Genomic DNA, 143,271 nt, shown 5'->3' with positions numbered 1-143,271 from the left:
TCAGTCTCTTCTTGCTCAGTCTCTTATAACTTCCTCAAACTTGTTTACAACATTCTTCATCCACTTCTTCTGTCTTTTCAAGGGTACACTGGAATGCTGTCAAGGTCAACTTCATCTTCCTCAATCAGGTTATCCCCGACAGATTTTTGTACCCACTTTATGGGTGTGCATAGCTCACACCCTATCCTCCCCCTGTGCCCTGTGCACCTGCCTTCCTCCCCCCCCCTCCCCGCCCCCCCACCATGGGTGTGCCTTGCACCTGCCTCCCATTACCATGTTTTGTGTCCCCCCCCCTTGTCCCTGCTCCATGCACCTGCCTTGCCCCCACTGCTACAAGAACTGCTGCTCCAGACGCAAACTGTTTTAAATAAACTGTTTGCATTCCAAACTTCGCTCTGGCACTTCCTTGGGCCCAAAATGCCATCACCAGTAGATATCAGGGGGAATGAGGGGCACCCAGCAGGGACACCCTGAAGTCTCATTGTAATAAGTAACATATTGTGCTTTGTTCATTAAACCTGTATGGGAAGGTATGGATGGAAGATTTATGTGCCCGCAAGGCTTGATAGCCCACCCGAAGGACATTCTTGCATAAGTCAACAGGACCCGTAGCTGAGGGGGTTGAGTAGTCACATTCTTGCATAAGTCCACCCACAGGGCAACGAGGAAGACCTTCAGCCTTCATCCTTACGATCACCAGGAGGCAGAGAAAGACCCCCCAGCAACAGAAGGAACGTGCGCAGAGTATCGACCTGATTGCGACATCACGAATGCAGGAAATGAGACTGTATATAATGTGCTTACACGAGGCGGGAAGTTGCGAGCCGTTGGCGGAGCGCAGACTCCCCGGCCGCCCAGCGCTGCCTTTGCTCTTGTTCGCTTGCTAATATAATAAAATTTGCATTGGATTTTGACACTTTAAATTGTCTGTGTCTCTACCTATCACATCATGGTTTCCATCAGGCTTTCCCAAGGGCAGGGGTGGGTGGGAGAGTGGAAAAGCAGTATCACTTTTTACATTTTCTTCCTACATCTCCCTCTTCAGAGCTCCTTGTCCCTGGGTGCTTGTTCTTGCCTGTGGCCCCTGTTCCTGATGGGCTCCAGGTGTGGCCAGTGGGGCTAGTGACAGGGCCGGCCCTCCTGTGGGCTATAAAAGGGCTGCCTGAGGGAGCTGATAAAGGGAAATTGGCTGAGGAGGTAGCTGGAGGTACCTCCTTCAGCATGGAATGGCTGGTCCCTGTGGTAAGGAAGGATCCCCCTGAGCTGTCCATGATGGAGCAGACCACCAGCACACATTGCTGGCAGCTTGGTGCCTGCATCGGCTGTGTGTGTGAGCCGCTGGCCAGCCTGGCGGTGGAGGGGAGTTGAGAGAAAAGTGTTGGGGCGCTGAAGATCTGAGCTGGTGCCAGGAGCTGGGGTGAGTCACACGTTCTCCTGTGTGTGTCCCGGTCCATCTCTGCTGCCCTGCCTGCCGCTCCTTCTGCTGCCTGGGAAAGGGCTGCCCAGGGATGGGGAGGGCCAGCAATGGCTTTCTGTCCTGGCCCCTTTGCTGTGGGAGCCTGATGGACAGCCTAACACCTTCCTGATTGCACTGGGGCTTCCCCTCGAGCCAGGGGGAGAGGCAGGGCTGGAAGAAAGTGGAGGCTGAGATGGGGTGCGAAGTCAGGGAAAATGTGGAAGTCAAGATGGGGGTGGAAATGGTGTCACTTTTTACATTGTCTTTGTAAGGCTCCCTCTTTTTGTCTTCCTGACCCTATGTGTTAGTTCTTGCCTCTGTTTCTTTTCCCCTATTGCTTTACAATATTTCCCTGTCCCTCATCTTGTCCCTGCCTTGTAGTTCTGCTGGTCCCTTTGGCCTCTCTCTCCTGCTCCTCCTCGCTCTTATGTATTCCTCCATCTCTCCCTGGGTTTTTTGCTCAGTGTCCCAGTACTCCTCTCTCTATGCTACTGTCCTGCTCCCTGTCCCTCTCCTGTTTGCAGCATCCCGTTTACTGGCTGCCTGTCCCCCACCTCTTCTCTACCTTCCTCCTGCTTTTTCCCTTCTCTTCTGCTGCGTTTGCTGCGTTTGCACACCGAGCCTTGTAGCCAGCTAAGTGCCAGGATTTGTTCTGGGCAGAGGTGAGTAAACTTTTCCTGCCTCCTCTGTGCCCCTGGATGGTTTTCAAGCCCCTAGGTGCAGAGCTCGTGGCTGTGGGCAGGTGCTGGGGAGGGGGCCATGTGCTGTGGGGCTTTGCCCAGGCCCCTGTTCCTGATGGGCTCCAGCTGGGGCAGGTGTGGCCAGTGAGGCTAATGATGGCGCTGGCCCTACTTTGGGCTATGAAGAGGGCTGCCTGGGCATGCCTGCCTGCAGGAGCTGGCTGAGGAGTCAAACCAAGGGGCTTCCACAGGCAACTGTCTCTAGCTGGTCCCTGTGACAAGGAATGATCCCTCCCACCCATCCACAACAGAGAATGCCACCGTAACACAGCACCAGGACCTTGGCGCCTCTGTTGGCTGCACACGTGTGAGCTGCTGCATGTCCAGGAAACCTCGTGAGAGAAGTGCATTGAGTCACCCACTGCCTACTCCTAAGGTCAGGCAGCTGGCACTGTGGAGGAGGAAGGGGCAGAAGCAGAGAGAAAAGCCTCGGGGCGGTGAAGGTCTGCCGTTGTCACCAGGAGCCACGTGTCCCCTCGTGTGTGTCCAGGGCCATCCCTGCCCCGGTTCTCTGGATCTCTGCCTGCCTCCTTGCCTGTCCCTGCCTCTGTCTACCTTTCAGGCTGTCTGGTTCCCCAAAGCTTTTTGCTCTTTTGCTAGCATTGCCCTGTACAGTGTCACCTTCTACCTTTCCTTTCTATGTCGTTTCCTTTCTGGCACCCCACCAGCTCTGATTTCATTCTTCCTCATTGCTTGTGAAACTGGCATTTCTAGGTCCCCTCTCTCCGTGTCTCAGTTTACCCAGTTGCCTATGATTGTGGGAAGGGTGGTGGTTGGGGCCCGGGGTAGATGAGCCCCGAGCTCTCCCGAGAAGCTCCTTCTTACGTGCGAGGCAAGAACTCTGGGACTAGGCAGGGTCCAGCAGCACCCACAGTAGAAAGTGCCCTGGGATGAAGCTTGGGCTTTTTTTTTTTTTCTTGTTTGTATGTCAGCAGTTTCCTAGGGGGTGTTCAGGGGCAACGAGGCTTTTAAAACACACAGCTTTTTTAAACTGACAGTTTTGCTGTGGTTTTGTTCTAGGTGCACTGGATTTTCCCAGAATTCTGAACTTCCTGCAGGATGGCAACTTATTTTTTGTGAGGAGTGTTTGTGACCGCATTTCCCTTCCTAGGACTTGAAGGTGAGATTATCAAGCAGCCGTGAGGATGCGCACCACGTCTGCACCTGTCTATGCCTCCCCCCACCATCCCCCTGTCCGTGCCTGCAGGTGGGGTTTTTCCCATGCCACCCCTAACTTGGTGGCCTTGCCAATGGTGGGTGTGCCTGGCCCTAAATCCACCCGGCCCAGCCCACCTCGTGGGCGTGCCTTGCCTCCCCGTGCATGGCACCGCCCCCCCCGTGGGCGTGCCCTGCTTCCCCACGCCCCGCCCCGGCACCGCTCCCCCCGTGGGAGTGCCTTGCTGCTTTGCACCTTGCCCCAGCACCGCCCCCCCCATGGCCTCGCCGACAGTGGCCGTGCCCTGCCCGGCCCCCACCCCCTCCCCTTCCCGGGTTTGCTTTTGTTGTTCTGCACCCCACCCCAGCACCGCCCCCCCCGTGGGCGTGACTTTTTTGCCCCATGCCCCACCCTCCTGTTGGCGTGCCTTGCTGCCCCCCCCCGGCACCGCCCCCCCTTGTGTCCCATCCCCACCACTTGCCCGGGGGTGGGGCCTGGGGTATATGAGCCTCGGCCTCTGCTCAGGGAGCTCATTCTGCTCTGGGGCTGCTGGCGCTGGCAGCTCCAGACCCAGCTGCCTCTGCGGGCATGGGGCTTCGGGCGCGGACAGGAGCGCAGGCGGCTGCGGCAGGGAAGAGCTGCGGCCGGGGACACCAGGCCACCCCTGTACTCCTCAGGCCCCCATCGGCTCCAGCCCCTCAGCGAGGACCAGATGTGCTCCTGGGCCTGGCCAGGCCCTGCCGGGACGCGTTCCACCCCGTCGGGCCCCCTGCCACCAGCTACGCCCAGCGCTGATGCCTCTGCCCAGCCCCGGGGGCGCCAGGGCCAGAGGTTGTCGTCCCCAAGTGGGGTCACAGCATCTTTGGGGGGGGTCGATGGCACCGACGCCGAGCCATCCTGCAGCCGTCTTTTTGGCTTTGAACCGCAGGCATCTCCGTAAGCTGTCCGAGTTCCTCCCCTTCGTGTGCCCCTCAGTCCCCTCCATTTCCCATCCAGGCACCAGAATCAATCTGCGTGACAAGTGGCCTTCTCAGAACCACGGGCCTTCAAAGGGCCTTCTCTCACCTGCCTAGTCCTCTCAGAAGGACACGGGCGTTGCTCTGTGTGGACTCATTTGTCTTTCCTGGCACCTCTCCCGAGGTGCTTTGTCACTTGTTTTGGTTCGAGTCACTTCAGTGTTACTTAAGGTGCTTGGTACAGTTCCTGATGCTTTGGGGTTCTTTTCCCCGATGGTTTTTCCTTGGTTTTGGTTTTTGGTTTGGGTTCGGTTTAGTTTCAACCCTTTCCTGGGGTTTTCTGTCCTTTGGGACTTATTTCTGTTGAGGGAGGCAGATGGAGAAAAGTAGGAGTCTCAGTGTCTTACAACTGCTGGTGATCTACAATATTCCCTTTGCAACCAGAGAGCTCTGAGAGGAGGATTCTTGCAGGCTGTCATTCGGCTTTGTCATTCGGTCCTGTCCAGAATGTAGCGCTGGTACAAGTTCTGCAACAGACAGGAACGGGTCTAGCCTTGTTACGCGGGCTTTCTTTTTCCTTGCAGGTCGGACTTGAGACTTGAAACGGCATTTTCCTTCGCTAAAAAAACACGCCCCGGACTCGCCGCAGACTCGGCAGCGTCGCGGATTTCGCTGGACCGCGCCGCTGGCAGAGCCGGCAGTCGACGGGGTCGCGGGCGCTCGGCACTGCGTCGGCCGGAGGCTCCTGTTGGCGCAGTAGCGACGGTCGAGGGCGGTGCAGCTGGACAGCCGGAGGTTTGGTGTCGCGGCATATCTGCTGTGCGCGGGTTCGCTTCCCCGGGATTTTGGGCTGCTCTGGAAAAACAGGTGGTGGAGCCGGAGAGAAGAGCGGGCGGTGGCTACAGGCCGAGTCGCCGCTCGGGGAGGTTGTGCTCCGCGGAGCTTCAAACTTTGGAGACGGAGTGCAAAACCGTCGAGCGTCCCAAGTGGACCGCGGCAGGCGTCCTGGCTCCGGTCGCGTCGAGGCGCTCCGGTGGTTTTTCCTGGGGAATTCCAAAGTGGTCAGTTTCTATTAGTTTAATTTTTACCGCTCGTTTACGTCAAAACGTTTAAAATAAAAATGTCCGTCACAGTAACCAGAATAGTCTTTGGGAGCAAATACTGCCCGTCGTCCGCTCTAGCTATTGCTTCCCACTTTGCAGACAGTACTTACTCCCCATTGATGTAATCAAAGGGCAAGCAGCAGAATATCAACAACAGAGCACTAACTGGAAGGAATACCTGTAGCGAAACAACTCTAACAGGAAAAGAAAAAAATCACGCGTCCTAGTTAATCCACTTCATGGTAAAGTCACAAAATATTAGAGCGCGCCTAAAGAGAAGAAATATTACCTAGGATTGAGTAATGACTAAATTTAGTGGCAGATATTACTTAATGAACCAGGCAGTAATTAGTCCATATTGCAATTCAAAAAATGAATAGTTTAGAGACCCTCTTGAAGTGATAAAGACAGAAAACTAATTGGGAGTCGTTAACAGCTCCATTTAAACATAACCACTGCTAAACAAATTGAACTGGAAACTAATTGGGAGGCTCTAACGCTTAAACGATCACACCGCTGTAAGCAAGCTGGGAGGCAACAGTGACTCCTGCTTAGAACCAAAAGAGTAATCGAAGCTTTAGATTTTTAGATAAAGAGAAATAAAAAAAGGAATCGTTCAATAACGGCTACGTTTAAACGTAGGTACTAAAAGAATTCCCGGGTGGTGGTGAACTAACATAACGCTAAAAGATTTAGATTTAAAATAAAAGGAAAATTAGAAAACCAACAGGGAGTCACGACTGCCAAAATTTAAACATAGCCGTTGGGGGGGGGGAGGAGGGGACGGGTACCAATTCCTTCCAAGTAGAGCTAAAAGAAAAAAACGACGCCAGTTAAATCCGACGAACAAAAACTTAGATTTCATTTTAGAAACAGACCGAACGCTAACTGGGCATCATGAGTGCCCGTTTAACAGTACCAGCCATCTTAAACTGATGCATTAAAGATACCCTCACAGCACCATCAGAGGAAAATTTTCTCATTGGGAAGCAGAAACAGAATACCAATTGGGAGCAGTTTAGGGTAACGGTCGTCGTGAACGTACCCCTAATTCGAGTCCTAATTCACAATCCGAAACCGTGATTTCCAACGGTAATGAACCTTTTCCTCTTGTGTCAGTCGGGTGCCTGCGCTTTGCTCCTGCTCCCTTCAGCAGCGGTACACGGAGCGCTCGCTGGCTGTGAGCCGTTCGTTCAGCGGCTTTTTGTACCAGTCAACTCTTCAATCGGGCCATTTAAGTAACAGACTATTATCTCAAATTCCAGCTCAAACGCGTGGCAGGAATTAACGGCGCCCGAGGACCACGCCATTTACTAGTGCTGCCCCGGAGCTGAGCCTGCTTATTGTGAGGCTCTTCTCGCAAGAGCCCCTCACGCACGCACGCACGCCCGCAGGTCCCGTCACCGGTGCTCCGCGCCGGCCTAACCGTGGACCGGCAGGGCGGGCGGAGAAGCTGCCCGGAAGCCGTGGAGAGCGAGACGGATTCGAGAGCGATTCCTGCCGAAACACGCAAGGAACGCAGCTCTGCACGGCGGGGCAGCGGCCTGTCCCCTCCTGCCCGCGCGGCTCCATCCCCGCCGCGGGCAGCCTCAGCCTTCACAAGATGGCGGCGCCATACACACCGCCCCCCCCCCCCCCCCCCCCCCCCCAAGCACCGGCTGCAGCTCCGGAGAGAAACGACGCGGATGCGGCCCCAAGATGGTGGCGCCGCCGCTGCAGCCGCCGCGGCCGCCGTCAGCACTCGTTTTGCGGGGGACTCACCGGCTCCTCCGGGGCTCCGGCAGGCTCCTGCCGCTTCCCCGCGGTCCTCCATGATGCCAGAAGTGCCCCTCAGTCCTCTGAACTTGCGCTCTATGGGCCCGCAGTCCTCCAGGATGCCCAAGTGCCAGCTCGGTGCGGGGTGGCCTGGAGTAGATGAGCCCCGGGCTCTGCCCAGGGAGCTCCTTCTGTGCGAGGCGAGAGCTGTGGGACTGGGCAGGGTCCAGGGGCACCCACAGGAGAGAGTGCCCTGGGATGCAGCTTGGGTTTTGGGGTGTTTGTTTTGTTTGTTTGTTTGTTTTTTTACGTTGGCAGTTTCCTAGGGGGTGTTCAGGGGTGACAGGAGCGTTTTAAAACACACAGCCTTTTTTTAACTGATAGTTTTGGTGCTGTTTTGTTCTAGGTGCACTGGATTTTCCCAGAATTCTGAACTTCCTGCAGGATGGCAACTTGTTTTTTGTGAGGAGTGTTTGTGACCGCATTTCCCTTCCTAGGACTTGAAGGTGAGACTATCGAGCAGCCGTGAGGATGCGCACCACGTCTGCACCTGTCTATACCCCCCCATCCCTCCGTCTTGCGGCTATACGTCGGGACATCTTCTGAGCTCTACGTCGAGACGTCTGTTGGTTTCTACGTCTGGCTTGAGGTTAATTTCAGCTCTACTTTGGAACGTCTCTCTGGGTCTACGTCGGGACGTGTGCTGGACTCTACATCGGGACGTCGCTTGGGCTCTACGTTGGGACGACTTTTGGCCTCTAAGTAGGGACGTCTCTTGGGCTCTATGTCTGGCTTTAGCTCATTTGCGGCTATACGTCCGGATGTCTTCTGAGCTCTACGTCGGGATGTCTGTTGGTCTCTACGTCAGAACGTACATTGGTTTCTATGTCTGGCTTGAGGTTAATTTCAGCTCTATGTCGGAACGTCTCTCGGGCTCTACGTAGGGACATGTGTTGGGCTCTACGTCGGGACGTCTGTTGGGCTCTAAGTCGTGACGTCTCTTGGGCTCTATGTATGGCTTGAGCTCGCTTTCTGTTCTACATTGGGATGTCTGTTGATCTCAACGTCGGGACGTCTGTTGGGCTCTACGTAGGGACATGTCTTGGGTTCTACTTTAAGAAGTCTGGCTTGAGCTCGCTTTCGGATCTACGTCGGGGCGTCTCTCGGGCTCTACGTCGGGGCGTCTCTCGGGCTCTACGTCGATATGTCTGGCTGGAGCTCGCTTTCGGCTCTACGTCGGAACGTACGTTGGGTGCTACGTCGGAACGTACGTTGGGCGCTACGTCGGAACGTACGTTGGGCTCTACGTCTGGCTGTAGCTCACTTTCGGCTCTGCGTCGGGACGTCTCCCGGGCTCTGCGTCGGGACGTCTCTCGGGCTCTGCGTCGGAATGTATGTTGGTTTCTACGTCTGGCTTGAGGTTAATTTCGGCTCTACGTCGGAATGTACGTTGGTTTCTACGTCTGGCTTGAGGTCAATTTCGGCTCTACGTCAGAATGTACGTTGGTTTCTACGTCTGGCTTGAGATTAATTTCGGCTCTACGTTGGGACGTCTCTCGGGCTCTACGTCGGAATGTACGTTGGTTTCTACGTCTGGCTTGAGGTTAATTTCGGCTCTACGTCGGGACGTCTCTTGGGCTCTACGTCGGGACGTGTGTTGGGCTCTACGTCGGGACGTCTCTCGGGCTCTGCGTCGGAATGTACGTTGGTTTCTACGTCTGGCTTGAGGTTAATTTCGGCTCTACGTCGGGACGCCGCTTGGGCTCTACGTCGGGACGCCGCTTGGGCTCTACGTCAGGACGCCGCTCGGGCTCTACGTCGGAATGTACGTTGGTCTCTACGTCTGGCTTGAGGTTAATTTCGGCTCTACGTCGGGACGCCGCTCGGGCTCTACGTCGGGACGCCGCTCGGGCTCTACGTCGGAATGTACGTTGGTTTCTACGTCTGGCTTGACGTTAATTTCGGCTCTACGTCGGGACGCCGCTCGGGCTCTACGTCGGGACGCCGCTCGGGCTCTACGTCGGAATGTACGTTGTTTTCTACGTCTGGCTTGACGTTAATTTCGGCTCTATGTCGGGACGCCGCTCGGGCTCTACGTCGGGGCGTCTCGGGCTCTACGTCGATATGTCTGGCTGGAGCTCGCTTTCGGCGCTACGTCGGAACGTATGTTGGACGCTACGTCGGAACGTACATTGGGCGCTACGTCGGAACGTACGTTGGGCTCTACGTCTGGCTGTAGCTCACTTTCGGCTCTGCGTCGGGACATCTGTTGGGCTTTACCTTGGGACATCTGTTGGGCTCTACGTTGGGACGTGTGTTGGGCTCTACGTCTGTAGTTAGCTAACTTTCAGTTCTACACCGGGACGTGTGTTGGGCTCTACGTCGGGACGTGTGTTGGGCTCTACGTCGGGACGTGTGTTGGGCTCTACGTCGGGACGTGTGTTGGGCTCTACGTCGGGACGTCTGGCTTGAGCTCGCTTTCGGCTCTATGTCGGAACTTCTGTTGGGCTGTACGTCGGGACGTGTGTTAAGCTCTATGTCGAAACGTCTGTTGGGCTCTACGTTGGGATGTCTGTTGAGCTTTATGTCGGGATGTCTGTTGGGCTTTATGTCGGGATGTCTGTTGGGCTCTACATCAGGATTTAACTAAATTTCAGCTCTAAGTCGGAACATCTGTTGAGCACTATGTCCGGACATCTGTTGGGCTCTTCATCGGGACGTCTGCCTTGAGCTCGCTTTTGGCTCTATGTCGGAATGTCTGTTGGGCTTTATGTCAGGACATCTATTGGGCTCTACGTTGGGACGTGTGTTGGGCTCTATGTCTGTAGTTAGCTAACTTTCAGGTCTACGTCGGAACATCTGTTGGGCACTATGTCCGGACATCTGTTGGGCTATTCGTCGGGACGTTTGGCTTGAGCTCGCCTTCGGCTCTACATCGGGATGTCAGTTGGGATCTACATCAGTATTTAGTTTACTTTCGTCTGTACGTCAGAATGTCTGCTGGACTCTACGTAGGGATGTCTTTTGTGATCTCCGTTGGTACGTCTGGCTTGAGCTCGCTTTCGGCTCTACATCGGGACATCTGTTGGGCTCTATGTCTGGACGTCTGTTGGGCTCTACGTCGGGACGTGTGTTGGGCTCTAGAACTGTAGTTAGCTTACTTTCAGCTTTACATAGGAACATCTTTTAGGCTCTACGTTGGGACGTCTGTTGATCTCTACGTCGGGACGTCTGTTGGGCTCTAAGTCGCGTTGTCTGGCTTGAGCTCGCTTTTGATTTTACGTCGGGACGTCTGTTGGGCTCTACGTGGTGACGTCTGTTGAGCTCTACGTCGGGATGTCTGTTGGGCTCTATATCAGATTTTAGCTTACTTTCAGCTCTACGTCGGAATGTTTGTTGGTCTCTAGATTGGAACGTCTGTTGGGCTCTGCGTCTGGATGTATGTTGGGCTGTACATCTTGATTTAGCTTGCTTTCAGCTCTACGTTGGAACATCTGTTGGACTCTACGTTACAACCTCTTGTGGGATCTTCGTTGGGACGTCTGGCTTCAGCTCACTTTCGGCTTACGTTGGGACCTCTGTTGGGCTGTACATCAGGACGTCTGTTGGGCTCTACGTCGGGATGTATGTTGGGCTCTATGTCGGGATATATGTTGTACTCTACATCTAGATTTAGCTTGATTTCAGCTGTACGTCGGGACGTCTGTTGGGCTCTACGTCGGGATGTCTGTTGGGCTCTACATCTGGATTTAGATTACTTGCAGCTCTACTTCGGGACGTCTGTTGGACTCTACGTTGGGATGTCTTGTGGGCTCTTCGTCAGGATGTGTGGCTTGAGCTTGCTTTCGGTTCTACATCGAGACGTATGTTGGGCTCTACGTCGTGACGTCTGTTGGGCTCTATGTCTGTAGTTAGCTAACTTTCAGCTTTACGACGGAACGTGTGTTGGGCTCTACGTCGGGATGTCTGTTGGGCTCTACGTCAGGACGTCTGGCTTGAGCTCGATTTTGGCTCTACGTCGGGACGTTTGTTGGGCTTTATGTCGGGACGTCTGTTGGGCTCTACGTCGTTCCGACGTAGAGCTGAAAGTAAGCTAAATCCCGACGTAGAGCCCAACAGGCATCCCGACGTAGAGCCCAACAGGCGTCCCGACGTAGAGCCCAAAGTGAGCTAACAACAAAATTAGAGCCCAACAGACGTCCCGACGTAGAGCCCAACAGGCGTCCTGACGTAGAGCCCAACAGATGTCCCGACGTAGACCTGAAAGTGAGCTAAGAACAAAATTAGAGCCCAGCAGATGTCTCGAGGTAAAGACCAACAGAAGTCCTGACGTAGAGCCGAAAGCGAGCTCAAGCCAGACGTCCCAACGTAGAGTCTAACAAACTGCGCGACGTAGAGATGAAAGTAATCTAAATCCTGATGTAGAGCCCAACAGACATCCCGACATAGAGCCCAGTAGATGTCCCGAAGTAGAGTCGATAGCGAGCACAAGCCAGACGTCCCGACGTAGAGCCCAACAGACGCCAGGACTTAGAGCCCAACAGATGTTTCGACGTAGAGCTAAAAGATAGCTAACTACAGACGTAGAGCCCAACACACGTCCCGATGTAGAGCCCAACACACGTCCCGATGTAGAGCCCAACACACGTCCCGACGTAGAGGTGAAAGTGAGCTAACAACAAAATTGAGCCCAACATAGGTCCCGACGTAGGCTTAACAGATGTCCCAACGTAAAACCCAACAGACGTCCCAAAGTAGAGCCCAAAGCACGTCGCAACGTAGAGCCCAACATATGTCCCGACATAAAGTCAACAAACGTCCCGACGTAGAGCCAAAAGCGAGCGCTAGCCAGACATCCCAACGTAGAGCCCAACAGACGTCCCCACATAGAGCCCAACTGACGTCCACATATAGAGCCCAACAGATGTTCCGATGTAGAGCTGAAAGTTAGCTAACTACGGATGTAGAGCCAACACATGTCACGACGTAGAGCCCAACAGACGTCTCGATGTAGAGCCGAAAGCGAGCTCAAGCCAGACGTCCCAAGCAGAGCCCAAAATTCATCCTAACGTAAAGTTCAACAGACGTCCTGAAGTAGAGCCAAAAGAGAGCTCAAGCCAGACGTCCCGACGTAGAGCCCAACAGACGTTCCGACGTAGATCTGAAAGCAAGCTAAATCGAGAGGTAGAGCCCAAGAGACGTCCCGAGGTAAAGCCCAACAGACGTCCCGAAGTAGAACCGAAATCATTCTCAAGCGAGACGTAACGACGTAGAGCCCAACAGATGTCCCGACGTAGAGCCCAACAGATGTCCCGACGTAGAGCTGAAAGTGAGCTAACAACAGACTTAGACCTAATAGAAGTCCCGACGTAGAGCCCAACAGATGTTCCGACGTAGAGCTGAAAGTGAGCTAAATCCTGACGTAGAGCCCAACAGACATCCCGACGTAGAGCCCAACAGATATCCCTATGTAGATCCCAACACAAGTTCAGTCGCAGAGCCCAACAGACGTCCCGACGCAGAGCCCAACACAAGTTCAGTCGCAGAGCCCAACACAAGTTCAGTCGCAGAGCCCAACAGACGTCCCGACGCAGAGCAGAAAGTGAGTTAACAACAAACTTAGAGCCCAATAGACGTCCCGAAGTAGAGCCCATGAGATGTCCCGATGTAAAGCCCAACAGACGCCCTGACGTAGAGCCGAAAGCGAGCTCAAGCTAGACGTCCCGACGTAGAAGCCAACGGACATTCCGACGTAGAGCTGAAATTTAGCTAACTACAGACGTAGAGTCCAACAGACGTCCCTACGTAGAGCCCAACAGACGTTCTGACGTAGATCTGAAAGCAAGCTAAATCGAGAGGTAGAGCCCAAGAGACGTCCCGACGTAGATCTGAAAGCAAGCTAAATCGAGAGGTAGAGCCCAACAGACATCCCGACATAGAGCCCAAGAGACGTCCCGACGTAGAGCCAAAAGCGAGCTCAAGCCAGACGTCCCGACGTAGACCACAAGAGACGTTCCGATGTAGAGCTGAAAGTGAGCTAACAACAAAAGTAGAGCAAAACAGACGTCCCGACGTAGAGCCCAACACAAGTCCCGAGGTAAAGCCCAAGAGACGTTCCAAAGTAGAGCTGAGAGTGAGCTAACAACAGACTTAGAGCCCAAGAGACGTCCCGACGTAGAGCCCAAGAGACGTCCCGACGTAGAGCCCAAGAGACGTCCCGACGTAGAGCCCAAGAGACGTCCCGACGTAGAGCCCAAGAGACGTCCCGACGTAGAGCCCAAGAGATGTCCCGACGTAGAGCCGAAAGCGAGCTCAAGCCAGAAGTCCTGATGCAGATACGAAAAGTCGTCCCAACATAGAGTCCAAAAGGCGTTCCGACTTAGAGCTGAAAGTAAGCTAAATCCAGATGTAGAGCCCAACAGACATCCCGACGTAGAGCCTAAGAGACTTCCCAACGTAGAGCCCAACAGATGTTCCGACGTAGAGCTGAAAGTGAGCTAACAACAGACTTAGACCTAATAGAAGTCCCGACGTAGAGCCCAACAGATGTTCCGACGTAGAGCTGAAAGTGAGCTAACAACAGACTTAGACCTAATAGAAGTCCCGACGTAGAGCCCAACAGATGTTCCGACGTAGAGCTGAAAGTGAGCTAACAACAGACTTAGACCTAATAGAAGTCCCGACGTAGAGCCCAACAGATGTTCCGACGTAGAGCTGAAAGTGAGCTAACAACAGACTTAGACCTAATAGAAGTCCCGACGTAGAGCCCAACAGATGTTCCGACGTAGAGCTGAAAGTGAGCTAACAACAGACTTAGACCTAATAGAAGTCCCGACGTAGAGCCCAAGAGATGTCCTTAGGTAAAGCCCAACAGGCGTCCCGACGTGAAGCCCAACAGACGTCCCGACGTAGAGCCCAACAGACGTCCCGACGTAGAGCCCAACAGACGTCCCGACGTAGAGCTGAAAGTAAGCTAAATCCTTATGTAGAGCCCAACAGACGTCCCGACGTAGAGCTGAAAGTAAGCTAAATCCTTATGTAGAGCCCAACAGACGTCCCAACGTAGAGCTGAAAGTAAGCTAAATCCTTATGTAGAGCCCAACAGACGTCCCGACGTAGAGCCCAACACACGTCCCGACGTAGAGCTGAAAGTAAGCTAAATCCTTATGTAGAGCCCAACACACGTCCCGACGTAGAGCCCAACAGACGTCCCGACGTAGAGCATAACAGATATTCTGACGTAGAGCTAAAATTTAGATAACTACAGACGTAGAGCCCAACACACGTCCCGACGTATAGCCCAAGAGATTGCCCGACATAAAGCCCAACAGACATCCCAACGTAGAGCCAAAAGCGAGCTCAAGCCAGACGTCCCGTTGAAGAGCCGAAAAGGCATCCCAACGTAGAGTCCAACTGATGTTCCGAAGTAGAGCTGCAAGTAACCTAAATCCAGATGTAGAGCCCAACGGATATCCCGACGTAGAATCCCAACAGACGTCCCGACGTAGAGCCCAACAGATGTCCCGAGGTAAAGCCCAACAGACGTCCCGACGTAGAGCCGAAAGCGAGGTCAAGCCAGACATCCCGACATAGAGCCCAACAGATGTCCCGACGTAGAGCCCAACAGACGTTCCAATGTAGAGCTGAAAGTTAGCTAACTACAGACGTAGAGCCCAAAAATCGTCCCGATGTAGAGCCCAACAGACGTTCCAATTTAGAGCTGAAAGTTAGCTAACTACAGACGTAGAGCCCAAAAATCGTCCCAACGTAGAGCCCAACAGACGTCTCGAAGTAGAGCCGAAAGCGAGCTCAAGCCAGACGTCCCAACGCAGAGTTCAAAAGACATCCCAACGCAGAGACCAACAGTTCAGATGTAGAGCTGAAAGTAAGCAAAAAACAGATGTAGAGCCCAACACACGTCCCGACGTAGAGCCGAACAGATGTCCCGACGTAAAGCCCAACAGACGTCCCGAATGTCTTGGTTTGAAAAGACAGGTGTCTGTGGAGGAATGCAGGAGCCTCCCTTGAAATGGAAAGTGCAACCCCCTTCCCTCCAAATTATTATAATTTTGAAATTAACGGGCCTTCAGGCAAAGATATGGGGAATAGGAATAACAGTTCTTTACTAATATATATATATAACACACAAGGCAGGGAAAAAAACCCAAACAACCCACTGGTTTACACTGACAGAGTCAGGAATACAACCTGACACCCTGTTAGGGGGGCAGTAGCAGTCCGATAAGATGCTGGCTGCAGTCCTCCTGAAGTGATGGATGTAGTTCTGTGGAAGCAGCAATCAGAGAAAAGAGTCTGGTCTTCCTCCGAAGGTCCTGTGGTAGGTAGGTAGCTCTTGTCCTCTGGAACTCCAGTGGGGGGAAAAGCTCCTCTGGGAATCCAGTGGAAGAAAGGCTGCTAGGGTGTTCAAAAATCTCCGTTTTTATTTGGCATGGACTGCTTGGCTCCTTCCCCCCCCTCCCCGGGCGGAGCATCTCACAACGGGACCGGGAGTCGTGAGGCAGTTCCTTGATGGGCCATTAACAGGAGATAGTCCAGGAGGGAGTTACCGATGGGTCAGGCGATAAGGCATTGTTGTGCCCAGTAACAGGAGATAGTCCAGAGGGGGGAGGCAGGGAGCACCGCCCCACCTGGTCTCAACAGCTCCTGAAGATGGTCATAGAATACTTTTTTTTCTTTTTGGCACATTTTACACTGTAACCCAGGACATAATCCATCCCTTATTCTATTACCATCTACACCATACCCAACCCAATGCCCCCTTACAGATACATATATACACAATGAAACCTTACACAGAGTTCTCACTTAAAATTAGGTCTCCTTGTGGTACACAACGGGTTTCCCCATTTTTCTGCATTACCCACCAAGTGTAACCAGGTCCTTGAGCAAAAACAACCCCACGGAGGGGTGTGCCTTTGCCTGATGTGCGATTAATCCAAACAGTCTTTCCTAACATACCTCTCGTATGTACCACAGGGACTTTATCTCCGTCCACTCTGTGCAAGGGTCCAGACTGGGCGGGACCAGCTCGATTGATAGACCCTCGGGTATTGACCATCCAGGTGGCCTTTGCTAAGTTCAGTTCCCAATTTTTGAAAGTCCCCCCTCCAAGTGCTTTTAGGGTAGTCTTAAGTAGCCCCTTGCACCGTTCAACTTTCCCGGCAGCTGGTGCATGATAAGGGATATGATATATCCATTTGATTCCATGTTCTCTGGCCCAAGTGCTTATGAGGCTGTTCTTGAAATGTGTCCCGTTGTCTGACTCGATTCTCTCAGGAGTGTCATGTCTCCAAAGAACTTGCTTTTCCAGGCCCAAGATGGTGTTCCGGGCAGTAGCATGAGGCACAGGGTAGGTCTCCAGCCACCCAGTGGTTGCTTCCACCATGGTCAGCACGTAGTGCTTGCCTTGGCGGGTTTGGGGAAGAGTGCTGTAGTCAATTTGCCAGGCTTCCCCATACCTGTACTTCGACCATCGTCCACCGTACCACAGAGGCTTCACCCGCTTGGCCTGCTTGATCGCAGCGCAGGTCTCACAGTCTTGGATAACCTGGGAGATACTGTTCATGGTTAGATCCACCCCTCGGTCCCGTGCCCATTTATAAGTGGCCTCTCTGCCTTGATGGCCTGAGGCATCATGGGCCCATCAAGCTAAGAACAACTCTCCTTTATGTTGCCAATCTAAGTCTATCTGGGACACCTCTATTTTTGCAGCCTGATCTACCTGTTTGTTGTTACGATGTTCTTCATTAGCCCGACTCCTGGGGACATGAGCATCTACATGACGGACCCTCACAGGTAGCGTCTTTACCCGAGTGGCAATATCTTTCCACTCATCAGCAGCCCAGATTGGTTTTCCCCTACGCTGCCAGTTGGCCTTTTTCCACCTTTCCAGCCAGCCCCACAGAGCATTGGCTACCATCTACAAATCAGTATAAAGGTAGAGCTTTGGCCACTTCTCTCTTTCAGCAATGTCCAGGGCTAGTTGAACGGCTTTGAGTTCAGCAAGTTGACTTGATCCACCTTCTCCTTCAGTAGCTTGTGCGACCTGTCGTGTGGGGCTCCATATGGCTGCTTTCCACTTCCGGTTCATCCCTACGATGCGACAGGAACCGTCAGTGAAAAGAGCATATCGTGTTTCCTCTGCTGGTAGTTGGTTGTACGATGGAGCTTCTTCAGCCCGCGTCACTTGTTCCTGCTCCTCTTTGTCAGTGAGGCCAAAGTCTTCACCTTCCGGCCAGTTTGTAATTATCTCTAAAATCCCAGGGCGATTTGAATTTCCAATATGGGCGCGCTATGTGATGAGGGCAATCCATTTGCTCCATGTGGCGTCGGTGGCGTGGTGGGTGGAGGGAGCCTTTCCTTTAAACATCCGCCCCAGCACCGGTAGTCGGGGGTGCCAGAAGGAGTTGTGCTTCCGTGCCAATCACTTCTGAGGCAGCTTGGACTCCTTCATAGGCTGCTAGGATTTCCTTCTCTGTGGGAGTGTAGTTGGCCTCAGACCCTCTATAACTTCGACTCCAGAATCCCAGTGGTTGGCCACGAGTCTCTCCAGGCACCTTTTGCCAAAGGCTCCAGGACAAACCATTGTTCCCGGCCGCAGAGTAGAGCACATTCCTTACCTCTGGTCCTGTCCTGACTGGGCCAAGGGCTAGCGCATGAGCGATCTCCCGCTTGATTTGGGCAAAAGCTTGTTGCTGTTCAGGGCCCCAGTGGAAATGGTTCTTCTTGCGGGTAACCAGGTACAGAGGGCTCACAATTTGGCTGTACTCAGGAATGTGCATGCTCCAAAAACCTATGGTGCCTAGGAAAGCCTGTGTTTCCTTCTTGCTGGTTGGTGGAGACATCGCAGTGATCTTCTTGATGACCTCGGTGGGGATCTGACGCCGTCCGTCTTGCCACTTTACCCCCAGGAACTGGATCTCTCGGGCAGGTCCCTTGACTTTGCTCTTCTTGATGGCAAAACCAGCTTCCAGGAGAATCTGGATGATCTTCTCTCCTTTCCCAAATACTTCCCTTGCCGTGTTCCCCCACACAATGATGTCATTGATGTACTGCAGATGTTCTGGAGCTTCACCCTTTTCCAGTGCAGCCTGGATCAGTCCATGGCAGATGGTGGGACTGTGCTTCCACCCCTGGGGCAGTCAGTTCCAGGTGTACTGTACGCCCCTCCAGGTGAAGGCAAACTGAGGCCTGCATTCTGCTGCCAGAGGAATGGAGAAAAAAGCATTGGCAATGTCAATAGTGGCATACCACTTTGCTGCCTTGGACTCCAGCTCGTACCGGAGTTTCAGCATGTCCGGCACGGCAGCGCTCAATGGTGGAGTCACTTCATTCAAGCCACGATAGTCCACAGTCAATCTCCATTCTCCGTCAGACTTGCGCACAGGCCAAATGGGGCTGTTGAAGGGTGAGTGGGTCTTGCTGACCACCCCTGGACTCTCCAGCTCGCGGATCATTTTGTGGATGGGGATCACGGCATCTCGATTCGTCCGATACTGCCGGCGGTGCACTGTCGAGGTGGCAATTGGCACTTGTTGCTCTTCCACCTTCAAGAGTCCTACTGCAGATGGGTTTTCTGATAGTCCGGGCAAGGTGTTCAATTGCCTAATGCTCTCTGCCTCCACAGCAGCTCTCCCAAATGCCCACCTGAGACCTTTTGGGTCCTTGTAATAGCCGTTCCGGAGGAAGTCTATGCCCAGAATACACGGGGCCTCTGGGCCAGTCACAATCGGATGTTTCTGCCACTCCTTCCCAGTAAGGCTCACCTCGGCTTCCAACAGAGTCAATTGCTGCGATCCCCCCGTTACCCCGGCAATGGAAACAGGTTCTGCCCCCACATGTCCCGATGGCATTAGGGTACACTGCGCACCGGTATCAACTAACGCTTTGTATTTTTGTGGCTCTGACGTGCCAGGCCATCGGATCAACACCGTCCAAAATATCCGGTTTTCCCGTGCCTTTCCCTGGCTAGAGGCAGGGCCCCTCTAGCACTGGTTATCATTTCCTTCCTGGACATACATACTAGAGGTTCCTTCAAGGGGATCTGTCGGATCATCCTCCCTTCTGTAATATCTGGCAGCTCGGTCCTGGGAGGTTGAGGCTACCTTCACTTTAGTGTTACTCCCCCAGTTAGTGTTTCCCTCCTTGAGTTGATGCACCCGTGCTGCCAGGACAGAAGTGGGTTTCCCATCCCCCCATCCCATGTCTTCCCCATGGTCATGCAGGAAGTACCATAGCTCAGCTCGTGGGGTGTACCCTCTCCCTCTAGCTGGGGGACGTTGGGCTCCGACTTTAGGGCCTGTGACTTGTACCGGTGCCAAATGGGAACTGCTCCTCCTCACCTCCTCCTTTATTTCCCTCATCTCCTCTTGTAGGCTCTTAATCACAGCAGAGACGTTAGCCTGCACTGGGCCATGGATCATGCTTTCAAAATTTCTAAGCTTGCTCGTGACAAAACCCACTGTCTCTCGGTCGTTATCTGCATTAATCATTGCAATGAAGGTGGTGTATTGAGATGGCCCTAGATTTGCCAGATTCCACAACATTTGCCCTGTGCACCTGACTTTGTCAGGGTCATTACCATGCTGTCCATCCCTCCCAAAGAGTACCTCCAATACTGCCACTTCTCTCAGCTGTTGGATCCCTTCCTCAAGGGTCTTCCAGCGCATTCTGTGATGGTGCTCCTGCATTCTCTCTCTGTGGACAAACCTCTCTCTCACACTCATTAAAAGCTGCTCCCAGAGGGAAAGGGTCCCTGGCTCCCTTACAAATGCCAGATTGACACCTGAGTCAAGGGTCCCAAATTCCTTGCCTCACTGCCATCCAGTTGCACACCCGTACCCATAAGGTCCCAGACCCGAAGTAAGCAGGTTGTAAAAGCCTCACGCCCCCGCCGTACGATGTCTTTGTGCAGATTACGGAGACCGTCGTACGTCAGGGACTCGGTGATTATCTCAGCCACTGGCTCGCCTGCAGGTTCTGAGGGCCCTCCTTTCTTAACCGGGCACTCTGATTTCGTCTTAGATTTCCTTGTTTCCACAGGGGCGACTGCTGCTGGCTGTGACTGCCCTTGCGGTTCAGCTGGAACCTGGACGGTTGTAACGTCTGTGGGTTCTACTGCTGCACCATTAGACTCTCCCTCTTTGAGGCAGGAGGAGGGTTTCCCAGCAGCTGAGAAAATGCCCTCCTTCAGCATCTGGCCCATCTCACGTATCTCCTTCACCCAATCCGGGTGGTTCGTTTCTGATGTGAGCTGTGAGGCAGGGTCAGGTTCTGGAGCAGCATTCCTAGTCAGGGTGGTTATCCAAGTCAATCTCCCCTGATCTCTGAGTACTGAATAAAATAGGACTATCAGCAACACCAGCCACTGTATGATATCATTAGCACTTAGGGAAGATCTGAATCCTTCGAAAACTGGTGGAGTAGACCCAAAGAGCTGGGTTAGGGGTTGGGAGAAAATTTCTCCCGGTGTCATTTCCTCACAGTAGGTACCATTATTAAAGTAACCCCAAAACCATACAGTTAGTGTGTGATAGCTCTGAATCCATGTGCCCACCTTCCAGAGGAAGGTAATAAGCCATGAATTCCTCACCTTATTAATCCATAAAACAAACTGGATAACAGTCACAGTAGCCTTAGTTATAGGACCCATGTTCAGATAAGGGCCTGCAAATGGGAGAAATACAGCCACCACCACATGCCACACGAACCAGGATAAACTAGCCCACATGATGCCACCTAGCGAGGAATCTATATCCAACGCACAAGAACCGTTATTCCTTTATCTCTCAATGCCCTCGGGCCCCACGTTGGGTGCCAAAATCTGTCTTGGTTTGAAAGACAGGTGTCTGCGGAGGAAGGCAGGAGCCTCCCTTGAAATGGAAAATGCAGCCCCCTTCCCTTCAAATTATTACAATTTTGAAATTAACGGGCCTTCAGGCAAAGATATGGGGAATAGGAATAACAGTTCTTTACTAATATATATATATATATAACACAAGGCAGGAAAAAAAAAAAACAACCACCCCCTGGTTTACACTGACAGAGTCAGAAATACAACCTGCCACCCTGTTAGGGTGGCAGTAGCAGTCCGATAAGATGCTGGCTGCAGTCCTCCTGAAGCGATGGATGTAGTTCTGTGGAAGCAGCGATCAGGTAAAAGGGTCTGGTCTTCCTCCGAAGGTCCAGTGGTAGGTAGGTAGCTCTTGTCCTCTGGAACTCGAGTGGGGGGGGAAAAACTCCTCTGGGAATCCAGTGGAAGAAGGCTGCTAGGGTGTTGGAGATCTCGGTTTTTATTTAGCATGGACTGCTTGGCTCCTTCCCCCCCCACCCCCCCACCCCGCCCCCGCCCCCGGGCGGAGCATCTCACAATGGCATTGGGAGTCGTGAGGCAGTTCCTTGATGGGCCATTAACAGGAGATAGTCCAGGAGGGAGTTATCGATGGGTCAGGCGATAAGGCATTGTTGTGCCCATTGACAGAAGATGGTCCAGAGGGGGGAGGCAGGGAGCACCGCCCCACCTGGTCTCAACAGCTCCTGAAGATGGTCATAGAATACTTTTTTTTTCTTTTGGCACATTTTACACTGTAACCTAGGACAAACAGAAGCAATTAAGAGAGTAAAAAACCTGCCTTTTTCAGGAAAAATGCAGGAAATCAGAGACAAAAGTATCTTTTGGATATTTTATTCTGCAGGGAGAAACAGGGTGAGTCCCGTCGTTAATGCTTTAAGGGAAACTTAACACTTGGGGAAAAGGGATATAAATCCATTCTTCTGGGCTCTGTGCCACACACACTGGACTAGGAGCCTCCCAGCTTTCCCACAGTGCTGACTGTCGTGGCTGCTGCCTGTTCTTTCCTGCAATGCTGACTGCACCCACTGGTGGGGCTGTCCTTGGGAAGGGCGTCAGAGCTGAGGAAGCCCCTGGGAGAGGGCGGGTGAGTAGCTCTTCTCCACAGGTTTGCCAGAAACTCTCCAGAGCATCCCTCTTCCAGCCCATGTGTGACAAGGGAAGGTGCCTGTTGGTCCAAAGGATGAGGCCCTGTAGGACTCCCATCAGGGAGTGTCCAGAAGAGGACTGGTGGAAATTCTCCTCGCTGATGCCTCAGCAGCCCCGCGGGGTTTATTCCTGACCGACCGCTGCGGAGGTCGCTGCTCCCCCTCGGTTTGCTGATGAAGGCAGCCAGAGGGTCACTTGGGAGCGGGGAGGCCACGGAGGTAGTACACCCAGCAGATGTCGGGCCCCTCGGGGCAGGAGACCACCAGCTTGGTGGGGACGAGGGCCGGGCCGCCCTCGAAGGAGACGCTGATGACGGTGGTCTTCTTGGAGTGCAAGCTCTTGGTGGCCCTGACGGTGAAGGCCGGGTGCTCCACCGTGTACTGGAAGGCCATGGGCTGTGGGAAGATGTTTTTGAAGGGGATGGAGGTGCTGCCGCCGGCCTTGATGGGGAAGGGGCCCTGGGGTTTGGGTGGGAGGGCAAGACCAAAGAGGGGGATGATGTAATCCTCCCCCAGCGGGGAGGACAGCTTCAGCGTGGCCCTGGTTTCGCCCAGCTGGCAGGGCTCGTAGGTCACCTCCACGCTCACTTCTGAGCCCCCCGGGCTGGCGGGGTCCACGGTGATGGTTTTCTCTGTTTGGAAGTCGGCGCAGTCGGTCTGCACAGGGGAGAGAAGAGACCAGGGAGGGCGACAGGTCACAAAAGCACAGCCAGCACCTCAGGAAGAAACGGAGAGTCCCCTGCCATCATGCTGGCTAGGGTCCCTTTCCTGTGCCTGTCACTGCACCTGCCCCCCCCACCCGCCCCCACCCCCCTGGTGAATGGCCATAAGGACTGTCCAAACGTGCCCAGCAGGGACAACCCTGCACCCAGACCACAAAAGACCTTCCTGCCAGAGCTGGGGTTGAGGGTGGAAGTCCAGCCACCATGGAACCTCCAAGAGCAGCTCCAACAAGGGCAGCAGAGCATGGTCTGCAAGTGAGGACAGTCCAGCTGGGGACAAGCCCAGCGTCGGTAGGAAGCGCCCCGGGCTCACACAGCCACGCTGGCTATGCCAGGCTGAGCCGGAGGGGCACGATCCCTCGATGGAGAGGGCTGATGCTGGCCACACGAGCTGCCTCCCAGCAAGAGCACTGGGCAGGCTGGAGTCACCTGGAGGACGTAGTCTGTCTTCTGCTGGGCGTAATTCGTGATTTTGGTGGCGATGGTCTGGCTAGAGCCCAGCGTGGTGCAGAAGTGGAGGGGCTTCTCCGGCCTGCTCGCGGTGGCTTTCAGGTGGAGGCTGTAGTAGAAGGAGCCCAAGTCGCTGCTCTGGAGCACCAGGCGTCCGGTGCTCTCACCCATTTTCAGGGGCTGGTACTCAAAGATGAGGTCAGCCTGGGAGGAACGAAGGGAAAAGCCACTGGGTCAGGCAGAGGCGGGGAAGCCAGGGGCCGGGACAGCGGAAACTGGTCCCTCGTGTGCTCACACTGTGCTGGAAGGAACCCAGCACCCACGCTCACTCCAACTCCCTCTCTGGTGCAGAGCCTTGCTGCGTCTGGGGAACAGTTCACTTGGGAGACCGTTCCCAACATCTGAGAGCCTTCCAGCACTATCCCAGAAGCTTCCCACCCTAAAATGCCCCTATTCTCCCCAGGGCACACAATGCCTCCTATCAATCCAGACTGCAAACACCCTGCCAGTGGAGTGAGGCATGCCCTGCAGCCATTCTAAACTGAACATACCCACACTAAATAAGGCGCATGTGGCACAAGGAACGGCCACGTGAGGCCTGAGGCGAGCATATCACAAGGGGTAGCATGGTAGACTCCACCAGCACAGGGCGATTCCCACTAGGGATGTTCTCACATGCTGCTTCCCCTCCAGATTATGAGCAGGTGGGAGCTGTCACCCTTGGAAAGCAGCCCCAGATGGTTCTTGTAGGGCATCACCCTTGAAGAGCACCCACTCCCAGAAAGGCTGCAGGGAGAGGAGAGCCTACTGGAGGAGCTTTGTGCCTACCTCCGACTGCGCAGGAACTGTGAAATGCTGGGGAACGCTGATGTCGGGCACTTTGCAATCTATGGCAAATGTCACTGGGACAGGCAGAGGGTTGTCCACCTTGACGGTGGAAGACGCTCTCTGTCGAACGGCGGTGGTCATTTCAACAGTGCTGATGGGTCCCGAAGCGGTGGCCTTGAAAGTCACCGTGTAGAACAAGTACTCCTTGGTCACCTCGTTGAGGAAGGTCACCTGAATCAGAGAAAAAGGGAAGCGCTGGTCATTCTGCACATAAAAAGACATCAGCTGTACCAAGCCAGCCCAAAGAGCCCCCCAAGCTCAGCGCCCAACTTCCAAGAACAGCTGTAAGCAGCCACCCAGGAGGAGTGCAAGGCCAGGGAAAGTATATGTGGTGTTTCCACGTCGTAGCCTCCCCATCGCCCATTGCGTCCAGCTCACCAATGCCCTGACCCACCTGGGCTTTGCGGCCCCCAGTGGGAACCTCACAGAGATGGACACCTGAGTGGGTGTGTGTGGAGGTGCCTGCTGTTCAGTACCCACCTAGGACACCTACAATCCCACCAGCAGGGGTATGAAAACAGGCGTGTAGCTTCTCAGTGAGCCAACAGCTCCTCGAAGAGCCCCACAGCCCCGTGTCCACACTTACCGTTGCGTTAAAAACTCCTTCCTTGTAAGAGAGGAACGTGAGCTTGTAGTCCTTCTTGGCAGAGCCTGGCACATCGATATATTCCAGCCCCTGCAGCACAGAACTGCTTCCCAGCTTTTCTGGTTTCAGGATGTCCACTACCACGAGGAACCTGTGGGTGAGAAGCACGCAGTGACCGTCAACAGAAAGGACTCGCAGAGGACGCCCCTCGTGTCGGGGTACAGCACAGCCCCTCTCATCCTCAATGCCTCAAGCAGAGGGAGCCAGCTCTCTTCCCCTCCAGGACGGGTCTGCATAGGCAGAAGGTGGGTAGTGCGATCCCAGACACCTATGGCCAGAAACGGCCCAGGAGAGTGAAAAGCTTACAGGAAGGAACTTCCAGGCAGTGGGAAGCCTTTCCTCATGCTGCTGCAGGGATTGCTGATGGGACAAGACTTCCTGGGCTGGACTCACCTCTGTCGTTTGTTCAGCCAGTTGGAGACGGGAATGAGCTCGGTGTAGGAAGTCCTACACGGGACCTGCCGGAAAATGGTCCCTGAACACTTTGGAGCCTCAGCAGTCCCTTGCAGGAGGTAGTACAAGCCTGTCCCTTCCGGCAATGGGAAGAAGATGGAGCCCTAGAGACAAGAAACAGGGTAAGTGAGCTCTCCTGCTCTCTGTCCAGACCGGTTACTGGCTTTCAAGCACACCCAGAGTGCCCCACGCCTCAGGCTGTCACCTGAGCAGCTTTGAGCGAGTCCAGCTGGCAGAGCTGTGACTGCAGCCCTGTGTCCTGCACGGCTGGAGATGGCAACGTCGTACCTGCTCGGGCCGGCACAGCTACAGGACACAGAGGCAGCACGGCTGGGCAAAGCAAGGGAACACCGGCCCTGCAGCAGAGCTGCTCTGCCCATCCCAACACTCCTTTACTCGCCTTACTAACCTGGGCACATCGGCTGCCAGCCCTGCGCTCGTGCAGGGACAGCCGTGGCAAGGGGGTGGCCGTCCCGGCTGAGCTCGACTGCCCTGGCAGTGCTGGGGTTTAGCCCCAACATTCTGGCCAAGAGAGCAGCCTGCAAGCTGGCGTGGCAAGGTCCCACCAGCCAGGGTGGGCCCTGAAAAGCTCATAGCCAGTATGGTGCCAGTGGGTCACAGCCACCTGCCCTGGGGCATCTCCTCTGCCTCCAGAGCAGCTGAAAACTGCACGGCACTTCCTGCAGGGCTTCACACGAAAGAGATACGGAGCATATGCAACCCTACAGGGTGCAGATCTGCTGAGCACCCTGGAGACTGAGCCCAGAAGCCTCTAGCCTCCACTCTTGCCCTCGCCTCAATTCTGGCTTAGTAGAAGGTCAGCTGGAGCAGGGCAAGGGGCAGGTGCCTGACACCCCCCTCCAGCACCCCAGAGCCGTTCTGAATCGAACCCCTTGAATTCAAAGCTTGTCCCTGGTACGTCTCAGAAATAGTGCCCATGAAAACAGAGGGGCCAGTCATGCCCCATCCGCCCAGCTCGAGACCTGCAGAAAGGGCTCTTTCCAAAGCGCCTGTATGACTGAAGGTGAGGTCAAGAGATCTCCGTGTCATTTCCCACCTGACTGCCCACGGCCAGGGGGGCACAGAGAAATGGCAGGGCAGCTTCACCCGCCTTGTTCCCTCCCTGCTGCAAAAGGACCCCACCAGGGCAGGGCTGGCAGAAATGGTCGTGCCCAGGGCTTGGGGAGCCTGTGCAGCCCACAGGGCTGAGCACGGGGGTCTCTGAGCCCCCCTGGGCTGCACAGGCAGGGACCACAAGCTGCACAGACCAAACTTCATTGCCTGGGCCTTCAGAAAACCTGGCTTTTTAGGTTCGCTGCTCCAATACGTTTAGTGGTCAGTCCAGACTTCCCACCTGCACTTTCCCTATGCCTGGCCTCTAGCCGCCAAGAAACCCAACTTCCAACATAGATCTCAGGACACTTTCAGCTTGGACAAGACCTCTGTAGGTCACCTCGTCCAACCGCCTGCCCAAAGCAGGGTGAGGATGAGGGTCAGCATGCGGCACAGCTCACATACCTGATGCTTGTTATTCTCAGAGCTCATGGTTAGGGGCTTGTAGGTGATCTTGTAGGGCTTGTTTTGTTGATTGGCCTCCAGATGGAAAATTTCAGGCCCCTTCCAGTGTTCCCCCTCAATGACAGGTTGCACGGTCCAGGCCTCGTTGCTCGGGTTGGACAGGAGGATGGTCTGGCTGTGCTGCTCGCGCACGTCGCACGCAAAAGTCAGTGTCTGCAACAGAGGAGCACAGAGGCTGCTTGGTCATACCGAGGAACCCTTTCCACTCTTCTCAGACTGACTAGGCTCCATGCCAGGACCTGGAGCACAAGGAGCAGCTTTTCCTTGTCATATGCAAAATTTCCATTGGGGCCATAGCCGTTGGAGTAAATCAAGTTGGTTGTTCTTAAAGAAGGGAGAGGAACAAGTCTCTTGCATGCTGGGTGAAGGGGCCTGCTGCCTCCCAAGGAGGGGAGAAAGAAAATGGGGAGGCCTGGAAGGAAACTCTCCTGTGCAAGGACAAGACCTGCAGCTGCACAGCCCCTTCAGGGGCAGGCTGAAGAGCAGCTCTGGGCTCTCTTTTGGGAGCAAGAGCCAACACCTCCCAGCTGCAGCCTTCTAGAAGGCCCGTGAGAGCCAGGAGTTCTCTGTGCCGCATCCCTGTGCCCCAGGAGCGGGATGCAGTTGCCTTGCCCACTCCTAGTGCTGGATGCCCTCCCCTGCCCCGAAAGGGAGGAAAAGCGGGGCTGCGGGTGCAATCCTGTGGCTACAGCTGGGTGGCTCTGTGGGGAGGGTCTCAGAAGAGCCCTGCAGGGTGTCCGCGTAGCAAGGGTGCTGCCACGCAGAGCCAGGACAGCTGGGGCGCTCACTGGAGGAGCGGTGCATTTAACAGGGCAGGAAGGCAATTACAGGGCTCAGAAATTTTGGGAATCCTGCCCAGCGGTTTTCTCAGCGCTCTGGGATACCCAGGCAGGACGACAGGCAGGAGTGAGTCTATGCACCTAAACGGCCTGCCCTGGGAGGGATGTGGTGAAAATGGTGGGGTAGGTGGGTGACCCATCCTGTCTTTGCTCTGGTTACCTCTTTGGTCACAGGGGTCTCCAGGCAGCACCCTGCCAGCGTAAGCCGGAGCGGCTGACTGCCCTGGATGAAGCACCGCAGGCCCTCGCACTGGATAGCACGGCTCAGCTGAGAGGGGCGGAAGGTCACAGTGAAGGGGACATCCATTCCTGGAGAGATGTAACCCTTTGTGGGGCTGATGGAGAAATCTGGCTTGAAGCTCTCGGCGTCCCACTTAAACCTTGCCAAGGAAAGCACAAGGACAGGCAGGAAGGGTTAGCAACTGGGAGGCTGCAAACACAGCGCGCTGTTTCTAATCCTCTTGTGGGCTTTTCCCCCAGATCTCGGGCACGATGCTGAGCCACCTGGCAGTAAGGCTTCAGGCTGGGCAGGACTCAGCTGCACCCATCTGTGAACACGCTTTTGGCGTATCCCTTGCTAACTTCCAGGGCCTGACGGCACAGCCTCGGCTGCACGACTCTCCAGTGGGATGGAAAAGCAGAGGGGAACTATCTGGGCAAGCTACAGCTCCATCCAACCCCCCTCCAAGCTCTCAGCCCTCAGAAAAGACGGGGTTTTGCATTACTTGACTCCTATGTCGCCCGTGTTCTGCATGACGATGCGCCGGGATGTGTAGCTCTGCTGCACCACCGCTCCAAAGCTGAGGTGTTCCTGGTCCAAGCTCACACAGATGCCCTGGCAGGAGCCCCGCACCACGAAGAGGGAGTGCACCAGGCCGTTGCACTCCAGCGCCACTTCCTCGTTGAACGGCTGGATGCGACGCTTTGGGGAGAAGGTCACCTCCACTCTACAGGTGTCTCCTTTGGGCTTCAGACTTAGTTTGCTGGTGGGGTTCAAGCAGAGAACCTGCCCAAAGAAAGGAGTGGAGACTGCTTCACCTGGCAACTGAGCTGTGAATCCTCCCTCGAGTCTTCCAATTCCTGTTCTGTCCCCATCAACGTTGCCCCAATCCTACTCGCTCCCTGGTACGCACCCCTAGGCACCAAGGTGAGCTGGACTGGGTCTTCCAAAGTAATTTCACGGGAGCTCCAAGAGAGCTGTAACTCTTGGTCTCTAAAGATGACCTTTCCGTATCTAATACACACGGCCACGTCCTAACGTACGTGTCTAAAACAGATGAGAGGAACTGTACCTCCTCTCGCTTCTGGCTCTTAGGGGCGTCCTGACACCCAGCTCAGATGAGACATTCGTATTGCAAGTCTCTGCTGGTAGAGCAGTGCCAGCAGGGAGGACAGGACAGCATATAGGCAGCCAGGACAGCACACAATTGTAATTATCTACTCGCTCCTGCCCAGAGCAGCTCATAGCTACCGGCAGGCATCCCCGCAGGCACACCAAAGCGCTCTCCAGTGAAGGAAGAGGCCTTACCCCAGCTTCTTGCAGCTCCGCTGTGGTGGGCATAAGATTGAGCTTAAAAGTGAGAGGGACCGCACTGTTGTTTGCTATGGTGACGATCTTCTTCACCGTCTGTCCGATGGAGAGGGCTCCCAGATTCACCACCTTTCCTGGTGGTTCCACAACATCAACCTGAGGCAGGAGGAATTCATGTAAAGCAAAAGGAAAGGAGAACAGGTTTTCTGCCACCCTCGTGGCAGAAAACCAAAACATGGTAGGCTAGGGAAGAGATGAGGAAAACTGAGAAAGCCATGCTGGCCGCCTGCCACCTGGAGTTTTAGGATTTGGATTTCATCTCACCTTCATTTCCGTGCCCTTTCCTTGGACCTCAACAGTCTGCTGGCAAAGACCATTGATTTCAAAAGGGACGAGCTCGTGGTAAGACGCAACCTCTCTGGGATAGAAAGTGATGGGCACCTCCGCTGTCCCTCCTGGGCGTAGGACGGACCCTGGGAAGTCCACCTCCAGGTGCGCAGTGCGGGTGAACAAGCAGTTCAAGCTGACAGGAAAGCAGAGCAAAGAGGAGCAGAGGTGTCACAAGGCTGTGTGTGCTCAGATGACATCATCAGGGCTGCTTAGGGCTCTCCCGTCTCCTCTCCCTGCACACTCAGGATTTCACCCATGAGGACATGGAGCAGGCACACGCTAGGCAATGGCTGAAGGACTGCGCGGAGAAGACCTACCTCACATCCTTGTCTGCCTTGTTTGTGATGACAAGGGTCTGCTGGGCAGGCGCCATCCCAGTGTGGTAGAGCAAGCAAGCTCCAAAGTTGAGTCTGGTGGTGGAGAAGTGGACGGAGGGCACTACCACGGTGGCCAGGAACACGCAGGTAAACGTGGGACCCTTGCTGATCTGGTAGGGTGAAAGAAAGTGTGAGCCGGCTCAAGAGATGGGAACTACAACTGCAAACTCCAGAGGTGGCCGAGGAAAAGGATGGGGGACAGCTGGCTGCAGTGTCGATAAGGAAAAGCAAGTGCCAAAGGACCCCAGAATAGAAGTAGAAAGGGGAAGGCTTGGTCTGAGGGGGAAAGGTTTTTGCAGAGTCACATCCCTGCTTTGCGCAGCCACGTGCTGGCAAGACCTTTTGGAGCTGTGGGACCCGACTCAGGAGGGGCCTGGCAAGGAGAAACAGCTCCATCCCCACGCACGTCTAGGCTGCACGCCCTCCCCAAACTAGTGGCAGAGAGGGCCTGGGGGGCATGTCCTGCCCCAAAAGTGCTTCCCAAAGTGGTCCTGGATAAGCACTTACTAAAATATTCCATTCAGAAGCTGCCAGGCTCACTATTTTGGCAGCAGGAGCCTCTCTACCTCCTTCAGGCTCTGTAGTGACGGAGCTCACCCCTGGCTCTGGGCTCCTGCTGCCAAGCTGCTGCGGAGGGAAGGTGAAGGTCCCGTACGAAACGCTGGTGCCTCACCTGCAGCTTCAGCTCTACGCCCTCTAAAGAGCACATCTTCTGGGGGTGAAAAGCCAGCTGCGTCTCCGTTTTCCCCTCCGCCCGCACGGTGCCCGTCCAAGGGGTGACAGTAAGGACCTGCTTATGGGCTGCAGGGCCGCTCAGTTCCCACGAGAAGGGGAAGCTGAACTCGCTGTTGTTGCAGATGCTGAAGACGCGCTTGATGTTCTCATTCAGCTGTACCTGCGGGGAGAAGGCGGCGAGGACCAGGGGTTGGAGCACACGCAGTGTCAGCTGGCCCAGCAAGTGCTTCTTCCTAATGTGCTCCTGCATCTTTCCCATTCAGCTATCGGCCGGTGTGAAAAATCCACCTCCCTCCCTCCAGAGACCCATAAATGAAGAAAAGCATTCCCTCTTGTGCAAATGCATCGGCAAAGCTCCCGGTTAAGGCCCAATACTGGCAGGGCTTCGTGGGGCAAATGGTTCAGGGAACGGCTCACCTCCTTGAAATCAATGACGTTGACCTTCTCCGTGCTGAGCGTGGTGACAGGGCCGTTGCTGTCCTCACTCCTGACAGACACGGTCATGCTATAGCCGGTGGCCTTGATATTCAGGCAGAGGGGCTGGCTCTTCCTCTTGACGTCGCACTTGAGGTTGAAGACTGCCTCTCCTTCTAGTGTGGGTGTGAAGACGACTGTAATGGGAAACCTGGGGAGAGAAGACCTTTTTTGCTCCGTTCACTGCCTCTTTGCTTTCTTGGCCCCACAGTGCCGGCTCTGCGGGAGAGCAGCTGGGCAACGGCTGTGGTGAGACCCCAGGCCTGGGAGAAACCGGGAGCAGCGCTCTGCCCTTCCAGGGCTTTCTGCTGCGGAGCAAGCCCTGGTGAGCCCTGGTCAGGGTATGATGATTCCATGCAATGCAACAGCAGAGGATACAACAACACGGCAGCAAATCCTGAGCCAATGCTGACCTCCCTGCCCTGCCCACGTGCTACAGGGCAGCGCTGGGCTGAGCCCCCACTTCTGTCCCAAACACAGAGGAGGGCACTCGTGGAGCTCCCCAATCTCTCCGATCTACATGGCAGCGGTAACATCCTCTTTGCAAAGAGGAATCATCCACCTCCCATGACAGCAGTACCACACGGGTGCCACCAAAGTGCCTCTTTGTAATTTTTGTGGGTAATTTCTGGGTATGTGATCAAATGCAGCCAAACTACAGAGATGGAAGGAATTACCAATTCTCAGGCGAGGCCCAGTAGCTGATGCAGGGTGCTCTCTTATCTTGCACCCTGTGGCAAGCCAAAATTCAGCATCTTTTAAGCCATGTCACATTTGCTCAGAGCTAACAGGTTCTCCTTGCACCCAGGCAGGCTACGAGTGGGCACAGGGACATCCATGACGGACCAGCAGATGGACCAGTGACCTGTTACACTGCTTGAACTCATGACCACGTCTGATCGCAAGTCATGGCTGCCGTTTACAAGAGAAGAGCGTCTGTTTTCTGACAGGTGATCCTGCAAAACACCGCTAGTTGTGTAAGCCTGTTGCTGTCCCTCACGTGGGCTGCAGTGCTGCTTCTGTGCTTTGCCGCTCTTGGTGGCTTTGTACAGATCATGCGTGGTGGAACAGAGAGAAGAGAGGAGACCTCGCACGCTTAGGGCTGCTGGCTCAGGGGGTCACAGGGTTAAAACCCTCAAACATGTTTTTATCATCAGAACTGGAAGATCCAAAGCCTAAATTTCTCCAGGAAGGGGGCCTAGAAGACCGGGGTAACCCCAACACAGCCACTTTATGGAGAGCCCTGCAGTTTCATGGCATCCCCATCGGGAAGGAAGAGAACAAGGCAGGTGTATGCTACTGCTGAGAGTCACCTGGTGACTGAGGAGGGGAGAAAGCCTCAAAAGCAAAACAACAGTGCAACGCTGGGTACTATGTTTGAGGCAATCTGACCTGTGAGCCCTGTTACCTTGAAAGAGGAGCGACGGAGCCTTCCAGGGGCTCTATTTTCACAGAGGCGTTGCATCCCTCCGAGAAGAGAGAACTTTTTCTGAAAGCAAAGCTGAAGTCTTCCTTCTCATGGTTGGTCATATAGATAGTCTGGTGTACCTTGTGCCCTGGGGAGTGGACAAAGAAGCTGCTGAAAACCTTTTGTTCCTCTGGCCACCAGACCTCCACTGCCTGCTGCGCTCCTGCCTGCCGGCTGAGCCCAGCAGGCAATTTGCAGCGAGGAGCGTTGCCTGCAGCCTGGCAACACAAAAATGCACTTCTGACCCCCGGGGCTCCCCTGCATCACCCCCAAACCCCCTTTTGGAAACAGCCCCAACCACGTGCCATGTCCCTGACACATGCCTTCCTCCCTTCCCCTTCCTCTCCCTCGTACACTTGGGTGCCAGGAGCTGGATGATCTGCTCACAAGTGCCTGCTTCCATTTCCAGCTTCCTTGGTGGAGCCAGCTGGAACAATAGGACTGCCGGGTCCCTGGAACGGTCCCCACGGGAGGGTGTAAGGTACAACCACGGTGCTCACCAGTTAACACCAAGTGGAAGTTCAGGTGGGATCTGTCCAGAGTCACCAGCGGGTCGGTGGTCTTGCCCACCAAGAGGAACGGGACTGAAACGCTCTGCTCAGGGATTGTAAAGACCCAGAATGATTCTGTGATGTCCAGGTGCTGAGGGACGAATTCAAACTTCATCTGCGGGAGAAAGAGGCAAATGGAGGATAGTTGCTGCCCTTGGCAGGGTAAGGGGTGGGGGACACAGCTGATACCACCAAGAAACCCCAGGAACCTCCACCTTATGTTGCTGGGAGCTCAGAGACAGGCTGCTGGGCCACTTACAGCCCCAAAACCTGGCAGACATAGGGTACAGGGTGACAACAGCTTCATCTGCCAGTTCACTTACACTGCAGTCAAAGGTTTCTTCATGGTCTTGGCAAGCTCACAGTGAGCTGGGATGCCCAGTAAGTGCAGAAGTGTTAAACTTGCATACATGTGTACTGGATCTACCCTCTTAATTTTCTACACCCACCTCTGCTTTCTTCCCTGGCTGGATCTGACCTCTCTCTGTGAGGCAGAAGAAAGCCACCCGTTCTGCTGGGCCTTGAGGGTCTTGGCAAGTCCACTGGAAGGAATACACGGAATCGGTTGGGTTCATCACCATGAAGGTCCTGGGGACACAAAGCAAAAAGGACTACTAAGGTGGCGTTGGGATGTTACTGACTTGGTCCTGTAGCAGACATCAGGCACTGCCAGTCCTGGACATTAGCAAAGAAATGAGCCAAACCCTTGCAGTTAAAATGGTAAGATCAAGCGAGAATGGTAAAATCAAGTCCAGTAAGACTCCTTTGGAAGATGGTGTTCTCTGTTGTGGTTGCAGCCTTCACTCAGCCTATCTGACTGACATCTCAAAGCAGCAAGAATGTCCCAAGGGTGCTCTTCAAAGGGACAAAGGTCGTCCTGGCCACAAAGCACAGGCTGGGGATACATGGTCCTCCCAGACTGACCCACACCTTACTGAAGAAAGGGACAAAAAATTGCCCAGTTGGTCGTCACTGACTGGCTTGTTCCAGCCCCAAAACAGACTGGTGGCCAAGTGGCAGCAGATCACAGCTGTGCTGTGCCTTGGGGCTTGGAAGAGTAGCTGGAGAGGTCTCTGGTTAGGGGGGATGACTAGGAGACCACCAACAGGAGAAGCCGTGCCCACACCTACCTGCTGTTCCTGCTGCACACTCCAACTGCCGTGAACTCAATCACTCTCGTGTTGAGATCCAACGCTGTCCCCTTTGGTCCCTGCCAGTCTGGGCTGTGCCTTTTTGCAGTGAGGTAGTCAGAGTCTTCCAGTTCAAAGTGGCAGTTTGGCATCAGGCTTCTCCCCTTCACAACCACCGCTGGGCCCTCCTGGTTTGGCTTCATGTTAGGAATACTAGGAAGAAAGGGACAGGTATTAGCCAGACTCATGTTTTCAGCCAGCCAGCTGCTTGTCTGCCTCCTTGTACAGCACGTAGCCTTGCAGCCTGCCTCTGCAAGCATCGAGCAGCAAATCCAACAGGATTGCACTCCCCACCACGGAGGCAGCGGAGGTGAAACAATGCCTTTTCCCAGTGTCTCCACACCTGCTTCTCCCTAGGCTGGATGATCACCTTCCTTTGCCGCTGTATGTTGGCTGCTCCTGCTGCCTCTCTGGGGCCGGCTGTCCCCAGCTCTGCACTCCCACCCACCCCATCACAGCTATTCCCACGGCTATCCAGCAGAAGCAGGAGTTGAAAAGTGAGCAAACCTGGACTTCTCCTACCTGCAGAGCATGCGGCTCTCAAAGTCCCCCACGTACACAGGGGAGAACTTCATCTGGAAGAGCTGCTCCTGTCCTGCAGGGATGGTGCCACTGCAGGGCTCGACAGAGAACGGTGGGGTGGCACTGGTGGTGTTCAGAGACGAGCTCGGGGAGGAAGAGACCCGCTCCAGAGTGCTGCCCAGCTGGCTTGAACAATGGCTAGACTGGAGCTTCAGAGAGGCACCAGAAGCGGAGGAGAGGAAATCCCCTGCTGTAAGGAAGAGGTTATAGTAGGACATCTTCTTTCAAGGGGAAAATCCGCTGTTTCCAGCACCCCTGCCTCCCACTGCAGGTGGACAGAAGGGAGCTGGGGTGCACTTGGAGCATCTCTGGCCAAGTGCTTTCAGCAGGACTCCCTCCAGTGAAGAACAGGAGAGGGCTCAGTTTGCATTTAGCTTCTGCGTTCCTGCTTGATAAATCATAGAACCAGGAAGTCCTGGGGAGAGGTGTGAAAGTGAGGAGGGAGACAGGAGGGAGAACAGGGTGGGGGGCAGCCAATACAGTGAAAGTATACAGGCCCAGCAGAGACCCAGAGAACTGCTCCAATTAAAACCCACCGCTGAACCTCACCCTGTAAAGACACTGAGATGACGCACAGGAAGGTTATGTCTCTGTTAGCAAGGTACATGGGCCCAGGACTGAAGCCAGCTGCTTCACTCCGTGCTGTTAAACTCCCTCCAGCTCCAGGACCGGGGAGCTAGGTGCAAACTTCTCCTGCAGAATTGTTTCTGGCCAGTGTTCGTTCCCAAACCATGTCCAGGAACTAACAGTAGAGATGTCTGTGTTACAGCACCTGGGAAAATTCCTGGGTGCTGTTTCACGTCCCAGTACAGCCAGCCTCAGCACTCAGCATTAAGGACAGTGTGAAGTCCTGCTCCCCTGGGGCCTACAGCATTGAATTGTGCTTCTGGCGCGTGGTGGAGAGAAGGCTTTGGGGAACAGCACTGCTCTGTCCTTCGCATCCTTGCCTGCCTTCCTCTTTGCCAGGCTTTCGTAACTAATGACCAGGCAGCTGATGGCACAGCCCAGCAGACTGGCTTCAGCATGAGCGTGCCCTGTGCGGGGGAAGAGCCAACACCAGGACCCGGAGGGAGATAAGCACATTCAGAGCATCAAGGACTTTGGCTGACGTCTCCCACCTTGACCATCGGACAAGCTGCCTGCACTAGGAAACACAAGGGTTGACAGCTCTCCTCGCTCCTGTTCCTGATGAGACCTTTCGGACACGCCGCCCTGTTTCCCCGCAGAACCGTGGTGCTCCCAAGGAGACCGTGCACTCAGACACAACCATGTTACCGCAGGTTAATGAGTCACGGCCCCGCCGTTGAGCTCCGATGGCTGCTGTGAGCAGGGTCTCCACCTGCAGCAAACACTCCCGTGCCCCGGTTAGGAGGGTTAGTTTTAGCCAGGGACTTTGGATTTGCCCTGGACTGGGGAACTGCACACAGACGGTGACTGCAGGCCAGCTCACTCATTGCTACACCATCAATTGTCCCAGTCTCAGAGACTTCCCAAAGAGGTGCCCTGTTGTCCCCCTTCCCAGTTCTGACCCACAATGTGGCTCTCCCCTGAGCCAGGCTCAGCTCCCCTGCAGAGCACGAGTGCCAGAGCAGGCAGAGGAGGGTCTGAAAGGCAGAGAGGGTGCAAGGAGAAAGTCTCCAGCTGCAGCTGGGAAGATGCCGATGAAAGCGGACGACTGGACAGGGATGAAAAAGCCGTTCGTGTCTTGGGGTGAAGTGGCACGGTCTTCTCCCCGAGCCCTCTGCTACCAACTGAAACACCCCAGGCGCACCCAGCTGCCACACAGAGCCAGGGCCTTACCATCCAGACTGGGTGGGAGCAGCTCCCCACTGTGGCTCAATGACCTTTCATCCTCCGCAGCTGCCATCCAGGTGTATTCCAGGGCCACGTTCCCGGTATTGGACAGCTGGAAACTGAAAAGCGACCGGGAGGAATGAGAACAAAACATCCAGTAAATAACAAAGCGAGTAGAGAAGTAACACTGTACAGTGGGCTCCTGGTAACCCGTTCTTTATGCCGAGTAGCAGCTTCTTCCCCAGACAACTCTGCCACGTCTAGTTCGCTGCCCTGGGCTGCCCCAAGACAAAATATCTCGAAGTTTGGAAGTTAAAGAGGAAAGGGCAGACATGGTGCTCAGGAGACTTAATCTGGTCTTTATGTCTTGGTTTGGCATTATTTCGACTGCAAACTCATCCTCGGGCAGATGAGGACAGGCAACACACAGCGAGAGAAAACCCACAGCTGTTCTCAGCGGAAAGGCACGGCAGAGTTGAACCTCTCTTGGCCTGCCTTGGCAGGATGGTGGCCACCATCTCCTGCTTGGCTTTGTGGGCACCCAGCCCCAGCCAGGACTTGGAAAGGACAAAATGACAAATGATTTGTTTAAACGGAAGAACAGCAGGCGAACCTGAACATAAAGCCCCAGAAGGGACTCAGGTCCATGTGGGAGATCTCCAGGCCCCCAGGATCTGCCAGAAGATGCGCAAAAGCTGCAACCTCAGACCCAGAGGCAGCAGCACCCCCCTCCGAGGCTGATCAGCCTCTTAGAAATTAGAAGAGGTTTATGTGGCTGATCCACAAACATGTCAGTGTAACCTCTGTTGGCACAGGACCACGAGCAGAAGGAAAAGCAGAGGCCACCAGAGAGCACAGCACAGCTCTGGGGAAGCAGACACTGGGTCAGCCCTGGGCAAAGGCAGCTCCCACTCACAGCTCCCTGCCCGGCCTCCAGCACTCACGTGAACGTCCTCGTCTGGAAGAGCAAGGTCTCCTTGAACTGAATCGTGTCCGTATCCAGCTGGAACTCGGCATAGTCAACAACAGCGCTGAGGTGAAGCTCCACCTCGCGGCTGCTCTTCTCCAGGACAGTGTGAGCTGGTTCTGGGTCCGTTGTGATCACCTCCAAACAGGAGAGGGAAGAATCACTAAGCAGAGCCCAGAAAGCCAGCCTGAGCAGGGAGTCTCTTGGCCTCCAAAATCAGCAACATAGAGGAACTAGAGAGGACCATTCCCATCTATTTCCCCGGAAAGGGGACAAAATTTGACCCTTCCGCTATAGTTTTTGTTTCGACCTACTGATCAAAGCAGTCACCACCATACACCCATGGGGACGATGACTGGCTATCAGTCCCTGTGTAGGGTCTGACCTTTTGCCTGGCTCCCCTATAAATCCAGCAGGGCTCTAAATTAGGATTAAGTTTCCCTGCTGGAGCTCTGTGGACGGAGAACCCCAAGAATGAACAAAGCTAGAAAGCACCTTTTCCTTCTTGTCTTCGGAGAAAGGGCTTTCCAGACGTCTTGTGTGGGGCAACAGCTACACTGGCGGGGGCTGGGGCTGAGCATTTTGAGATGGGAATGAACTCCCTAGGAAAGCCACTGACTGCTGAGGCTCTGACGGGGAAGTTTGGTTTACAGGTCTCACAATGGTCACAAACTAGGGAAGAATCATCACCCAAGAAAAGGGTGTTGGGCAATAACGATAGTAAAAGCGAGAGTTTCTGAAGATGATACTTCTCCGGACTCCTGCACGGCTGCCGTACAGTGCCTGGGCTGCTCCATAAGGAGATATCCCGCACGATACACGAGACCGCCACCAAAGTCTCTGCTATCAGCGCAGACAGAGCTCGGAGCTCACTCACAATGTGCTGGTGGGCTAGCCAGCACACAGAGAGAGCTGGTGCTGCCCTCCACTTCAAACCAAGAGACGGAGAGCAGTGGATTTGACTCCTTCTTGGTGAAACGGCACCGAATGAGATGAAGAGATCTTAACACCATCAAACGTGTTACCACAAGGTGTGACCTCCCATTCAACACAGGCTGCAACACTTCAGCTTTTGGCACAGCCCAATAGTTTGCAAGTGCCTAAAACTCCTCTTGCCAAAGAGACTTCCCCATCTTGCGTGAGCGTATCAGGTCACTGTGTGCCCACCCCTCCCCTAAAGCGCACGGCTGGTTACCCTCACGGGTGGATTAAACGTCAGGAGGGAGCAGGAGCTGCAGACGGTCTGCTGCCGTTGGCAGTTGGTTTTGTGGAAGCTCCGTTAGCTTTTGCTGTTGGGCTTCTTACCTTCTTCTTGACAGGCCACCTGGCTGCTGGGCCCCTCGTGGTGTCCACCCACTTGATGGAGCGCAGGCAGTCGTCCCAGTCGGTAACCTGCTCTGGCGGCAGCGGGAAGGAGATCCTAGCCACCGTACACTTCACAGGGTGCCTTTTGAAGGTGACAGCGACATCCGATTTCAAGGTCACTGTGATGTCCTTAGCACAGCCAGCATGGAGGTGTCCCACCTAGGGAGAACCAGAGAGCCAAGACCAAACTGGAATCACTGGCAAGGGCAGGACGGACAGCAAAGGGAATGATTTGGTGAGCAGCTGCACCAGGAATCTGCATCTTCCTCTGCATTTGTCTGAGGTTTGGTAGAGAGAAGTACAAAGGAAAGCTGCCACCTCCCGTGAGACAGAGCCCTTTGTGCGGGGCTGACAGCCCTGCCCAGCAGCGCCAGGGATCGCACCTCCTGCGTGGCACTGGCGACTCCCTGCTCGCTGCCGGGAACCTGCCGGGCAGGGCTCGAGCAGCGGGGAAAGGCAGAGCCACCCAAGCTCACCTGGGGGGAGAAGTGAAACGGGGCATCTGCCAGCCACTCGAACCGCATCGCCTCCACCCTGCTGCGGTTGGTGATCGTGAAGGTCACGGGGTAGGGCGTCCCGACGTGACAGTCCCCAAACTGGATGTGATCCACTCTGGCAGCTGTTCAGAACAAGAGCAAGGGATCTCAGTGTGCGGTGAGCTCCGTCCCGCCCCCTCACACGCACAGACACACCTATGTCCAACCCTTCCTTGCTCCAAGCCTTCCTCCCTCGGAGAGAGGCAGGTCCCCACCCTACCACTTTCAGGGCAACACCCTGACATGTCCCTAAACACGTGGCTCTGGCTGTGCAGAGGGACATGCAGTACCACAGGCACTGCCTCTGTGCACACGGCTGGCACCCTCACAGACCACCCAGTCTGGTGGGCGACAGCACAGTCCTGGTTATAGAGAGGACACAGATTATCAGACATGGTCTTCAGAGAACACCATGGGCTGGTAGACCTTCTTTTAGAGATACTCAGCGGAATGCTGGGATCTCGGACCCTTCCCTGCTAGCCTGCAAGCTTCTCCCTTGACAGAGGATCTTCCCTTGTGCTCTCAAGTGTGGCTGCTCTGCAGGCTACAAAAGGCAACGGGATCTGTTCACTCAGTCTAGACCACACCTGCACTGCCACAAGGTGAGCAGAAACGGCAGTTTTCCTATTCCTTGCTCCACCTTGGCAGCCTCTCCCCTCTTACCCTCAATTACGTCTTCCTCCAGATTGCCCTCTGTGCTGTCTGCCACTAGTCCATGGATGTTATCTAGCGTGAAGTCATCCTCGTAGCCTTCACCCACGAGCTGAATGTCGGTCTCTTCGTAGGGGTTGTCCACCACGGACAGGTGGATCTTCCCTTCCACACGTTGGGCCACGGTGGGTTTGCAAAGCACATCAAACTCTGCCAACTCCCCACGATGCAGGACCAGGCGAGCGGTGTGAGGCTTCCTCTCTGCACGGCAATGGAAATCAGAGACAAGTGATACAGTGTGCAGAGGAAATACTGCCATGGGGTGTAAGAGGAACAAAAGGTTGAAACCCAGCTGCCTCTAAGCGCAGGTTCTCCCACCAACAGTTCCAGACCCTCCTCCTATGGTCGCGAGACTATGACACCACCACGCATTTCACTGCTGAAGTGTCTTAACCTCAGCTTAACACCCAGCTCTCACTCAAGCTGCATCCAGCCAGCTCCTGCCGTACGTAAAGCTGAGTCACAGTGGTTCTGGCTTCTGTCGGCTTGCTGTGGGCTCAAGGGCTGCCTCTGTTCAGGCTGGTAACTTCCCACATGCAGCAAAGACCTCAGACAGTCTGCTGAAGTGGTGACAGTCCCCCACAACTCAACCCACCGTGTCCAGAACAGAAGAAAAGCTTCCTACAACTTGCTAGGAGAAAACCCTGTAAAAGTCCCCGTGCAAAACTAGGGGTACAGGGAGCCCCAGGAGAGAACCTATGTCTAACATCTGGCTGCTGCTTGGCCAAGCCAAGAGCAGGACACACATTTCCCTGCGTGGATGACCACACTTCATGGTTAAGGACTTTACCTTTTCCAGGAGAGTCCTCCTTCGTGCCCCCAGCTTGGTAAATGCAGTGTGTGGTGGACCTGGCTTTCAAGAAGAAAACTCCCCCTTCATCCAACAGGTCTATCATCAACTGAAAAAAGGGAACACAGAGCATGACCACACTGGTGTGGGTACAGGATGGCACACGGATTGACACTGCACCGCTGCTGGTTCAGCACGGGGAACCCGGCACGCCGCCCCGCTTCCAGCACAGCTCTTGGCATGAGGTTTAGGTGAAATCAGACAGGAAAAAAAAAGTGCTCAGAGGCATTGGGATACAATGAAAATATAACCAAACAGGACAGAAAGTACTAAAAGCAATGAGCAGAATGTCATTAAACTACAACCGAGTTTCATTAAGATGTAGTAAAACGAGACCAAATACAAGCTAATCTAACTAGGACACCGCACATGCCCCCACGAGAACCAAAACGTGAGAAGACAAGGAGAAAAATACCCCACCAACTTTCTTGTGTTGTCTTTAACCAAAAAGGCTAGACTGGCCAGAAAATCACATTTCCAAGGGGAATTCCCTTTCTGGAAAGTAGAAGTCAGTCATTTGCTTCAACTGAATTTCTGAGACCTGTTCCCAGGTCTGCCATGTTTTCTGGGACCTTTCCTCCATGGCACAAGCCCTCGTTCCCCGACCAGAGCATTCCACAGCAGGTCCTCACCTGGACAGGTACGATGCCATCGTTACGAAGGACCAGAGGGAGTTTTTCTGAAGCGCCCAGCAACAGCTTCTTGAAGAGCAGCAGCGGGTTCCCTCTCTTATTGTGAAGGACCGGGCGCAGGACCGTCACCCGAGGCAGATTCCCCTCTCCACTGATATCGAAGGTCAGGCTTTGTGCTTTAGTTGCTGCAGGGCTGCAGAAGACAGAGGAGAAACCACTATGGCTGGCACTAACCCCTTCCCCACTCGGCAAGCAACGGAGCAAGGGCCACCCGCTGCATTCTCCCTGGCTGGTGCTCCCGTACCCCACGACACAGCTCCCCCTCACCCCTCTCCCCCCAGTCAGATCAGGGCCATTCACAAGAGGAATCTGCTCTGAAACCTTCCAGAAAACCAGTCCAAAAATCCCTTCACTTAATAGAAACACGCAGTACAGCAGGGAAAGAATGAGGCAACAGATGAGACATGGCAAATTCACTGGCTGCGGTGATATGAGAGATACGCAAAAAGCACAAGCACAGCACAAAACCAGTGTAAAAGCAAGAAGGGAAAAACCAATAAAGAACACCATCACTAAAGGTTATTTCCAAGGACACTAAAAAAATGAATTGCTTATTAGGGCAGCAAACTGACTCATCTTGGCCCAATTCAGTGACCAACGGGTTGGGGAAGAGCAGGTCAGAGCCCGGTACAAACACAGGACAGAGGAACTGGGCTCCTCTTAAAGGGGTCCGATCACTCCTTTAACAGAAAAGATCTTCCTGCACCCCAGGTATCACACAGGAGCATAGGGACAAGGAGGAAATAACACACACTGACTTGCTGGCACAGAAACCCCTACACCTGATCCTTTGCCCTTGGAAAGCCCCAGCTCAGCTGTTGCACATCTCCCTTTTTTTCTGATTCACTAACTTCCAGTTGGCTGCCTGTCCTCGCCGTTACTCATACAGGCTAAATTATGACTCTTCACTTTCCTGCTCTGCTATGTCTAGTAGTTACAGCTTCCTATACTGTCTAATGCCAAGTACCCTCCCTAGGCTACTAAGAGAGCGTTAACGAGAGGTCTCCATGCTTCTAGAGCAGAGGCAGCTATCAGAAAGGTCCCCCCCAAGATTTCCCGGGGTGACTTACCTTGCCTGGACATCAAGGGAAGCCTCAAAGGTGCACTGGTAGTTCCGCATCATTTGCGGAGTGAAGGTCACCGTAGCGAAGGCGTGGGAGTGGCTGGGCACGCACATCCGAACGGGATCCACCTTGAAAACGTTGCTGATGCAGCTGTTAAGCTTGGGGGAACCCACAGAGAGGCGTTAGGGGGAAACATCCTTCAACGTGATGCAGTCTTGTTCGTACATGCATCATGGGGAACAGCCCCAGACAGCACGTCTTCCCTGCTGCTTCCCCGGACAGGCTCCTTCCATCTCAGGGAGGGACTCCAGAGTGGTGCTGACCTTGCCCAGGGAGCTGCCATAAAGCCCAGGAGTGCAAAAGCTTGCTTTGAGCGCTGGGCAGGCAGGCGGGGACTGCACGAAAACCCCTGCAGATAACCTAGAATGGGCCTTTAAAGAGAAGGAAAAGACCAGGGAGCCTGAGGAAACGGTCTGCTTTGAGCCCCGGCACATCAGTCCAGCAAAAGCCCCGCTCTGAGTGCGCTTCCAAGAGGTGCTCAGAAGGGTTCAGGTCTCCCACCAAAAACCCAGAGGGGTGAGCCAAAACGTCGCTTGAGATACGCTGAATTCAACCCAACTGTCACCCCAGCATTGCTGCTCTCCCCTATAGCTTGACCTGCACTGAGCTGGACACCGAGTCCGGGCAAGAGGAAGCAACAAATCTGGAGAACAAGGCCGGCTCCCACACAGCCTTTGGCAGCAGTCACCTTGGCCTCTTGTTCTTACTTTGCCATGGATGGGTTTGATGGACAGGACCACGTCACAGGGGACTTTGCCCACATTGCGGATCTTGAAGCGGGCTGTGGCCTGGTGCCCAACCAGAACATTGGTGAAGATAAACTTGTTCTCATCTGTGATGAACACGCCCTTGTCCTGAACTGTCTGGAGGACCTGGCAGAGGTTGATGTTGCTGCAGATTCGATGCTCCTCAAAGATGGACTCTGTGTCGTCAACCACGAATGCTGCGAGCAGACCAGAGGGAGGGCTGAGGATGGAGAAGCCTTCCTGCTGACCCCATTGGCCTCTCAGAAGGCTTGATAAGCCCTTTCTGCCCAGGTCACTGCAAAAACCAGCCCTGGGTGGGGGAGTTGGCTGTGGGGCTGGAGCTCAGTCGCCCTCAGTCTTAAAGGTTATTACTTTCCTTTTCTCCCTCCATGCATCCCTCCCAGCCTCTCCCCGCTGCTGGGCTTGAAAAGGACAGGAACCTTTGGGGTTTTTAAGATGGGACTTCGGGGTCAGGGTGCCTCTCTATCCAAGCAGTAAGTTTAGGTGCTGATCAGCAGCAGGGCTGGCCATGGGAACCTGTGGACAGGACGTACCTGGGAGACAGGACTCGGCCAACAGGGTATAGGGGATGCCAAGGGGATTGTCCTTGGGGTCTCTGTCGCTGATATCGATGGACAGGTGCTCCTTGCACGTCCCCAGCGGCTCTGCGTAGCAATCCACCGTGATCATCCGCTGGCCCCCAGGAGGGATGGAGCCAAAGCCAGGGGACACGGTGAACATGCCTAGAGTGATGTGAGCCTGCAGAAAGAGTCCCAGGAGAGGCTGATGTCTCACAGCCTCACCTGTGGCATCCCCAGCAAGGAGTAAGCCACTCCCTGGCCCTCAGCTGGGCCCAAGGCCCTAGTCCCAGGGCAGGGAGGGATGACTCCACAGTCCAGAGGCAGCCCCAGGATGACATGAACAAGCTGGCAGGAGGTGTAGGCTTGTCCCGAGTGGCACAGAGAAAGGAGTTTGCGTGGAAAGGCTGAAGGTGGTAGCTGGGATCCTTAAACCTCCAGGGGTTAAACAGGAGAGCAGAAATAACGGTGAGAAATGATGGAAGAAGATAAAGCGGGCTGGGAAGGAGAACGAGCAAGATCATCTGGTATCTACAGACTGGGAGTTCAAACAGGGATGGTCTGCATCTCTGGTATTCACAGACCTATTTGGGTTAGCAGCCACCAAACACAGGACCTGCTCCTCTCTCTTGACCCCACAACTCCAGGTCTGAGCCGAAGCGTGGGACTGTCAGTGGGACTGAGCAGCTCCTGCCTCTGCTTGTGGCTGGGAGACAATGGACCTCCGTCATGCAAGACCACATGCCATCCCGTGGTGATCCTGGGCACAGCAGCATCCTCCCACACCACCTGCAGCGGCACGTGTTGGGGAGCAGGAGCCACCCACCTGCATGAAGGGGTTGGTGTCCTTTCGCAGTGACGGCTTGCTTTGCTTGACTGAGAGAGTCTCTTTCCCTAAGTTTTCACTCTCGTGGGAGTGGGCAGATGTCATTTGATGTGAGCTGAGAGGAGAAAGCAGAAACAGCCGTCATGCTGAGCTCCCCTGCCTTTCTCCAAGGCCAAAGCTGGCCTTCCTCCCCATGGAGGAAAGTCCTCCTGCTTCCAGAGGGCTGCCTGCATCAACCTATGGCTGTAGCTTATCGACAGACCGGCTGTATCACCGGCTTTGTCCTACACACGGGGATACGGAGGCATTTTTCTGCTCCCTGTTCACAAGCCAGTGACGCCAATGGACAACAACCCGGCTGTCCTGGCTGCCTGTCACACACCAGCCGTGCTGTGGTGCCACCTCAGGCAGGAAGGATGGTGCAAGTCTTCTCTCACCTTTTCCTTGGCAACAGAGCTACCTCCTGGTCTGCTTTGTAGATACAGAATTTGAAGTCCAGGATGCCTTTGTTCTCCAGCGTGAAGGTGCAGGTTTTCCTGGTACCGTGCGTCATGGCACCGAAGTTGATGAGCGAGGCAGGGTAAATGCTGTACTTGCTGAACACAGCTTTCGCTGACACCCTCACTGGGATCACGGTGATGGTCTCGCCTCCTTCACAGAGGCTGGGCTCAATCACCTGCAACCAGAGGACGGGTTGATCAATAGGACAGAGGCCAGCCTCTCTCCCTCCCCCGATGCCACCCCAAGTCCCCACCAGCCTCCTCCAGAGCCAGATTTTCAGCTCCACTTCGCAAGTGTCACAAATGGTTTCTGAAAGACCTTGTTGGATATGCATGAGAGAGGATTGCCCAGCTAGAGCCTTCCTTCCAGAAGACATGTCCTGCTTACACTCCCAAGCCATGGTGTGCTAATACCGCCTGGCCCAGACAGCTCACCTGGCAGTGCAGGATGGGTTTGTCCTCAACATTCATTTCCATCTTGGGCTGGAAGAGCAGCTGGACCTGCACAGGGCACCTGGAGGCAGTCAGCATGCCCTTCTGCGGCTGGATAGTGAAGTGGGATGCCAAGTCGGGTATGTTGCTATCTGCAGTTTCCAGCTTGAAACTGGGAAGAAAGGGAAGGAACAAAACGTCTGCAGTTAAAAGTACAGGTGGCACCAGCACAGCCAGCACTTTGCACAGGACCATCAGAAAAATAAAAAGAGTCCAGCTCTGCTTGGGGAATCCCACGTCTTGACACAGAGTGCGGACAATCACGAGTGTTGCAAGCTAACCTGGACACCAAATTTTTTCATTCCCTCCTTTAAAGAGTCTCAAAGAGACATGAGCTGACCCTCAAAGAAAGGCAATGAATCTCAGCAGTGAGCGGCTTCAATTTCAGAGTCTCTCCTTCTGGTTCCTGCTGAGCTGCGAAGAAATGCTGGTGTGCGGCTGGATTCTCTATCCAAATAGCTGAGGTTCGAGAGCCCAGGTTTTGTATTTACCCAGACTATGAGGCAGCCAGCAGGGGAACAGCTTCCAACCATGAACAGAAGGAGAATACAGGCCTGGGCAGATGGTGGCACCACACATTCACAGACCAGGCAGCTGGACCCACCTGTATGCAAGGTCGTACTTCCCTTTGTTCTTCAGAGTCAGCACTTGCTTCACATCATCCAGGACCTTAACGACTCCAAAATCCACTCCACCATCTGCACCTGCAGAAAACCCACAGAGCGAGGTAAGAAACGGTGAATATTTGTGGGTTGCTGCAGACTACACCGAGTGACAAGGTACGTATTTGGAGTTCTCAGGAGGCACAAACCCCTTCCCAGTAAGTTTCTGTTCTTGGAAGTTTTCTCTGGCTACTCTGCTGCCCCTTCTCTCCTTACTCGGAGAATATCCGCAGGGTTTAGCAGCTGAGGAGCTCGGCTTCCAACTCCTTGCTTCCAAGCACAGATCCAACAACTTTATTGCCGTGCTGAGCCTTCAGGAGCTGCCAACTGCTTGTTGACATCACTGTTGTTTCAAAGCCCCCAAATAAATCTGCACGGGAAGTTCCACACTTCAGAGGTGACAGATGCAGGGCTGGCTGTGCCCTGACAGTGCTTTACTCCTCGCAGCTTGCAGGACATGTGCTTTACGTATCCGTGCCACCCTTGCATGCCATCCCATCCCGTCCCATCCCAAGTGCTTTGGTTGCCCACCTGCCATAGCAATTTGTTTTGGAGGCATCCACTGACCTTGAGGAATGTCGATGCTCAGAGCAACATCATAAGCCTCCGCAACGATCTGGATATTTTCAGTCTGAACAACCCCCAGGACGTTTTCTGCATCTGAAACCTGGAGGCAGCAAGAAACAAAACGCTGCTTAGACCATTCTCCTAAATGCTTTTGGTAGACCACATACAAGTCCTTGTCTCTGCTGGCTGCTTCCACCGCGGCCTCCCCCGCTTCACAAGCATTTGCGGACTCCCAGGCTTTCCTAACCTGTTCATCTCGCGGGCTGACCCAGCGCGATTCTGCTGCAGTAAGAAACACTGTCAGCCCAACTCCACACTCCTACAGTGGGGAACCTGCTGCCAAAGCACCCTGGGAGGCACAGCGATGTCAAAACGACCACAAGTAGGTGAGGTGTCCCAGAGCAGGTGGCATTGACAACCACCCCTCTCCCCTTAATCACCCAGCATCCTCACTGAAAGGCAGCCCTAAACCACAGCGAACCAAACCCCAGAGTGAGAGTTTGCTGCTCTGTGTTATGAGCCCCAGATGGACGCCAGGATGGGTGCAGGGAGCACGCCCAAGTCTGGACAACCAATTCAACCACGCACAGCAGCAAGGTGCTTGTAGTACGGGCTCGGGACGCAGCCTCATAACGCAGGGTAAGCCCTGCAGAGGCTGCACCTGGTCATCTGGGGCGACGTGGATGCTCAGGGATGCGCTGTGTGTTCTGGCGAACCCAGAGGCAGCAGCAGCTGGGGGCAGAGCACCCTGGTGGCCATCAGGTACGTCTCCTCCTGACTCCACAGCATACTTGCCCCATGAAGCTCAGCTACAGGAGCGCCTTAGTCATCACTGAGTTTCCAAAACTTCAACCTTCAGTGAGGCCCCTGCTGCTACAGGCGTGGCCCCCTGGCCACGCGGGTTGAAAGGAATGTCGTCAAGGCTCATCCTTTTGCCCTCTTTGCAGGGTAACCTTCAAGCACAGACTCCATCCCTAAGAGCACAGGGCTGGTCACTGCCCTGCTCTGCCAGGGAGGGCACAGTCCCCCTCACCTCTAGTTGGATCATCTTCTTCATGCTGAAAGTCTTCGTGGCCTTGACACACAAATACACCACAAACTCTGTGCAGGGACCAACAGTGCCCTTGTCTTGTGACACAGAGAAGTCCTCGCCAAGGTTTTGCAGCCCACTGAGCCGCCAGGCCATGGGCAGTGGGGTGCTGTTTCTCAGGACCAGGGTCTTGATCTCGCGCCTGCAGAGACACAAAGACAGGCAGCACCAGTTGTGTGGCGGTCATGCTAGCCTTGCAACCGAATGCAACTTGGAGCAGCCCGATCCACGCATCTGAAACTGTAGTTAATGTTTTGTCTTTGCCACAAGCCTGAGGAGTGAGGTCCTTGGGGGAGAGCTTGGTGTTAGAAGTGTATCCAACAGACGGGAGATAAGGAGGAGCAACCGGATTGCTCTCTGAGCCAGCAGACAAGATGCAAATGCATCGGGATGCTCATCACACAGGATTGCTGGGGGGCTATGGAGCTGGTGGCTGTCAAGGGATATCCAAGCCAGCAAGGAATGGTGAGCAAGAGACTGGGAACCACTGGGAGAAAGAGAGATGCTAGCCCAACCTCCAACCTGAGTAGCCGCTGAGGAGGAGCTTGCCGACAGCTCTTGTCCCCAGCAGAGGGACCACGGGATGACTGACCTGTGCAGAAGCACCTTGTTGAAATGCACCTCCTTGGGGCTGACCCCCAGCTCCACCTGCACCCCCTGGCAGCACAGGCGGAAGACCACTGGCTCGGGGTTCTCCTGAATGCAGCAGATGAGGTTGTCTTCCACGAGGCCGGCCGAAGTGGGGTACGCCCAAACGCTCAGCTCCTAGCCCCGTCCCCGCAAAACAAAAACCACAAGAGCATCCAGTGAGCAGGGAGAACGGCTCCTGGGCACTTCTGCTGGTGCCTGCCCTACCGGCCCGTCTCCTACCTGCTGCTCGTTAGGTTTCAGCCTCATGCTGGGGGGGTCTAAAAGGAACGTGCCCGCTTTGCGATCCTGCTCAAAGAAGAAATGCACTGCTGCTTCGAAGGGGCTGACGTTGAGGATGGTCAGCTTCTCGCACTTGCTGGGAGAGGGCGGCGCCTTGTACCTGTCCACAAAAGGGGAAAAGGCTGCAGAGGAGACCGTTGCCTTTATCACACATCGAGGAAAGCACCGTGTCCAGGCAGTGGGAGGCTGTGCTGGAAGACCACGGTCCAACAGGTAGGCTAAGAAAAAGGATCCCTTTCAGGGGCACATTCCATGGTACGTGTCTTCATCCCTGCGTCACTTTGATGTCTGCCCCTATACTTGGTGCCTCCATCCCAGGAGCGTGACAACACACAGGCCCCTTAAAGAGTGTTTGACAAAATATGAATTCAAAGGCGCCTGGAAAAATAAAAGTACACCAGGCACACGGCTTCCTCCCCCTTCTTTGTTGGGTTTCCTTCTCTGCAGGGTATAAAGAAATGCTTTTGAAAAGAGGTTTTAAAAACAGCTAAGCTTCTCTCTTTCAAAAAAGTCATGAGACTACCTCCTATTTCGTGGATTAGCTCAAAGTCTGAGGGAAGGAAATAGAAGGGATTCATTCCCAAGAGGAATGCTAAATTTAACAAATGTCCCTTCTCTCGGGTGTGGAACACAATTCGGAGTTAAAGCATTAAAAAACCAAACAGAAACCCTAGACCATTCATCACCCTGGCTAAAGATCCTCTTTTGGTTTTTAAACTGTTTTGATTTAATCTCCTTGGATTGTCAAAATGCCACTAGCTCTCCAGAGCTCCCAAGAAGACAAGAACTTCCTTTCTAATATTAAAAAAAAAACAAAAAGTGATGCTAAAACCAGAAATATGCCAGCAGCACCTATGACAATTTTTTTAGACAGGTTTCATCCAGCAGCAAGGATCAGAAAAATGTAATTCCCATTTTTATTCCTCTGCAGGTTTCCTCCTTCCCCACACACATATTGGCAGGTCAAATCAGGAAGTCTTACTAATATTACAGATTAATGAGCGGCTTACAAAGCCATCAGCAGAATAATTCAGTCTACCTCTAGAGCTCAAGGCACTTTAAAGCAGCACCACAAAGTTCATTTCACAGGTGGTGAAGCTGAGATGTGGTGGGGTAGGACACAAGTTGCCCCAAGTCACCTTCAGGCTGCAAGCAGCATGTGGCTGTGGCCACCGAGGCACCCACCAAGCAGCAAGATCAGCTCCATCTCTCCCCGGGTCCTCCAAGACTCATGTGCCTGCTCTCTGCCTCAAGTTCACACATCCGTGGTCCTTCAGCCCCATGTATCTCCCAGGTCTCTGCCTGGGCCCCTGCCCTGAATTGTGCCACCAGGGCAGCGTGTCCCCAAGCGTGTCCATGAAGGCACAAGGCTCTGGAGAGCCCGTCCCAACATTGGGATGTGTTGCCCTCACTCTGGGCAGGCAGTGCCTCAGCATGCTCACTCGGTGCAGGAAGCACGTACCGGTCTTTTGACTTCCCACACAGCAGTGGTCCAAAGTGGAAGACACCCGTGTTCATGACATACTGCTTGAAGATGATGTCATCATCTGCCTTGCTCTTCCTCCAGCAAGGAAACACCAGCCTGGGCAGAGAAAATGAAGAATGAGGAGTCGTGAGATGCTCCAAGCAGAACACCTGGTCAGAAAGCCATAACCCTTATTGGTGGCTGAGGACCAGTCCTGGTTCCCAGCTCCAAGCACGGGAAGAGATGCTGGGCGGCTCAGGCAGCGCGCTCTGCCCAAGCCAGGAGGTCGCTGGGGCACAAGGGGCAGCCCTGGCTCTGAGTTCAGCGGGGAGCAGTGGGGGAGGCTCCCGCAGGCCAGCCTTACCGCGGGTCCTGGCTGATGGTGGGATACAGGCAGGTGCCCCTGCAGTGCAGCTGGTACAGGCGCCTTGTCCCCAAGATCTCAAAATGCAGGGTCTGATCAAACTGGCCCGTCACTGCGGAGCTGAAGTGGACCGTCAGTTCCACCTCGCCACGGGCAGGCACTATCCACCGGCAGCTGCTCAGCCTGACAATTAAAAAGGAGGCTTCAGATATTGCTAACGAGCAAACGAGCAAGGAGGAGGGTCAGGGACTGGCCATCCCATGGAGGGACCGGCAGAGGGTCCCTGCAGAGCTGGGGACACTGGACCTTATTTGGCAAGACGGCCGTAAAGCAGAGGGATGACCTCCTCCCTCACAGCTCACCTGACGGACCTCCCCAGGGATGGGACCATGTCCACACTGCTTTGGTGCACCGCAGGGGAAGGTGGGGGTGCTCCTGTGTCTAGCCCCTGCAGATCTCTCCTGCCCTGGCCAGAGCTCTGCTTCTCCCTCGCAGCCTTCCGGCTGCCCGCGGCTTTCTGCTTCCTCCGTTGGCCCCTGGTTGGGGTGACCTGCTCCTCCGGCATCTTTGCACCGAGGGAGAGAGAAAAGGGAGAGAGGTCAGACCTGCCCCGAGACATCCCCACTCTGGAAAGAAAGCTGCAGCTCGGTTCAACAGGAGAGACTAAACAACCCACCACATCTGCCCACGGACTTGGTCTTCCTTATCGGACTTTGTTTTGCCCACGACACCTCTCCCTGCCCAGGACCCCTCCCCACCCAGCGTGCTCTCCTCAAGGGAAGGTGAGGGGTTTAGGTGGGGTTTTTTCCTCTCATTTTACAGAACTGCCCTGTCTCTTTTGGACAGACACAAGGGTTGCCTGCAGACATGGGGCCCCATCATGCCTTCACTGCCCTTCCACAGCGATCCTTTGCCAGCCCACCTGCCCCCCATCCAGCCTGGCCCCCACCCTGGCACCTTCACTGTGGGCACAGCGGGAGCATCCACGAGGCTTTCTGGATCCTTCCTTTCTTCTTCCGCAGGGGCACCTCCGGGCACAACAAAGATGAAGTGCTTGAGGGCTTCTCCGGCTGCAGGGGCCATCCGCTTCTCCGGGTAGTGGATCACAGAGTAAAAAGTGGTAGGTGGAATGGGAGGCCCTGAGGGACCCAGTCCCAGGTCATCCAGGATCTAAAAGCATAAGAGAAAAAAACCCTTTTTATACTTCCATCACCTTCATCCTCACACTTCCTTAAAGACACTAAACTTTTGGCCATGTTTTTTTTTTTTTTATTTCTATGGAGCACAGCGCTTTTTTTTTCAACCCAGGGGGGTGGGCAGGCTCCAGAGCAGTGCCAGGACCTACAGAGAGAAATCTCTCCTCTGAGTGACTCAGCTGAAGGAAACCGTGACCATGAGCTGCCCTGGGACCATTTTTAATGAGTTACAGACCGGGAAACTCTCTGAACAGACAAGGTGCTTGAATAGAGAGCACTCCCTCTTTCCACCTATCTGAGGGACGGTGAGAACCTCCCCAGCCACGTGACTGCTGTGGAGCTGTCGTAGAACATCACCAGTGGCCTGGACAAGGCTCTGTGCCATTGTCACCTGGTGGGACACAATGCACCAGGGCCCAGACCACGGCAGGCTCAGCATCTGAGCCTCACGGGGCTTTACCTGCTCTGCTGCCGGCAGCTTGCCGCTCTCCAAGATCATCTTAGTGACATCTGCTGAGCTCAGCACCTGGATGTCCAAGCAGGGCACTCCAACATCCTGGTCTCTGTCTGACCCTTCTGCACCTTCCTCTTCCAGCGGAGATAACTTGGTGTCCTCAAGAGCCTTGAGTTTCTCCAGCCGCTCCTTCTCCAGGAGCGCTTTCTCCAGCCGTTCTTTCTTGCTGTTCTTCCGGCTCCTGTGGCTGGATAAACGCTGGCGCTGGTCTTCTGCTTGGTGCTGCACTTCCTCTCGATTCAGAGGGGACAGCAGGGTACCCTGAGCCCTGTCCCAGGATGACAAAATGTGCGCGACATCCTTCTGCGATGCCTCGTAGATCTCAAACCTCAGGGTCAAGTTCTTCTCGCTGTCACTCTGGGCCTCATCTTTGGTTTCCCCCTGTTCTGGCTCTGAGGGTTGCACAACCACTGCTGGGCAGGCATCCGTCAGGGGAACTTTGTCACCTGCAGAGTTTGCGTCCTCCTTTATAGATCCCTTCTTGTCTACCCCCTTGGTGGCATCCAGCCGGTTGCTGGTGGATGCACTGGTGTTGCTGGCCAATGTCTTCATATTCTGGGCAGGAGGAGCAGGAAAACAGCAGTGAGCATTTCAAAGCACTGACACAAATCACAGAATCACAGAGTGGAAGGGGTTGAAAGGGGCCTCTGGAGATCATCTAGCCCAACCCCCTGCTAAAGCAGAGTCACCCAGAGCAGGTTGCACAGGACCGTGTCCAGGCGGGTTTTGAGTGTCTCCAGAGAAGGAGACTCCACAACCCCCCAGGGCAGCCTGTTCCAGTGCTCTGCCACCCTCAGAGGGAAAAAGTTTTTCCTCACGTTCAAGTGGAACTTTCAGTGCTCTAGTTTGTGCCTGTTGCCCCTTGTCCTGTCACTGGGCACCACTGAGCAGAGCCTGGCCCCATCCTCTTGACACCCGCCCTTCAGATATTGATAAGCGTTGATAAGGTCCCCTCTTAGTCTTCTCCAGGCTAAAGAGTCCCAGGTCTCTCAGCCCCCTAAGCATCTTAGCAGCCCTCCGCTGGACTCTCTCCAGTAGTTCCTCTTGAACTGGGAGCCCCAGAACTCGACACAGCACTCCAGATGTGGCCTCACCAGGGCAGAGTAGAGGGGGAAGAGAACCTCCCTCGACCTGCTGGCCACACGCCTCCTAATGCACGCACAAGGGCACATGGCTGGCTCATGGCCAACTTCTTGTCTACAACTCCCAGGGCTTCTCCACAGAGCTGCTCTCCAGCCGGTCACCCCACAGCCTGTACTGGTGCAGGGGGTTATTCCTCCCCAAGTGCAGAACCCTACACTTGCCCTTGTTGAACCTCCCGAGGCTCCTCTCTGCCCAGCTCTCCAGCCTGTCCAGGTCTCGCTGAATGGCAGCACGGCCTTCAGGCGGGTCAGCCACTCCTCCCAGTTTGTATTGTCAGCAAACTGGCTGAGGGTGCACTGCGTCCCTCCAGCCAGGGCGTTGATGAGTATGTTGAATAAGACTGGACCCAGTACTGACCCCTGGGGAACACCATGGGGTAGCTGCAGTAGGACAGTGATGATCTTTGCAATAGCACCCCAAGCCTCATCCATGGTCTGTGCTAGGTTCTCTACAAATCCCAATTCAGAACGCAGCTGGTACTCAGTTTAGCTCAACGGAAACCAAACTCTCCAGCATCAGGCTGATGAGGAGTCCTGCAAACCAGCTGAGAAACAGAACAACTCCCCAACCCAAATACGGAACTTAAGGCGCATCCCTATTCCTGTGCAGTCCCTCTGGGCTCGTTTCTGGTGGGCTGAGCATCCCTGACACTTTGGGAAGTCTGGCTGCTAACAAACACCTAAGGCCTGGTGGGATCTCCTGCCAGACATGGAGGAAAAGAGACCACATCCCAGACTGATCATGTCTCAGAGGTGTAAGTCACATGCAGAGCGGGCAGAAATGCTGGACTAAAACTATCTAGGGCTTCACAGTGAATGGATGGAGTTGCGTGAAGCCATGACTCAAAGGCAGCACGATCCTAGAAGAGCAGCTCTACCAACAAACCCATGGGAAAACACCCTGGGTGAAGCAGCAGCATGATCAAGCATCAGCTGTTGTTGCCCAGTACAGCCCCACGTGTTCCTCAGGGCTACATACTCGTCCCCAGCACTGCGTGTGGCTGCTGGCTTCCCGGGGATGGCACAGCTCAGCTGGAAGGTCCCCAGGGCTTTTACTCATCTATAAACACAACCACCTACCTGCCTGACTCCAGGCTGGCTTTTCCTTCTTGAAGCATTATCTTGGTCTTTTCCAAGCTCTTTCTTCTCCTGCCTAGACGACTTCTTCAGCTCTTCTGCCTCCTTCAAGCGTTGTAGCTCCCGCTGGTGCTTTTCCTCAATCTCCCGAGCCAGCTGCTCCAGCTCCCTTCATGCCGACAAACAGAAAACAACCTTGAGAGTCACCTCCAGAAATCTGGGCTCGCTGTAAGCCCAGCTGGTTCTGCACTTCATCCATCGACCCCGAGGGCACACAGAACCATTAGATCATCTCCACGGACTTCCCTCAACCTGGGGAGGCTGGGAACATCCAAAATGAGGAAAGGTGGGAGGGGACCTCCAGGGCCAGCCGAATCTAGGCTTTGCTGTCCTAAGGTCCAAATTGTGCTGCTTCTCAAGAAGGTCCGCCTGGACACCTGCGGCACACTGCTGAAGGCTGATCCACCGTCGCTCCGCACTGATGCCTGAAGCCCTCTCCATTTCCCAGTGTAAACCAGCTCACAAATCACTTGCACTTACTTATTCCTGCACCAGCACTTACTTGGCTGATCCAGCCCTTCTTCCCGGGCATAGCCCGCTCCTTAGTGAGAGTAACCACATCCATTGGAAAGCAAAGGCTGCACTAACTCCCCTCCTCTGGTCTGAACCACCAGATTTGCTGCTGCAACCCAGCCATGACCTGTACTGCCTGTCCTGGAAATCATCATCTGAAGCAGCCCTAGTGATACCCTCCCAGGGAAACAAACTTCAGCTGGGGCTGCAAGAAGTGCTGAAATGCTTGCTTTAAGCAAGTCCCTCCCCGAGTTTTAGGCGGGGATTAATACAGGCTTACCCTTACCCTCCCCATCCTCCTGAACATGGCTGCTTTGCTAGATCAGAGCTTCTCCCAGGCTCATCTGCTGCTGGAGCTTTTATGGCTGGTATCACTCAGTAAGGAAAATCCTGGGAGACCAGCACTGCAAGGGCTTCATCTATGGCAGGACTGGTATCTGAACCAAGCCAGCACAGCTACGCCTCACACCAACCCACACCACAACCCCTCTGGTTTGGTGACGGGGGGATGAAGATGATGAGAATCAACACAGAGACACTTCTAAGTGCAGCGGCAAGTCGAGCACGGAGACGAGCTCCTTGCATGCAGCGTCTAAGTTGCAGGGCTCACCACTAAAGTGGAGAGAAGATGTTCTCATCTCACCAGAGGAAGGTCTTTCCTCTGTTGGGAACCAGGGAGGTGGAACTGGCCATCTTTGTGCTGCCTGGAACGGACACTTTTGGCCTTTGTTCTGTCACCCCTCTGAGCTCCACCAAGGTCTCTGGAGCAGGGAAACCCTGCAGGGACACTATCCTGGGGAGTCATCCATGGAAGGCTTACAGACCTCTTCTTCCTCTCACGCTGGACTTGTCGGATATTGTTATTAAACTCAGTTTTCTGCTCCTCAGTGAGGGCATTGTACTCTTCCTCATCCATCTCCCAGAGACGTGCTTTCTCCCTCCTGGCAGCTTCTTCCCGCTCCCGTCCTTCAGCACAGAACAGAGGAGAAACCATTAGCGACTGCAAGTGAAGCCTGCTGTTCCAGGTGAGCTGCAAGGAGTCACAACTCTCTCCTGACCCAGCCTATCACCCTACAGGGGATACTGGGGAGCGCATACCCCGCTCCAAAATCCAGATAATCCCCCAAACTGTCGCTGCTCAGCGAGTTCCCGGGCCTTACCTGGCTCACGTGCACCAGCGCTGTGGACAGCTGGCCAGTGGCCACTTGCTGAGCCACAACAGCTTGCACTTGTGCCCAAGCTTTAACGTTAGAGACTAAGGCAAGGCTTATAGCCTCAGCTCTGCTGTATTTTAAGCAGCTGGGAGCTGAGTGCTGGCTATACCGAGGCAGAAGGAGGAAGGTTTAATAAAAACATTTCTTACAAGCCCTACTGGAAACTCAGATACACACAGATAAGGTTGAGGGCTTGAGAGGAGAAGATTTGAGAGGTACAGAGGCGAACAGTCTCACCTTCCTGCTCTTTTGCAGCTGTCTCCCTGGCTTTCAGAGAAGCATAATCCTGGAAGAGGTTCACAAAATAGATATATGGCCGATTTCTGACAGCTTTGAGCAGGCAGAGGAGAGCAGAAGCCATGCTGCGGGCAAAGAGGGTCTCCAGGCCATCAAACACCACGCCCTGGTAGCAGTCACTCAGCTGTGAATCAAGTCGAAAAGGAGAGAAAGTCAGCTATCGCAGGCACTGGGCTCTCAGCGAGTCAGTAAACCCCAAGGTCAAAGGACACCAGCCGTCATTGTTCCAAGTGCCTCAGCTCAGACAAGCTCTGATCCTTCCCCGTGCTCTGCCAACTTAGGGATCTGCAGCTTCACCCAAGGATCCCTGCACACAGCCTGGGACCCCTCCAACAGCAGCTACAGACCTCCTCCTCTCCGAATTGTTCCTCACTGCCTGTCTCTCTGTAGCAGGAACGTAGCCTTTGCCCCCACCCCACGTACCTGCAGCCTTTCAGAGAGGATGGCCACCAGCAGGTCCTCAGGCAGCACGCAGCTCATAAAGCCCATCTCTCCTGTGCTGCCAGTGATGCTCAGCTGTCGCTGCGCAGGAACACGGGGAAGGGGACAGCCGAGGTGAGAACTGGACGAGCCCTGCAATGTTGAACACCACAAGAAAAATAAACCACTTTGGAAACCCCTGAACAATTCCAACCACTGGGCTTGCACCTGGGGTTTCTCTCTAGTGGGAGACAAGAACAAAACTGCAGGCCAACAGCTCTAGGGGACAACCCCGGAGGGTACATCCCTTGGCCAGCAGACACCCAAGCTTGCAAGCCCCCGCCACAGCACCCTGCAGCTCTGCCCACTGCCTGCGGCCACGTTAGCCAGCGCTGCACTTTGCCAACAAGCCGTTAAGACCCAGTAGAGTTCTTCTGCCAGAACACGGGGTTTTGTTGCCACCCTAAGCCATACCCAGCCCGCCCGGCTGTCTCTCTGCTTCTATACGCCCACACCGGGCTCTGTAAGCAGCCCCTTCACTTCCCACAGGCAACAGAAAAGTCCCGGGCATTAACCAGCGTGGATCATGCTTCACCTGGGAGCCCGCTGGGTCCGTTGGATGCTGCTTCTGCGATGAGGATGCGTGGCCATGCGGCTTCCTCCTGCCTGTGGCAGCGTTCGCCCAGCCTCGGGAACGGACGGACTGCAGGCTGACTGTGTCCCCAGAGCTGGGCCGGCTCAGGTCCCAGCTGCGCCTGGCCTCCGCTCTGAACTGCGGGCCGAGGGACACCTCTGCATTTTGACCTGCGGAGAGGACAGACGGCTCAGCGGGGAGCGAGCAGGCACCTTCCACCCCAATGGCACAGCCCTGCGCCCCGGCAGGGACACAGCACTCATCCCCAAGCCTGCCGGCCACTAGCAGCACTGCCCTCCAGAAGCAGCTCCCTCTTTGCTTCTCTTATTAGCATGATCAAGCACAGCATCTGAGACTGGATTTTAAAACCTGGGAGTTTTTCATGCACAGCCCTGTGTCCCCGCTAAGAAATGCACACGCAGGTGACACTGCACAGTCGCTCCCCTATGGATCAAATCAAGGATTCCTCCTCCAGCACCATCGTTTCCATACCTTGCACCCATCCTGCATTCTCACATGGAGACTGTAACACGCAGCCCTGCCCCAGCTGCAGCACCCATCTCCACTGGAGCTAAATCCTCCGCACGGCATAATCCCACCCAGGACCTACACCCTTCTTCCTTCCACCAGCTGCCAACCCAACCAGGTTCAAAGCTGAGCAACACAAAACTTCCCCCACCAAAGCCAGGGTCTGGCCTCACCCTGCAGAGCTCTGGGCACCAACCACTCAATAAAGTTTCCTAAAAGTCTCCGGTCTCACATGGAGAGCAGCACCACATGCATGAGCTGCATGACCTGAGAGCATGTACAGGAAAATCTCTGGAGAAAAGAGCTCCTCTGCAGTGTGTGTCTCATCTGAAACTCCTCTGGGAGGTTATTCTTCCCTTCCTCTCGTGTTTGTGAAGTCACACTCAAAGTCAGTCGTCTGGTGCTTAATGAGCCACTTCAGAGGGCTTCTTCCCTTGCTAAAGCGGGCAGCAGTTCTGCCTGATGGCCATGAGAAGCAAGCTGGATTGAGCTTTGAGGAAGTATTAAAATCTCTGAGAAAGATACAGGTGTGCTTCACTGCGCCTAGAAAAAGGAACATGGGCCAAGAAGCCCAGGGGCAGTAACAGTGCCCCTGTCTGAGCCCTTAAAAGAGATTCTTTTTAATAACCAGAGATGCTTTGTGAAACGGCTTTGCATTTCTACATGCTGCACTCACGTTCCCTAAGACACCCAAGGGCTGTCCAACTTCCTTCCCTGGAGCAAGCACAAGCGGATGGTCATGGCAGGTTCTGAGGAGCTGTTCTGCACCCGGCATTTCTCCTTACCGGCATCCTCTGTCTCCCGGCGGGCCTGCTCGATGGCAGCCCTGACGCACAGCTCCCGGGCACGGAGCCCTGCCGAGCTGCTCCTGTCTGAGATGGCTTCCGTCACCACGGCATCGATGGACAAGCAGGCAGCGCCGTAGTGTTTGGAGAGGGCGACTGCTGCTGACGTCTTGCCTTGAGAGAGAGGAAGACTGGTTGGTGACACTTGCATGTGAGGCATTTTCAGGGACAGGCTCTGGAAAGCTCCCAAACAGCATTTCAAATCTCAAGGATGGTCAGAAAGCAAGTGTCCCTTCAGGGATAACCATGAAGGAGGCAGCTTGAACATGGTTAGAAGTGTTGTCCTCTAGAGCCAGGTGCATCATCTCCACCTCATGCTCAGCCAAGGACTTTGCCCCTCGCGGTGACCTCAACCCTGGGCCCAGGATGACGTTTCGAGCCCTGTCCCACCACCATTCGGACCGCTCGTTAGCCTGTGCTGGTTGGTGTTGCCTCAGGCAACATCAAGGCGCGGTTTGGGGGTCAGTACGGGCTAAGGGCTGCTCCCACGAGGCAACACGGTCACTAGGCAGCGTGGTCTCAAGCAACAGGGACACGGGCACCCTGTCTGGGGGAACGAGGGCCTGGCTGTACAGACACAAGATGAGCCACATCACTTGCACCAGCTAGGCGAAGGCCTCGGGCAGTTTCATGTGCCAGCAGAACTGGGGCTTACCTTGCTCCACTTTGGCTGGTCAACCAAGCCCCATGGTCCACCAGGACATCTCTCTCCTGCTTCCCCCCTCCTTGCAGCCAAGGGCTGCGGCTCACGTACCTGTCAGGGGTGCCCCATGGACGATGATGACAATCCCTCTGCGGTTTCGGGCTGCGCGCCCTTCTGCAGAGGTATCGATGCCGAGGTGGCGGGCGATGGCCCTACAGACAGGGCTGTCATCCAGTTCTCCCGTGGCCTCCTTGCTGCTGGCGGTGCTTTGCTGACGCTCTGCTGTGCAGAACCGGGTAGAAAAGTCAGCCTCCTGTCTGCCTGTGACCCTGACCATCCTCCCCATCCCCTCAGATCCTGGGAGAGGAGACTCTGATGAAACCAACGTCACACCCAAGATCTCACCATGCCCTTCCTCTAGGCTTGTGCAGGCCAAGGTCTGCCCTAGACACTGGTGAAGGTGCCTGTTCACAGTATAGTAAATGGGACGGCAGAAAGAGGAAAGAACGAGCATCCAGCAATACCTAAAAGGACTGGGCCACATCTCCTTCCATGAACTGGCAACATGGTCCTCATGGGAGTTTGGTCCCGGGTCCTGCTGAGTGCGGGCAGGGGGACAGGGAGAACTGGACATTTCACACAGTTCCAAGGGAGAGGCTTCATCTGGGGATCGAGCAGTTATCCAGAAGCTGGGTGCTTTAGGAATATTACACCAGGAGATGTGGCTGGGCTCTGAATTCACCGTAACAGCATTTACAAAGAGCTCCCACCATCGCCCTTAGGAGGTCACAGAAAGCCACCTCAGCTTGCAATGTCCCGCAGGACAGAGTGTGCTGCCCTGCCTAGGAAAGGGAACAGCATCATCCTGATCCCAGCAGCTCCTGGGGGCAAAGGGGCTCATTTAGCAAAGCTGGGCAAAACCTCCCTGGCCTCTCACTTGTCCCTGCCCCAGACTCTTCTCAGGATCCTACAGCCTTCATATAGAAGAGTGGGTTCAGGGCCTACAGGAGCGAAGACCGCACCAGGCTGCAGTAAAGTGATGGAGGTGACACTGAAGGTCCCCACTGAGGCCCTTTTGCCGCAACAGATAGAAAGGAGGTGAAGAGCTTAGGGTTATTACCTGTCCCACGTCTTTTCTCAACATCTTCCTCCTCCTCTTCCCCACACTCAGATTTAGAATCCACCTTGTTTGACTGGCTTTCACCAAAAAGGGAGGAGGGAACGACTGAGCTATGGGATGAGATGGTGTGAACGATCTCAGCAGGCTGCTTTCCTCCTTGATCTGATGGAGGCTGGACATCTTCAGAGTTTGCTGAAGAGGAAGGACACGGAGAGGGAAGAAGAGGGTGAACATGGCCACGCAATCTGCTCTTTGCTATTTGCCACTTTGCATGGCCACACAGCAAAAGACTGAAAATTTCCCAAGGAGGGAGACTCCCGAGGCACTGAGAAGCCTGTCCAGGCTGTCTCTGCCCTCATGGGAATGTCGAGCTTGTGCTTTTGTTGCTGGGAAGGAGCAAATATAAAATAGCTAGAGACATTAGACCTGGTCCTACTGGCTGAAGAACTCATCCAGTCCTACCCTTTGTGGCTGAGGGACACAAGGGGACATAGTGGCTATTCCTCCAGTCCGTGGCCGGCAGGTATGAACTTGCTTTGGCTGCACTCAGGGCTGGTAGAGGATGCGTGTTAGGAGCCACAGACTTTCACCCGGGAATTCCTCTACCAAGCTGGGGAACGGGCGGCTGCTAAAAGCATGGGCTTCCCATGGAGAACGAGGCCATGGAGAGCTCAGGGTATGTGGGCCGGACTCCCTGCTGTGCCCACACTCAGGACAGCCAACGCCAAACCCTCACCATTGTCCTGGTCTGCTGGTTCCCCGGTCTTGGACTTGGCCTGCTCATCCTGCAGCCTCTTCTGGTGCTGATAGTACTCCAGCACCTCCGGGGGCAGCTTCTCACCCGGGGCGCGCAGAGGCAGCAACAAGGTATTGTGGCAATCGTAGTCCTTCAGCAGCCGCAGGATCTGTGCGCGTGGGGAAGAGGAACCACAGACGAGATGCATTTCTGGACCTTCATCCCACGAACAGACTCACACACCAACCTATCTTCTCCCTCGTTCCTTCCTCCCAACAACACGGACTACCCAAGCCCCTTCACAGCCTGCAGGCACAGCTGCCTAACCCCGAAATGCCACCAGGCTTTGCCCCGGGGACTGCCTGCATCTCCCTGGCGCGAGCCTGGGAATGCTGGAGTGCTGTGAAGCTACGGGAGCATGCACAGGGGGACCAGGCCTTCCCGCTCACCTGCTCCTCAGCAAGGTACTGCTGATCGTACTCCAGTGAGTAAAACTCGATGGGGAACTCGCACGGGTTCTTCACCACCACTGTCCCCTCTGCCCCACGGCTGTATGGCAGCAACGGTCCCAGCTCCAGCACTGCGGGGCTGAACTCCAGCTGGGGCTCCAGCCCCTGCCCTGAGACCTGCAGGTGGAGGTGCTGGCTGCTCTGGCAAATGTTAATCTTCAATTTGCTTCTGTAGGACTTCTGGAAAGAGAGCAGCACAGAAAGCTCCTTCATGAAGTCCCAGGTGACGGGGCCTCAAATTCAAGCCTTGCACCACGGTCAGGGTGTTACCAGTACCTCTAAGGTGAAGGGAAAACAGATCTTGACTTATAGCAGGGGCTACAGCATCTGCATGCTGGCTCGGAGTAACTGGGATGTATCCTGGTGGGAAGTGTAACTGGATATTTGGGGATCAGATGGATCTAAAATGGACTATCAGATGTTTTCACCTCGCACAAGGGGGTGCAATGCTCACGAGAGCTCATGCTATGCTGCCCAGACAGAGTCCTGGCACTGCTGTGTCAGGCAAACAGCAGCTACACAAGAGAGGCAGATGAGCTCTCACTGGCTAGAAATAAGGGTCGTCTTCTCTGCTCAGTGTTCGGCTCTGGTCAAAGCCAGAGACAAGACGGTTGCATTGCTACTAGCCATCCAAACATCCCTGGGACTATTCCCAGGCATGGAAGCACTTGTGTCCACACTGTTACACCCTGCCAGTTTCCAAGTCACAGTGGCCACGTGCAAACTGCCTTCGGGAACGCTCCGGCTCTGATGCCGCCTCCCGAACTGCCTGGGAATGTGCAGGCAGGCTGGGCCAGAGCCACAGGGGCTGCTGGCAGCACACTGCTACAGGGGACTGTCCTGCTGTGCCCAGGAAGGTGTCTGCTGGCTGTTTTGTCTGCTGGTACCAGCAGCAGGATTAGCCTAGAGTGGCTCTCCCAGGGTTATGCCCTGCAAACGTGCCAGCTGCTCTGCACCAGGGTGCTGCACCCTGCAAATATGCCCACGCAAGGGGGAAGACGAGGGAAAACAGGCGGCTCTCCCCCCACGCACCCAGAGGCAGCCCCACCACACTGCCCTGATGCTCTCGGTGCAAGCTCCCCGTGGGGATTTCAAAGCGCTTCTCAGAAGAGTGCACTGCAGGGGAAACTGAGGCACAGTGGGCACGGCGCTTGCAGAAAGCTCCACGGGGAGGCAGAGCTCATCTGCTCCCTGCGCTGGGCTCTTGTTACCACACTGCCCTGCCAGACCCGCCAATCTCACCTCTTCCATAGGTGAAAACCTCACTCGCACGTTGCATCGCTGCCCTGGAGCGAGGGTTCCAGCCGAGGGCAGCGCCCTGAAGACACAGGGCTTGGCCTTCAACTGCTGGAGCAGCTTCCGACGCGTGCTCGCTGGCAAGTGTTTGTTCACCTGAGCACAAAACACAGTTGTGTGAGGTCTCCTTGGTCTGTGAGGACAGACCCTTGGCTCCCACAGCGCTCTGAGATCCTGTCACGGTGCTGAGAGCACCCACATCCAAACCAGCCATGGCCACCACTGGCCTAGAACTGGAGGGAAAACATGCAGGCAGGGCAGGCAGAGGGGGAGGCACCGTCCTCGGAGGAGGAGGACTGGGTGAAGACGGCAGAGCGGTGAAGCACCAGCTAGTGAACAGGTGCCTTCCTCTGTGTCCTCAAAAGCCTCCTCAAACGAGGTGTAGCCCGAGTGCTCAGGCAGCCACAGGGGCAGAGAGGCAAAGAAAACCCAACCAAGAAGTTCGGTGTTACGTGCTGTCTGTGCTTTACCTTCTGAAGAGGCTCATTCACGGTGATGAACCATTTACAGGGGACCTGGAGCGCATTGTGGAGCTGGACGGTTTCTTCCTGACACTGCCCACACTGGACAGCGGAGAACTCCAGTCTGTCCCTGGAGAGGCAGAGGGACGGCGCAGCCACGGTGGCACGGAGGCGGACGTGAAATGTGGGGCCTCCTGCTACCTAGTGAAGGACGGAACATCCAGCTCAGAGCCCAGCTGACATCTGCTGCTCTCCCAGACCTCCTGCTGCCTCGAAAGGTGGTGCAGGCAGGGGGAGGTGAGGAAGCATTGATGGGTACCTTGATGGGCAGGAGCACAGCCACCTCTCCCAGCGGCAGGTTGGCGCTCTGTGGATCAAAGCGCACTTGGAACGTTTCCGTCTCGCAACAGGGCAGGTGCTTCACACGGTCCAGCTCCACGCTGAAACCTTGAACAGATGGAGATAAAGCAGCTGAGATACACGAGCAACACAAGATGTGTCACAAGCACGTTAAGGCCATCTGAGTGTCTGGCCAGCAGCTCTGTGAAGGACCCTTTGCATCTCTGGAGACGCCTGCCACTCTTTTTCCCTTGTCACTGCACAAGGACAAAGGGTTTTCACAGCCAGAATCCAAGACCCACGCGGTAAAAAGGAAAAGTATCAGCTGAGAAGCTCCAGCAATTCCTTCATCAGGCATCCCAGGGGAGGATGCACAGACCTCTCCAAAGGAGAATTCCCAACCGAGATTCCTCCACGCTGTGGTGCTCCCTGGAAAACAGCTTAGAGGAGACACCTGACCACCCTTCAGACACAGCGAGTCACCGTTTGATGGTACTGCAGCCTTACCTCAAGGCCTGTTTCAGAAGCCTGTTTCGATACAACAGAGGACCTCACAGGCTGAACAGAAGTGCTGCGACATTACGAACTCTAAACAAAGCACTTCCAGACCACAGAGGGTCCATCACAAGCCCACAGAGTGCACAAAGAAACTCAGACAATGCTCATGGTAGCCAAGAGCAGAAGATACTGAGAGGTGACCAAGGTGACCAGCCCATCCAGCCCCTGCAATGAAGTGTTTGGGCAGCCACAGGCAGGCCAGGTCTCTGAGCTCTGCTGGCCAGGAGAACTCAGGCTCTAAAGCACCAGGCAGAGGGTCCCAAGAAGGAAAAAACCTACACAAACAGGCACTTAAAACCCGCCCCATGTCCAGTGGCTGAAGGTAATCTGTCAGAGACAGCTCCTTAAGTGCACACGAAGTCTCTCCAGCCCTGGTTACCTGTGTCACGCAGGACCTGTCCATCAGCACGGAAGGACACAGGGAACCGCCCGGTGTTGGTGATCTTCACCATGTGCGTGTGGACGCTACCGAGAATGACGTAGCCAAAGTCCAGGATGTACTCGGGCAGCTCAGCTCTGAAAGGAGGAATAAGGACAGCCCTTAAACCACAGCCTGGCTACATTTCCAAGGAAGATGCAAATAAAGTGAATATTTTTGTATTCCCTGTTGTAAAAACTCAACTCAAGCCCGTGAAACCCAAGGCCTGACCACCTGGTAATAAGGCTTTGGTGAGTCACAGGGAATGTAGGTCCCAGGTTTCATCAGCTACCAATGGGACCTTAAAACAAAATTGGTTTAAAATGGACACTGGTCACAACTCCTCTGCTATGAAAAGCCATTGTAGAGAAGTCCACTGGTCTCAATGAAACTGCTAAGCCTGGTGCACAGCCCAAGCCTGAAATTACTTCAGGACCTTGTAACAAGATTTGCCTGCACAGGAAATCTTCACGGCTCTGCAGCCACATCTGCCCCCAGAGCAGCACCCGTAAATCAACGCCTGCAAGATTCACAGGAAGGGCCTTTTCCAGAGCAATCCCACTCAGGAAAGCACATAAATGATCTGTTTTGCAGACCAGCTTCTTCCTGAACTGGAGCCTACCGTGCCCGTGCCTCACCAGGAAGGGCCAAGTTACCTAGGTAAGCCCTGAAGTCCCACCAGCACCCAAGCCACCTGATTTAGGGGTTGTCAAGGGCTTGTCAACCCACGTGATTCCCTGCTCTTTTTGCTTAGTGTGGTCTGTTAGTTGGAACAAAGACACCAGCTTTGAGTTGCCTCTTCCAGAGCTGCTCAGCAGGGATGGCATCTGGGCTGTCAGGAAGGGCTTGATGGTCTGCACTGGGCCCCCTCAGCTCTAAGAACAGAACCCAGCATCTGTGGGGAGTTGAGCACCTCCAAAGATCAGGGTGGCACCGTGGAAGTGAGGACACTCAGCTGCTCACCCCCCAAATGTCAAAGCCATCAGGATGAGACCCTTTCTGAAGTCCCCAGCTATTGCCAGCTCTGCAGACACAAAGAGCTCTCAGGAGCAGGGGTGCACTGCTGGGTGTTACCCTCGGGGCACCTGGAGATAGGGTACAGGAGTCCCTGCTAACCTGAGAAGCCTCCGGTGAGCATGCTGGTCAAAGGCAGCGGCTGCCAGGGGACCAGAGGCAAGAGCTTTCTGCTGCTCCAGGGCGTGTTTCTCTATCAGCATCTGCTCCAACTCCATCTGCAGGCAAGTGTCCAACTGAGGAAAGGCAAGACAGTGGGTGGTTAGCAAAGGTCCCTACCAAGGCACAGGCTTGTCTCTGAAAGGGGACCCACCCTGGTCTTGTCAAGAGGGGTGATGGGGTCCTCGGTCTCATTGCTCAGTGTCTGTGACACCTCCCGCTCTCTTAGCCAGGGTCTCACCTCAAGGGAAACCAACTCCAGCATCTTTGCCTGCCCACTCCCTGTTAGAAAGGCTGACCTGGCCAGACAGACAGACAGCCAAGCCAGGAAACTTCCAGAGCTCCAAGTATTTGCCTGCCCTCAGCTGCCGCCAAAGCCGCTGGGACAAAAGCTCTCTTGAAAAGGGAATAGCGATAAAGCTGGTGCACCTTGGGGATGAGCACTGACAGCACAGTCCCAGCCAGTCAGGCTGCTGCTATTAAGCTCTGTAAACCTGGCAGGGTTTGGGTGGTGAGCAACCAACACCCCAGTGACGACCTACATGCCCATCACAAAGAACCAGAAATGCGATCACTTGAGCATGGTCTTCAGGATCTCCCTGGGGTAGTCAGGAAGCTCGGGCATCTGCAGGAGGAACAACCACCAGAGGTGGGCAGCCCCTGGGGCAATGCTGAGCTGATGCATGATCATGGCCAGGTGTGGGCAGGGAGGTCCCACGTGCCAGCAGGGCACCAGGAAGCCTGAGCAGGGTGCAAGGGGTCCAGATGTCACAGGGACAGGGTGGCATGGGCCAAACGGGGCAGCAGCCATTCTCACCACGGTGCCAGAGTCGTCCATGGGTGGCTCCGCAGCCACAGCCGCCTCCAGAACAGCTGCTTCATCTCTCTGTCTGTCTGTTTCCATCTTTTCTGTCACCTGCTTGAGGACCTTCTCATAGTTCTCATTTCCTGAAGGAAGAAAACATCCACAAATAGTAGCGTGGGCACAGCACCATTCCCAGTGAAGCTGGGAAGCCCCACTTCCCCCGACGCTGGCCTCTCCCAGAAACACACTCTTTGAGCACTGTGTGGAAAGCGGATGCTGCTTTCCCTCTATGAATCCTGATGTTCCCTCCCACCCATCTTCCTCTCCACAGGAGCATCTCATCCCCTGCAATGTGATGCAACTGCAACTCTGCCCAAATCCCTGCCAGCCTGTATTACAGCTTTCCCGAGCACTTCTGTCTAGCCATCATCTCTCCAGGCCTCCGACAGGTACGCTGGCAAGCTCTGCACGATGGTTCCCGGGGCAAAGCCCACAGGGGCTTCTAGAAACTCAGGAAGCAACCAGAGGGTTGAGTGTTGGTCTGACAGCCCTGAAACCTCCAGCCTTGGTGGAGGTGGGTGTGAGCTGCCCTGTGGGTGTACGACACGGGGGACAAGCCAGGGGACCTTCCTGGGGAGCAGACAGGCAGTGCTCACCTTTGATGTTCCTGGGCAGGTCCAAGCAGATCCTGGGAAAGCTCCCCTCTCCTTTCAGGGAAATTTCTTCTGGCTCCAGGTGACCCACTCTGATCTGGAAAGTCCTGCAGAAGACTCCAGGCACTCCCGGCAGGTAACAGACTTTCAGCACTTGCTCCTTGCCAGGTTCAATGTAACCCTGCAGAGCGCGGGAGAAGAGAGAGGGAATGCACCAGAGGGTTTGGGGAGGGATGGTTCAGACAATAGGCCTGGTGCGAGGAGAAGACGGGTGCCCATATACAAGAAAATGTCAGACAACATCACTTTCCAGCTTTCTGGTACCCAAAAGCTGAAGTCTCCTACACCAGGATGCAGGATGTCCTGCAGAGGGCTTGTAGGGAGGCATTCCCACACGGCAGACCAACAGACTGCCCGTGGCTCAGCACGAGCACAGCTCTTCTCTGACGGTGTTTACCTCTGCTAGCAAGAGCCAGACCGAGTAAATAAAAGCTCTTGTACCAGCCGCTATGGAAGGCGAGTGCAGTGCCCACACTCTCAGCAGGGCTGGCAGCTCCTGTCACAGCACACCAGTGGCTCCCAGGCAGGCATTGAGGCGCCTGGCCCCTTAGGAATGATCCCAACCAAACATCTCCTGCCTGGGCGGTTACACCAAGGGTGCACAAGCCTTTCCAGACTCATGCTGACCTGAAAACAGACATCCCTGGAAACACAGGAGCAGAGACTAGGACGAGACCTAGGGAAGAAGGTGTTGCCGGGAAGGGCACCTCCTCTCCGGGCTTCCAGAAGGTCTGTCCAAGCCCCGGGCTGGGCTCACACCAGCCAGGTGGAGAGCAAATGCGAGCAGACAGCAACACGGCTCTGGGTGACAGGACACAGCTGCAGCTTTCCCCGGCTCGCCCCCTGCATGTGGGGCTGGACCCTTGGCTCCCCACTCCCCTGCTGCAGGGACAAGCTGCTGAGTGGGACAGATCCTGCCACTCGGTTCCCTGGGCCCTTGCTCCAGCGCACAACACAGTGCAGCGAGAGCGAGCCCCGCCGAGCTGCCAGCACCGATGGTGCTGTTACACCGCTGACTGCGCGGGTCCAGGCAGAGCTGTGTCTGTAGGAGCTCGCGGGAAGAGGGTGTCCGTGTGTCCTCCCTTGTAGGGGCCGGCGTGAGGAGGTGTGAAAGCCATTTGGCTTCCTCTTCCCATTGCAACAGAGGGACATAGATAGGATGGCTGCTCCAGCTCAGACATCCACGCCGGACTGAAGCTGGGGTGGCGGGATGCTGCAAACTCCTCCCCTCACTGGCCCCCTGCCCCACAAAGCTGCCGCAGAACAGCAAAGCTGGAGGAGGGAGGGAGCGGTACCGGGGCGGTTCGGATTTCTGGCAAAGGAGCTTCATGCCCGAGCAAGAAAGCGTTTAGGTCTCGCCTGGCGATTGCTGGCAGAGGGCAGGCAGCGTTGGTTACAGGCAGGAGCAAATCCCGTCCGATCACACAGCCCGGGTGAGGTGACCCTCAGCAGGGCCCGAACCTTCCGGCTCCGGTGCCAGCACCAGCAGAGCGCTCAGCAGCTGGGGCCCAGGGAGCCACCAGAGCAGTCGAGCCTCCCGCTGGCAGTTGCTGTGTGACGGCAGGGCCACCCGCCAGCAGAGGCCATTAAGGGAGCCTATTAGGACTGCGCCCGCTTGGCCTGCTCTGCCCCCAGCAGCAACTGCTTACAGCCCTGCCTCTCTCCCGGCTGCTTTTGTGGGGTTTGGTTTGCTTTGGTTTTTTCCCTTTTGTTTTCTCCCTTCTTTTCCCCTACAACCCTCTCCTGGGCAGCCTGACACAGGGCCAGAGTTAATCACTTGTGCCACCTCCGTACTCACCGCGCCGGGCACGACCAGGGGCACGCCGGGCAGAGGGCTGTCTGCAGTGGCTGCGCTGGGGTTTGGCACCACGTAGGCGAATCCCACCTTCCCGCTGTTCTGCAGGGTGACCTCCGCTTCGGTGACTTTGTTAAACATCTAAAGAGAGGACAGAGGAGTGGGAGGCTGAAGACACAGCCTGATACTGGCAATCTCCTGCTTTCATTGGGGTGAGAGTGAATGAACACCACACAGGAGAGAAGCAGAGGCAGAGCAGGTTCGGGCACTTGACTCTCCCTGGTTGACGTGGGGAACCCACAGTCACAGGGGGCCTCTCAGCCCTACACAGGAACAAACACTTCTGGCAGCATGCAGAGGGGCAATGCCAACCCCATGAAGATCAGTAATAAAGAACCAAAGAGGATACAAGTTCTCTGCTCTGTAAGGTGTCATCTAACGCCCACCTGAACCAAAGGAGATGGCATCAAGACACTGCAGAAGAAAAGGCACTCGCAGACAAGTGTTTGTGGAGCTTGCAGCGACAGCAAAAGGGGAGACAGTGCAACACACATATGGGCCAAGAGCTGGAAACATCTGGGGGGTTTTCACTGAAGAGAAGTGGGGACTGTTTTGGGACACGCTCTCCAGCTACTGTGACTGGGAAGCCCAAGCTAACTTCCTCCCTGGTTCATTCTGTTGATTGATCAAAAGCATTGGAAGAAAGCATCTCCTGGGACCTCAGGCTTTAGGAGTGGATCAGCAGATGAATGTCTCTGGGCATGCCCCTCTGGAGATCATCCCTGGGATCCTGCCTGCCCCATGAGGCAGCACTACTTACCTTGAAGAGGAGCAATTCCCAGCTTTGGGGAGGCTGGTGATGGCCATCAAAAACCAGCTTGGAGGAAGGACGTACCACTCAAAGGTTCTACTTCCAAGCCATAGAGCCAAAAAAGGAGCTGGGAAGGGGAAGTGAGCCCTAGGCCTAGGTGGGCAGCAACCTGCCGGGGATGGTTTCAAGACAAGGACCTTGGCCAAGAGAAGCGCGCAGTACCTGCAGCCCGCAGTTGATCTCTGTGGTGTCTAGGAGGTAGTTGATGACCGAGGCCTCCCCACTCAGCGCAACCTCGTAGGTCGGGCCTCCCTCCACCCTGCACAGCGCCATGACACGGGCAACGATGTTTGCGTGGCCGAAGAAGGTGAATGTGACCCGCTGGCTCTCGCCTGGCTGCAGCACGCCGTACAGCGGCAGGATGTCGAACACCTGGAGGGAGGGGAGGAGAGATCGAGATGTCAAGCATGGAAATTGATGTGGAAGAGCAGCCACAGCTTGGAGCAAATACAGACATGGCTGGAGGGGCCTCTTCCTCAACACAGGCAAAATCATCCGAACCTCATCCTGCATCCGTTCCGCTTACCAGTGGAGGGACCATGGGAAAAATCTTCTCCCAGACTCCCTAATTAATACACTACATTAAAGTAATTTGGGACGTCTCCTGGCAGCAAGAAATTCTCTCCACTGCAGAACCTGCCTTTAGAACCACCTTGTACTGCCTCTACAAAACCATGAGATTCGGAGGTGAGAGCCCCTGGGGCCGGGGGCAGGACTGCAGCCCACCTCATCTGACTCCTGATGCTTTTCACTCTCTCCCAGTTGCACGCTGCTCTCTCTCAAGATGCTACAGCAAAGCTACTGCAGAAATTTCCCGTCAACCACTTGATTAGTCTCAAGATGAACAACGCCCTCCGTAGCTGCTGCGCAGGTGACACCCTCGGTCAGCCCCACGACGTGTCCCGCGTGGCCTCTCCAACGACCAGTTGCTTCAGCGGTGCTGTGCAAGGTGCTTGGAGGGCTGTGAGGCTGCTCCGTGAGCGGTGCTGAGGGCCACCAGTGGGAGTCGGGGCTATAGAACTGCTTGCCACACTGGCAACACAGAAGCAAGACAGATTCCCACTTACCTCCTCCATTCCCAAGGGGAGGGGCTCTGCCTCCATGAACGGCATCACTTTCTTGATCTCCACCAGGCTCGGAGGCTCTGCACCACCTGATGGCAGCATCTGGAAAACAAGCACCATGGGCTGTAGCAAGCAGCTGGCTGGTCTGGGTGAGACCACTCTGCTGCAGGCTCCACCACCTCATCAAGCCAAGAGCAGCTGAGACAGGACCTAGGTGCAAATCAAGTACGGGTATGTCCATGCCATCAGTTGGGTATGGGTCCAAGTCCACCCAAGAGCAGCTGAGACAGGACCTAGGTGCAAATCAAGTACGGGTATGTCCATGCCATCAGTTGGGTATGGGTCCAAGTCCACCCAAGAGCAGCTGAGACAGGACCTAGGTGCAAATCAAGTACGGGTATGTCCATGCCATCAGTTGGGTATGGGACCAAGTCCGCCCACAGATGACACATGGGCTCCATCTGCGCTTCCTACACACAAGCTGCACGAGGAAGCTGGAGGCACCCAGCACTCAGTCCTGGCAGAGACCTCAAGGCCATTTTGCACCCTCATGCCAGCCCAGCTTTGGTCACTCCTGCCCAAGAAACACACTGAGAACCCCCCACGGGGACAGGTCAGGTTCTCCATGACAAACACAGGAACACAGCTGCAAGGGAGAAGTATCAAAACCAGGAAAATAAGGACTTGCAAAGTGCTTGGCACAACCATCCAATTTCAGATGGCGCTTAGATTTCATCTCGTGCAGCCATCCGTGCTGGAGGGCTGAGGATCTCCCCTGGGTCATTCTTCTCAAACGACACCTTCCTGAAGAAGGCAGCCGAGATGTTCTTCTGTGTTGCAGCAGCTGAGAGCTGGTGTCTAACCTCAGAGATGTCATTTTTCAAAAGGACCCTTGTTCCTGGGCTTCTGACCCCTATTTCTAAACGAGGGCTTTGTGAGGGCTCTTGAAGTTGAAGAATACCTGCTTCTTCAGAAGCGTGAAGAAGTGTTTTGTGCTGAGGCCTTAAAAATCAGCAGAATCTGCAAGAACATTTATGGGACACCCTTAGACCTAACCAGAGGCTACATCTCCCCAGCAGATAAAGCGCTGGGGAGGGCTGAGTCTTCTCATGTTTCAATGCTCTTTCCGTCGTCTCCACATTTTCCAACCCAGCAAAGCTTTGCCAAGCGCATATTCCCAAAGATCCTACCCCACATCTTTCCTAGGCCTATGGTCTCCCACCACCCCAGAGGTGTTGTGTGGATATTGCCTTGATCCAGTGACACAGGCAGAAGATGAAGCTGCAATCCAGATGTATCCCTTGAAGGAATTCTGGATCCCACTTAGCCATATCCACTTGAATTTCCCTGGTTTATTTGTGCACATATGGCAACAAGACAGGAAATCAAGATGATTTCATACTTCTATCTGAAAACATTCAGCCACACTATTCCTGATGCCTACAGGGTATCATTTCTCCTATTTCAGAAAAAACGTGCAGAGTTGTAACGTTAAAATGACTGATATTTGGATGTAAGAAGGTACAACCCCTCTCCTTGAACTTAGTGCCAACACTTGCACTTTCAGAACCTCCTGTGCTTTCTCACATCCTTTTTTATTGCCCCAGGAGCAGCCTCTGCCCCACATGGTGCAGAACAAGGTGCCAGTACTTGGCACAGCTCGATACTGGAAGGAAACTGGAAGCCTTCGCATTCAACACAGATAAAAGCCTCATTTTACATTGTAAAAAAATAAAACGAGCCAAAAAAATTCCAAACTCAACATAGGTCAGTAGGAGCCGAGTGGGCTTCTCCAAGCAAAACTACCCCATTTCTCCCTCTCCAGCAGCCCCGTCTCCAGCTGCTGGCCCTGCTGCCCAGCCCGCTCTCAGGGCACGCGACAGCAGGGCAGCAGAAAGGGAGGTTGGCACGAGCTCGACTTTTCGTTGGAAGCTGGGGAGGCAACGCAAGCGGCAGGGGTACAGCAAAACGTACCTTCGCTTCTGGGGAGTCGTCTGCATCTGCTGGCTCTTGGGCAGGATCCCCCCTTGCTCCCAGGGCTTGGTCTGGCTCCTCCACACCTCCACCACTGGAGCTGCTCTCTGCAGATGCTGAGTGCTCTGACCAGGCTCCCCCCTCCTTCGGTGGTTGGGGTTTACGTGTTGGAGGACTGAACCTGGAAAATAATGTAACTTTGATCACGGACCTGCAGTGGGAGGGAGGGGAGCCTGCACAGGCCCCTCAGCAGGATGGGGCTCCTGGGCGGGCACTGGTGGTGTGAGCTCAGCAATGGGTCTGACCCAGCAGAAACCAGCATGGAGCAGGTCAACGCTTGGGGCTGCCCAGGGATGACGCTGGTATAGCGGCGGTGCAGGCAGCGGGTTGCAAGGAGAAATGGAAGAGGACAGCGGTGAACACCTTGTGGGGAGGTAAAAAGCGCAGCAGGACAGCAAGAGACACACAAACCATGCAAAAAGCTGAGACGGAGACCCAAAGGGGCAGATCCGGACAGCGATGAGCTAGTGCAGAGCCACCAGTGCCCTCCTGAAAGCACCCACGGCCGTGGAATGGGCCTCCCCCGCCCAGCAGGCCGAAGCGACAGATTCTGCAGCTCTCCTCCGCATTTATCCTGAATATTGCCCCTGACAAGGACCCGCAGCTTCAGGTCGGTACCAGCAAGCGGTGATCCCCGTGGCTTTCTCCAAGCACTGTCCGGCAGGAGCAGGGATGGAGCCCGCAGCCCACTGTGCCCCGACCCCGACAGAGCCCAGCACCGCCCAGGGGCGCCCACAGAGCCCCGCACGGGACACCCTCGCACACACAAGGCAACGTGGAAAGACACATCGAGCAGCTGCAGGCAGAGACTCACAGTTCAACAGCCCGTTGACCCCTGATGAGCACCAAAGCAGCAGCGATCAGCACTTTGGGGAAGGAAGCTCTGGTCATTTTTAACCCATACATGATGACAAGATTCAGCTCCCTGCTGGGCTGCAGGTATTCCCTGGTTGCAGAACAGCACCTCTAACTGCACCTTGCGCTAAAAGGGCAGCAGCTCTGCTGAAATAAGGTTATAGCCCATGTGGCACTTGCCGATGGTGTGATTCCCTCCCCAGCAGTTTCTAAAGACAAACCATTTGGGGACCAACGTGGCAAATGATTCAAGCAAAGCAGTCCAAACACAGCTCTGTTCCTTCCTAAAACAAGCTGTTCATAGTCTGACCAACATCTGTCAGTAAAAAGTAAATGGTTTCACATTTTCAAACATTCCCAGGTGACTCAGGTTACATTCCCTGGTGTAAATCACAGCAGGCACTCACAGTAACTCTGTTTGTATTCCTAATGCACATGGATGGACACACTCCAACCGTGCCTGCCTGGCACCGTGCCTATTTGCAAGTGTTCCCCCCACAGTCAAACAAGGCAGAGGTTTTACAGCAACCTGGCTGCTTCATTCCCAGCTGGGAAGTCGGTGCCTTCAATGATGTGCTCCCAAATCAATATTTCTCTTTAGCTTTGGAGCTAATTATTTAAGGCTGGTTTTCATATCTGGATTAGAGGCCCTGCTCTTCCTAACCTGAGAGGTCCCACCTGACTTGTCCTTCCTGCAGCTGCACACAAGAACAAGGCTTGGCCCCGGTGAGGGACCGGGAGTACATTACTGCTTAATTAACAGGCAGAGCAGAAGAGGGAGCTCTCGTAACATGCACAGCGCTAACGAGCCAGCAAAGGGGCTATGCCAAACCCTCTGGAGCAGAGGCTCCTCTCCTGCCAGATGCTCAGAACCCTCAGCTGCTACTCTCTGCAGCAGAGTCAGGTGACTCAGCCTCCGCTGGAAGAACGAGCACCTGCAGGCTCAGGACCAGCAAAGCCAATTTAGGTGGAGCTGGGTAATTAAAAACTGAAAACTGATTCGGCATTCACGGTTCCAAAAACCTGAATTGGTTCCAAACAAAGACATAAGAGGAAAGTAAACAGGCAACTGGCAAACAAGTGGAATTTTCCCCAGAGGAAATGAATTCCACACAGGCTTCGCTGTAATGTCCTTGTTTCTCTGTTATTACAAAATATATGCATTGTTACATTTTCCCTTTAGTTTGGAATTAAACCCTCATCTAATTTACCAGGAGATGACAGCAGCCTCCAAACAGAGCTTACAGCCCTGCTCCTCCTTCCCTGCCCATCTCCCTCCACCTGCTTTTGCAGACCTTCCTCTGCATTTCAGGGTCTGTTCTTGGAGGTGCCATGCATCAAGGGCCACACTAAAGCCTGCTTGTTACTTGGTAAGACCCAGCTGTGCGTGGGCTACCCCAGGTCTTCTCCCCCAAGCCCTCCTCGTAGCCACAGCTAATCTCCAGCTCCCAATAGGTCGTCTCCTCTGAGCCAAATCCCAATTCCCTAAACAAAACTCTTTATTGATGATCTCTATTATTTGTAATAGCAGCACCTCAATGCACAGTAGTTAACTTTGCTGGGTTTCCTGGGGCATTATGGAAAAACCATTTGCTACTGTAATTAAAACTGCCCAGACTAGACTTTCGTACTATGCAGAGAGGCCACAGTGGGAGGAACTGCTAGAAACGTGTTTATAGATGTGCCCCAGCACGACTGCAAGATTGCTCTTGGGCTTGGAAAACACAGAGCAGCTCTGGATGGCCCTGGGGATTCCCAGGGATGTTCAGAGACAAGTGCTCCCACCAACATCTACAGCTGTACCTACAGCCGCAGCAGAACCTGCCCTTTCGCCGTCAAACACTAAGTAGCAGCTTTGTGAACGTGGCGTGCAGTTCGACAGACAAAAACTCACTTCACCGAGGTGGTGTTTGCCTCAGGCCACAAAGGTCTGAGAAAGCAGCTTTCCACACCAGCTTTCCTTCCCAGGGAACCAGCACAGAGGCTACAGCAAAGCAGCAGCACGAGACTGGGACAGCAGCACATCATTCTGGTGGCAGTGCCTGTGTAGGCTCTTAGCATGAGGTGACAACACACAGGGTTGGTAGGGAAGGACACGAGGTCATGTTCTATATCTACGTGTCCAAGTGCCTAAGCACGGCTTTGTAGCTCCAGAGACTGAGCAGGACTCTGGCTTACGGGCTACGTGAGAAGTGTTGGCAGTGTTTCACAGTCCCAGCTTGGCTGGAGAACGTTGTCTCCTTCTGAGAGTCACACCCGTGGAGATCACCTCTCCCCCGAGCACCTAGCCTGACCACAGCCCATAGGCGTTATTTCCTCAAGGGAGAGCTGAAGGTGATTTGTCACACCCCAGGCAAACAGCCTTGGGCTTTGCAAGTTACAAACACGAGATCGGGAAGGAGAAGAGCTTCAAGGAGAGGGCAAAGGTGCACGTACCTCATCTGGCTCACGTGGCCGTCTGTCAGGAACAACCAGCGGTACCGGACGAGAAGCGGGCTGCAGTTGGTCATCTCGACGTAACGCACAGCTTCAGTGTCATTCAAGATGCAGCCAAAGTCCAGGGCCGTGGTGTGGATACGGAGATCCGGGAAGCAGACTTCTCCCCGAACGGTGACCAGCTCCTCATGAGGATGCTCAAGGAACTTGATCTTCAGAACCTTCTCTACTACCCGGCTACTCAAGTCTTCTTCATAAGCAGGGTTAAACCTGATAGAGAGATGAAGTTCCTCCCCTATCTCCAGCTTGATGGGCTGCAAGGAGATGAAGAGTATTAATCACCAGGGTGATGAAGTCTCAGGGTCTGATAGCACAAAACATGCCAATGTTCAAAGGGTGACCCCCAGCTCAGGCTTCTCAGTTCATCCCTCATTTTCTTCCCAGAGTGCGCCTGACTGCAAGCACCACGAGACTCTGGTCTGAGACTCTCTCAGGCTCACGTCACTGTGCTCTGCACCAATACAAGAGGGAAATAAATATTGTTCTCCTGAATTCTGGACCCACAGAAGCTACACACTAAATACACAACCAGATCAGCGCTCTGGCACGCCAGAGCCTTTTGCCCTGCCTCTAGAGGAACTCCTTCACCTCACAGCACAAGTGACACAGCGTCGCTGCCTCGCCCTTGCAGAGGCTACTCACTGGCACGGCACAGACGTGGCGGCCATGCCTACAACAACACGTGTTTAGCAGAGTCCATGTCCAACAGCTTCTACCGACAACGGGGCAGGCGCCAGGCAGCAGCTGGAGAAGCGTCCTCAGCCTCCCGGAAAGCAGGGCTGCCCTTGGAGAGCAAGCTGCTCTGGAGGTTCTATGAGACGGCTGCTGCAGAGCTGGGATGGTTTCCAGCAGACACCTTTACTACGTGGCTTGCCCAGACCTCGCTGTCTCTTCCCTTCTCCTCGTGTCTCAGAGCCAGGACGTCTCTTCCCAAGTCAGGTATATTCTGTTTCCTTCACTGGCTCATTTCAAACCTGATTTAGTTCAGGCCAGTCTACTGCTGACTCTACAGAATAAATCTGTCTGCTAGAGGACCTCCCCACACAAACGCACCACCACCTTCCTCCCTCTGCAACCCGCCCCCAGCAGGAAGGTCTGTGGCTGCTCACCTGAACGTCTGCAGGGAGGGGCTGCTGGTCCACATCGCAGATTAAGAAGGGTTGCCCTAAGGCCAGGACAATGCTGAGTGGCAGGGAGCAGACGTTTTTTAAAGAGAGAGGCTTGTACTGAAGGGTCAGGACATCACTGGGTTGCTACAGAAACCGAAGACAAGGAAAAAATAACCTGAAGTGCCCATGGATCTCCTTCCCCTTCTGATGCATTTCAAATTTTTCAACCCCCAAAGTGCATACATCTCTATTTACTATTTTTATTAGTTTCTACCCTTCAAGAAAGTTCTTCTCTAAGTATATCGGATGTTTCTCATGTTCAGAAACCACAGCATCCCCCAGGGGACAGGGAAACAGTCTTGGGTACGGATGAGGGAACAGGACCCTGAGAGGCGGCAGCTGCCTGAACAAGAGCAAAACCAGAAAGTGAACCCAGACCGACCCTTTGTCTCCAGTTTCGTATGCTCTCTTGGGCAGAAAGGCACAAGATGATCTTCACTCACAGACAGTCATTTCTTACAACCTTATCGGTTCCAGTAGCCTCATAAAAGCAGTGATGCCAGTCAGAGGAGAAAAGCAAGCAGGATTTGGCCCGTAGCAGAGAGCCTGCAGTAGCCCAAGGTTGGCTTTGAACACTTCAAGGCACATACAGCCAGCTAGAAACCTCAACAGTCCGCTTGCAACGTGTCTCCTGCTGTCCCTGCTACGGCGACAAGGTGTCTGTAGCCTCAAAGCTACCTCAGCCTAAGCTATTTCTTCCTGTTTATGCATTGCTCTGGGCTTCCTGCACGGTTTATATAAACTAAACTGTGTTTGGGAAACCAGTTCTGGATGTCCTGATATCAAACAGCTGCAGTGTCATAGCCCTTGAAAAATCGGAGCGCGTGGCATCAAGCAGACCACAGGCAGACATCAGGGGGGGCTGAAAAGCTTCTAACTAAAATCTGAACTGCCTGCTCACAGGAATTTGTGCTTCTCTGGAAGCCTGGGAACCAGAGGACAGACCTGAAAACACAGAAACTAAATAGTGAAATATCTTCTCTTTTTTGACACCTCATGGGAGAGGAAAAGATGATGCAGGAGTCAGGATCAGAAGAACAAAGGGCATCTGCTTTGCATTGGTGTCATCATCACTGCAGCTGAAGGACACCTGCAGGTCCTTTGAAGAAAGTAAGGCTTGGGGAAACGCAGAGCTAGCATCCATACCAACAGCAGAGAAGGCAAAGAGGGACAAGAGAGGACAGTTTTTCCTCATCAGACTGAGGCGTTGACAGGAATCTCAGTCTGTCTCAGCTTCTCTACAGGATCGGTGTTAAGACATCACCGTGCCTCCGAGGAGCGTCAAAAACCTCCCTTTTATACCGAGGACAGAAACTGGTGGCTCTCTAGAAGTGGCCATGATCCCCCCCCATGATCCCTGAGCAGCTGTCATCTCAGTTTTACTTTGGTGAAGTTAAAAAACCCAGTCCCAACTCTGAAAACAACCTCACTTACTTTACAAAGCACCTCAGAAAGGGCAGGAGGGGGTTGAGCATTGCTCAGCTGCAGCGATCTGCTCTCCCACCTGCAGCCCCAGCATTCGAGGTAGCTGTGGAAAGCCCACGCTGTTCTCCTGGGTCCCCACACACCATCTCACCCCGTGCCCTTGGCTCAGCAGCTCAATTCTGTTTCCACATCAAGAAGGGCAGAATAGAGCTCAGCCCCCAATCTGAGACTGTCCCTGACCCCAGAGGAGCAAAAGGATGGTCTTGGGGTTAAGGGCAAAAGCTTCGTCCCGCTCAGACCAACAGCCAAAGCCCCGCGGACTTGGAGAAGCTGCTTAACTCCCTCCTTTGAACACCAGCACACACGCCCCACCGGCTTCCAGTCCTCAGCCACGCTACTGAATGCCAGGATGCAACCCAGAGACTTACCTTCTCCACCCGGAAAGTGATTTCTCTGGAGGACAGTTGCAGAACGGGAGCAACAAACTCACACGTGACATCCACTTGCATTATCTGTGCCTTCCCTGCCTCGCTCCCCACGACGGCGTGACACAGCAGCCGCTCCTTCACCACCTGCATGCAAGAGTCACACGTCACCCAGAGGGTCCAGAAAACACCCTGCATTTGCTGGCCACCCAACCACGGGCCGTGTTACTGCCACACAGTTACAGTCCCTGGTCTCCTCAATCGCCCCCTTTTCTCTTCGTGCCGCGTCCTGTTTATTCTGACCTCAAAGGCCCGCAATGCTACACCCCAACAGCCACAAACGGCACTCGCGAGTCACGTGCTGCCTACAGCTGTAATAACCCCTGCCCCAAAGGATTATTGGTTTGGTTTGTCCTGTTGCCAAGCATAAGGCTTACAGAAAGCTGTAGGAACTAATTAGAAAAAAGTATGGAACTATATTAAGAGAAAGAAGTGATAGAAGGGCCAACGGCAGCAAACGCTCCTTGGAAGCCAAGTGGAAAGCTTCCTTGGGAAAAAAAAATAAATCAAATAGCCAGCCAGCCTTCAGGTAAAGGGATCGCTCATTCCTAGGATGAGCTGTGCCCTCCTAGAGCTGGTTTTAAAAGAAATCTCCCCAGGAAAGACATGTCTTGCCCTTCAGGTGAAAACCCTCTGCTTAAGTGGGATGCTTCAAGACTTTTTCCTGATTTCGCATGGTTTCACTGCCTCAAAATTCCTCCCTTCATTTCTCACTCTTCCTTCTGGTACAACACCACAACCCAACTCCTCCTCAGAGCCTACAGACTTGAAAATCATCTGTGTTGCACGTGCAATGCAGGGGGCTGGGCTTCTGGCCAACCTGAAGAGTATTAAGTTCTCAAGACCTCAGGAAGGTGGAAAGCCTGCTCCCATGGTCTTGGCTTTGACTGCAGGAGCCAGGTAGCCACAGCTGAGCTCACAGATCCCCTTTTGGCCTTCCAGGCAAGACACCCTCACCAGTGCCCTCATCACTAGTTTCTTTCTGGAACCTTTTTCCCCTCTTCAGCAAAACCTCTGGGCTCAGAACTGCACAGGGACAGCCCCATTGCAGGCACCCAGGGGAGTAATCAAGTCTGCCTCAAGCTACTGCTGAGGGAACCCTTTAAGACACCTTTCAAAACACCAGTATCAGCAGGAGCTTAATGCAGATTTATTCCGCATTTCCTTAAAACATCTGTGCCCAGTGGTCCTGAAGCCAGGGAATGCACACCAGGGTCAGCTGGCAGCTTCTGCACAGAGCTGGGTTTCCCCTGGGAAGAAGGGCACCCAGGGACCCTGCTGAAATGTTCCCCCCTGAGCTGCCACCCGAGGGTGCTGCAAGACCCGACTGCCCTTGGGACGCTGGGGCAGGCTCTTACGGAAACATTGACAAAAGTCAAACTGTCAGTTATAATGATCCCTGGGAACAGTTTCCCACATGGACGAACGTCACTCCGATCATGAGAGCTGACACCCTGTGTTCGTTTTTCTCCTCCAGGACTCAGCGCTAGACAAGCCCTCTGCCCATGTTTGTCTACAGAGGAAAAATGATGCTGCTCCCAGACACTCCCTCCCTTCGCAGGTGCTTTTACTCACTGCTCCCCCAGACACATTACTTGGCAGTTTTTAATTTACTTTCTGCCTGTATTCATCATCTCAGTGAACTTATTTTCTCTGCCCTCCCTTCCTGCCTCAGCACACGACACCTTGTAACCCCCCATTTGCCCCTGAAGCAGCAACGCTTCCTTCAGCCTATATTTTGGTATCAGCAAATTGGGTTTATGGTAGCTATGGCAACACGAAAAAGCCTTAGCAACTGACGGTGGCCAGCAAGGAAAGCCACTGGGGCTCCACGGTAACTTGTGGCCTTAAAACAGTTTCTTGAAAGCACCTGCTCATTTTCGCAGGCAAATGTCTAGGGGCTGCAGAAGAAGTCCCAGGGGAGGTGATCTGACGGGGAAGGGACAGCCCTCGTGGGGGACCTCACCTGGGGAGTGCTGGAGGAGCCTTCCAGCATCATCTCCACACTCTTGCCCGGCCTCAGCTCTGCCCTCAGCGGTCGAAGCTTAAACACAGGGCAGGCAGGCTGGGGCCTCTGGGAGGAGCTGCTGCCCTTGGCCTTACTGCTGGCAGGGGGGCGATCACGCCGGTGAAACGGGGCAAAACCTTCCGTTGTCCAGTAGAGCAGGTGGGTCTGTCGCCCTTTGTTCGTTACCTTGAAGCGGTAACAGCAGGGATCCAGGCTAGGAGAGAAGCAGAGATGGAAAACGTCATGGGAGCTGCTGTCTCCCAGCGGTCGCCCCGCTGCAGCGCCCCGACGACGTTCTCTGACGGCACACTCAGCAATAAACCCACCTCCGAAAAGGCTGACCCAGATCAAAGCTTCAGCAAACGTCAGACCTTGGCTGCCCCTAAGTTTATCACCATCCAGCAGCTGGTGTCTCTGCATACAGCAAGAAAAAGCTTCCTCAAGATCACCACCTCAGTTGCTGTGGACAGAGCATCAGCAGCCTTTGCTGCTCAATTATCAGAGCATTTCTCCACGGTGCTTCCTGCAGGTCTCACTGCATCGGACGCTCAGCTGCCCTTGTCCTGGCTGCAAGGGGATGGAGCAACAGCTTCACTGCCATCTCACCTTCCCCTGGGGAGCTGCTGCCTCAGGTGGCTTCCTCTGAAGACGCTATTGGGAAGCTGCAGGGTGTATGGACTCATCTGGTGATCTGGGCACCACTGGCCTCGCTGGTGAGGCCCCTGCCCTGGCACCCATGTTAGCCCCCTCATCCCCCCACCCCTTAGGGAGCACTCAGTTCTCATCGCCCCCAACACAGCACCCTTTGCCTGAACGGTGCAGCTGGTTTTGTGTTTTAGGAAGACAAACGCACTGTGAGAACACGCGATCAACAGAAGCTTCCCCAACACGAACACAGCAGCAGGACCGGATCTAGCTGCTGAGGGGGAACGGAGTGACAACAAGGGATGAATAACTGGAGCCGATGTAAGCCAAAATGGATATTCAGTGGAAATTGATTCCTTCAGGTAGAGAAACACTAACTGCAGGCTAGTCTGGAGCAATTCTTTTACCCTCTATAGATCTGAGCATGGCCAGGAAATGTTCCTGGAACAGTGACTGTTTTTTTTTGAAAGGTACGGAATATGTGGCTGACAAAACGCATGTCTGCCACAAGCAGCTAAATACAAACACAGAAGTGACAGCACAGAACAAACTTGTCCTTGAAACAGACTGGTGAAAATGATGTGCACCAGCTCAGTATGAAATGGTTTATGTTGCGGACAGCAACAGCTACTCCAAACCGAGTATGCAGGCGAAGACATGAAGGGTGGCAGAAGACAACGACATGGATCCCATTGACATTGTCCCCTCTGTTGTGTAGCCAATTTGTGGCTGCGCAGAGCACAAGCACCACCCTCCCTGCAACGTCCCTGCTTACGTGGATGGCTTGTGGGTGCACATTTATCCCCCCCGCCCCAAATCTATCCTAAATGCTTAAGGTAGGATTAACCTCTCCTTTCTAGCCCAAAATTTCAGTATCTGAGCACTGTGGACCCTCTTTGCAGCCAGGGAAAGGAACAGACACTGAGAAGACCATTCTTCTCATCCCAACAGGTCTCCAACACAAGGCAAACAGCACTTTGAAAAGCCTTATTGTTCTCTCCTTTATAAGAACGTGCCCACCTTCAGACACAGGCATTAAGAGCAGGGAATCCCCTCCTTCGAGCTAAGCTCTTTCAATTAACACTCCCAATTTATCCCACCCAACCTCAGCGGGCTTCTCCCCCTCTCCCTTTCAGAGCTGCTCCTGCAGCCGCCTCGCCTGCCCGTGCCTCGGGCTGCTGCTGCGGAGCAGACAGCCAGGAAAGCTGCAGGAGAAACGAGGGAAGAGCGACTACGTCTGATAAAGAGCAGCCTGGCAGGGGGGCTGGAAAAGAGGAGTGAACTGAAGCATAATGCAGGGCAAAGAAATTCTGCTGCTCCTCCAGGACTGCTGGGCAGAAGGGAAACAAAACAGCACCATTCATTTAGCTGAGGGGTTGCTAACAAGCTACCGCCAAGGTTTGCTGTTGTGGCGAGACGATACTCCATAGCGAATGGAAAAGCAAGCAATGCTATTGCAAAGGGAAAGAGGTTTATACTTGTAATGTAGCGTTTTCCAGCCGGAGGCTTCTGGGACCTGCTGTTTTCCTCCAAATCTTTGTTTGGTAGAGTGAGAAAATAAATGGTTTCTAACTGGAGACAATGCAGTCACAATTGAGCAACTGCTTTCCATTTGGATGGCTTTTGAGGGTATCTAAGAACTTTCAAGTGGCCATAAAATGTCTCTAAAGGAATCCCTGGGGCTTCAGTGAAACAGTGCCAGGACCTTGAGCACTAAAGAACCAGCCTGAAGGACCACAGCCAAACTCCTCCTTGCTGAGCCCACGGGAGAAGTGGATGCTGAGAGATACCCTACCTGAAGTGAGGTCCCAAGTTGAGCTCCGGAGCAAATCGTTCGTCGGTGACGATCGTGGTGCCGATGCCAACAGCCTGGACAGGGATGACGTAGGTACAGCTGTTCTCGATGTACACGCTCACCTCGTCCTCGAACTTCTCAGTGTCGTCCAAGTTTGCTATGACAGCCACAGACACCTCGGCCTCGGGGGGGATCACTCCTTTACTGGGCTCAATCCTCCAGCACGAGCATTTGCCAGACTGTAAGACAGGGCAAACACTAACTTAGGATGGAAACCAGGGAGCCTGGGGGAGGGCAGGAAAAGGAAAGACTAAAGATTCGAGGGTAAAAACCACAAAGGCTTAATTTCCCTAAATCTAAGCTACAGTGTCTGGAAACAGCAGCTATGCAGGAGCTTATACAACCTCTACTTTACCCTCCTTTAACAGACTCACTTCACTGACCCAGTTTTGCCCAAGCCAAGGGATGCTCATCCTCCAAGAAAGTTATTCCCCCTCCAGCCTCTCTTTTGGAGTGTGTGCCAAGAGAAGCTGCTTTCTCTCTCCTGGCTTCCCGACAACAGCGGCCACATTTGGAAAATTCAGCTCTAAGTGGTTACAGCAGGGCAGTAAAGCCGTAAGCACAAAGAAAACTGCAAGACATGTTCTGTGGACATGACCCCAGCTTCCCAAACACTCTCCTCCTCTTGTTTCTCTTGCACCTCCCTCTACAAATGGGGCAATAAGGGTGCTGGACCCCCAGCCCATCTAAAACCACAGTCACAGGGAGCAAGCTTGCTCGCAGAAGAGAAGCTGCATGCAATGCTCCCTGCCCAGCATGGAATGCACTGGGGTGTAGATGTACGCCTTCCAAGTGTCCATCACTGTGTTGGTGGTACCTGCACCCCACAGTTGAGTGCTGGGTTTGGGACGACAGGCACTACTCACCCACACCTCTGCAGTATTGTAACAGAAGGGGGTTTTCCTTTTTTTTTCTTTTTTAAATAGAAACCAACGCTGTGCTTGGAGGCCTGACACAAGCCAAGCAAGGCTAGATCCAGGTGAAGTCCGCTCGAGTTTCCATCTGTCAGGCTGGCAGCACTGAGCTTTAACAGGCCACCAGCCAGCCCGGGGGAGAGAAGCGTCAGAAAACCAAGCAGCACTCCAACGTCACGGGAAGCATTTTAAATAACCCCCTCAGAACGACCTCTGCTAACAAGGGCAAGACGAGCTGGAGGCCAGGGAAGCAACAACCTGGTGAGCACTCAGGGTCCCCACAGTGTGTGTAGGTGCCTGAGCTACGGCATCTCCTTAGGCTGGCTGTGCCCAGCACGGAGAGCAGGTCAGGTTTGCACGCCTGCATCCCAGGATGGAGCACGCCAAAGGCATCAAAAGGATTCAGGCGCTGGCAAAACTAATAAACTCAGCTCCGTTTAATTTCTCCTCTAGAGCTGCAAAAGAAAGTCTTAGGTAAGAATGGGAGGGAGGAAGGCGGTTGGCACAGGGTGAACACTCACTGACCACACAGGATCCCACCAACCCTCTTCTGCTGTCGCTGCATCCTGCCCGTAGCTGATCGCCAGGCCTCGGAGGCAGCCACTGCGCTGCCATCGGCCCAGGGCCTCCCAGCCAACACGTTCCTACCGAGCCGCTGGGCGGGAGGTTCTCACTGACATCAATGTACAACTCTTCCTCTGATTCAGGCGGGCACAGGGTAGCTCGCTTGAAAAGGAGACCTGGCAGCTCTGCTCCAGAGGTGAAGCTGCAAGTCTGCTCTCTGACAAAGCTCATTTATCAAAGCTTGGCCACAAGCTGGGCAGTAAATTGTACCCAAGAAGCTATTACTGAGGAATAATGACAGGCTGTCTCGATGGAGCCAGACTCTGAACCTCCCAGAGTGGCCCAGCGCAGACCCAGCAGGCCCTGCCAGGCCAACAGCCCGCTCCGGAGGAGCACCATTTGCATCGTGTCCTCATTCTTTCAGGTAGCATTTGGTGTGGGTCCAAGGGGCAGCACAGGGCATCACTGAACAGGAGAGCTGCCAGGACCAAAAGGCTCTGCCGGGCTAGATTCACTTGGATTTCTAGGTCAGCTTCTGCCTACACCCATCCAGGCTGTGTCCCAGAGACAAGAAGTCTCTCAGGGTCACACTAAAAAAATTCCTCCACTTTGAAGACCACGCTCTAACTTCTGATAACATCCCTGCTACTTGCTTATCCTTGAATGCTCCGGAAAATGATGCAATAGCTGTAGGCACTGGGTAGACAAAGACGGTGGCTATTTTTGCCCCTGTAGGGGCTTGCACTACTGGACATCAGAGTCCCTGAGTTCTAGGCAAGCGTTGGGATCAATCACTCAAACAAGAAGTTCAATGCTGAGATCATTAGCTTCTCCCAGGCCAGATTTCCAGTGTGAAGAAGAGCTGCCAACATTTGGTTATAACCAGCGTGCATCTGAGAGATGGCTGGATGGCTGCCCTGAGGGACGACTGAGGAGCCACCGCACTCAGATCTCCGGAAGCTACTGCAGCCCCGTTCGTTAAAGGGATCCCGTCATTCTGGCCTTGCGCAAGTGAACGAGGAAGCAGAACTCAATATCAAAAATGCAGCTGTGCTTTACCAAGGCCCAGCTCTAGCAAGACAGCATTCGCACCTCGTCAGGCTGACCCGTCGCTCCTCGCAGAGGTTGCACACGAAGGGGAAATAAAGCCCCCTCCTACCTCAGCTGTGCACAGAGCCTTGTCCCAGCTGTCTGTCCCAGCAGGCCCAAGGTGGGGGACCTCGCGTTCTTCCTTTCAAAGCTACTCTTTACCACACAGGCTGCCAGTGACAGAAGACAGCCCAAAAGTACCCCAAGCCCCAAGAGGAGGTGGAGATCAGAGCCTGAGGCTGGCTAGATGCTCCCACCAACAACCAGCCTCCTCCTGGCACCTCAGCACCAGCATCTCCCTGGCAAAAGCACAGGCACCACTTTGGTTTAGCCTCTGCCCCAGAGCACCAGCAAGGGGATGTTCTACTGAAATCAAGAGACATGGCCTCTAAAGCCAGCAGAAAAGACAAAAACTGAAGCGTGGCACTCGCTGCCACTGACAGCGGAGCCTAATTTGTCACGCTCGGTTCAGCTAATAGACTGCCGAGTGAGGTGACGAGGCTTGTCTCCGTTTGTGTCCCCTGCCCATAGCTCACCCCTCCAGATCCCATCTGTTCTCCCCGTTGGGCTGGGGAGACCAGTGCCACCACTCTGCACATCGGGGTTCTCCAGCCAGGACACAGCTTGGCCGGCTGCGGCCAAGCACAACGGTTAATAACCAAACTCCTCCTGCTTTTCCTCTGGGAAAAGCACTTAGTGGAGTCACTCTTGCTTGCAGGAGCCTAATTGCCTTGAAGACTTCTGCCCTTCTTCAGTTCAGCTGGCCAGCGGGTGCAGCACAATACGACAAGTTTAGTTGCCCTAGACAAGCAGAATAACAATTTCTTCCCTTACTGAAATACAGCAATTTTGAAAGGGCATGAGCAGCTCCTGCATGTTGACCTACTCCTCCAGACTTTTCTACCCAAGAAAAAACCAAATCCTCCCCTTGCTGGATCCAGACGATTCTCTAAAGGGGCTGCCTGGCAGCTGGGAAAGCAACCTGACAAGGACAAGCACATCAGACACAGGATTCAGAGGATGACATGGGATGACACACTGGTCCCAAGGGTCGCAGACCCGCAGACACCCTGGCAAGCAGGGATAAGCCAACAGAGGCCTCAGGTATCAAGTCCTTCAAACTCCTCTTCAAACCCAAAAAGCCCCATCTCAGCACACAGCTTTGGAGGTTCCTTACTTATTTCCTTCTGGTGGCAGAGATGCTCAGTGCTGCTCCCTGCAACTCGTCCAACAGAGAGGACAGGGGGATGGGAAAGCCTGTGCACGAGGGGTACTCCAGGTAATCCCATGTTGCTATCCCAAACTGAAGGTACCCACCAAAACCATCTCTGCTTGCTCGGATAATGCTCTTTTCTCCCATAAATTTCTCCCAGCAATTTGCACATGACGGTTAAGGATACCACCAAGGTGGCAGCGTGGCCATCTGCATTCCAGCATTTGCCTTTGGACAAGACACCAGCCTTTTACTTGCCCTGTTGCTGCCCCTTCATTTAATCTCCCTCAGTTTGTCGAGCTGCCAGTCAGTGTGCTGTAACATTGCTGATCCAACAGCACTGTGAAAATTTCAGTCAACAGCTCTTTCTTTCCAGCAGGGACCGTGATCTCTAAGCCTGACTGCAAACAGTCACGGTTTTGAGATGAGCCATCAAACGGGAGCTGGGGAAATCCCAGCTCACCGTCCTGCAGTGATCTCCAAGCAGGAAATCAAAGCAGAGGCTTTGGCATCTTAGAGAGCACAAGACTTGGGTTCAGGGCACAAGTGAACGAAGGATGCCCAAGCCACCCACCAGCTAGGCTAAGGGGCAGCCGGAGCCAGTTCTGCTCTCGGATGTACGTGTGCAAGTCACCCTGACACCCCACTGCATCTCAAATTTGAGTTCTAAAATTATCCAGTCCTCTCTTCTGTCCATCAAGAAACTGCCAGGCAGCCTAAGGCAGCAGCAAAAGGGCAAAACTTCAACTGAGGCACCAAAACAGCACCAAAGCAGGCAGCTGCTGAGGGCAGGGGAGCAGCTGGAGCACACCTCACCTCCACAGTGCTGCTCCTGCCCGGCAGGCTCAGCATCACCGTGCTGAGGAGTCTGAAGGGCCCTCGTTGAAACAACTCATCGAGCAGGTTCTCTGGATCTGCCTGCTTGAACATCTCCATGATAGCAGCAGCTGTCCTGAGAAGCTGAGATGCTCACCAGGGGGTAACTCAACCCTGGGGAGTCAGCAGCGGGGACTATGGAGCAGCAGAGCCCATCTCACTGCAGGGAAAGAAACCATCCCCGAACCACTCATATTATTGTTCTGCTTGTTGATTAGGCACAATATTGGCAGGGATTGCAGTGAAGCAGGATAGGATTTATTGCTCAGTCCCATACAATAGGGCCCTGAGGCAATGGAGAGGCACATCTACCCCTGCCAGCCCCCCCGGGTCCACTGCAAGCTGCCCAGGGGAGGGAGGGAAGGCATCACCCCGGGACAGCAGTACCTCAACAGCTCTGCCTGTCAGTGCCTGGTACAAGCATGCAAAACTCAGCATTTATACACCAGCACCACCCATCCGAGGTGGCCTGCTCTCTGCAGAGATGGAAAGTGCATTTTCAGTGTGGAGTCAAAGAAAGCTGCCCTGGGAATCCCCCACTTGGAGGTTACATTTATCCCCCAAACAGCTGGAAAAGCAGCAAGAGGGAAATTCAGCCCCTTCCTCCTTGGCCCAGGAGGCTGAGCCTGGACTCTCACACACTGCCTGGTGCTTTATCCACAGACACAGCCAAGCCTGCCGTGCCAGGGCTGGGTTTACCAGCTCCACAAGTCCAACCCACCTAGCATGGAGAACAAACCTCTTCCGAGCCCCTCACAGCAGGGAGCACATCCCACCCAGCCTCAGCACACGAGCCCTTCCTGGTGGCAGCAGCCTTGCTCTCCCCGCCAGGGGAGCAACCCAATCTCTTTCTGCTAGGCAGCTTGGCACACGAGGCAGCCTCCAGGAATTAAACAGCCTTTTTCTGCAGCCGGTCTCCAGAGAGGCTCTGCCACACGACGGAGTCCGCAGGCTGAAAGTACACAACCTTGAAAGTGTATTTTTCTGCAACAACCCAGCTGGTTTGACCCCCAGTAGGTGTGAAACTCGCCTCGCCAGGAGCAGTTTGAGGACAGACCTCACACCCTCGTTTCTACCATTAACAGCAGTTTGACACAAAGTGAATGCAGATGCAAGAGGCAAACCGTAGGGAAATCCGTGCTCTTTCAGGAGCAAAAGGGCACAGGGTGCTCTTGAGCTCAGAGCTCCAAACCCCACGACTCTCACAGCTAAATACCTTCCACAAAATAAAGGCAGAACTTGTAAAAATGATCCAGACTCATTTCTGCTCAAAAATCTATGCAAACTCTACTTAACTGAGGGGTGCCCCAGCTAAAGCTGCCCCCAGAGCCAGGCTCCTCGTGCCGCATTGCGACGGAATAGCTTGCCTTCTCTCTCAGACAGCAATATGGAAACGTTGCATGTAAAAATCAAGTCACAGTCCTTTTCATTGGAAAATAGCCCCACAGCTACTTACCATCTCTGCCCGGAAGGACGCAGGGATGACAGTCTGATTGGAGAGGCAGAGAGCTCGAGAAGCATCTTGTAGAACTTGGATATTGCCGAAATTTATCTTACTCGGCTGCACGTAGACAACCGGTCCTTCTCCAATGCTCACTAGATGGATTTTCTGCTCCAAGATGCAGGTAGGAAAGATAAAAAAAAACAACAGCAAAAGTTTAAAAAGACTAGACAGCTCTAAGGGTACTCCTAGGCTGGGGATAACTACATCTGTTTGGAGTTTTCAGTGTTGTAAGACTGAAACAGAAAGCCTGGAGCAAGTGTGGAAGCCGGAGTGATCCCATCTGAAAGTCACAAGCTCCCGCTACCAGAGGATAAAGAAACCCTGTTCCCCACGCTGCCGTCTTCACACCTCTTCCACACTGTTACCTTCAGGAAAGCTCAAATCCAGCCTTGCACAAAACATCCCCTCAGCATGGTTTCTTACACAGCGCTTGCTTTAGCGGCATTCAGGGAGGTCCCTGGGCGCTCCCGAACAAAAGCCCCAACGAAGCAGCAGTCACTGTTCATCTAATGACACAGCAGAGTACGAGACCCAGGGACTGTGCTGGGTTTCAGACTGGGCTTCTTATGGCATCTCCCATATCCATCATTACATGCTGTATCGGACACGTAGATCACCACCGAAGAGGATACCATCCTTCCTCTTCTCTAGGCATTAGCTGTTGCTTACGCCATGAATCCCTCCTCTTCTCGCCCACACCAGCCATATCAAGCTCTTGTTTTCCCTGGAAGAAGCCCTCTACACTTCATGCCCCACCAAGATGAGTCGCACAAAGGCACACTTCTCCCCTCGCACTCACCAGTGGGGATCTTTCACTCCCAAACACCGCGATACGAGCGATGGTGTCCTGCTTCCCCATCACCTGGGCTTCCAGTGTGAACGGGACCTCCACCGAGCTGTGAGGCTGGATGATCCCACACGGCACAGGGCTGTAGTACCGCACAGCAGCGTCCTCCTTGCGTTTCTGCAAGGGACAGAAGCAAATGCCACTTCAGAGGGACCTTTGAGGAAACTTTAAACTCCTTAACATCTACCGTATTGGCAACTCACACACATTTTTAAAAATCCCTAGGAGAAACGCAGAAAGGCACAACACAACATGCAAGACTTGCATGGGCTTAGCACCCTCAGGGTGTTCAAAAGCTGCTGCATCCACAAACACCCACTCCTGTGCCGGCAGCCTCCTCGCAGCAGCTTTTCACAACCCTCTAAGTTCTCCTGCATGAAAGCATCCCAAAGACCAGAATATCAACTGCTTCCTAAAGTTTATATTCAGGTAGGCTCCTCTTTAACTGCTTCCTAAAGATTATACTCAGGTAGGTTCCTGTTCTCAGCAAACCTTTAGGTTTGAATTTCAACTAGCAAGGTCTTATCCAAATCACTTTTTTTTCCTTAATAAACCCCTCGATAACATTTGAGGGCAGGAGGCGGACGCGATGCCAAACCTGAGGAAGAACCCTGTAGCAGCCTGGAAGATCGCTGTCGTTGACAAGGGTCAGCGTCTGCTGGCAAGGGAATTTCAGTAGGCACTGTTCAAACGTCACGACGGGGATGAGCGCTCGCAGCAGAGGCACCACGCATCTAGGCAAAGAGATGGCCGAAAGGGAATTGGACACACTGAGAGAATGTAGAATGTTCACTCCCCAGACAGCGTGAAACGGAGCCTAACACATTTGTCACTGTCAAATAGACCTTTAATACCCCTACAGTGATAGGGTCATATCCTGTATGGATATATCCATAAATCACCTTTGACTTGGTTTTACTCAACAACCTCTTGTAAAGGAGAGGCAAACCCTGAGACTCAGCATCACAGAGGCTGCCAAGGGCCCAGGCAGAGCACGGTGCCCTGTCCCAGAGCTGTCCGACCAGCTCTGCCCCTCCTCTGCCCTAGGAGGCTTGCAAGGACCCTCCCAACGGTCCCAGCAAGGCACGAGCTCTAGAGGAGCCTTCCCACCGAGGACCACGGCTCACCAAGACTCAAGGAACCAAGACTCCAGTAAAAAGACTCCCTCCTCTCCCACACCACTGTTGCCCTGCCTGAAAACTCAGCCATTTGCCCCAGAGATGGAGGGCACAGGCCACCACCTGCCTCGTGCAGCGGGTGATCATTCTCTCCCAGCTCCTACAGCTACCTTGGCCCTTCACCCCCACGGGTCCGTGCGCTGTCTCTGCCCACTTGCTCTTCTTTTACAAAACTGCAGCCCAGGCGCTGACTGGATGACTCTGCCTGGACGAGGGAACAGCACCAGGGAACTGCACCCCTCTTGTCACTAAACTGACACCCACTGCAGCCCAACAGGACTGAGTCTGGCTGCAGCAAGAACAACTTTTGGCTGAAGTCTGAGAACATTGATGCTCAAAAGAAACCTAAGCTCACTCACCTTCCACATCAAGGACTGCTTTCCCCTTCATAAGATCTTGCCTTTGTTTTTCCCTCACCAGTCCTACCCTAAGCCCCTTTCCCATTTGCATGTGTCTTCACCAACCGAACCAGACACCAGCTTTCAGCAGGCTGCTCGCTGCGTCCCAAACAAATGTTGTATTTCGGTCGCAGCCCAGCACAAGCCCACCACTTGCGGGGAGGAGAGGTGGCCCTCTGGAAATTTGTTACACCTCAAGCACCAAAACCAAGGCCAATAATGAGTATAATTACTGTTCCCTCTCAAAAAAGGCTCAGGGCCGTGCCTGTCCGCTGAGCACGGGTGCTTCTCCACACGGGCTGCTTTCAAAGCCCTGCTGTCCTCGTAGCCAGCTGGGCAGAACTCGCTCATTGAGCAACACTTCTCATTTGGAGCTGGAGCCAACAAACCAGGTGCGAGGCAACGTGCTGGTGATGGGTGCACAAGGAGAGACGAGGAGCTGCAAGGAAAGCGCTGATACCTGGCTGTGAGGAGCAGCGCCGACACCTCCTTGCCCACACCATCCACGTCCACCACCAGTGCCAGCTCGTAGCTCCTCACCGTGTTGGAGCACAGGGTGACCTGGTGGAAGAGAAGAGCATCAAACACTTCATGACTCCCAAAAGCCATTATCCAAGGGTGGTGCCCTCCGGTTCTTGTTCCATGGTAAGGAAAGGGACAATTTTGCCTTAATTCTGCTGCTGGCCCACGGGTAGAACACTGCCTCTGGGAGGAACAAAAGGCTTCTGACAACATCAGCTTTGTTAAATACACCTTGCAGTTAGCAGGACACATGTAGGGCAAATTAAAGCACAATTAGACTAACGCTCTACCCACCACCGTATTAAAATCAAGGGACTAATTTTCAATCTCAACTACAACAGCAAAAATCCAGAGGAAATCTGTTGACTTTAACAGAATGAGTTCAGCTTTACAGCGGGAAGCAGAGGGCAAAATGGGGCCCAGCAAAAGACCACAAACAGCGTGACAACACAGAAGATGTGCCACTCATGGCTGCCAGAGCTTTTGTAGTATCCGTTGGAGATGGCCGCAGTGAACACAACTCATTCTGCATAACAGGAGAGGAGAAATAAGACCGGGAAGAAAAGCAAACTGCTTTATACAGTGACATCTCTCTTTTTAACAGCCACCTTCTGTCCTCATCCTTCCTCTGCCCACTCTAAATCAAAGAAATCGCTCCAAGCAGCTCTCAAACACATGAATGGCTTCTGTACTTGATCACATGGTACATGGTCTTCAGCTTACGGTTTTGGAAACAGAACGTTTCTCCTTCAGAAAAGCCCCCCAGTAACCCAACTAACAAAAGCCCAACGCTACTGCAGGGATCTCACTCTGTTATGCTCCAAGCCAGCATCACCAAAGTCCTCCCATACATCCGTGAAGCTTCAGCTCCACCTGCTGAAGCACGTAGGGTTGGACTCTTCCCCTACCTGGATATCCAGGTGTCCCTGGGAGCGGAGGGTCCCTCTGCAGGGCGTTATGGTAAATTCCGTCGGCTTGACGTGACTTTGGGCTCCTTTTCTCCAGGATGACCGAGTGTTGTCCGCCACCTGAACAAAACTGCTGACACTGGGCTCTCCCGAGCCATCCCCAGGAATGCGAAGGTTGAAGGTCAGGGGCACCAAGGACTTGTTAGTAAGGCGACATGACAGGGTACAAGGAAAACCTGGGAAAACAACACAAATATGAATTTATCTGCCAGTTATCCCATGATTCCTCATACGAATATTCTCTTATGCTCAAACTGCACTTGGAGTTCAGCTCTTTTTGATCTGAATTACAGCTGATGGAGAAGCTAAGCGAGGAACTGGTTGTCACTTAAGTTCCCTCTTACGCTGATCACGGATTGCTTCCTTGGAAACGCCCACTCTTAGCGATGCTGAACACCAGTTTTTCTCTCTCTAACTGTGAGGAGCACTCGCACCAAAACTAGTACTAGTTATTTCTCACGGAGGAGTCTGCATCCAGACAGACTATTTCTTCTGAAAATTCAACCCATAACATTCCCTGTTAACTCCACAAACACTCCTCCCACAGTTTTCAATGTATAAAAGGAGTGGATTGTCATCGAGGAGAAGCTACAGTAAGAGAAAGGAAGGATGAAATTGGGAACTACAGCATGATGCAAAGCAATCTGAGGCAGCTTCTCTAGGCAGGATCCTTAGGGCACCTCCTGGTTTGGAGCAACCAGACTGAGCACGTGACAACTCACAGCCCCTTCCCTGGAGGCAAACCTGATACTTGCTGAGCCATTAGCAGGAACCACATCTCACCTCACCTGACAAATGGGGACACCACCCCCACGCTGCACGCTGGCTTTGACTACTGCCTGCAAAGGTTTGCGGCACTTTAGCTTTGACACTCACTTTCGATAATGGAAAACCAGGGATACAACCACACCTGGTGGGGATGTCCTGCAGAGACTGCTGCCAAGGACTGGGGGGTTGGGGCTGAACAAACTCTGAGGGACAGCAGAAAATACCGACTTCCTATTCCTTTGGTCCTATTTGATCTCATGATGGCAAAATACCGCCTAAGCAAGCAGCAGCCCTGGTTTTAAACCCCTGAAGGCTGCTATGGAGGGACACAAGTGACAGATGCTCAAGTGTTAAAGTGCTCCAGTTTGGTCATGCAGAGACCTCTCAACCTGTGGTCCAAGCCCAGGGCACACTCACCAAAGGAGACGTCACCGAAGTGGAGGGAAGGCACGTTGAAATGGAAAATCGGTCCGACGACACAGCCCCTGTGAGGACAAAGACAGGCAGAGGAGGCACTCGCTTGGTTAAAGAGAATCGCAAAGTGCTCGGCCTTCGTTACAGCTCCCACAGAGAACAGCGGGTCTCAGAACCACAGAGGGTTTCACATCAGCCCGTCACCCTCGTGCTCAGCACAGCCTCCGTGTGCACAGGAGGCAGCCAAAGCGGTCAGCAGCTGAGAGCTGCTGGTGGGGCTTAGGGCACCGTGTCAGGCAGGGTATGCCCCCAAGTTGCTGCTGGCCCAATGAAGGACCCTGAACAAGGGATGGCTCTGTGCCTCAGTTTCCCCACCTAGAATGAAATGGACACAAAAGTGGACTCATTGTAACCAGCCTTCCCAGCCACAGGTTCCCTGCTTGGCTATTCCTCAGCTGCAACTGGTGTTTCCACGGAGTACATGAACACTTAGAAGATCTTGAGCCACACAACCATTATGCATGCAGGATTTTGAGGCATGAATCCAAGGGAGCCCCAAACATCTATTGACAAGAGCAGCAACAGTTCTACACAGCGAAGACCTGAATCTTGGAGGAAAGTATCAGCTTGTCACCAATGCACCAGCTGACACATCCAAGCACAACATGTCTTAAACCACTGAACGTGGGCGTCCTGAACGCACTACACTGTCTCACCTGTCCTTAAATTCAGCAGGCAGGCTCCAAACTCCAAAACCCACTAACATCCACTGAAATCAGCACCCGAAGCTGTATAACGTTCATTAATTTATTTCATGGTTGATGCTAATCAATGTCATCTCTGCCTCTTAGCTAAAAATCAAGGACCACAGTGGACTGTGCCTTCTCCTTTTATCCACAGGCCTGCCACTGGCTCTGTTCTGCACATGAACAGAGCCCAGTGTCCCGCAGGAGGGACCTGCGGTCATCTGTGGTGTCCCATTTCCAGCATCTCTTTCTAAGCACCAAAGAAACAAGCATTCAGGACCTTGTCAGGCTGGTTTCCAAGTCAAGACTAATCACCTACGGGTTGGGCATCTTCTGATTGCATAGTCCAAAAGCACTCCAAAACTGACTTTCAGGACTTTCAATCCCACGCTAATTCTCGATTCGTGGAGCTGAATCCGTTCCTGAGAATATCAGGTAGCAAATCCCTGCTGCTGCTCAAGTTCCCTCTCCAAGGACATCACCTGATCAGACTTCACCTCCCAAGCCCCAACAGCTGAATTTGGGCAGAGCAAAGGGAGCAGACATGGTTTCCCTCACAGCGCTTGCCAGGAAACGATGGAAAACTACCTCCACACCAACCACAACTGGGGATCACACTGGGCAACTGCCAAGGATGAGCCTTGCCAGCCAAGTGGGGAAATGACTGCCATTTCTGCTGAGCGCTCCGTACCTGTGCTCAAGTCAGGTAGACCTGAATGGCTGCCCAGAGGCTCAGGCAAGGAGCCAGCCCAGAGCTCTGTGCACCACAGCTGGTAACAGAACAGCTCGCAAGAAAAGGGGGGGAAAGACAGTGGGTTTGGCAACAGTGGTCTTTTACAGTAGCATTAAATAATGCATTTGTGAAGGGAGATCAAGGTCCTTGCAGAGCAGGAAGGACAACACAAGGTGGGAGAGGAACCACGTGAACTCTCATCCCCGTTCCTTCCTTTGCAGCCCAGTGTCCCACCAGCCAGCTCGCCTCCGTTCAAAAGAACTGGGAGTTTTTCTCCGTGGAGAACTAAATCCAGTGCACAAAAGCTCCTGAAGGGAGAGGCTCAGCTTGACCTGGTGGGTGGACATCTCAACAGCATTTGAAAACAAACAGCTTGAGTTGGGGGGCTGGAGAATCCTTGTTCACCGAGAGGTAAGGTCTGCCCTGAGCCCGGGGTGGTGCTGGCAGAACAGGGCAGAGAGTGGCCGCAGAGAAGGGGAGGAGATGCTGGGCACTGGGAGCCAGGGCATCAGCAGGGAAAAAAGGACCACTTCATTGGGTTGTGGGGAAGCCAAAAGACAGCTGCCCCACTGACAAGCTCTTTCCTTCCCCAGGAGCAAGGCCATGGCGGGGCAGAGGCAGTGGGCACTGTCCTAGCAATACTGGGTTCTACCCACGATAAGCACGGCTTTACAAGTGAAACCTGCCTTGCTCAAGGAGAGAGCTGCTTATGCAGTAACATCCCATAACCGATCTGCAGGAGGGACAGAGGAGAATCAATTATTTGATTGTGAAATGTTCCCTCTCCATTTCCAAAAAAAGCAGCACTTCCCCTCCAGACACAAAGCCAACATAACCGTTTCTCTACTGAGGCCAACAGACCTACTCACCCCTCTTCTCTTGCAAAGTAATAACCTTTTTGTTCCTTTTTATTCATTCCCCTTACTTTATTGGTAAAATCAACTGCAGATTCCTTTCATTTCTTTACTACCTTGATCTGGTGCCTCCCAACAGCAGCAGCCCAGGAGCACCCAGCACCAGCTTTCCTGCCTACACCACGATATCCCACCAGCCCATGAGGAAGACCAGCTGGGACAAGTTCGCATGCTGCTGTGGTCCCGAGAAGTGAGCTCTACCTCTCCTGTCATCAGGTCTTTGGGTTTTTTACCCTCTCCCCTTTGCTCGGTGAAGATTCTCTTTTGCAACGGCACCAGCCCCTGGGATGGTGCCCAAGTCCTTGTGACAGTACTTGCTGCAGAGCTCCCCATCTCCTGCATCAGCACTCTTCTGGCTGCAGAAAGGAGGTACCGTAGCACTCGCTGCACAAGAGCCAGGAGGACAGCTTGTCCCAACACATCAGCAGAAGAGGTGATGTTGAGGCTGCTGCTACCCATTGTGTAGGGATTATTAACAGAGGATTTTAAAACCCCTGCTTCTGGCTGCAGAATCACCCAGGCTGGCCCATCTCCAAAGCCGCGTTGGCCTTGCTGTGTGTTCAGGTGGGACATCCTGGACCATCTACTGCCCAAAGCCATCACACTGTCTGCCGTGGCCCAAGGGGGAACGAGCTACCCGTAGGAAGGAGTCACCCCAGCTCCTGGGTACCCAGGCTGGGCAGCCTTTCCTCTATAGCCTCCACTCAAACTTTTTTCCAGCGTGGGTGGTCACTTAAAGCCCCGGGGTCCTCACATAGAGATATCAAAGGGTCACAAAAGGAACCTGCTGCTGCCAAATTCTGTGCAAACAGTGTCCTGGAAAGTCAGAGCCACCCTGGCTCAACCATGAAGGCAAAGCTGCTTCCCAGAGGAACCCAAGACTTTGAAAGTCAAACTGGGTCTTGCGAGCACAGGAAGCACGGTCATAGCTGGCCAGCGGGTCGAGGAAGGTGATTCTCCCCTCTACCTCACGCTGGTGAGCCCCCACCTACAGTGCTGCGTCCAGCTCTGGAGTCCTCAGCACAAGAGAGACATGGACTGTTGGAGCGAGTCCAGAGGAGGCAACAAAAATGATCAGAGGGCTGGAACACCTCTCCTATGAGGCCAGGCTGAGAGAGTTGGGGTTGTTCAGCCTGGAGGAGAGAAGGCTCTGAGATGACCTTATTGCGGCCTAATGGTACTTCAAGGGGGCTTATAAGAAAGATGGGCACAGACTTTTTAGCACTGTCTGCAGTGACAGGACAAGGGACAACAGTTTTAAACTGAAAGAGGGAGATTTAGACTGGTTGTAAGGAAGACATTTTTTACACTCAGGGTGGTGAAACACTGGCACAGGCTGCCCAGAGAGGGGGCAGAAGCCCCATCCCTGGAGACATCCAAGGTCAGGCTGGACGGGGCTCTGAGCAACCTGATGCAGCTAAAGATGTCCCTGCCCGCTGCAGGGGGGTTGGACTAGACGACTGCTAAAGGTCCCTTCCAACCCAGACCAGGCTATGATTTCCTCTCACATTTACACTGCATTTGCTGTTGCACTTGCAAGGTTCAAACTGAGTCATGGTTAAACAGTCTTGGCTCTTGGTGTGGGGACGCTAGGGTCAGAGCCAAGACTCAGACAACATCGTTCTTCTCTGCTCCATCAGAAAATGAGGTATGAGGGAGATGGTTACCCAGAGATAGCTGCAGAGGTGCCCACCGAGCTCCCATAACCCTCCTCACCTGATAGTCAAGGTCACAGGCTCAGGGCTTCCATCCACACTGAACCTGAATTCTTCCGTGAACTGCCCCAGGATGGTGGAGCTGAAGGAGATCTGGATGACCTGGAGCCCGTCTGGCAAAATGGTGCCCTCCCGGGGCAGGAAGGTGAAGCAGGAGCCCGAAGCTGTAGCTGGAGGGACCAAGCTGAAGGAAGCGTCGATGAGTCCTTTGTTAAACAGGATCGCCTGCAGCAGCCAGAAGACAAAGTGGGCACACGTAAGGAACCTGCCTTTCTTACTGACTTGTCTTCTGGTTAAACAATGATCATCTGTAAAAGGCAGAGGATGCCGCGTGCTGCTGCTCGGCAGAAGGCAAAGAAAATACAGCAGAGCAGGCCAAGTTCTGCTTTGGGGTTTTTTCACGCAAAGCGGTGATGACTTCACAGAAACAGTCACCCTGGGGTCGTTCCGCTGACGCAGAGCAGTCCCCTCGCAGCTGCAGTGCAGAGGACCTGCTCAGCATCACCAGGTTCATTCAGACCCGTCCCTAAGAGCAAGGGTGGGCGGTTGCAGCATTACCAGGGAATCACCACACAACTGCTCCTGCTCCAGACGAGTCTGATCCTGCCAAGGGCAGAACATGTTCAGCTTCCATTGCAGCCGACAAGTTGATGGCATGTAGAAGACACCTCAGGACAGCACTAGAACTTCAGAAGCACCCCCCAACTCTGCTATGGTATATAATTTGAGTTTCTTTTATTTTTTCTTTAATGTGATAGTTCCTTAGTCTTTGCTCAACCAGACACGTCAAGAAAGGATGAGAGTGAGGTGCATGGCAGCTCCGCCTAGTCTAAAGAATGTCTCTTTCCTAAACATTCACAGCAATCATTTACAAATTCACCATTATTTAGAAGAAAAGGCAAATTTGGACCCAAGACATATTTTGTTGAACTCTTGAGAGATCCACTACCTCAAACAAGTAGCTCTGCTTTGGGTAGGCTGCAAAGTTTTGCAGGGTGAAATCCTGCCACTTCCACAGACTTGTCTCTCCGCTTTGGATTTCACATCACTCGAACTCCACAATGGTAACTTGAAAACTACTCTCTCCTCTCACGTGTTCTACACCTTAGTTACAAACGGCACTTAGGGATCCTATGCTGAGCTGAGGTTTACCTCCAGCCTCGCTGCTTAGGACAGCACTAACGGTATCATTACTTAGTCACTTTTTCTCAAGTAATGAAAATAATAAATTGATCGAGAGAGACTCAATGAAGTATCAGCATTACAAATGCATAGAGTGCACGATATTTTGGTAAGAAAACACCTTAATGTGTCCTTCCCTGCCTCGGTCAAGCTTTTGAAAGCGTCTGGCCTGATGTATTGCCGCATTTTCTACCTCTTTCGGGTGCTCTATTTTTTTTTTTTTTTTTTGGCAGAAAACTTCACACCGTTGCTAGGGAGGCAAACATGTAAAAAGTTCCTTTGTTTCATTTCCAGAAATGCTTTGCTCTTTTTAGAGCCAGAGATGCACCAAGTCTGAAGTGCGGTGAGAGACCGGTTGGCAAGGGACAGCTCTGAGCCAGGAGGCTGATGGCTTTCCTCCGACTCCCAGGAATCAGGAGGAGGCACTTCACTGAAAAGCATTTGCAACAGACTTGAGTTCAAACACAGTAAATTTGTTCCAGCTGCTTTTTAACAGCCAGAGTACAAAGGTGCAGTGCCTCTAGGGCTGAACCAAAAGCCTCTGAACACTCACCTTTTTGACCCACGGCTGCTTTCATGGGTCAAGGGGCTTTCAAGTGGGTGGGTTTTTTTTTTGCATGAAGCCTCCCAGCTGATTTCAAAGGGAGGTTGCCAAAAAGCAGGGACTGGGGCTTCACAAACAGCATATACACCTTTCAGACCCCATCAAAAGTATCCAGATTCCGTGAAACCCCCCCAATTTGACTATTACGTCAAATATTCCCTGCTCACAGCTGCCCGAGTTGCCAGAAATCCCACAGGTCCCCGAGGCTCACTGCTGCCCCGGGAGCCATCGGGACGCAGCCCAATCCCTGCAAACCCCTGCTGCTCACCTCGTAGCTCTGGGCTGATCCAACAAAAACCTCCCCGATGTCCAGCTGGTCAAAGTTGAAGCGCAGACGGGGCCCAATGCCTTCCCCTTTGACACTCAGGGGCAGCCTTGTCTCACGGCCTGAGGAGAGAGTTTTATTTCAGTACAAGAATTCCCTCTGTTATCCTGGGTTTTCCAGGCTGCCTCAATGCCAGTCCCTGACTCCAGGCTGGATGGGACCAGCTCTACATGTTGCAGGAGAAGATAAGGGACCCTTCTCTCAGGAGATATTCCTTGGGGCTGGTTTCTAGTTTCTAACCGATCCCTTCAGCTAGTTTTTAATTTAGCCATCAGGTTGCACCCCAAAAAGGCAATGCTGAGTTTAAAACATGACCCCTGAATTTCTTCCCATGGGCTTAGATGAGGTTTGAAATCCAGTCAGTGAAGGCGCAAAGCTCACAAACAGAGCTGAAGGTAAAAACACGCCATCTGTTCTGAGCCAGTCAAAGATGACAGCACAGGAGCCGAGAAGGACGAGCCCCAGCAACGCAAAGCTCCTGCTAACGGTGACACACGCATCCAAGCGCTGCCTAGAGCAGGCAGAACAGCTCAGCCACCGCCTGGGCCCAACATACAGCTCCACACCTGGGTGCTCCAGGGCTCACCTCCTGCAGCAGCGCCTAAACAGCACAGGGCTCTATGATCTCCAGGAAGGTGAAGCACTCACCTCTTCCCACCATGATACCAAGAGCTCAGCTTTGTGAAGACACCTTACCTGGAGCACCCTGAGCAGTCATGGAAAACTACTGAGATCAGAGAAGCCATAAATGTACTGTTAATACACACATCCCTTTGTGGCAAAGGTAACTGAGACCACAAGGCTTCCAGCTAAACTCCCAGGATGCTAATTTTCTTCCAGAAGTCTGCCAAGATGACGTAGTGCAAGATCTTTCCATCTGAAGGCTGGTCTGAACCACCGGAGCAGCCCAAAAGGCCCAAATCCTAGCTCAAAATACAGCTTGGGTCTCCCTGCCATCCCGTTCTCCTCTGCATGGAAAGTGAGTAGCACAAGGAGGAGAAGAGAGCCCCAGAAGTTGTATACAACCTTCACTGTAGCTTTTGTGCAAAAATACTCCTCTTTCCTTCAAGCTCCTTTTGTGTGATGCTGACCATTTATTACAGATTAGGGATTGAAGGTTGCTTTCAAAAAATCTTCTCTATAGAGTTATTCAAGAATGTCCACAATGACTTACTGCAAAGAGCAGCCCAGGTGTGACACCACACTGACTAAATCACAACTTGGAAAAAAAACCAACCCCACACTCTCCTGGAACAACCTTTTCAATGATTGCTGACTTGCAGCCATGGGATGAGGATGTTGGATAACGTCCAAAGCCAGAAAAGAAGAGCTAGGGAGGTCTTGTTGAATTCAACATTCAAGTGGGTCCAGCCAAAGCCCAGCTGACAGCAGAGATGAGAGCTCACAGCTCAGGCGTTAACTGGAGGGCTGTGTATTTCCGTCTCCCAGACACCGTAAGAGAGGCAGTACTGGGTGCTCACTGGCAAAAGATTGCTTCATCTTGCACCACGTGTGCCTTACTTTCCATTAACAACTATGTCTAAACCATCAAAGCTCTTAAGAAATGGCAAAGATTTCCAAGTGACACGCTTTCGTCCACGATCATGCTGAGACATGTCCCACAGCCACTGTGATCGGAAAAATCAATGGCAGTTCTTCCCCTTCTGCAGGTGGTCCCCATCCTCTCCTGAAGGTCCATGGAAACCATCCTTTCTTCTACCCCTACGTTGAACTTGAAACGTCAGGAAATCCCAAAAGTTTTGCTCTTCCTCCTTCCAGGTGAACCTCAGAGAGGGCTTGTCCAAAGGAGGAGGAGCAGACTGAACTACGGGCAGCATTCAGGAGAGCTGAGAGGGAAAATAAGAGACTATGTCCCCCTCTTTGCTAGGAGCTGGGGCTTTCCGGAGCATCCAGCCTTCACCCAAGGCCTGGGTACGGCTGGGCTGTGGCCCTGTGATGCTCCCACCACAACATGTCTCACAGCACACAGACCAAGGGTGTGGAGGGCTACAGCCTCCTCATCCTCAGTCCCAAAACTGCACCAGGTACTGCGGAGGAAGATTCTGGATCTCAGCAGGAATAACACCTTGGTACATCACACAGGGTGTACAGTTCGGCATCGCCGCCTTGCTTTCAAATACATAGGCATGTAGGTGGCCCAACAGCACAGGACTTGGTTGCCAAACTCCTTAACTTCTGCTATTTTCTGACGCTCAGTTTCTCGTTCTCAGAACGTCCCTGTATTTTGTGACTGGTTTTGAACATGATTCCCATCTGACCAAGTCAATAAGCAGAGATCCACAGCTGTACATGACGCAGGACATCACAAGGTTAAGGAGCGATCATCATCTGGGATTTTGCTTCTCCCCACAAGAGTGGCTTAGATAGGGGTTTTGGAAGAAATCAGAGGTAACCCAATATATTTTCATATGCAGAAAATCCTAAAAAAAGAAAGAATTTGAGGTCTCTGAGCCCCCACCGTGTGCTCCCTTCCAGCAATCAAGAGCCACGGCTTTATTTGCATGAATAACTAAGGAGTTCATTTTGAGCTTAACTATTTGCCAAGAGCAAATTTCAAACCACTTCTTATCTGCCAGCTTGGCAAGTTGCACAGTGCTGGTCAGTTCCAAAAATCACCTCACCCAGAAGCATCTGCTAAGCAACTTATGGAGGCACCTGCCAAAAAAGTGGAGGCCAGCAAAACCCCTTTCCAGTGGGGCATGAGATCCAGCTGCACCGTTCACAGTGCTGCCCTGGGGCAAGGCTTCCAAATACTCCCAGCAAGGGGCACACACCTCCTCGAGGTCCTCTTCCATGGAGCCAGCAGAAGAGTTAAGCTCTCCCAAGGGCCCATCAGAGTCTTTCAAGAGCAGGCTCCGCTTTCTAAACGCAGCTCATTTGCCCAGCTCTGTTTCCTGTAACTCCCAGACCAGCTCAAGGCTTGCATGCAAGTAGTTCTCCTATTTCTCTGCAACAAAACAAAGCTCTCCTGGCACAAGCCCTGGAGATCCCTGCAGCGAAGTGATGGGCACCCTCGTTGCCAGAGCAAAAATCCCAGAGCCAGGAGCACAGCACTGAGTGAGGAATCCCTTGGGAGCGGCTTCTTAAATCAATCCTTTCCTCCCCCAGCTCTAACTGCAGCTGCTGGGCAGGAAGACAGTTTGTCAACCCAGGCCCTGGGTCATTACCGGAGGTGGCATTTGCCAACTAAACCCTGCACAGTTACGGTGTAAATAAAAAGCTGTCTCATGACATTTGTACCCGGTAGCTTAGAGCAGTAAGGAGAGCAGCAAAGCGGCTGGGTTAGTGACAGCAGCACCCTCCAGAACAGCAGCCTGGCTGCTGGAGGACCCCGGGCCTGGCATCTTTTCCTCTTAGATGGGGAAAACCATAACGTTCCCGGGATAGAAATCCAACAGCCATTTCCCACTCGTGAAAAACACCTTAAGCAGCACCATGCAGAGAGGGAGAGGAAGGACAAGGTAACCCGAACCACGCAGCCTGCTGCAAGCGTTCCCTGCCCCATGCTAGCACAGCAAAGCCATCCCCTCTGGAAGGGCAAAAATGGTGTCACTCAGGCGGGTCAATGATAACTGCTCCCAGACAAAGCCTTGGCAGCACTTCTGTAAGACAGGATGAGCACAAAGCTTGTCTAGCAGTCTGCTCCGACTCTGATTTCCAGGGACAGCTTTCACCCTGCTGGGTGCAGCAAGCCCTGTGCCATGCTGCCCAGACGTGCCATCGACTCGGAGCCACAAGGTGACAATTCCCACGCAGAGAGAGAAGCACGTGCTGGCCAGAAGTGGTCCTTCCGCAGACGGCCCGTGCTCAGCGGGGCTCAGCCACCCAAGGCCTGGCTGTGTCTGGGTAGCGGGAGGTGATCCAGGGTCTGGGAGCACATTTGTAACTCAGCTTCTACCACCTCAGCAGTCTGACGACGCATCCGTGGAATAAAGACTCCTCTTGGAGGGAAATGGTCTACAGGGACTTGGTGCTCGTCCACTCAAGCTGTTTTGCTCTGTAGTTCTTTGGCCTTTACAGACCCCTCACAGCCAAGCACATGCTGACAAACCCATGGCATGGAAACTTAACCCTTCACTGCTTGGACTGTTCTGGGATCAGTGATCCAAGCTTGTAGCCAGGCATCCTGAGGGCCTCGGACAGGAGAAACATGGAAACCCCAGGGACAGTGGGCACGTGCCAGCCCTGGCCTGCTGACCACGGACCCTTCCTGGCACTACACCGAGGGGGCTGGAAGACTATTTGTGCTTCACCTTCCCTGTGGGCAGCAGGAGACAGAGATGTCGCAGTAGAGCACTTGTACCTGAGATGTCGCAGTAGAGCACTTGTCGATAGACTCTGGCTTCTCGGGGTTTAAAGATGACTTTCACTTCAGCCGAAGAATTTGGCCAGATCTCTCCCTCCTAAAACAGAAGGAGACAGTAAACCATTTATCTTCAAACATTACATTTCTTGTTTTCAACCACAGCCCTGTGCCCTTTATTTAGAGCATCAATGAAGAGCAAGGAATGCTTATCAACAAAAGAGAGTTTGGAAGCAACTGCAAAAAACTTTCTAGGCCCCTTACCTTTACTGGCACCTGGCAGAGGCATTTTGTTAAGTCAGGGCTACAACAAAGCAACCAAACTGGCTCACACTCCAGCAAACCAAGCAGGATTTCTTCAGAGGTACCAGCCAGCCTAAGGAAAAGGAACCTCTCTCCTCCAAACCTTCCCTTATACCCCAGGATCACCATGGCTACGTCAACACTTTTACTCAGATCAGAAGAGATTTAACAAATCAAATGGTTTCATTCTTAGTTGCGAAGCTGCTGCCTCATACCCTCCACCTACACTTGTATTTAAGTACATAGCGCACTCTGGTGAGCTGGGGCACTCAGCACCCAGCAGAACAAGCCCTCCCGCCTGGGGATCAATGAAGAACGGACTCCTTCCCGCTGATGGCTGCTTCTGCCCCGTGCTGTGAGCAGTCAGCCAGCACGCAGGCTCTTCCAGCTGATGGGTGATCTGGGAAAGGAGCTGACAGTCAGATACATTCCTGTCTCCCTGAACACAGGCTCAAACAACAAGAGATGGGGTTTCCTTACAGCTCCACACCTCTTTCAACGAACAAGCTCTTCTCCTTAAATCTGGGCCATGCTGCCAGTGTGTCTGCAACTGCCTGCTGCTTCCTTGGGGTCTTCCCTCTCTGCTTCTCTCCCAAAGAGTCCTGACACTGGTGCTCAGCCCCAGGGAGCCTTGCCACGCATTTTCAGAGGCACCTCTGGTTTCTAGAGGCTCTTTCTTACATCTTAGGACTGGTTTAAACAAAGACACCGCTTACATCCCCTTAACCTCTAGCATAACAAATGTTTCTTTGTGCATTTGTTGACATACAGCCACCTCTGACAACTGTAACTATATTCTACATGGAATGAAAAATCTAGTTTCTAGAAGAAGACAAAAAGAACAGTTATTTTTCTATCAACAAAGTGAGGCTTTGATTCTGCTGGCTGCTGGGTATCCTCAGTGCTTTGTCCAGAAGGGTCTTGAACTGACTGGAGCCTCCAGCACTCCTGCAGCATCAATATTAAATAACTGTAATACTTCCCATCGACTTAGCACTTACAGCTCAAAGGACAGCCCCCCCCCCCAATTAGAGAGCGATGACATGGGGAGTTATTGGGCTGCAGCTGCAAATAACTCCTTAATGCACAGCCTGCACAGAGTCAACACAACAGAGGGAAGAACAAGCAGACAAAACTGTTTCAAACACCAACCAACCAATAACAAGAAAAGAGAAGTCTGAGAGAAAAAAGTCACTTGAATTCTTCTCAAAACCCAGAGCAAACACATTTGCCAGCTCAAGCGCACTTCATGTTTCTGTCCAGCAAGCAACTGGATGAAGATGAAGCCTTACGATGCGACAACACACTTGCTTGAGGAAGGAAATTGGGGACATCACCCTGCAAGCCTCAGTCAGCACGCCAGGGATCGGATCCCTCGATCCCGCAGCGACGCTGCACGGGCTCACAAGCAACCAGAGAGTTATCTTGGATTTACAGGAACAAAAGCATTTGGGGGCTCCGAACAACAGAAGCCCTGCTACGACGCCTGGAGCTTGCCGAAGCCGAGTCGCTGAGAAGAAACACTCAGATGATGGATTTCCCTGGCTTGGCTAGTGAGAGTCGAACACCTCAGCAGTGCTCGTCAACCAGCCGCTCGCTGGGTGTTTAACAGACTGAATTCAGGGGTCTCACCCTGGGCAGAGCACCCCTGGGGAGGGGGGAGGCACTAGGCAGCTGCTTGCCTTTGCTTCAAGCCTGGCAGCTGCGGCTGGACACACAGCTCCCCTCACCAGCGTTCTGCGCCCCTCCTCAAAGGGTGCTGCAGGGGCTGAGCTGCCCAGCGCTGCTGCCTGATCCCCCAGCTGCTGTGGCCCTCTGCCCAGAGAGCTGCAGACAGCCCTCCTGCAGCTCCTGCCCAGCAAGCAGCGCCTTGCCGGGCTCACCAGCACCACCCGCTGCACAAACACTCGCTGCTGACACACTCAGGAAGGACATTAATGACATGCTGAGAGCAGTGATGATGCTCGAGGTCTTCATCTCAGAGAGGGCCATAAGGTAGGGGAGGAGAGCACGTCCTGAGCCTGAAAACCAAACACAGGGGTGCAGTAAAAGGGAGGGAAGTTCAGCAACAAGTTGGAGTGGAATGAGCTCAAATTCAGAAGAGCCACTCAGATCCCTCCAAGGGAAAGTCTCCATTTGCTCTGTAGACAGCAAACTGGGGAGAAGGGATTTGAATGAGACAGGAGAGGACCAACAAGGCTGAGGGTGAAAACTGATGCCGGGATTCGACTGCAGTTCTGCCATCAGGCTTACGAGGGCTGTGCACAGCCAGATGACCAGGGGCAGGCAGCTTAGATTTTGTGCTGGCTGTCAGACAGACGATGCCTACCATCACCTGAGCACCTGATTTGCTGGGACTGTGTTATTTCTTGCGAGACTTCAGGTTCTAACTGAAAAAGCAGAGTCAGATTTTAGACCATGCCATCCTTTAGAGCAACGCTGGCTTCTCTAAAGCAGAGTTCCTAGGAAGAAGAATGAGGACTCAGAGCCAAATCATTCCTGGGAAACTCTAAGAGCATCCTGCCTTCCACTGAGGACAGAAAAACTTCTTTGAGCCTAACACAGCAGTACCAGTCTTTCAGGTCAACTATCTGACAAAGCACCATTTGGCTGCTGGCTTCTGCTGGATCACAAGCTGATGGTACTTGCTGGTCTATTTTGTGTGCTGCAATCAGATATATTGGCCCTGGGGACACTTTGGGCCAGTTTGGTTATTCCTCAGAGGCTGACAGAGGCAATACAGCTCCATTAATGGAAGCAAGTGTCATACAATTCATCAGCAAAAATGAAGCTAAGCAGGAAAGGAAGAAAATTAAAAAGAGCCATTGGCCTGATGAATATGCCTCTGCTAACCACAGCGTACTTTGCTAGCCGAGCGGGTTTAGCTGACTGGGATTTGATGAACACCAAGGCCAGCACATCCGTGACAGAAATATAACCAACCCTGGGATCTTACTGTGCTCCAAAACAGAGGGGTAACAACCACAGAGCCCAGAGGCAGGGACAGGGACGGAGTTGAGAGGGCAGAGGACCTAGGAAGGTGGTGCAGAGCCAGAAGGCAGGGCAGGAGGGGGAGATCAGAAACAGCCCGTGCTTGATGCTTGTGCCAGCTCTGTCTCCCTACAAGCTGCACCCACATCCCCTGTCCTGCTCTGGTCGTCACCAACTGAGCTTTAGGTGGACAGGACCAGGATGGCAAACTCACCTGTTCCCCCACTGAGCTCTGGCAGCCAGACAGACCGACACTCTGTGTGCCTGAGCCCCTAATGCGACTTGCACAGCAACAGTTCTGACTGCAGCCGTGAGTGTGCACAGGGAGACAAAGTGTTTCAGTAAATTCTACTTCCTCGTTTCACAGCACACAGGAACGGAGGCATAGCAAGGCTTTCACCCACCAGAGTCCATCCAGGCTTCTGTGGTACTTCCAGGGCTCCTCTCAGGGCAGCCACAACCTTCCAGGAGCAACTCGGTGGCCGGGCAGCACCGTTAGCCCCAGTTTCTCCAAGGAGGTCCCAACATACAGAAGCAGTAAGCGCTGAATCTCCGAGGCCTGAATGCCCAAGCGTTCAGGACAGATGTGGGAGTATTCACACTTACAGAAAGTTTATATAGCTAACTTGGGCCGTCTGCAGGTTGCCTCAGGCTACAAAGCCTACATTCCCCTTCAGTGCAGAAGCTGAACATCCCAGGCTCTCCACCAAGCCGCGACACCTGAGTTTTGTGTCAAAGGCAGGTGATAAGGATACCCCTCCTCCTGGGAGTAACCCAAAACCCTCTGATAGTCCTCACACCACACCAGCGGTGTACTAGCCCCAGGAATGCATGGTGATGTGCTATCTCATAATCCAGAAAGCAGCCTCTGTACGTGCCCTGGGCTCCCTGCAGACACTGAGCTTGACACCAAGAGCTGCCCCACAGAGCAATGCCTTCCAGTCTTTGCAGCTTTGGATTAGCCTGCTTTGGGATTTGGGACAGCAATGCCCACACTTAGCCTGTTCTCAAGGGACAATTCCTCTTGCCACAAAACCACCTTGGGGAATCAAGTCTGCCTCAGCACCCTTTCCTTCTCCACCCTGGGACCTGTCCCCATGAAACCCCTGTCCCCATGAAACCCCTGTCCCCAGCAGTCCCTACACATCTAATAGGCACCAGGTAGCTGGACCCTGGCAGAGCCAGCAGCGATACTCTGCCTCCTGCTGGGTGCCAGGGCTTGTGCCCAGCAGGACATCTCAGATCAGCTCCTGGAGAGAAAACCATGCCTGCCTGCATCTTTGCAGAAGCTATTTGGAAACCAGCTTGCAAACAAAGGCAAGGCCCTGTCCGAGAGCTGGCTACCCCAGCCAGGACTCATTCTGCCCTCTGCTTACGGGCAAGTGGGCACAAAAGGCAGGAGAGCAGCACCAGGCCTTTGCAATCTGCCCCCGCTGCCTGCTGGTCTCCACGTGGGCTAGGAGACATTGCTCATGACACAGAAAGCCCTAGTTGTCCCGGCCTGCCCCCATTCCAGCATCACTGTTGCTGTCAGAAGGGGAACCAGAGCTGCGTCAGTGCCTGCAGGGCGTTTGTCTGACACCAGAATTTGAACCTGGCCCAAGATAACCCAAACCAAACATCAAAACAGTCAACTTCCACTGCACCAAAACAAGACAGCTTCAGCAAGGACCTGGGAGAACGCTGCAAGCGTCCATCTCCAAACTGCAAGGCAGGGGAAATGAGCCCCTGCAGGCGTTATTCGGAGTGCCTGAGCCCCTGGTGGGATGATTTGCTCAATACCGCCAAGACCACAGGGATTGCTGCAGTGTTGCTGGGATCTCTCTGTACGCTCTATAATTAACCAGGACAGGAGGGAGCCTAGAGCTCTGGGCTGGTGTCATTTCTTCTTTTACAGCCTAAACAGATGAGGTTGCAGTGCACAAACCCCCCTTGCCGGGGAGGATGTCTTGCCATGCTCCAAGAAGCCACTCAGTGATGCACCAAGATCCCGACAAGGGACACGTCTCCGTACGTCTGCAGAGCTGCTGGATCCCAAGGCACAGTCAGATGAGACTCCTCTGAGGCACCAGGGGAAACAAGCCTGCGGACAAGCAGTAAAACCCACCCTTTTCAATGCATCAGCAGAGCTCTCTGGAGCAATCCTCAGGCAGCATTATTACTGGAGCCTTGCACTCATACTCTCACTCCCAAGAAAACCTGCACCAGCAGTTAACAGACTCAAGTCTCTTGAGCTCCTGATAGGAAATCACCATTCTGCAGGATTCCATGGATTTGGACAGAAACTTTTGGCAGCACATCCACAGACAGCTTCCCTGTATTGTCAGTGAAGCTATGAGCCGGGCCGATTGACTGCAAAGGCGGAGGGCAAGAAGAAATAATCAGTTACGCTTTCTTCTACTATTCCCTGGCTACAACAAATTCTTTAAAGACATCACTATTCTGGGAAACTTTTGTCATTTCTCCCTTCATTACTGCTGTATGTCAGACTACAAAACTAGACAATACTGTGAGTTATTTCTCCGGGGAAATGAAAATCGGCTGCTGAAGAGGTTCCTCACATTCCTGCTACCACACAGGGAAGAAAGAACTGCTGGTTAAAAGGATATGCTTCACTACCCACCCTTGCAGGCTACTGCTACACGCGCACGAGCCTCGGGACACCTCAGAAGCCGGCAGTCTGCCTGGCCTGGCGTGTTCTCTATAGGATGGCACTTGAGTCAGAGCGTGGAGAACTGCCATGGATGCTAACCAGGACAGAAATAAAACTGCAGTGCTGGGAACACCATGGTGCAACACTTCTGGCTTAATGTCAGCCTCAGACAGGCTGCAACTGGCAGGTGGCATCAAATACAGGCGGTGGATGTACGATGACAAAGCACAAGCGCTCCAGCTGCTGTACCCTGGCTTCGCTGCAGCGGAAAGCAACGTGATACGGGAGGGGACGGCACACCGTGACTCACGGCTACGGAAGTGATCTCTGTGCAAGAGCTCAATCCTAAAGAGATGCAGAACCTACTTCCCCTCCCTCAGCCCCTAAACAATGAGAATCTCCTACACCCCCACCAGGCTGAGTAAGAAAAGGCCGGTCTGGAAAAGCTGGGCACCACCAACTGTTGGCCAAATCACCTACTTTGTTTTGCAGAGAGGGAAGGCGATCCACGGAAAGGAAATCCCTGCTCAAAGCAGACAAAAAACCAAAGAGACCTGGCAACAGAAGTACTGAGATGACACCCAAAGTGCATCCTGTTCAGGGCACTTAGGAGAAAGGCAGTGCCAAAGCCAACATCTGCCTCTTTCCGTAAGTAACTGCACCCACAGCGAGCTGTGGGACACACCATAGCTCCCACTGGAGATGGTGCTTTCTGCCAGAAGCTGAAGTGCTCTGCAGGAACCTCTCATTGGGACAGGGTCCAGCTTGGTTCCCCAGCTGAGGGGGAGATCTGGCGGAACAAACAACGCCGCTACCTCCTGGCCCAACTTCTGGGTCAACACCAGTAGCAGTTTCATAACCTGGACATCTTGAAGACCACCTCCATCGGCCCACACGTGACACTGAGGAGTCACTACCAGGCAAGGACAGCACAGTGATGACTTGTCAAGGTCGCTGCAATGGTAACAAATCCTTGTCCTCCCTTTCCTCTGCTTTCCATTTCCAAGGAGTCAGCTTCCAGATGTCCCCAATGTCACTTATAGCTAAGCTGTACTGGGGAGGATGCAGCAAAAAGCAAGGACTTACCCCTTGGTAGCCACCTGGGCTTCTACCACGGCTGCTTCTGCTGACATACCACGTGTATTTGCAGAAATAAATGAAATCAGACTTGAGAGGCACTCAGAAAGTCAGAGTTGCCTAACAGCTTGTTTCCCACAGGCTTGGACGCTGCTCAAAGTGTTCATGGTCACACGGTCATTCCAAAATCACTGCTTCCTCTTTTTGTTATTATTTTCACCAGCAAGTTAACCCTATACAGGCCAAAGGGACCTGCTGCAGCTTCTACAGACAGCAGCACTTGAAAATACTGGCAGCTACTGGTCCACTCACACAGCAAAGCTTCTGCACAAACCCTGCAAAGCCACCCTGCCCAGAAAACATTTCCAAGACTATCCCTCCACCAGCTTCCTCACCTCTGGAAGCAATTAATTCCTCCAGTCGCTTGTTACAAGGCTTTGATGATTTCTGTAGGGTGCTCCTGGACACCACAAGTGACGGGTGGGAAGAAGAGAGCAGCCACTTTGGGCCAAAAGGTCTGAGGCAGCAAGGTCCCAGCTCTGGGGGGCCTCTCCAGCAGATTTACATGGCACTGCAAGAAGGGTGTCCCTCCAAGCGAAAAGTTACAGGGCCGTCACCAGAGAGGTGGCTGTGGAAGTCAGGAACAGCAGGTTTTCAGATTCGACATTGGATAAAGAGGAGAAAATACTTACTATCATTTGACAGAAAGACACCCACGTGCCAGGAGGGAAGAGAGACATGAGCAAAACTCTGAATGCGAAACTGATTGTTCCATAAATAATGGAATAAACAGAAATCAAAAGATTCAGAATGCTGGACAAGACAGAAGGGGAGAGACTCCTGCAGTAACTCACTTACATTCAGTCCCAGAGCGTCTGTGTAACAAACATGGCCATTTAGGAAAGGTTTCCACTCAAGACTTGAGGCCAGGCTACGCTTTATGTCTGTACATCATTACAGGCAGCACCAGCACTCAGTACGGTGGGCAGCCAGACTTCTAGACCTCACCTGACTGCACTTCAGGAGCTCCAGAGCACGTTAAGCTACTTGTGGAGACATAGCCCGACTGGAATGAAGCAGGAGCCCGGGGACCAAAACCAGCTCTGACACAGTGCAGGATGCTCTTAACGCCCAGCTGATCAGCTCCCGCTCTCTACAATATTCCTACTGCTCTGACACTGCTGCTCCCTTGGTCACATCACGTTGCTGTAGGCTACAAGGTTGTGAAACTACAGTTGTGCTGACACTGGCGGCTCTCAGCCTTAGAGGGGCTATAGGAGTAACCAAGGAGAGAACATGATCCCCTTCCCTGGAAAAAAAAAAGAATACTTTCACCTCTTTTAAAAGGAAGAAGAGGTTGGGATTATTCTAGGGTTTAGTCCAAGTGAGAAGGGATTTTGTGCTGCTCAGACAGCAGGCATTCTTCATCTCAGACCACGCAAATACTCAGAATCAGGGCTCTGGTTGATTGAAGGACATGGGGTTTTGCTTGCGTAAGCACAAGAGCAATTTCTTCTGTTCTTATGTGCAACAGAACTCAGAAAGTCCGTTTAAACCTGCCAGCCTTGTGTCCAGGCTCACAGATGACACTGGAAGGGAGATTCGGACGTGGTATGCATTCAGGTTATACAAAGGGACTGGTATTTCTGTGATTAAATTTGGCCTCCTTTCCACAGAGGACCATTTCATTCCTCAGGTCAACATGTGAACGGACAGTGCTCTAATCGCCTTCGTTAATCCCCACACACTACGTGGGAGGTGAGCCCTTCCATGTAATAATGGATACACCTGAACACTGTAAGGACAGACGTTAAGAGCCCTTAATTTACAGCCCTTGCAGCAGAGCTCAGCTCTAGGCAGGCTCCTGCAGCCTGTCAGGAGGCCACACTTCAGAAATGCTTTTCACAACAAGCTCTCCCCGCCTCACCAGACACCTGACGGCGTCTCTCTCGGCACATCAAGCTAGCTGATGTGGGGCTCTGCCACGTGACCTCGTTCAGGGAGGAGGAGGAAGAGAGGTTCTCGGCTATCGCTTACCGCCGGCTCGATGGTGAAGATGTCGTCGGAGAAAAGCACGGAGTCGTCTGGCACCTTCGCCCTCCGGTGCCGGAAGGTGTGGTAGAGAAGGGAAAGGTGTTCTCGGAGAGTGGGGTCCACCGTGCTCTCCTGGAGACAATAATCCTTCTCGTCCTCCTCCTGCTTCAGCAGCCCGCGACACCGCCTGCAGCCCCGGGGAGAGACAAACCAAGCGGCCAATTTAATAAGCACCACGTGTGCAGAGACTGTCGCCAAGTGCAGGGGCAGCAAAGCCCTCGGGGAGGAACCGCAGCCGCTCAGCAGGGGCTGACCCCGAGCCACAGGGTCCCACAGGGATCACATTCTCACTTGGTTGCCGCCATGGCAAGTACTTTTACTCCACGCTTCGAAGTTAAGAAGAGGGTTTTGAAAGCCAGCAGCCTTCAGGAGAGCCTCCTGGCTCAAAGCCACTGCCACAACTGGTGGAGAAGCCACCAGCCACCTGAACTGGCTTTTCCTGCCATAGAGCTGCTCGCGGGAGGCAGATCAAGGAGCACTCACTGCAGTGCTTCACCGGGAACGGGAGAAGCAGCTGCGTTTCAGCTGCAGGTTACTAGCATCGCTCTTTTTCTTCCCTTTTGGACCTGCAGGGATAAACAAACTGTCTGCTCTCTGCTCCCTGTGCTGCCTTCCACCAGAGGATCCCAGAGCACTTGACAGCAAACTAATGAATTCAGGCGTTGCACTGCTTTGGTGAAATTAATGGGTTTATATCCATGAAAACAGAGGTGCTGAGAGGGGAAGGGGCTTTGCCTGGCATCACCCAATAAAGAAGCCAGGACCAGCATCTCTGAATCCAAACCCTTACATCTAGCCTTGCACCACCTTCTCTTGTTCCTCTTTTTGGCCTTCTCTGCAGAGCTTTGACACACCCTCCCTCAGCAGTTGTAGCAGAAATCATTCTAGCGTTTAAGGATCACCACCAAGAGATGAGAAGAGCACTGCTACAAAGCACTTGCTTCCTAGCTGGCATATCGCTGTCCCCTCTTCACGCTCCAGTCCCCTGGCCATGAAGAACCAGCAAGTGACAAGTGACAGCTCGGGGGGGGATGAGTGGAAGGCTCCATAGGTAGCAAATGGAGGCAACGCAGTATACACAGGACAGCGATCATCACCCAGCTAAATCCCAACACAATTAGAAAGGAAATACAGTCAGGGACGTTACCAGCTGCACAGACAGAGCCTCGGGCAAGTGCTGTCACCAGCGCCAAAATTACGTGCTTTGGCAAGCTCCCCGGGGAGCGAGTGCAACGGGAAACGTTTCTCCATGGCTGACCTACAGTGCTGGGCATGAGGAGGGCTTCCAGCCACCGAGATAAGCAACCCTCAGCTCAAGCTCTGCCCACAGACAGTAATTCCACCATTAGATCCCAGAGAGTCCTGCAGGAGGGAGACAGAGCAAACCCCTGGACAGACCTTCTAATGAACCAGGTCTTTTGGGGTCACACCCCTGTGCAGGGTCCCCATTACCCTGAAGCCCAGCAACACAAACCATGATGCTGGGGATGGTTTAGTTGTCCTAAACCATTCAAAAGCACCCATACCCCTTGAGGCATAAGTTAGTTTACCCTTGGGCAGTGTATCTTACTGAAATTCATCTTTCAGACAAACCTCAGCTTCTGATGCTCCTCCTCTTCCTGAGTAGCAAAAGCCTTCCACTGGAAGTGGGCTATGATGTCACTCCGATTGTGGATGACCACAGATCCGTAGTTTGACAGCGTGAGGTAAGTCTTCTCAACTGTCAAGGAGTTCCTCTCTAGTCTGATGTCGACGTCCACAGCCGCTCCATAAAGGCTTGTGTGAATATCTTCACCTGCAACAAAGCAGAGGGAAGTCTCTGCTCATCTCACTTGCTGATGGAAGTACAAGAAACAGAGCAAACCACGGGTAAACAGAACAAAGCGTTACAGCTTTGAGCTGTATCAGCAGTTCCACAGATCGGTACGTGTATCACTCCCGGATAGCTGCATGCGTACGGCATGAGGATGTCCTGGACACCACCTTAAGCACCTTATTTCTGGGTGTGTTTGTCCAGATTTATCCCCAAACGACAGTATTTACAGTGAGATTTTTCAGATGTGCCCAGGTGACCTTTGGGCTGCCATCCCACTCAGCTCACAGGGAATTCTGCATCGAAGCCATTCAGATGCTTCTGAGGAGTCACGCCTCAGCCACAGCTCGCCCAGGGTCTCCTGCGGGCACACCACCAGTGTTGTGTCTCTCCTGATCCCTTGTTGCTGACAAGCAAAGATGCCTGGGGGCACGCGGGCAGAAAAGGGAGGCTCAGAGGAACAAGGGAAGTGACAGCCCGTGGCAGGATGGGACACGGAAGAGAACTTCCCTGGTGCAGAAGCAGTGCCCTCACTTGCTGTGGGTTTGTGAAGATAGGTCAAAATGAGACCAGTGGGGCACGGCCCACACCAGCCTGCCATTACAGTCCTGCAAGCCCACTTCTTCAGCCTGGATCCTGTTGCCTAGGCCTGAGCGTGCAAGTCTACACTGACTATTCCCAAGCTCTTCAACAACCAGAGCGAGGACATCTTTGCCTTCCACCTCAGACCGAGCTGAAGAGGAGAGCGCCCCTGGCTGTGCACATCACCTGATTGATGATTCGAGTCTTGCTGGAGCACCTGCCAGCACTTCACCTTCCAGAACAGGCTCCCACCAAAGGCTCCCTCATTTCCACAGCTTTCAAACCTTCATTCTTCCCAACCAATAACTCCTGGGGGTCAACTGAGCTCAAGCTTCAGTACCAAGCCCACGCTTCCTGTTGCAGGTGAGTGTTTCCCAGGTGTTGTGCAACGAGTCAGCACCACACATGCTCTCTAGAAGTGGAACTTCTATGGAGTGGTGCTTAAAGCCTCACAGACAGTCCCACCCGACAAGTGCAGCAACCTGGTCATACACTGGAGAGCATCCCCCTGCAAAGGCAGAGCCTTCTCCTCACTGCACAGGTTACAGCAAGGCAGCCGGTGGATGGACCTGCCTTTAAAAGGCTGCCATGCAGCAAGGAGAGCGCTGGATGGGTGCTGGATGGACTCCTTAAGCCCTGAGCCAGACAACACAGCAGTATCGCATTCACTCTGGGAGGGGGCTGGGGAATGAAGCAAGACTCACCCTTCAAACAGGAGATCTCTACTGTCATTCATGCATCTCCACACATGGAGGGTTCAGCCTTCAGGCCTGCATAACCCTCAATTTCTTTGCTCTTAAGGGCGTCTGGAGTGGTAGGGATTTGTGGCCAGACATGAGTTACACAGCGAGAAAACCAGCCGTGTTTCCAATGACTGGACAATCTGCTTTCTATAATGGACCACTTAGCAAATAAACACAACTGAAGTTCAGAAGAGTTAGAGGCAGGTATGCTTTATAAGCACTGCCTTTCCCCTCCACTGAATCCTCAGCGTACATTGGCAAGCAGAGGAACCAGGACCCAAGAAATGGGAGACGTGCACAACTCGGGTTCATGGAAACACGAGCTAACGCTCTACGATGATCAAGACAACAAACTACTACAAAAGACACACCATCAAAACCATCATCATCTCATCGTCTCAGCCCATGGCCATGTAGGTGTTGAAATACTGGGTCTAGCTCTGATCTCAAAAAACAATCTAAGGCGTTTGAAATTAAATAGAGAAGGGCAGAAAGAACAATTAAAAGGACGAAGCAGCTTTCATACGAAGATGGAATAGGATTCCTCAACCTAGAAATCATATGAGAGACAGATGGGAGAGGTTTGGAAAAGCAAGAATGGCCTGGGAAATGTGAATCAGGAAACAATTTGTCACGATTTGTCATAAAGCAGGAACCCAAGGGCCTGAAATAACGTCAGCAGTCAGAAATTACACAACAGTGGTAATTTTCCAGGGAATATGCCTTCCTTTGGAACATACTCCCACAGGAGGCTGTAGGGGCTAACAGCTATAAAGCCAGGGAGCAACCGGATAAATTCTTGGAAGAGAAAACCATCAGAAGCTATTCAACAAAGATGAGAATAAAGCCTCCAGCACAGAAAAACGCCAACTCCAGAGCCCAGGAGGAAGAAAGCATATGCACTGCCTGTTCCTGCACACTTTGCTAAGCGTCCCCTGCTGCTGCTCTCCTGGAAAGGAGCTGCGGACACCGCCACCTTTACGCTCCTGGCTGCAGGCACCGAGGCATGTGTTAAAAGGACAACGAAACCATCGGATGACGAGAGACAGCTCTGCAAGCACTTCCTGCCAAATCCCAAGAGCCCTCGAGTCCTGGCTACTTTAGTCCTGATGTTGTGACCTGTGGGATGTAGATGGGCAGAGGGCAACGCAGGAAAAGGGACTGTGGCAAGACAACAGAGAGGCAGTATAGGGGACAGTGTGAGAGAGACAGCAGGCACTGGGGAGAGCCTGACAGAGACGTGCCTTCCCCGTGTCACATCTCAAACACAGCGCTGTCCAACAATAAAACTTCCCACACGCATAGGCACGCCGTAACGGAGAATCAAGGATCCTCCTTCCTCCACTCAGCAACTCCCAGCAAAATGGGATTCCTAAAACCTCATTCCCATTTGAGGGGATGCACTTTAACAACCCCTAAACAGCGACCAGTTCTCACTTGTCTTTCACGTAAAGCTGGGACAGGGCAGATACAACGGGAGAGGGAATTAAGGTGGCAGGGAAAACGGGGAATGATGGTAGATGATTGTCACAGGGGGGTGCTGGGTGGAGGACACCATGCTGACACCAGGGTCCCCCAGGGACGGACCAGCACCCAGGGACACAGGACACACAGAATAAGGACAGAGTCGCCCTTTGCCCCTTATCTGCTCACTCCTAAGCACTGATGAAACACGCAGAGGTTTTGCAAGAAAAGGGTTCAGAAGTAGTTTGCAAAGCACGTTTAACATCACTCTGCTCAGAAAGGGCTGTTTCGAAGGACGCAGGGAGCGTGCCCAGCACTTACCGGTGTCATAGTGAACTATCAGGGATCTGGAATGATCCCCAGTCCTCAGCGGGTGGAACTCCACTGTCACTTGCATGGCGTCACCGATCCCAAGAGTCCCAATGGAGGGATCGACAGAGAAAGGGCTGCAACAGAGAAAGAGACACATCAGGACTGTTGTGGGAGATTTGGGGACTACATTCCTTTGGCAGTCTAGTCCACTTCAGGTCACCGGGGCAAGCCAGGAGCAAACAAACCACACCCAGCGGAAGACAAACAGAACATACAGGATCAGAAACAGAGCTGCTGACTCCCACTCCCAAAGACATCCAGCCCTCAGAAGATCCTATGGGATAAAATGACCTCGTCTCCCCCATGCTCTGCATCCACTTCTCCACCGTGAGGCTCAAGAGTCTGACTGCTGGCAATACAGAGGGAATGGTTTCTGAAGAGCCCAGAGGTGGTGAGAGCTGTTTGCACGCACAACTTGACACAACTTCCTCAGGAATCTGCCTTTTCCTGCCACCTACAAACCTCACCTCAAGAGATGCAAATGCCAAGGCAACACCTGTCCCAGGGAGATTACAGCCTAGAAATCAGACAGGGAGAATAAAAGTCTCTCTTGAAGACTAGGGAATAATTACAGTTTAACTGGTAGAATTCATTTTTTTGCCTTGAAGACGTCCTGGTTCAGCCTAAGAAACGGCAGGTTAGAGCAGAAATAATCAGAAACTATTTCATTGCAATGAAAGCTGCTCTAAGAAAAAGAACACTCAGAAAAATCTCAATGAATGCAAATGCAGATTAGAGCGACACAATGACAGGGAAACACTCCTTTTTTGTCAAGGAGTATTCCATCTGCAGCCTGAACGGTTAAATCCCCAGCTAAATGAAGCGCCGTTACCAGGAGCACATCAAGGCGAGTTTGACAGGAGGTTTTCTGTGTATTCACAAGAATGCAATCTGGGACTCTGGGTTGTAATCCAAGCTCGGTAACTGTTTGCTTGGCCCACCCAACAAATTCTGTACAACGTGTTGGAAACAGAAAACGTGTTGGTGTCCTTTGGATTTAATATAAGCACTGCTGATGTGTTGCCAGGCACAGCCCTTGGCTGACAGACGCAGACAGACTCTGTGCTTTAATGCTTAGGGATAAGGCAGAGGAAACATTCTTCTGTGTGACGGCAGCTGGACTACCCTCATCAGCCCCCTCCCTTAGCCCAGCCGTTGTACCCGTTGCCGCCTCCATCCGAGACAGGGGAAGAGGCGGAATCAGGGGAAAGCTCGTTCGTCGGAGGACGGACCCGTAGTCAAACTAAAATGGGAGAATTTAGTGGGGAAAAACCTAAGATGATTGCCCCTTTGAGACAAGCGTTGGGGCCGGATGGGCCAGCCCTGGTAAAAGCCCCCTTTCCTTCAGTGGAAATAGAGATCTGGAAGGATCTAAGTGCTACAGGGATGATCCACTAAAAGTGGCAAAAAGATTTGAATTTATCGGGAAGAACCAAAATCCAGATGGGCAGGATGTGGACATGCTACTAGGGGAAATGAGAGAAACTGAGAGACAGCTGATCTGAAATACAGCCCGGGTACAGGTACGAGCACAAATAACTAGTGGGGTTCTCCAAGGCACCGCTGTGGAACAAAAGATTCCTACGGACAGTCCCCACTGGAAAGCGAATATTCCCCAGCACTCTGAAAGGCTCCGGAAGTACAGGGAATGGGTCAGACTTGGTATCGAACATGCTATGCCGACATCAGTTTATTGTTCATTTTTATACAAAATTAAACAGGGACCCCGGGAAACTCCCACTGACTTTTTAGATCAGCTCCGAATTGCCATGAGAAAGTATACTAGCATGGACCCCTCTTCAAATGATGGGATAGGGCAGCTGGTCACTCTGGTTTTGGGACAATCTGCCCCGGATAGTAGAAGAAAGTTGCAGAAATTGAAGGAAGTGGATATAAGGGATCTCGAGAAATTACTGGAAGAAGCATGGAGGGTGTTTAGAAATAGAGAAGAGGTGGAAAGAGAAAAGTTGTCTAAGACTATAGCTGTTGCAACTGTGGCAGCCCTCGGTCAAAGGGGTGGAGCTGGTAGGGGAAGTTTTGGGAACCGGAGTAGAGGAATTGGCCGCAGAAGTCGGGGAGGGTTTAGAGGTGCGTTAGGCATGAATCGGTGTGCGTACTGTAGAAAGGAGGGACACTGGAAAAATGAGTGTCCACAGAAGCCAGGGAAAGGGCAAGCAGTCATAGCCTCAGTGAATCAGGACTGATGGGGACCTGGGGCGTCTACCCCAGTGGATCCGCTGGTTAAAATAAAGCTAGGGACAGAAGAAGAGGAGATGGAATTTCTGGAAGATACGGGTGCGACTTTTTCAATTTAAATCAAGAAATGGTACCTATAGGTAAGGATTTTGTGAATGTAATAGGAGCAACTGGCCAACGGGAAAAGGCATTTTTTGGTGAACCTCTTAAGTTCAAATTGGGAAAACAAATTGGAATACACAGATTTTTGTATGTTCCAAATTCTCCCAAATCATTGCTAGGACGGGACTTATCGGAACAATTAGAGGCAAGGATTGAATTTAAACAAGGAAACATGGAATTACAAATAAAAGAGGAACAGCTGATTGAAATTTTAAGTTTGAAGAAGATAAGCCTTGTTAAACCTTTTGAAGTAACACCTGAAGTTGAAGAAATCATTAATTGGGTATATCCAGGTGTACGGGCTCAGGAATTCCAGGAAAAGCAAAAATTGCCACCCCAATCGTAACTGAACTTAAGGAGGGAGCAGCATCCGTCCGTAAGAAGCAGTATCCCCTGAGATTGGACGACCGTAAAGCAATAGAGAGCCCAATTAATAATTTTATACAACACAGACTTCTAGTGGAGTGCGAATCAGAATATAATACTCCTATTTTACCAGTTAAGAAACCTGATGGGACATACCGAGTAGTTCAAGATCTTAGGGCCATAAATAATAATGGCAAAGACTCACACCCAGTAGTGGCAAACCCATATACACTGCTTCCAAAGCTCAGAGAAAACCAAATTTGGTTTACAGTGTTAGATCTAAAGGATGCTTTCTTCTGCCTGCCATTAGCCAAAGAAACTCACAATCTGTTCGCATTTGAGTGGGAGAGTCCCACTTCTGGGAGGAAAACCCAGCTAACCTGGACAGTGTTACCCCAAGGATTTAAGAATAGTCCAACAATTTTTGGAAATCAACTGCCCCAAGAATTGGAGGCATGGGAACCTCCTACTAAGAAGGGCACTCTTTTGCAGTATGTAGATGATTTATTAATAGCAACCGAGACAAAATGGGAGTGTATCGAGTGGACTGTAAGCCTGTTACATTTTCTTGGACTAAATGGATATCGAGTCTCTCGACAGAAGGCCCAGATGGTTCAACTGCAGGTAACCTACCTGGGATATGAGATCTCCGGAGGGCAGCAAGAGCTGGGGACTGAACGGAAGGAAGCTATCTGCAAGACCCCACCACCTCAGGCGGTAAAAGAACTCAGGACCTTTCTAGGAATGAGAGGTTGGTGTTGATTGCGGATTTATAACTATGGAATGATAGTAAAGCCTCTTTAAGAACTTTTGAAGAACAATCCCACCCAATCAGTGCAGACAAAAGAGGCTCAAAATGCTTTTAGCATCTTTAAAAAGGAACTCCTGAGAGCTCCAGCTTTGGGGTTACCGGCTATTACCAAACCCACCTGGCTCTTTTCTCATGAGAAACAAGGTGTAGCCTTGGGAGTCCTGGCCCAACGTCTGGGACCCCATAAGAGGGCAGTGGCTTCCTTCTCCAAACAACCAGACCAAGTGAGCAAAAGCTGGCCAGGGTGCCTGCGAGCGGTGGCTGCTGTAATACTTAACATTGAGGAGGCCCGGGAATTCACCTTGGGCCCGAAGATGACAGTAATGGTCTCTCACACTGCATCCGCAGTCTTGGAACAAAAGGGAAATCACTGGCTCTCCCCGTCTAGGTTCCTGAAATACCAAGCTATCCTTGTGGAGTCTGATGATGTTGTAATAGAAGTCACTAACGTTGTGAATCCAGCTTCTTTTCTCAGTGACACGACTACAGAGCCATTGATTCATGACTGTTCGGAGACCATAGAGGCTGTGTGTTCTAGCAGGCCCGACCTGAAAGAGGAACCTATGGAGGATGCTCAAGATTCCTGGTTCACAGATGGTAGCAGCTTCGTCCGACAAGATACCCGTAAAGCCGGATACGCGATCACCACCATCGATAAGGTAATCGAATCAGCGCCTCTACCTATTGGAACTTCAGCTCAAAAGGCAGAGATCATTGCCCTGACTAGGGCACTGCAACTGGCAGAAGGGAAGAAAATAAATATCTGGACGGACTCTAAGTATGCCTTCACGGTTATGCATGCTCATGGGGCTATCTGGAAAGAACGTGGACTTCTGACAAGCCAAGGGAGACATCTTAAACATGCAGAAGGAACGCTCCGACTTTTAAAGGCAGTACAACTACCGACCAAAGTCGCCATCATGCATTGCCAAGGACACACGAAGGGTAACACTGATCCAGAGAGAGGTAATAGATTGGCTGATCTTGAGGCTAAGCAGGCAGCTGAAAGAGACCTAGGGGATCAAGTTCTAGCTTTAATTCCGACTAAGAGAAATACTGAATTAAGTGAACAGGAAGATGTTAAATATAGTGAAATAGATCAGGAATGAATATCGGAACTTGGGGTAAAAGTCCCTTCTACAGGATGGGCACAAACGAAAAATGGAAGAATAATACTACCCTCTACCTTGATTTGGGGTCTAGTTAAAGCAGAACATGATAAAACGCATTGGGGAGCAGACGCGCTATGTAAATACCTAAATCATAATTGGATAGGGAGGAATTTGTATACTACTGTTCAACAGGTAACACGACAATGTGAAATATGTCTAAAGAATAATCCTAATACAGGAAATCGGGCACAATTGGGCACAACTGGAAAAGGGAATACTCCAGGAGAAAATTGGCAGATTGATTTCTCTGAACTTCCAAGAAAGGGGGATTATCGAGACCTATTGGTACTAACAGATTCCTTTTCCAGGTGGCCAGAAGCCTTCCCTTGTAGAACAAACAAAGCAAGGGAAGTAACCACGGTACTGTTAAATGAAATAATACCTCGGTTTGGAGTTCCTGTGGTCATTTCCTCAGATAGAGGGCCGCATTTTTGTGCACAAGTTGTTCAACGAGTGAGCAAACTATCGGGAACTGATTGGCAATTACATACCCCATACAGGCCACAAGCAAACGGACAAGTAGAGAAAATGAATCATTTAATTAAGCAACAAATTGCTAAAATATGTCAAGAAGCTAATTAATACTAGTAGCAAGCATTGCCAATAGCTTTGCTCAGAATACGTGTAAAACCAAGGGCGAAGGAAAATCTAAGTCCTTTTGAAACATTATATGGAAGGCCGCATCACGCTGGATATAAAGGGGAAGATCTGAATCAAGTGGGAAATTCTTATCTACAGAATTATCTTATACCTTTGGGAAAGCAGTTGAAACAAATTACTAATAATGTATTGGGAACTAGAGCTAAAGGTTTGGATCACCCAATACATCCTTTCAATCCTGGAGACTGGGTTTATATTGAAACTCTTTCAGATGACCCCGTCCGAGAAAAATGGGATGGGCCATATCAAGTGTTGTTAACGACTTTGACAGCCATCAAGCTACAAGAATGACCGGCCTGGATTCCCTATTCCTGTGTGAAGAGAGCACCTCGCAAAGGATGGACTTCTGAGCTGATAGGACCATCTAAACTCAAGCTGCACAGGCAGAATGAGGGTTAGTAATGTGTTGGTATCGGTAATGATAGGTATTGCCAACGCATGGGAAGAAAATGATTTATTGTAAGCTGTCTGCAAAAGAATTTGCAGAAGGAACAAAGAAAGAGGGGAATTGTAGTAAAGAATGGCTAACTAGCCTTTAGAAAACCAGATTTTAGAAAAGAATTGCTGACCAGCCTTTAGAGATAGGAAGGAAGGCTGATTTGTACTAACCCTTATGCATATCTCCATTGCTGACTAACTAACACTTTAAAGATAAGAATGAAGCAGAATCCGCCAAGCGAAGGACACCAGGTGGAATCCTCCCATCAGACTGTGGGGCTCAAGGAACACAAAAGAACACAAAAGACTAAGCAGGAGAGAGAGGGAGGGCAGCGAGCAAGAGCTGGTTCTGTGAATTGGAAAAGACCCAGGACAGTTCAGGGCATGCGCCACAGGACAAGTTCAAAAGTTCAACCCTGAGGAAGACTCAGACCTTCATCCCCAACGACCACCAAGGACCCCCCATGGGGGGTGTAACTTGGGCGGACTGAGACGGGACTACGGGAGGAACTTATGTTAATGCATTCCTGGAAATAAGCAGAATAACCCACCCTTTTCTTAGAAATGTAATGAATAACCATGAAAGCTGTAAATATAAGGCAAGAACCCTAACGCTTGGGCGCGCACGTATGGAAGGAGCCCTCCCCCGTGCTGCCCGGCGCCGCAATAAAGAATCCCTGCTGAATAACACTGACTTGTCAGTGAGTTTTCTCGGCTTCACTTTTCGTTACTCTTTACCAACCCTATTACCACACAACAGCGTTCTGCACAAGAGAGATGAGCTCCCTTACCTCTGGGTGTTGAGGCAGTAGCGGGCCTCCCGGTTCCCAATGTTGCGAACCAGCAGGGTTTTCTGGGTGCTGTGCTTGACTGGACAGACGGAGAAGTTCAGCTCGTCAGGGAAGTCCAGGATGGCTCGGGCACCAATCGCTCGGATAGGCACAATGAACTTTTCCCTTTCTGTGATGCAGATGAGCTGGTGGAAATAATCCTGCAGGGAAGGAAACAGTCCCAGCACAGCCCATTTAGTACCATCTCCATGGCAGAAGTAAAACTGCTGTTTCCTAGGACTGCAGCAGCAGCGTTCAGCAGTGCAGTGGTGCTTTTTAACTGAATGACCTTTCATTCCAGCAGCATGACTGGGATGGGGCTGGTCACTTGCAGAGAAACAAGCCCGTTGATTCGCCTGCTTTCGCAGCAAGCTAGCAGCACCAGGTAGAGTTATCTGATACTTTGATCCTGAGGCACCAAAACAGAGTAATTCCCCGTGAGGGATTACAGCAGTAACAGAACCTGCTTCGATTACCACTGCAGGCTACTAAAGGCACCGCTAAGAACCCAGCTGTGCCACAGCACTAACTCCAGGCCCAGCAATGCAGCGACCTCGTGGAAGCTTGGCAGGGGATGCTCAGGTACAATTCCAAAAGGACTTGCCCACAGTCCGTCTTTGGTGACATACTGAACAAGCTGGACATAAGAATTGTTCTAATGCCAGGCGAGTGTAGGGTACCTGTGTATGCCCCACCCTTTCCCAGAGTGTTACGGGGACAAGGCTGGGGACACACACCCTTAAAAAGCTATCTGATCCCTCCCCCCACCCCAGAACTGGCTCCCCTCACTACCCAAACTATGGAGATATTTGACAAGTACTTAAAAGCACCAACAACTCCACCCCTGCCCTCAGCAGCCTATTCCAGCTCCACCCTAGAGTTTTTCCTGTGTCTAATCTCAATTTCCCTTCAATTCTCATCCAGCCTCAGGGGACATAGGAAATAGCCTTGCTTCCTCTCTGCTGGGTGGCTGATGCCTCCATCAAGTTGCTCTTGTCAGGGCTCTAGAAGAAGCGACTTGGTGCCTTGATACAATTTTACTGCCTTGACTCAGGAGCGACTTCGCTCAAGTCAGATTTGCCCCAGGGAAGAGCAGATTTGAAGCAAGAGAATTCTATAAACCGACCCCACAACAGCAGGACTCTCCAGCCCTGACAGAGGGGTTTGGACTTGCATCCCAGGTCACTGGGTTCTCCCCAGTCCCTGTGGATCACGGTGCAGCAGAGATGCAGAGGTTGTTCAAAGGCAGCACTCATAAGCCTTCCCCAACTAAAACACAGATACTCCGCACGCCAGCGACCGGCAGGCCAACGCAGGCGGCTTTACAGGGCCGTTTCCCAAAGCCTGCCCCTCTCTGCCAAGGGGCTTTCAAGGTGCTGTGCGCCTCCCGACTGCGCTGTCGATGCATTTCCAGCTGAGCTACAGCACTCTGGTACTTCGCTGCCTCACACGTCATCAAGCACGAGACAAAACGTTCCATTTGTACAAAATTCTGATTCTGCTGTATAAATCCCCACGTGCTCCTCACCGAGCAGCGTGCATCCCCCTCCCGGTGCCCGGCACAACCCCTGCAAAGAGCACAAAACCCAGGTGGGCAGAACCCGCCGGGGTGTTGAAGCTGTGCAGAGGAGCTCTCGCTGGCAGAGCTCCCTGCTCCAGACACCAGCCAGTTCAAGGGTGAGACAAGGCACAAAGTATGGGACACTAGTGCTCTTCGGGGTTCTCTCGCCCTGCTTCTGTCTGTGGTGATGGTCATGTGTTGCTCTGCTGCCTCTCTGAACTTGAAGAGCAGCACTTTGCCCTTCATGGGCACCAATTTACCTCTTCCACCCCAAAAATGGACACTAATTAATGCTAATAAATCCCATTTTAAAGGCACCAGGATCCTTTGCAAAACCTACCTCAGCGAGATTAAGCTCTTTTGTCACTTGGGTAGTTGGGAGAACTGCCCTCGGCCAACATCATTTTTACCCTAAATATTAATGACGTTAAATAATTTCTCAGTCCCTCCAAAGGAACATATTCTTTCACCAGCATGGGGAGCTAGGCACCACAGGGCATTTCCTCTCCAGTTCTCTATATCCATGCTGTCTGAGGGTAGGACACAGCGCTAAACTAAAATCAAGCAGCAACCGAAAGATGAGAAAACAGGTCCACCCAAAGAAATCTTGCACCTCTGGCCCAGGGCAGAAACATCTGCTGGCTCAAAGCTATCCCCTGACCTGCCTCTCCAACAAAGTCACGCTGAGTGGTAGCAGGATGCTGGTGGAAGGAATCAACCTGCCTTTGTTTCCCTGCGACGCTTCCTCCCTCCCATGCCATGTACTAAATCCTTCTGTACTAACAAGCCTCCAGATAAGAGCACTGACCCTTCCCATCACAGCACTGACAATCAGACTGGCCAGGGCCACAGCACTGGTGGTCAAACCTCCGAGCAGCAGCACGACGTGTTGGGCACGGAATAGGGGCCTGTCGGCAGAGCAACCACAACGCCAGGCGTGAGGACCCAGGCACCCCCCAGGCTCTGGGGTGACGTGTCTGCCTGCAGACTGTACCTGCCCCTTCATTTCTAGCCGTGCTCTTTCAGGCAGAGGTCTCACAGTCACCTGCAGCACACCAACCTCCGGCTGAGTTACAGACACCCAGAGCTCAGCGTGCCTGTGCCAGGCTGGCTCCCTGCTGTGTGCACAGCCCACCCTCTCGCCCAGACTCCCAGCTGGATCGCAGGCAGGCAAGTGCCCTCAGGGACAGCACAGCTGCAAGGCCTGAAAACAGAGGGTAGGAAAAAGCATCATCTTCGCTCCAGCCCAGGGTGAGGCAGGCAAGTGGTTGCCAGATGGGAAGAGAGAAAAGCTCTCTGGATCTATTTGTTCCTCTAGGATTTTCCAGAATAATTAAACCCCTACCAGTGAGTAGAGAGATGGCTAAACATCTTATCAACACCCCTCCCTGCCCTTTTCCTACTGTTCCGTGTGCATCTTCCCTCGCAAGCGCTCAAGAAAGCGCAGGCAGGGAAAGCACAGCCCGTCAGTCCCCACCGCAGTGGCTCGCAGCACCACGCAATGCCAGGGTGTGAGGAGCTGCAGCCTGCCCGACCACAGCCTGCAGCAGACCTCACAGCAAGGGGTGGGCTATCCCAGTGTGCAAGAAAAAGGACACTGTTCATGTTCTGCTCTCTCACTACTGTGTCCAACATGACATACACTAAGGTGACTCCAGTTTGCAGAGGTAGTGGTCCTCAATCTCGCCAGGCTCGCTTTGGGTCCTCCAAGTAACTGGTCGCTTTTAAACAGACTTTTGTATTTATAGGTAGTGGAGCAAACCCATACCTATGCAGCAAGGGACAGATACTAGAAACCAACATCTTGAGAGGCTGCTCCACCGCAGACAGTGGACTCTCACGCCTGAAGCCAACAGACAGTAAATGTTCCAGCACTGAAGATAAAAACAGTCTGAAGCATGTAAGAGCCTTCAGCTTACGGGAGCATAATCTTCACCATGGGGAAAGAGTTTCTCCCAGTTCCAGCTCCAGCGCGAGCCCCTGCAACCAGGAGAGTTCCCAAAAGCCCACACCAGCTGCCCTCTTCCAAATCCAACCCCCCAGGGTCACCGTCCGCTGAAGGCACCAGTCTCCGGGGACCTCCAGCCTTACCTTGTTCTCGTCAGGGATGAAAACGATGCGGAACGTTGAAAGCATGCCAGGGGCTACCTTACGGCACACGTTATTGGCGCCGATCAACTTGAAATAAGGGGAGCTCTCCAAGACGACCTTCAGCAGCCGAGAAACCTGCAGGAAAGACATGAAACTAAGATTTTGCCACTCGCGGAAACATGAGAAGAGACCTGGCCTTGCCCTGGTGACATCCTTCCTTAGCCACCCCTCCCAAGCACTTTTAGCTCCAGAGGTACACGCACATAATACACAAGGGTGGACCTGAATCCCTTCTGCCTGGCCAAAAGAGTTCTGTGCCCTGCTGTGAAGGACTCCCCAAGCAGGTAAGACACCGGCAGTACGCAGATATAGAACCTGAATCAAGTCATCCCCGTATTCACCAAGCCCAAAGAACCTGCTTGTTTCTGCCTGCACGCATCCATGCAGTCATGCCTCCAGAGGGAGAATGTATTATCTGAAGGCAAAATAGTGTTTGTTATACTGGGACAAGGAAGAAATTCACTTCTAACCTACTGGGTTGGAGTGTGACAGTCAAGCTGCAGGGCTAGAGTCATGCAGGCAGACCAGTAAGAGACAGAGATCCCAGATATTGTGGCCTTACTGGGAATAAAAGCAAACCTGAAGAGCAAGAGGAGGAACACAGGAAGGCAAAGAGACGACCCCAGAAACAAGATGGCCAAGAGAACTTAAAGGGGGCTGTAAAGAAGCAAGGGAGAAGCAAGACACTCTCAAGGACAGGTTGATGCAGAAGATCAGAGCAGTCAACTTGCCAAAAGGATGGGAAGCCAGAGGACCCCCCAAGCTGTGCCTACCAATTACGGGCTTCAAAGGCATTTTCTGCCTTGAAAGACAGGACCAGCACTGACTCACAGTGGGGTTTCGTTATGAAAAGCCAGTCTCTGCTCTCCAGAGGCTCTTGCTGCCTGGCGATTGTAGCCAGGCAGCTGCCAGTGCAGGCAAGCCAGATTTAGGGGTATTCCTCCCCACACCCAGCAGTCCCTGCAGGCACCCTGCTGCAGGTTTCTGCCCTCTGGGATACCACGAGCACAAAGAGAGCAAAGAGGCATTTTCTAGCACACAGATGCCAACCCCGGAGTACCAAATCTCATCTCAGAACGGCTAAAACAGGCAATTTTGACTGACAGGCAGCTTTGATGAGAAACAAACCCACCCAAGGCTTGGGAAAAATGGAGGTTCATTCTGCACCACTCATCCGAGCCTGACAACCCACGGCCAAGGCAGTCCTGAACTCTCCAAACGCCCTTTGCTCCCAGCAAAAGTTCCAGGGCAGTGTGTTCCAGGAGCCAATTTCACTCTGCAGACAAATGTTTTGGTCACCAAGTCCCTTGGGAGATGAGCACACGTGGCCAAGACCTTCAGCAAAAGCCACCCAGATCATCTCTGAGGGTGGCGAGGAGCAGCCTGAAGATAGAGAAGCCATTTTTCAACACACAGGTAAGAGCAGTAAGCATATGGCGAAACACTTCTGTATTGGAATGACTCCAGAGCCTCTGTTTGGAATACACTTCGCTGTTAGCCAGATTTTTATGGAGCAGACAACCTCGTAGTAGAAGTCAGTATTCAGAGGAATCTGGGAAACGGGTGAGAAAACTTTGAGACAGAGCACAACGTTGCTTTTCTCCAGGATATTACCAAAAGCCAACAAAATTAGAATACAAAAACCTCTCTTGGCATTATCACCTCTATCTTTGTGTACTTAGACATGCCAAGGATTTCCCTTAGAACTGATCTTACTTTTACCCCACTGCTGTCCAATGGTTGAGGTCTTACTAGCTTCAAAACTAATTCACTTTGAAAAAAATCAACAGGTCCCACACTGCTTCCCCTTTACAGGGCAGACAAACCCCAAGGTGCAGCTCGACAAGTTGATTTTTTTTTTTTTACTGGGAACAGCAGAAATGTTGAGGCACAGGTTCTTTTCCACTTGAGGAAGCGTGAAGAGAGCAAATGAACTGTTTGCCAAGTACCAGCCAACAGGCAAAGTCAGACATTTTGAAGTGTCACATGGATAACGGAGCATCTGAAGCCAAAAGACTTAGTGGGAATAAAGCAGAGCCATAGGAAAAGGAAAACTGAGGCACATTTTAATTGGAAAAGAGGATACCTACAGGAAAGAGTGCCCAGGATCAGTCTGGACCACTCGAATGGTATCCCTTGGGCACGGGCATCCATGCTGCACCTTTCTGATGTTCCCAGGCTGAACACCGGGCCAGGAACGGCACAGGACTCTCCAGGAATAACGGAGGGACCACACCTGCATCCTTCCTTGCCAAAGGGTCTCCCATTTTCAACCGTCTCCCTGTCAAAATCTGTTCTCTCAGAAGCTACTTTGACTTCTCTTGCTGTTTCTCCACCTGCAATATGCCCTGACAGCTTTTTTTTGTCCACTTGGTTGTTTCCCCCAACAGGCAGATTTGGAGAGGGGGTCCATGCACCGGCTCTCAGGTACAAGTCCATCTCCCCATCTTGCCCTCCTCTCATGTATACCTCTTCTTCTTCCTTACAAACAGTATCTTTAATTACACCTTTCTTCTTCTGACCTTTCTCTGCTTCCAGTACCCTGACTGTTCAAGACAAACCCTTGCGCACACAATGTTCTCTCCCAGAGCACTTTTTAACTCGGCTCCTTTCCTCCCTCCTGTCTTTTCCCACCAGTTGCTCTTGGCGCAGGCCCCACTTGAGGAAATGCTTCCCCTGCTGAAATTCTAAAGGTCTCCGTTTTCCTATTTACAGAGGAACAAATTTGCTGACATTTTTCATCTTTTCCCTTCTCAGCTTTCTTGGGAAATCTCTACTTGACAAAACGAATCATTTTAAGGTGCAGACCTTCAAGAGCACATTACTCTGGATGGGCTGTGGCTCTCCAAAGGGAAAGCAGAGAGCCACGTTGGCTTAGAACAACCTGAGCAGAACTGAATTAAGCTTAGCAGGAACCTCAAGTGGCACCTAAAGGCCTCCCACCGCTGCTGCTGAATCAGTCTTTCCCCACCGCTCTTTCAAAACACCTTTCCTGGAGTGCTGATGCCACTAACTAGAACTCTTTCCATCAGGAAGCTGAGAAGACTCAGCCCCTGTGCTTTGACAGGAAGCTGCACAGAGGCAGCTCAACAGGCTGGGAGAGGCAGAGATGTCCTGCCAGAAACCGAGATTAACCAAGGAGCCACCAGCACGTGGTGCACACTTGAGGTAAAGCACAAGAGCAGGTAGAACTGTACAGCCCTCAACACCCCATCAATCCAGGGCTTTCAAGGGGAAGGATGCTGACTAGAAAAGCTCCTTTGGCTAAGATACCACCAACGCCTGGCCAAAATCAGACGGAGAATCCCCACTATGGGAAGATTTCCACCATCTTGCAAAATAAAGGTGGAAGACATTCCATTCTGGATGCGCTGTGCTGCAGCAGGTTCCTTGCTATGCCGTACACCACGGGAACTGCACTGCTCTCCTCTTCCAACACAGTGCTAGACCTCCGCCTCCCAGCACTTACCTTGTCCTTGTTCCTCAGAACCAGGGGCACTTCGTAGACCTCATGGGGGACGTAGCTCTGGAATACCACCTCTGATGGGAATGGCTGAAATGAGCTCTGTTCCGGGTCAACTGCTGAGAACTGGAGATGCAAGACAGAGCAGTGAGAGTTCAGTTGCTGGCAGAAAGATTCATGAAGGAGAATCCTACACTACCTTGATCTCCAGGGAAGTATAGTCTCTGGGTGACTACGTCTGCCCAGCTCACACCAGGGAAGCGGCAGCTCACCCACCTGTGTTCTGAGCTGATCAGGTTTCTGGACCACGTTGAGCACGCTCAAGCTAAGAAGCTCTTTTGGTAGGGGTTTCGCCAGGTTTCCGTCTCCAAAATGGAAGGCAGCACTTACCTCCAGCAGAGCTCTGCGCTAATGTGGTCACACAGCTCCAGAGCACTTGCTGCCAGAGCCGTGAGCACTCATGGAGCAAGTGAAACCCAAGAATTTACAGGAGACTCCATGGGAGACAATTTGGGGGTAATCTTTGAGACAGAGAGACCGAGTCCCACACATCCCCAATATCTTTTTGGATATTGGAAACCAGGAAGAAGAGAACAGTACCAGAGGAGGTAAGGCAAAAAAAAAAAGTAACACACTAACTAGGAAAGACAAGCGAGGTGAATGCTGGATGCTGACAGGGCTCAGCTCTTTTCTCAGCATTACTGGCCAACCTGAGTAAGACTGGACTTGGTATCTCCTGTTTCCATGAGCTTTAAATGGATCTGCTATTGTATTCTGTTATTGCTGCTTTATTTAACACCACTGCGGAAGCATGCTGAAAATACACACAATCAGCAAATGCTTACAGAGCAGAGGCGTTACGTTGAGAAAAATCCTCCCTGCTTTGTCTCCCCTCAGCTGCACTGTCCCCCCTCGAAAGGCACAGGCAGGTCTCCTGCCTCTCCACAGAAGTCACTGTCACACTGAAGCCAGCAGCTGCAGCACACCGCCAGTTATTTGTGCCCTCATCTGATGCCCTCCCAACCTCCCGTGCTGACCAGGGCAATCCTGAACCAATTGGTTACAGGTCTCTTGCTGGCAATTTTCCACTCAACAGCCTACCTCGGTGACCTACCCACTTGGACTGTGTTACACTGAGCAGTTCTGCAAGAAAAGCAGCTTTAAACATACATCAGAGCAAACATGGACCCAGATAAAGCACCTCCACTCCTCTCTGCCCGGGGCAATTCCCCGCTATACCTGGCAGCCTGCAAAATCCAACACCCTGTACGGGTCCCACACGTTGTTCCAACCCAAAGCACTAATGCAACTAGTTTTGTTAAATCCTGAGTAAACACCACAGGCCCTCAGCCTGCAAAGGCCAATGCTGCCACCACCCAGGGAGTCCTGTGACCCCAAGCATTTGACAGTGACTACACCAAAGCAAGAGGCGGCTATTTCAGCAGGATGGAACACGGCAAGCTCATGCCCTCGTGTCCCGCCCCAGCCTTCCCCCAGGATCGTGCTGTCAGCAACATCAGCTAAACTCCAGCAAAACCCACCAGCTTCAGCGGAGGGTATTTACATCGGCTTAGTGCAGATCAGGACTTCAACCTCTCACCAGGGAAAAATGTTTTACCTTTCCCCCAGCAGAAGGAACTCCACCACCACCAGCGGTTTGAAAGGACAGCAGGACCTAGTCACTGAGGTATTCAGATAAGCTGGAGGCAAGGCTGTCACAAGCACGCCTCCTCTTCACATGTCACATCAAACAGCAAGGAAAAGGGCAGGAAAAGGCTACCTTTGGATGAAAGGTTTCACTTCTGTCTAGAAGATGGATAATCCGGGGCCGCCTCATCTCCCGAGTGCTGGCCAGCCTCTGCTTGGTGGTGAGAGACATCTCCTTCAGGAAGGCAGAGGGAGTCAGCTGAAATGCAAAACACCAGCAAGATGTACAGAAATGCCTTTGTTCAGGAAGGCTTTTCTCGTCAAGTGCCACTGATGAAAAATTTGGGATCACAGCCACTCGCATAGTCCTGGAAGAACCCTACGTCACCTGCTGAAATATTTAACATCAGTAAATTAATGATATAGAGCAGAATACACATGCCATAACCAAGTGGCTCTGTCCCATTAGCTTCTTCATGATTTGGTGTGACATTTTGGGGATTTCTGCTCTTCAGGCACTGGTTTCCTCTTTAGTTTTGCTGGATCGAGCCAATGACCTTTGAAAAGAGTGGGGAGGAGTTATCAGAAATCCCCCAACTCCACCCTTGCACAATGCCAACACGCGTATGGAGACGTCTCTGCTGGGTGCCTCAGAGGAAAGCAGAACAGCAGTGTTGTGCCAAGACGGAGGTGGAAAGGAATGGGTCCGAGTTTTAGTTCTCTCTTTTTAATTAGCACTTGCTCTATCTCTGTTCCGGCCTCACAGACCCCTCCACAAAAGTATACACAGATACCTCCTGGACAGAGCCTCAGCACTAGGTCATCTCCAGTCAAGTGAGCTCCAGTCAGCAAAGGGGACATTTGTGGAAGGGAAGGAGGAATTGCCCTGACTCCACTGCTCTTTGCAGGGCTGGATCGGGGCTCCACAAAGAACACAAGCTACAAACAACTGGTTTGCAGCCTGTTCTATCTGGGAGCAGCAGGTGTCAAGTCTTCAGGCAGAGTTGGAGCAGCCCACCACATGCCCAGCTGCCTGGATGGCAGCTATGCTCAGAGCAGCACTGGCAAATGCGCCTGCCCAACAGAAAATACCACTGCCCACGCCAAGAGGATGGAGAGAAGGACACGCTCGTGCTTCAGCCATTCCAGTGCAATGCCCAGTACATCCGTTTAACTCCGCTCCGGCGGCACATCCAGGCAAGACTCTGGACTTTCTCTCAAGCAGCACACAGTCCATCCCCCACTGCACCATGGCAGCCACCTCCAACAGCAGCATGGCAGCAAAGAGATGGGGAGGGGGTGGCTGGCTTCGCGATGCTGCTTCACAACAGGGGGGGCCGGCAGAGGAGGGAAACACGGGCAGTTTCCAGCCTTAACCAGCTCCTACCTGGCCTCAGCAGGTACTTACAGTTACAGGCTCCTCTGCCTCTCTGACCAGCTTCGGATTGCAAGGTGCTACCACTTTGCTCTGGAATCCATTGGCCGTTCTGGAGGACCCCATGGAGCGACGGATCCTGGCAGCAGCCATGTCTCAGCTCACCTGGAAGAAGCAACAAAGGGACTTTGACAATCCAGAGTCCCCTTCACGGCAGACCCAAAGGATACGCCTGTGTCTCCAGGCTGGGGCATCCTTCATAAGCGCAGAACGTTCAGGCCTCCCCACCCTGCTTCAGGATCAGACCATAGCAAGTGGCAGAGTTAAAATTCATACAAGTAAAACCCCAGAACAAACATTCCGAGCCAAAACAGCCTGCTGCTGTGCGTGCAGTCCCACAGGCCACACACCCACCCCAGCGCCTGCTGGCATTTCTCCCCACACTTTCATTACTTTTGGAACTCCATTTACTGGAATGATTATCCAAATCTCTAATATCCAAACTGTCCTCTACTACTCTTTTGGTGGGAACAGAAGCAAGGTGTCACTCAGCTGCTTCACTTTGCAAGAGCAGCTGACCTGACTTTCTGCCTGACCCTACTAAGTGCTCAGACTGTTGTGAACAACCTTAACCCCAGCAACTGCTGCTGCCTCGAGCACTAACAAAATCAGACCACTTTCCTGCTTTGCAAACCAAAATGTCCACCCTTTGTGCAAGAACCCTGGGGATGTTTCTCACTAATGGAGCATCGAGTTCAATACTCTGATGAAGAACTAGAGTTTCTCAAGGCTAACTTGGTTGTTTAAAGTTACAAAAATTATCCAGCAAATATGGCTCCTGCCAGGCATGAAATTACCACAGTGCCCAAGACCATTGCTCCACGGAGAACAAGGGCCCTAATTTTCACTTATTAACACCCAAACTCAAGGCTCCCTACAGGCATTACAGAGCCTGTACCAGCAGCATGAAACCATTGAAGGAACCTGAGCAACTAGCTCGAATAGAAATGCAACACACGTGAAAACAGGGCCACTTCAGGCTTTATCCTAATGGCAGTTCTCCAGCATTCTTATCCTACAAGTAGCATGGGGTAACAGGTCCAAGGGCCACTCTTCTTCCAATCACCAGCCTGCAGACCGCCTCCCTTTGTTGTGTCACACAAAGTGGGGGTGCAAGAAAGGGCAAGAAGACAACTCCAGAAAGCAGGTCTCAAGCACCAACAAAAATCAAAGATATAAACATGTTCAGCATTTACTAAGCACTACTTTGGACAAGAAATCATTTCCCCTCTCCTTCTGGCTAACTGGACCAGGGAACGGATGGATTTGCCCACTTTTCTGGGACTTGACAGACCAGTGCTCTCAATCCCAGCTCTACTCTAGAATTTTTTTAGATCTTGACATTGAGTAAAATCACAGATCACATTCCCTCCTGCTTCCATTCTTTCCTCATCATTTTTTGTGCGGACTTGCTGTGTACAGCAAGACGTCATCTACACAAAGATGACCATTCCCTTCCCCTCAAGTCTCACCCACATCCTGCACGCAAAGCAGCAACTTCACTCCTTTCCTCCCAAAACAGCTACCGCATTGCACGTGGTTGTGGTACTGGGCCTTTAGAGTTTCAGGGAACAACAAGGTTGCCGTTTCCTTTAGTTCTTGCAAGAAACAAGAGCACAGCACTGTCCTACGGATACTAGGACCTGCTGCAGCAAGAGCTAGGATTTAAAGCTGGAAGTAACTCTTTTTCAAGAGACAAATCTAATGGGGATGATACAACATTAATCTGGATTTCAGCGTTTTATTACTGGGTCTTGAGAATAACTGGATGATTTGTTCCAATTTTCTAACTGCAATTTCACTTCACTTGAAATTCATCCTGTTCATCATGCCCACAATGCTTATTTCCAGAGGGTTTCCAACCTTCACGCCCCCCATCCCAGTCTTACAGCTTCCCCTACCCTCTAGCCCTGGAGTAAGGCTCTCCCACAGCCCCACTGCCCTAGAGCCTCCAGGGATCAGCCTCCCACATTAGAAGGAAAGGCGCAGAACTACCAAGTCAGACCCATCTCTCTGCAGAGGCAGGACAAAACAGCACCCACAAGACAGCACGCCTCCAGCCCAGCACCCCTGTCTGGTGGGGGGAGATCTCCATCTTCCCCACCTCAGACAGCCCTCCACCGCCCCCCCCCCCCGCCCCGCCCCGAAATTAAGGAAGGACTAGAAATCCCCATCTACTCCAGGCTCAGGGCACAGACAGCTCTGGCACCTCAGGTTTCGGTTCAGAGCATGAATGCCCTGAGCCTGGGCAGAGGAACCAGCTGGGCCAGGACACAACAGCTAACACCACCTAGAAAAGCAATGAAGAAATACGCCCAGGGCTGGGGCAGAAATTCCTGACATGTCACAGAAACCCAGATGTGGCAGAGCAGGGTGCCAAGCTGAAGATCACCAAGGACATCCAAGCTTCAGCCTCCTCCCCAAGGCTCCCTTTACTCCAGTATCTACAGCTCAGCTAGAAGACTCTACCACCCCTGCAAGCTCCACAGCAATTTTACAAGGCATTAAAAGCCCTTCTACCTCCCCAGACCTGCTCTTAGACCAGGTACATAGTTAAATCCTGCCGAGTATCACAGAGCTGCTGCCTCCCGGCTCTTGGCCCTCCTGCCAACAAAACTGCCTCCATCCTGCCCAGTGGCCACACACCACCTCAGGACACGTAATTCATACTTCTCTGGGAGGAGCCACTACACAATGTGTAGCGCCCAGCATTGCTTCCTGAACCCCCAGGGGCTATTTGGTGGCTGTGAACAGCTGGGAGGGACAGGAGCAGGCCAGGGAACCACGGGTGTGACCGTGCACCCACCGGTGCAGCAATAACTGTCACTGGGCTGGCGGCCGGGGAAGAAGCTGATACGAGCACTTGGATACGGCCCTAAAGCGTCCCACTCCCTTTGTGCACATGTCCAACAGCTTCCTTCTCTAAAATACAACTGAGCAGCTGTCTGAGGACACTGGGCTGAAAAAGACAGGAAATCAAGAATACACAGCAAATTTCTTAACAGACATTAATTAAAAAAAGGGAATTCCATGTAAAGGCACAGCTTTGTGTCTACACAGATCCTGTGGCTGGCACTATGCCACGTGCCAGTGCCCTCATTTCAAGGGATCCCACGTCTCTTGGGCTCAAGCAGCAGCACCAGCCTTAGAGCTGCTCTGATACCAACCGATTGCCCTCCGAACTTAAAGGCTGGGTGTATATCGGCACACTCTGCACCACAGTACGCTCGACTCAGCTTTTCTGTAGGAGCACAGACTGGTGGCTGAATCTTGCCTCAGTGTACACCATAAACCCTCTTTCTTCTTCCTTCTGCAAAGACAAACCATCTCTCTCTGGAGTAATTGGTTAATTTGCCTTTCTAGTACACTTTGCTGGAAGACTAAGACAGGAGATCTGTTAAACGTGAGAATCAGGGTGCTATGTGAACAATTTTGTTCAGTTAAATCATTTTGCCCTGTTCAGGCTTAAGTAGCAAGATCACATTTCTTGCCTAGAAATCCCCTCCTTAGCTGCAATCACCATAGAAAGAGCATCTCAAGGAAGCCAGGAATGGAAAAGCAGAATTTCCAGGACTAATCTCTTGCCCCTCCAGCCCACTGCTAAGTGGCTGAGGGCTTTCTAAATCAACTCTTGCTACCCAGGAAGTCCCACCTGCCATCTTACCTTTATATTCCAGTCCTTCTGTATTTTATCACTTAGGTACTGTCATCCTGCACTGTAATACAAAAGCTCTACCATAGCTGAGAAAATTAATAGGAGCCTGGTGTTATACCTTCCTGATATTTCTTTTCATGAACATCAGCTGTCAGCTGACAGTGAGATGGACCAAGCTCCCCTTCAAGGGTCTGATGGAGCTTCCCCACTTCTACACACTGTAATTTACAACTGTGGCTCCCGCCTTAAGTATTTACAGTTTACTATTACTACTTTCCCTTTCCCAGCTGCTTCCCCCAGCATCTGCTCTCTGCTATCCCGGCTTTGCAACTTTGCAACTCCTTTTTTATTTACTCTGGGTCTCCCCAGTGCCCCCCTCCTCTCCCAGTCTGCCCGGGCACACTCACACTGGGCCCTGCAGCCAGCCAGGCCGCTGCCCCCGTTCCCACGGCAACAGGGCCGGCCCAAACACTGCCATGGCGACGGGGGACAGGGCTGCTCCGGCCCGCAGAGGAGCGGGGGCTGCCGGCGGGCCCCCTGCCCCAGCTCGGCGGAGGGGCAGACCCGGGAGCGCGGCAGGAGCCCAGGCTGCCCAACGGCCCCCGACAGCCTCAGCAGGGAGCTCCTGCCCCCTCGGGGCTGCCCCGGGCCCCCCAACCAGCTGCCCCCCCCGGCTGTCGGGGCACGGGCACTGCAGCCGCCCGCCCAACAGGGCCTCCCCTCCCAGCACTCCCAGCAGCGCGGGGGAAGCGCCCAGCGAGGACACTGCCTCCAACACACCCTGCGGCTGCAGCCCAGCCACAGCCCTGCCCGGGGCAGCCCGACACCGAGCAGCGGCGGAGAAACTCCCGGCAGAACCCGCAGGGGGGCTCCCGGCTCCCAGAAAGCGAGCCAGCACCCTGGACTGGTCAGGAAAGACCCGCACACCGCCGGGAAACACCCACTATGTCCATGGAACCTAAAAATCGAGTCACACACAACCCACAGGTGCCAGCGCTGCCCTCAAAGGGACTGTCTGCTTTCCTCTCCTGCACACTTTGGCGTAACCTGGATCCCACTTCAACCAGCTCACCTGCCTTGCTGGCACCCCCACCTCCCAGCCTGCCCCTGGCAGGGCTCCCAGCACAGGCTGACACCGATGCACAAACCAGCACAACCGACCTTGTCATTCTCAGGGAAGCACTGCAATAAATAAACCCTGATCAGCACAGCCCAGCAGACACAGCTCTAACCTCTTCCCTGAGCCCAGACTCCCCCTCCTGCCCTCACTGAGGAGCTCCGGATGGGCTCTCAGCTCCAGCCACCTCTGCTCTGCTCACCCAGACGGATTCCACCTGACTGCCTCTGCCCAGGGCTCTTGTGCAGGGCCTGACACTAAAGCGAGTCAGTGCTTGCTGAGGTTTGCTCAGATCCCTCATGTTCATTTCAAGGCCAGAGATGCTGCTGCAAGGAGGAAAACAGCCAGCAGTTTCCACCACAGGGGAAAAATGAAGTTGCCTAAGATGGCAAACAAGAGCACTTCCAAATGGGATTATCTGGAGATTAATTCCTGCTTCGTAGTGAGCATCACCAGCATTTCATTAAGAATCAGTCCAGGACACCTC

At 53.0% G+C, this 143,271-nt stretch overlaps 1 pseudogene; it reads right to left on the bottom strand.

Annotated features, from left to right (window-relative positions):
- Positions 1-22,376: 22,376 nt before the first annotated feature.
- LOC147413517 (axonemal central pair apparatus protein HYDIN-like) lies at positions 22,377-138,078 on the bottom strand (annotated as a pseudogene).
- Positions 138,079-143,271: the final 5,193 nt, after the last annotated feature.

The sequence above is a fragment of the Leptosomus discolor genome, chromosome 27, assembly GCF_034619465.1.
Source record: "Leptosomus discolor isolate bLepDis1 chromosome 27, bLepDis1.hap2, whole genome shotgun sequence".
NCBI lineage: Eukaryota > Metazoa > Chordata > Aves > Leptosomiformes > Leptosomidae > Leptosomus > Leptosomus discolor.
The sequence above is the reverse complement of the archived record's forward strand: the minus strand, read 5'-3'. Positions and strand labels throughout refer to the sequence as shown.